Source organism: Emydura macquarii, unplaced genomic scaffold (genome assembly GCF_026122565.2).
Source record: "Emydura macquarii macquarii isolate MOO-44397 ecotype Brisbane River unplaced genomic scaffold, CSIRO-AGI_Emac_v2 contig_201, whole genome shotgun sequence".
Lineage (NCBI taxonomy): Eukaryota > Metazoa > Chordata > Testudines > Chelidae > Emydura > Emydura macquarii.
The window spans coordinates 1-104,429 of record NW_027130338.1 but is presented as its reverse complement, the minus strand read 5'-3'; the positions used below and the strand labels follow the sequence as shown (position 1 = coordinate 104,429).

Genomic DNA, 104,429 nt, shown 5'->3' with positions numbered 1-104,429 from the left:
ATGGTTAAACTGCTATGGCAGCACATAGCAGCAAAACACACTCTTACTAAATGCAAATTCTAAACTAATGGGCAAATATCACAGCGTTCAGATACTGTCATTTCTACATGAAATGTAATCTGTCCCTCTCTTCCACCATACACACCCACTTCGAGGGAGAGGGCCCGTCAGAGAATACAGAAACATTGCTTGCACATTGCCTGGCTGTAAGCACCCCCTAGTGATCATATACTCAAATCAAGACACTCAGGGCCCTGGATAATTGACCCCATTGGGACACAGTGGAAAGGAAAACAACGGTTTTGTCTTTGAGGCTGCCACGGTTTTATAATGTGAAGCGCTGGGCTGCTGCAGCTGAGCCAAAACAATTAATCCTTCCTTCCTGCATCCTACCTCCAGCTGCTGGTTATGCTGGTTTGCTCAGCTGATTGTATTTCTCATTCCACCAGGCCTATTTGTGGGGGGAGCACTCTGCTCTTTCTGGTGTGGTGCTAGGCCTCTGTCCCCAGCCCCTGCCTCTTTGTCTGTATTCACTTACTGTAACAACAGGAGAAAGAGAAGCCGTTCACTGCATACCAGCTGCTGTTGCAGAGTAGCATTTAGGCAGAGGGCCATACGTGAAAGGATTGTAGCCCTGTGTGCAATATAGACCAGTGGGATGTTTTAGGCAGGCACTCTGTATTTACGGAAACAAGGGACTGCAAATCCAAGAGACTTGTAAAATCTGTGTCTTCAGTCTCATCTTCTGTCACTCTGTACCCATGTCCCTGTGCTGCAAAAAAGCTCACTTTGTGAACAGTGGCTAGAGGAGGTGTGATACAGAATGGGTAGCCATATCAGGGGAGGAGAATACTTACCTGTTTTCAGAATTATGTGAACCATAGAGATGAGCGAACAAGAAATGGACAGAGGATTTCTTATGTGTTACGATAATTTTAAATGTAGTTAAGCTTAGTGATGGGAAAGGAAGCCTCACTTTCTCTTTAGCATCTGTTCCCTTTATTAAAAGCGTATTAAGAACAAATGTGCTGTGCCTCCTACAGTCCAATTTCTTTAATACACTAGTGATTTCCAGAACTCTCTCAATTGCAATGCAGTCTTTAGTCACCAATGGAAAGAGACCAGTCAGCTTTAACTAAAGATTTCTGATAACACAGAGAGGATCATAGAGCAATCCTGGACTACCTCACCCACTGATAAACAAAGCAATGCAGTGAGTCAGTGCACAGGGACATGCACCTTCAACTGCTGTGTAATCTGCTGTGCTCTATGGACTGCCACAAAGGTTTGCCACTGCTGACACAGGGCAAGAATGATGTCATCTCTACGTTCCTAGGGAAAGTCCAAGAATGTACCTGGTATTTTGGAGCCAGACAGAGTCAGTGTAGGAGATGTTCAGCTTTCTAATTAAAAAAAAAAAAAGCCCCCTCCAACATAAATTCTAAGTAATATGGCCTGCAAGCCTCTGTTGGTTGTAACTGCCTCTGTGAATGTAGCTGCATAGATATTTGCTAGCCTCTTATCAGATGATGCCCTCTTCTAGGGTTTGTAACCCCTGCATGTGAGTGTGAAAAATTCAGGGGGCAGGTTTGGAGGAGGAGGAGTGTAATACTCATATTGAAATACAGGTAAGGGGAATTCAAATGTCCAGTTTAAAAAGAGGGCTGAAGTGTTACTTTATCCTTTCAGCAAGCTTAATTACGAACAGCTCTGTGGAAAGGAATTAATGTTAGATTACACTCTTAGCAAAAGAGCAGCTTGCCTTTATCCATCAGACAGATGGCAGCTTTCATCTGTGATAGTGGAAGATGAATGGATAGTTCTGGGGTAGAATAAGGTGCGCCCTTCCATTTTATGGCCTGTAGAAAATTCCAGTTGATATGATGTTCTACCTTCCTAAATCTCTACTGCAGCTTCTATCCTCCATCAACTCCTCACAAACTAAGGATGGGGGGGGGGAGGGGGGAGAGGAGGAATATGTCGAACTGGGTCAGCATTTGGATAGGAGACAGCTAGGACTCAATAGCAATTGCAGTAAGGGTTTAACATTTCTAGTACCAGATTATTTAAACTGTGCACTAAATTAAAGGAGCACAAATGCCCAGAACAAGGAGGTGTTTCTCTCTATGCTCCTCCAGGGAAAATAACTGTGACAGCAATGGTAGTTACTTGGCAAACTCCTCACCCATATAAAGAAATATTCTGCCCTGAAGCATGCAGGCAAGAGGAAGTGCTAGGATAACTAATTCTCAGAAGTGCTGGTAGCATCAACCATTGTTTAAGCAGAGCTAAAGAAAGCCAGCATTCATTATTGTTGTACCATGACTTCCTGCAGACATTCACCCCTTAGAACCAGGTCTCTCCCCATACATTAGCATAGAACTTTAGGCTGTTTACAACAGAGTGGAGAGCTAGAGCACGGCTTCTGCTCTTTGGAGTCAGATTCAACTTTATCTCCCAAACAGCATTAGCTAGGCCTGGTTCTTCTCTGCCTGATTAATAGCAATCAATGGCTCCTAAGACCATCCTCCAATCCAAAACATTTATTGGCCCAGACAGATTACTCTGCTCTTCTGGATTAGCTCAGAGTAGAAAGCCATTTTCTAGACTGCCAACCACATGCATGATTATGAGGATGGATCTAAAAGGTTGAAGTCAATACTATCCAGCAGAATTCAAATGCGTTAAGGATGTAGAGTCTGCAGACATACATCTTCCGCTGCATTGACTAGCTGCATACAGCATGCCAGGCTGGAGGCTCCTGGAAAACATGGTCACTGTTCCAGGAGCACAAAACTCAAGGGGTCAGTGGGCTAGTCTGCTCCAAGCCATCTCAAAAGTAGAACCAGCCTCATTTCAACATTGAGAACGTAGCCATTTCTATGCCACTTGCTGCCTTTTCTTATGAGCATCTGCCGCAAGGACAGAATCTCAGGTCTGGATCTTTGGTTACAATAGGCTCCATTTATAGTTTCACATGAACTTGAAAGAGAGTCACTTCAAACATCTTATCCATACAAAATCATCTTTAAAACTTGCCGGAGTTTATTATCTCTTCTCATACACAGTAATGACTACTTAAGTTCAAATGTGGTAACCCCACAGTTAAGGGCAGATATTTTACTTCTCCCCTACACAGTGCATTATACAGAACCACCAGTTATGCAGATTACAGTGGAATAGAAAATTGCATTATGTGAAAGGACATTACAATTAAAAAGTGGATTTTTACTCAAAATTTGCCCTGAAAAATAATTTCCGAATTCTTCATTTCCTAGGACCATGCCACCAGAGCATTCAGATCTCTCATTTGCACCACTGCCTTTTCAGAGGCAGAATTCAAAAGCTCCTGATCGTTTTCCATATTACCTCTCCCCCACATAAAACATCACTGAATAGCTCTTCACTATATAGAAAAAAAAACAAAACAGTGTGAAGTTGCCATACTGACTGGTTGTCAATAAGGTCTCTTCCACGAGCACTTCAAGACAGTACTACAGAGTGCACCAAAAAGACACAGAACAATACAGATCAATCTCAATGACTAGAGTGATGAAGCTGTAAATAATACACAAGAATAGTGGTCCAAGAGCCTGAAGTCTGGTTTTACTTGCTGTGTGTTGCAATGTCTTTGCAACTTACAAAACTTGACTAGTATTCCAGCTGTTTCAGAAGCCATTGGGGCATCAGGTGATATCTACACAGACCCAGATTTGGCCTAGTATAGAAAAGTCTGTTCCATACAACCGTTTTCCCTACTGCTGATGAAAAGCATGTAGACACCTATAAAGGCAAAACTATTTTGTTGGGCAGTGCCAGAAATCCATAGTTGTCTGTACATTCGTTGGCCTGGAACAGCAAACTGAAAAGTCAGGACTGATGTTTCAATCCTCCCTTCATTCGGCCACAGTCAATCCATCATTTCTTGGGTTTTTTAAAAAAAAATTAAAGGATAGTCAGAATTTATTGCTTTTCGTGGTCAACAGTAGTTAGAAGAGGGCTGAAACCAGAGCTCTTTGGGATATCCATAACAGGCCTTGAGTCGTTCGTTACCATCATTGTTCAGAATCCCTTTCTTTCCAGTTTTTCCAGTATGGCCTGGATTCTGTGAACAGCCTCTTTCCTAGCTTGTCGAACATTGTCCTGGCCACGAGTCTCTATGGAATCCAGTTCCAGCAATTCCTTGGTCAGCATTTCCTCCAGGAGCCGGTATGCTTTATCCGTCTTTTTTCCTACAAATTCATCCACCTCTTGCTCCAACGGCTCAACCTCCTCCAAAACTTGCATAACTCTTTGAATCCCTGGCTGCATTCCCAGGGAATTTGATGAAGGCTGGTCACTGGGTTTAAAACCTGCATCTTGGTTCAAAGAAGGTTTCCTAGGTACATTATCATACATTTGGGGCTGTGCGCTATATTGCACTTTGGGATTGAAAGGGGATGGTTTGGTGTTGAATGGAGTTCGCTTATGATCATTCATAGTCCCACAGGGCTGGTGATTGACTTCTGGAAAGTAGTTGTGCTGGTTTGCTCCTTGGTCTGGTTTGTCATAAGCAGCATCCTAAATCAGAAACAAGGAGAGGTTTTGTAATTGGTTTCCTTCAACACCCGTTTTCTTATCCCACATCCTGCATTGGAGAACGTGCAAGCAGATCTGTGAGCAGCAGGTCCAATCTGCCTCCCTGCTCATTTGGAAGGTCTGCATGCCCAGGATGGCAATGCAAAAAAAGGATCAGGCCATGGAAGTTACTAAGGATGAGGCCTGCACTTTGATACAGTCATCCACCACGATGTCATAATATACCGTGACCTAGTAACTTGAAACGCATAACTTTCTTACATAAGCAAGCCCAAAAAGGAATGCTCAGAGAGAGCTGGTGCTCAAGCCTTTAACCTATTTAAGAAACAAAACTAGTCAGAGGAGCCACCTCTGGTTCACAAAGCTCCGTGTCTGCAGAATGAGTGTGACAGCTTTGAAGTAACCCATGGTGGGGTCAGGATTATGCTTGCGATAGCTACGTTTAACCATGATATTTGCTAGCAGGAGTCTAGCACAATTCCTCTGGCGTGGATGTATTCGAGGATCATGAGAGAGATTCCCAGGGAGTGTATTACACAATTTTATAACTGTTCCCAGATGACAAATTCCTGCCCATACTATTCAAAAAGTCCACACTAGAACCCTGCTAGCAAGTCATTTGTCAGCATGGGTGTAGCTCTCACAGATCTTATTGTGTTGCGGCCAGGGCCTCTAACTGAGGAGAATGGGGAGACTAGGAAGGAACAGAATTTGTTATTCGCGCATCACTAATTTCTGGCAAAGTCTCTAGTAAAGGATTCCTGTGCCCAGGAGTTCACTTGGGCAGGAACACAGCAACTGCCAGTGTGCATCAGGACAGGTCCTTCTAGCCCAGTCTCCTGGCTCCCAGTGAGCAGCACCAGATGCTTCAGAGAAAGAGGCAAGAAACCCTGCAGCAGACAGGAATGGGATAATCTGCCCCCACATCAAGGCCGCACCCTAATCCCCACTAATGAGACTGTTTTAAGACCTGGAGCAGGAGATTTGATATCCCCTCCAATTCCCCTCCCCCTTTTGTTTTTTGCATTAAGTCTAACTCCAGATATTCTTTATGGCTATCCAAGTTAATGGATCTAAAAGACAATGATGAAAATTCCTAGTTTTTATTAGTGTGTTTCTGTGTAGTCTGAGCCCCTTACTTTAAATAGGGGGAAAAGGTAGAAGCACTTCAAAGAGATGAAAAATACATGTGTTTGTCAGGGAAGCAGCGTAGTCTAGTGGTCTGATCACAGACTGGGAGTTAGAGTGCTTGTCCTGACTGACAGACTCACTCTGCAATTCGTTAGCATTTGTACTGTGTTCTGAAGTTGTACCTGCAGTACATAAACACCAAACAGTATTTGATTTCCAAGCTAGCTCTCTTCCTCCCTAGGCCAGCAGGAGCTGGAAGCGCTGTAAAAGCAGCACGCTTAGCCTGAGAGGAGGGAGCTCTTTGCACTGCTGTACTGTGACCCATAGGGCTGAGTTAGGATAGGCACCAAGTGGTGCCAAAGAATCTGGAGAGCATTACATCTTTACCTTTGTATCGTGAGCCGGAGGGTGAGGAGAAGGAGCTCCGTTGCCAGGCCAGACTGGAGATGATTCTGGAACAAAGGGACTTCCTTGTGGTGTTGAAGCAGCAGGCCACGCGTAACGTGGCTGCTTCGCATAGGTGCCAGAGGAAGCCCACGATTCATCCTGGGTTCTTGGCTGTGGTGGTGGCCCCTGCGGTGGAATGCCAGGATTGGTATCTCCTCCATAAGGATAGTGTGGGACAGGCATACCTAGCGTCTGCAGGAAGAAGGGAATGAAGGTCATATCTTCCAAGTCACGTTCACTCAGCCATTGGAAATATCTGTTGAAGTGCTTCTCCACTCCTAATAAATGCACCTGGTTAAGAGCCACAGAGTCCGAGGGGCTCCTTGGCTCTGGTGTAGCACCTGTTAACCCTGAGTCCTAAGATGAGGGAGTGGTTTTGTAAGCGTGGGCATGGCTGGCTCTTTTGGCCATTTATGTAGCGTAGCTGCAGTCTAAGTCAGCACAGTGTCAGCCAGCCAGAACACTGGGCTGTGTCCCAAGAGAGGAGAGCCCTGGGGCAGGAGATGGGCCTCCAAATAAACAGTTCCCGTGCTGGGGCCAGGAACAGTTGCTGAGCAGTGCACTGTGTGGCTCAGACCCGAATGGCTGGTAGCTAGAAGGGCAGGCTGCCCTTAGGCAAGCAGATGTCAACCTTCGCTTCAGAAGGGCTATATCCAGTCTGGGGCTGGACTGTACTCACACCAGCCCCAAGCACCTTCCCAAAGGAAGCCTCTATTCCTTTCTTCTACGAGCTTCCTTACCTGTGGCGGGGGGTATCCTGGGACCTGCCTCCTGAGAGAGGGGCCTTCTGGGGGGCAGTCTGGTGGGGGATAATTCCAATGTGAGGCTGGCGATGGGGACCGGTACATGCTTGGAGACTCTGAAGGGTAGGCGGCCTGGGCGTGCCCAGAAGAATAGTAAGTGTTGGATTGTGGCAGATTAGCATAGTGTGGAGCAGCCCCAGGGGCTGAGGGGTAAGGGGCACCATAGGCTCCATTTGTGTAGGGAGACTCCATTCCCTGAAAAACAAGCAGAGACCGTATTTAAGAGAGGGACCACAGACTGAATGTGGACGATACCAAGCTGGGCGGGGCTGCAAGTACCTGGAGGACAGGATTACAAAGCCCATTTATCAAGATCAGTTTGAAAACTGGTCTGAAATCAGTGAGATAAAATGCAGTATAGAGCAGTGCAAAGGACTACCCCTGGGAAGGAGAACATCAAATGCTGAAATACATACTGGGGAATAACGCAGTGGGCTGCACAGGATCCCAGAGTTATAGTGGGTCACAAATGGAATATGAGTCAGCAATGTGATGCTGTTGGGAACAAGGCAAATGTCATTTTGGGATGTATGAACAGGAATGTTGTCTGTGAGACACAGGAGGGAATTGTTCTGTGTTACTCAACCATGGTGAGACCTCAACCAGAAAACTGTGTCCAGTTTCGGACCCACATGTTAGGAACACTGAGAGCAAACTGGAGAGAGTGCTGGGGACTGCCACTGACTCCCTGCTTGACTTGGGGTGAGTCACATTGTGTGTCTTACTTTCACATCTGTAAACCCGGTAATGATACCTACTGTGCTGTACTATACTGTATAAATATTCTATCTCCCGAGCAGGCCGGACCATGGCTCTCTTTGTCCCATTAGATCATAACAAAAGACATTCCCTTCCCCAAAGGGTATGTTTATAAAGCGCCTTGCACAACGGGGCCCTGGTCTGTGACTCAGGCTTCCTGGCACTACTCCACCACCTGTAATAAATAACACTACGAGCCCAAGAAGAGTGAGTCATGGGAGCAGAGAGCAAGTCCTGCGCTGTCAGTTCCTTCTCTTCTGCAGGCAATGGTTAGTGCTTGCCCTCTACTGGGGATTAGGCCATTCTATTCTTTATTTCAAGTCTCAGCCATTCTTACAGAGTGCCAGTTTCTCTCTGCTGATAGATCTGCTGGGCAGGCGTTTCACTGTCTACACAGCTGAGGGCTTTTATTTTGTTGCATCTGCTTGGGTGGCAAGATAAGAGCTAATTTCTTCAGCTGGCAGGATAAAGAAACCAGAAGTATTTGCTCAATATCAGGGGCCAAGAATTCCAGACATGCATCAAGGATGAGCAGGAAGAGAAGGGCAGGGAAGCATCTACTCCGTCCACAACTTCCGGGGAGCTGGGGGAAAGGGTATGTCTCTCAGCATTTGTTTTGGTTGTAATGTTGAATTACAAAGGCATTTTCTTGCTTTACAGAGCTCTAGTCTCAGGTTGTAGTTTCTAGGGTGATCTAATGGTTAGAGCAGGGGAGTGGGAATTAGAATTCCTGGGTCCTATCCCCACTTCCATCACTGAGTGACTGCAGGCAAGTCTCTTCACTTCTGTTCCTCAGCTTCCCTAATTATAAAACAGGATGAAAACCTGCCTAGCACATGATTGATTGAATGTTTTAAGCATCTGAAAAGCATTCTGGGATCTTTGACTGAAAGGCACTAGAAGAGGCATTTGGGATTATTCATTTTAGTTGGACCATTGATGTAAAAAGAATTACCCCAATTACTGTCAGTTCATTGGCAAGAGGACACACTGCATTTCATATCAAGCAGCTGGAAGTCACCAGCTCTGACAGTGAAGGAGGTTAAACTACTTTAGCATCCATGCCTGAAACCCTTTAGCTAATTGCTGCTTAGTGCAAATGTATTCAAGTTTCAATTTCCAGTTTAAACCCAATTTAATACTTTGGCATCAGTGTGTGCAATTTCCTCAGGTTAATGCAGTCAGGAGCAAAGGAATCAAGTACTTGGGGAGATCTGCTATGGGGATTCTTTTCAAGGGAAACCAGCCCTTTGGTTCTGGGCTCTTGGCTTGAACCTCACCTCAGCAAGACAAACCTTTCAGTTTCAAAAGAAACAAGAGGAAAAACTCTGCTGGCTTCTACTATACCTGGCTTTGTAACTCAGGACCAGCAGGGTATGGACTTGGGTAGGGAGCTCTGGGCTGCACCGCAGAGTTCCAATAGTTAGAACCATATCCAGGATAAGAAGGCTGCTCCTAAGAAGGAAAATAAAACAACTCATTTTCTGCTAGTAATGGTCACAGTTCAAGGACAACTGCGCCTGTATTCCTCCTCTGTGCTCCTGCAAGGGCATCTACTCTCAGGCTTCTCGCTCCCTAGCCATCTTTTCTCTTGAGTGGAGACACACGTCTCTCTCCCTCCTGACAGGGGGTTCTTCCAGGCTGCAGAGATCCCTGCCCACAACTGTGAATTCCCCAGCAAAGTCAGGCTGCGTAAGCAGGCCTGCTTTACTTTTCTCCTCAGAGGCTATAAACAGTGTAATTGCCCCAGTGAACTTACCACTCAGCTCTACGCAAGCACAGGTAAAAGCATTACACAGAAAAGATATGCAAACAATAAAAGAACCTGCATGCATGCTAGTAAGTGTACCAGAGATGACCCCAACTCCAACAAGGCTTTGGGCAGGCAAACAGTCCTTCAGAACCCAACGCAGGAGCTTTTCTATGGTTACAAGTTCATAACAGCTTTTGCTCAGAACAAGCCACCGCCCCCCCCTCCCAAATCTGACAGTCACTTTTTTATCCAGTTTGGGCTTCCGAGTTTGTCCTCATGTAACAGGTGATCAGCAGACAATGCATTTCTCCTTAGGCGCAGCTTCAAAAGATTGGGTGAGAAGGTGCCTTCCTCTCCTCCCAAGTATTTCCTAGGACTCCCACTGAATTTGGTTGGTCTAGCACACTGTTGCAAAGAGTCCCTTGAAGGCTCGTAACAGTTCCCACGGTTTACGTTAATTCTGTCCTTCCCACCCATTAAAGAAGTTCTATACAATCCCCTAACAAGACACATCTGCATTTTTTATACAATGAACTCCTAAGATACCTAAACTTAATTCACTGAGGTGTGTCCAGAATGTTGCAATATCTATCACAGTGATGCCTAGAAGTCTGCCCTTTCGGGAAAGGAAGGTGAAAAGTTGATTCCTTTGTATAATAAGGAACCAGCAGCCCTAGCTCACTGAAGAGACAGCTGCCACAAGAACTGCTGCTGCTCATTTGCTATAAGCAGTACACAGTACGCAGTTAACTCTTCAGCATGGACAAGGCTGTTTGAATGTGCGCACTGACATTCATGCAAACACCACTTTTACCGACGTCCCTCTCCCCCTGCTGTCCTGGCCTATGCTATATTAAAGCTTACTGGATGTCTTTCATTGTGAGAGCTGGCTGCTGGGACCAGGATCAGCCCGCTCTCAGGAACTGATGTAGAATACTGGCAAGCCTTGCTCTGAGCTGCACACATAGCAACAGCAGCCACGGCTGCAATCCTCCTCTCCAGGAATCTGGCTGTGCTTAGGGTAAATCATACTGTTAACATCTTACTAGGACAATAGAGCTGTTCTGATCTGGCAATAACTGACACCCTTTTCAGCGCTGCATTGTAATCCCCAGTCCTCCTGTAGCACCTTCTATCAGGGGATCTTAAATTGCTTTACTAAACAAATCAGCCTCACGGTTCCCCTGGGAAGAAGGTATTAGCCCCATTCTACAGATGAAGAAATGGAGGCACAGGTAGAAGCGACTTACCCAAGGTCATCAGGTAAATCAAGTAGACTAAGATAAGAAACCAGATCTCCTGACACTCAGTCCTGTGCTTTAGCCATAAGATCCGACTAATTACATAACTTTTTGCAGCACTGGTTAATTTATCAGACTCATTTTGTAACCCTTTCAATCAGTTCCTCTTGTGAGAGGCACTGCTTTAAAATGGTTAAGCCTCAGATGTCTGGGGGAAAGGGAGACCCACAAATCTGTCCTTTGACGGTCAAGCCAGAATTTAAAAGGAGCCAGACTTCGTTTTTACAAACATTCTTCAAATGCAAAGGGGAGAGGGAATTTCAGCAGCAACCGCAGCACCTAGCAGTGGGGTTAGAGTTAAGGAGCCATCAGTACTTACCCTAAAGCCCCCCCATTTTCAGCATTGTACAGTGCAGCAGCAGACAGTCACAGATGGCACAGAACATCTCAGGAAACTAGCTCATTCTGCAGGTGGATGTCACCAGGACATTGCCTAATTTCCAGGGTTGGGGGAGTGCAGTGCTGGGCTGTGGCTTATGGGAGGCAATACCAGCAATCCTGCCTGCCTGAGCATGACTAGCCCCATCCTCCTATTGCCAGAAGTCACCCCACTCGCTACTCCCTCTCAGGCAGGAGAGCACCAGTGGCTGGGAAGTTTTTGGCATCAAACCCAGCTGCAAGAAGTAGCTACCACCCCTACACGCCAGTGCTCTTACACTCCCCCTCTCAGGATGCTGCATTCCCGCAGTGTTCACACTCCCACTGCTTTACACTATGCACCCTCAAACTCTCCAGTCAAAACAGACTTCCTCTTGCAGTCCATCAACCTGACGATGCTAAGAAATAGGGGAGGGCAGGGATGGGAACACGTAGCTGCCCCCGCTTTGCCAGTGCCTGCACGTCCAGGAATGAAGACTGCTAATGCAGAGCACTGTAGCCATGCTGGCCAGAGATCAACTGGTTTTCATCAGGATTTCCAGTATGAAAACATATTCTGCAAGTGGGATATAGCCCACTGTTTGTTCTGTTCAACACATGAGCTACCACTGACTGGAGGAAAAAACAGTTGCCATCTAGTGTCTTAATCCACAAAGCGTCTACACTGGGGCCTGGTCCACATCAGCACTTGGCTCAGAAGAATTGTGACTCAAACAGAGGCAAAGAGAATTCAGAGCGAGAGATGTGACAGCCTGTCTGAGCAGCCTGCTGCAGGTGAACGAAGCCCTGCTAGCGGGGCATCCCCCACTTTCAGATCTTCACCCCAGGGTAAGCACAAGCCCGCTCCAAGCCCGCTGCCGGGCTGTGCGGCGGCACCGCAGGAAGGACGCCTCGTTCAGCCCGTGCACCAGTGCGCGGCCGGCCGGCCTTGGGGGCGACCTGATGCGGAGTCGGAAACGGCGAGAGAAACGCGTCACCCAGTGAACACACACGGCAGCGGCTGAGCCGAACTGGGTCTGGGAGCAGACACCTAGCTCCTGCTCGCCAGGGCGGGGCAGGCCACAACCGGTGCGGCCCGTGCCCTGCCACCCCAGGACCCTACTCCCCCCCACCTCCCCAGCCACGCTCCGCTCCGCTCCCGCAGGGCCCGCCACCCGCTAGGCCAGGAGCATCCCCCACACATCCCAGCCCCGCCCCCACTTCCCTTCCCCCCCCGCCCCGCCCCGGGCCGGGCCGCCCCGCGGAGTCCCCGTTACCTGCGGGCCGCCGCCCCGGCCGGGCCTATCCCAGCCGCTCCCCCCCGCGGGGCAGTAGCTGCCGCCGGGCCAAGCCGGCCCCGGCCCGGCCCCGCGGTGCTGCGGGCACGCCCGATGCTCCATGCCCGAGGGGCCCGGCGGCGGCTCCGGCTCCGGCCGAGCCCGCTCCGCCTCCGGCCCGTACAGCCGCCGCCGCAGGGCGGACATGGCAGCTCCCAGCCGCTCCCGATGCCGAGCCCCGGGGCTGCCGAGCCACCGCGCCTGCGCGAGGCCCGCCCGCTGCAGCCAATCCCCACCCGCGGGCTACAACCTCTCCCCGCATCGTGACCAGCTCAGCCAATCGCCCTGAGGGTCCCATCCCAACCCCGCCCTGCAGAACCGGCAGCCTTAGCCAATCACTGGGACGGTACCGCCCATGCCGTGCATCTCAGCCAATCAGCCCTAGCGCTCCGCGTTCTGACGACGCAAACAAAAAGCGTAGCCAATCAGCGTCGACTGTCATTCCCTCACCACCAATCAGTGGAAGCGGCGCACAATGCAGCAGGCAGCGTTTCTTAAAGAGACAGGCACACACCCGCCATCATCACCTTGACTTGCGGCTGCCTCCCTCCCGTATTTAACCACGGTAAGCGCAGCCCCGCGCCCGCCAAGTGGCTGGGCTCGGCTAGACTCGCCATCCCCCACGCCCCCCTGCCGGGCCAGGGGTGGGCTCGAGCGCAGAGGGCGCTGAGCGACGGGAGCCCAAAGGGGTCAGCCCTGCCTCCGGCCCGGCCGCTGTTGCGTCACGTCACGTCACGTGCCGGCCTGGCACCGCGCCCGGAGCAGCTTCGGGAATGAGGAGGGGGCGGGGCGGGCTCTCGGACCACCCCTGAGGGGGCTGCGGCCCCGCCCCGGCGGCCGGCTCGTCGCCGCCTTACGTCACGTCACGTGCGGCGGGGCGGGGCGGGACCATCCGGGGGCAGATGGCTGCGCTTCCGTTGCGGGCGGGCGCGCGGCGGGGCGACGGGAGCGAGCGAGCGACCTGCCGAGCAGGGCCCGAGGCCGCAGGATGAACTACATGCCGGGCACCGCCAGCCTCATCCAGGACATCGACAGTGAGTGCCGCCCCGCCCCCCTTCCGCGTCTGGGCCTTGCCCCGGGCCCCTCCCCCGCGGCCCGGCCCGGCCCGGCCCGGCCCCCGCCGGTCCCCGTGTGCTGCGGTAGCGGCCGGGGGCGCGGGGGGCGATGTCGGGGGGGAGGCCCCGTGGCCGTTGGCGGTTGGCGGTCGGCCGTTGGCGGGCCGGGCCGGGCCTGGCCCCACCTGCCGTTCCGGGGCACGCGCGGCCCCCCAGCAAAGCTCTCCCGGCTCGTCTCACACCCCCCCGCTCTCCCCTCCAGCGGGACGGGCCCAGACGCTGCCGGGCGGCGCTCCCGCGGCTCTGCTTGAAGGCGAGGTGCGTGTCTGTTGGGGCGGCCGCTGGGCGCTGTCTGTCAGCGCTAATCCGGAGTCACATCTCTTCCAGAGAAGCACCTGGTCCTCCTGCGGGATGGCAGGACGCTGATCGGATACCTGCGCAGCATCGACCAGTTCGGTAGGTGTCCAAGCCCCTCTGCCTCCTGCGGCGGCTCTCCCTTCCCTTCCCTTCCCTTCCCGTTCGCTACCTCCTCGCCCGGGGCCTGCTCACACCATTCAGCTGTGTGTCTCCTCGCTCCGCTGCTCCGAGCGGGCCGGTGGACACAACGCTGGCCTTCCCTGGGCCGCACCTGCACCTGCACCTCGCGGGTCTGCGACCTGAGGCAAACAGAGCCCTTCACAAGTCACATGTGCCCAACCCGGCCCATGCGGTGTGGCGGGAGGCGAGAGGCGCTCACTGCTCCTAATCAGCACTGGGCCCATGGTGCTGCTCCGGGGAGAACTCGCTGACGGAGTGTAAAGCTGCCGTTATTCTAAGCGCTGTGAAGAGAAAAAGGGGGACGTCTTGTTAATTCTCCCTGTGTGCTCAGACACTTCCCAGCTTTCTTTTGGTATGGGGCCACCCCTTCTCCATTGCAAAGACAGGTATCTTGTGTCAGAACTCGATAGCAATGAAAATGAACTTCCTTTCAACTAAAATCTTTTATCGTTTGACGACTGTCTGTATTCACCACGAGAGGGAGCCGGACACCTCGCCAACAGTGCTCTGTAAGTGTGCAGAGGAGCCAAGTGGCACATACATATTTATTATGCTGGTGAAAACTGCCCACCAAATGACACCCTTGGCAGGGAGGAGAAAATGCCTTGGATGGGGCTTGTGGCACCCATTTTTGGGAAAGGGGGCTTATAGTAACTTGAGAAGTATCTGGTTGTGTAAACTTACAGAAGGTACAAAGGTTGTGAGTCTGGGCTCTATGTCCAGCTGATGTCAGACAGATAGCTGTGTTGTGGCCTCTTTGGATATGTTTACACTGCAATTTAAGGCCAGGGTTCCTGGGACTTGAGCCAGCTGACCTATGTTAAGTGTCTACACTGTATTTTAACCCCATGTTAAGACTTTTCTAACCTGTGCTCAAACCTAGGGCTCTGGTATGCACACTGCAGTGGGCAGACCTGAGTCAGAGGAACCATATCCCAGAGTCCCTAGCACGCCCCTCAAACCTGGCTGCTCTAACCCAGGACCATGGTGCACTGTGGGGAAGCTTTACTGCCCACCCTTCACAGTACTAAGAAGCAGCTTGTTACAAAAGTCTTGATGGGTTCACTCCCCATTGCAAACCCTAGAGGCTCTCTGACAACGCGCTTGCAGATCAGTGATCAGAAGAAGATAACTAAAGCTGACCTGAATTGTTGAGATAGAGAGGACGGACGAAGTTGGCCCATGAAATTGTGGAATAATTCCATCTGACTCCCAGGACCCCAGTCAAATGGGGCTGGATCTACGCTGCAGAGCAGTCGGACTCGGACCATGGGACCCAGCTTGACTCGAGCTTTGACCCTCCAGCCCTGCAGGAGCCTGAGAAGGTCTGAGTTCTGGTTAGCCCAAATGCAGTGTAGACACACAAGGGGTAGGCTCGAGCCCAGCTCAACAGTGGGCTTATGTTGCAGTGTAGACATACTCTCAGTCCCTGTTGTGGTGCGGATCATTCATAGAGTCAGCAGGGTCTCTGCTGAATACATCTCCCGCTCTTGGTTCTAGTGGATGCATGAGGCCTAATAACTTGGCCACCTGTTTAAAAATTAAACTAGATGACATGATATTTTATTGTGGAGCTGGATAAGCTCCTGCAAATGTCTCCTGTCTCCAGCCAGGTGGCTGTGCCCAGTTGGTTATAGCTATTGGAACACTTTTTCTACCTTCCCTGGTAGGCAGCATTTGGAACGTGCCCCATTCAGTTGAGGACCCTGTGCCATCAGCCTGTTTTTTCTTCCTCTTTTACAGAGTTGTAGATTTCCTTGTTCACGTTTCTCAGGCTGATTACATTTGACATCAGTCAGCCTTGGTGGGCTCTTTTCTGTCCCCCATGAAGGTGCTCTGTGCTGTGGTAAGAGAGGACTAATAGGGACCCTTGCCTCCTAAAATATAAACTCATGTGGACCACCCTGTTCACTGCCTCTGCAGTCCCAAAGCCTCCCGTGGGGTAGGAGGGTGGAAGGATACACAAAGTGTCTTTATCTCTATCAGATGGGGAAACTTCATTCTTGAAAGATCCTGATGCGCATCACAAACTCTCCAGGAATTGCTTCATCAGCATTCTGCTAAAAATAAAACCCACTGGCTGGTTGCAATGAAATGGATCAGACCTAGGAGAAGAGTAGCTTGGAGAGTCAATAAGAGCTCTCGAGTTAATGTTAACCAAAGGGCTTTGGCTGGGTGTAGAAGGAAGGAGGAAGAGAGATAAATGGAAAGACTTATATGACAGATGCTTGTGCCTTAAGCAAACTAACTACTGGAAAGCTCAAGTATCCTATTAATCAGAGCAGTATAACAGGATCTACACTACTGTGCCCATGTTTAGACAATGCTGTGTAACATGGTTGTCAGATTTTAATCCTCTACAGACTGGAAAATAGAGGTTGTAGTCCTCTCTTAACTTGGGTAGTTCCCTAGGCTAACATATAATTCTCTAGTACTATAACAGGCTCTTCTGTCACGCAGGCAAGGGAAAAAGTATAGTTTATAATGGCTATGCCCCAACCCCACACACACCTGGTTCTCTTTGCAGTGTGGAGCAGACATTGGGAAACTTTGGGTTAGAATGTGTCCAGAGCAGAGTGAGTGCTGTAGTGTGCGATATAGGGGGAACGGGTGACTCCGTTGGGGGTTTGCACACTGCAGAGATGACCTCTCACACTGTGCATGTTCCTGCTTTGCCAGGGTTATGAGTCAAGATCCCATCACCTTTTCCTGATCTTCAAAGCCCCGAATGAGCTAGGTCCATGCCGTCCCAGACGCTGTCCTTTCCTCTATGTCCTGCCCTGCCAGATATATAATTGAGAGGTATGCTGCAGCAGGGATGGCTCCCAGCATGAGACTCTTTGGGATAAGGGCAGGGCAGTCCTGTGTGGAAGGCTGCAGAGTTTCCTGCCAATGGAGATCAAGATGAGTCATTCTCACCACTTTGAGGGTGCAGTGAGTGACCCCCTCAGCAGCTCTTCCCAGCAGTGGCAGTACTTCACATGTGCAAAGCACTGTGAAGACACTACAGCGTTGTGCTGGGTCCACTGAAACACAACGGTGATGTGACTCACCCAAGGGCTGTTCCAGAGCCAGCACCTTTTGGCACCAACCCCAGGTTGCCCTCCCAGATGGGACCTAGAATGCAACCAGCCAAGCTGATCCTGCTTGTGTGTTTGGCTGAAATGAGGGAGTGGTGGAGAGGTTGGGTTAAATTTTGTACAGAATTCAGTGCCAATCTTGGTTGTGTGTGCAGGGCCTGATCCTCTTGTTGACTTAAATGGAACATGATGCCCCCTGTGGTGCCTGGATACAGTGATGGCTGTTAAGATTTATGGATTGCTAAGTATTAATGTTTTTCAAAGGACGGGCTGAGCTAGAGATTAGGGTCACATAGGCTGAGAGGGTGCTGAGACTACATTTTATCACAAAGAGCAACAGGGAGAATATTTTAATGCAAGATATCTGAGCAAAAGCAGCAGAACAGAAAATCGCCACTTCGGTGAAAGACACAGTGACTTAATTGTAAACAGCAAGTTTGGATTTGATGAGTTTCCTGTTTCATCTGTTTCCTGTGTGATCTTGTCGAGTGTAACAGATGCATAAGCTAGAATAATAGCGCTGACTTTTTGTCATGTGCCTCTCGTAAACAATTTTGCACATTTCCTCAACTCCAAACAATCAAGTCTTAAAAGCACTGACAGCATATAGAGTGGTGTGACTTGAAGTCTGAATTTAAACCTTGTTTGTGTTATATTTTTAAATAAGTATGTGTACTCCTTATGGTTGAGAGCTGGCATTATAAACATTCGTATCTGCATAATCTTTCCCCTTGAATTTATATGGATGGTGGTGTCTGGTTTTCTTCAAGATAAGCTACTTTAAGATGTAGCTGACTAGATAATGGGTTTTATATATACAGTACATTTAAATTTGGTAGGTAACTACAAAACAAACAAACCTTTAGTAAACTATGGTTACGTTAAAAGAACATGTCAAGCTGTTCTTACTTTCTATGGTTTGTTAAAGCCTCTTTTAATAGCTGGGTAATATTTCTTCCCTTATTTTTTTTTTGCCCACTTTTAATTGGCAAATGCTGACCTCTTTTCTCTTTCTGTGAATGCTGACTGAACAATTTTTTTTACCTTTAGGACAACTGCAATTTAAATAGCTGCTTAAGATGAAACATCTTGGTCTTTGCCCCAGAATCAACATTTGAGTCAGTACAGCTCCAGGAACTGTGTGACATTTAACTGCTGCTGCAGAGGGAGCACAGTGTTTGTTTTCCTACAGCTTATACAAACGCTGGTGTCTTAAACTTTACAGTGATCCATAGATCTAAAAATAGAAATATTTAGACTTTGCCACATTTTTCCCTTTCAGGTTCTGACTGACTTCAGTCACATTTGACCCTGAAAATGTGAACCATTAAGTTTGATATTGCAGGAAAAGTAGGCTAAGGATGGACCTGATGTCAGGTGACCTGCCATCTGTTCCTGATTCTGCCTCCAACACTTCCCCTCTCTGTTCCTGTTTCTCCTCCCAGCCCATGTCTTGTCTGTCAAGGTCTTGTGTACCCATGAAAGTTAGTTCCGATTAAGATAGGGTGTGAATTTAAAGCGGATTAACTCCGTGTGGACGCTGTTATCCTGGAGTAGAAGTGCCTGATTATGAATTAGCTTAGTCCGAAATGGAGTAAGCGATTTCTGAAAGTGTCTCCTTTTATGGAGTTAATCAAGAACTTGCCTTGTAGATAAGGCTCAGTCTGTAAGCTCTTCAGAGCAGGGACGGCCCCCCATTCTATCTGTACAGCACCTAGCACAATGGAGTGCCAGTCTCAGTTGGGACCTATAGGTGCTAAGCAATACTGCTACTAATAAATGGAAGCAGTGTTTGTGCTAACTGTTCCACCCCAGCAGTAACTGCATTGAAGTGGTGGGTGGAGCGCAGAGGTCCTGGGCGCTACCGAAGTATGAAGCGGTAGGGTGGCTTTGCGGTGCACATGCAGCTCCTACCTCAGGCTGGGACCATTGCGCTGTGGCCTCATTCAGACAGAGTCAAAAGGAGTTTCTTTTCTCCCTCCCTTGGCAACTGCAGCAAACTTGGTGTTACACCAGACTGTGGAGCGCATTCACGTGGGCAAAAAATATGGAGACATCCCGCGAGGCATCTTCGTAGTGAGAGGAGAGAACGTGGTCCTGCTGGGGGAAATAGTAAGTACGCGTCCTGCCTGCTGCTGTGTTGGAGCGCGGGCTCAGTGGCTGCCCGGGATTGTAATTTTAGGCTGTTCTCAGCCCTGTTGCCAACAAACTGGACGCTGGCGCCAGGTCTTGTCTGCAGTTGGCAGTATGTGGGTCCCTTGTCAGTGATGATAGGTGTCTGCTGTGGAATTGTCATGTAGTGCCAGAGAAGCAAGCACAGCAGGGATTATGTAACCCTTTACTCGGCCTCATGGAATGTGCCCTTACGTGGGCAAAAGGGCTGACCCTGTGACCGAGGGATCCTGAACCTTTATTGTCCCTTCGGAACTGCAAAGAGCAATGTGGGGCCTTGCTGTAGCCAAGCTCTTCATCCAGGCGGGGTGTAGTGTAAAGATTTTGGTGTGCTCCATTCTAAGGAGACATCATCAGTTGCAACATTTTCTTCTCATTGGGAAATGCATTCATCCCAGCACTAGGTTAGTTCACCAGACCATGTGGGAGAGTACGCACCAGGGCTACCTCGAAACCTGGAGACACTTCCCACCAAGAAAGATCTAGCAGGTTCTCGGGGTGTTGAGCACAAAGCCCTCTTCAGAGCTCATAGCTTATGCCCAGGCATCTCTAAAGTGCAGTGTGTGAGATCTCTGTCAGTATCCTCATGACTCTGATTGCAAACACGTCTTCCCTCAGAGCTCTCTGGGGTGGCTCTACCCTGACCATTCAGAGTCTGACAAATCCCACGCAGCCAGTGGCAGCTCTGAACAGTGTTGCTCCAAACGGTGGCCGTGTGTGAAGATGGAGCATGGACTGTTTTCCCCCTTTCCTGTGCTCCCTTCTAAGGAGATCTCATCAGTTGCAGCGTTTGCTCCTGACAGGGAAATGTATTCCTCCCAGCAGCACGCGGTGGGTCCTGCATCGAAAGGAGACGAGGAGAGGGTTAAGCACTTGAGACATCCAGCAAGTCCAGTGGGATTCTTGGCATGTGAGCAGATCCCGAGAGCTGTGACCTCATGACAGATTCATGGTTTGGTCATGAGAGCAGAATGCAATAGATGAATTGGGAAGCGGCTGAGGACCAGTTAAAAAGGAAACCTCAGTGGTGACACATGTGGAGCACGCTGGGTTCGTGATCTCCAGCAGCAGTGTTCAGACGGCGTGAATGTAGAGAGCTCTTGCACCTCAGAAGTTGTCCTTCCCTCCCCTTTTGTATCACTTCTCCTTTCTGAGCTGAGGTGATGGCATGAGCTGGAGCAGTGGGACCTTGGGGGTCTGTGAACCCTGCAGATCTGGTTTGGCTCTCACCCATGTTGCTTTTGGTCTCACAGAAAAGATGCAAGCACTGACACTGACCAGATTATGCCATAGGGTAAGGATGGGCTCTCCAGCGGATGGGGTATGGAGGGAACATGACTTGCTCGGGGCCAGTGAGAATTGAATGGCCTCTGGTGCTCAGGTGCATTACAACACATTGCCCCTTGGTAAGTGTTCACAGTGTGTATACTCTGAGATTCAGCCTGAGCACAGGACCGGGAGCTCTTTGTGGCCTTTGGAGTGTGACTTCCCTCTTTTTTTGTCAAACTTTCCTGGGGACCTTCTTCCTCTGATGCAGTGCTGGAAATCCTGGGACTCTTATCCTGTCCCATGATTCTGCATTGCAAAGCGCTGCTCAGCCCCGGGGCGCGTGGATTCTCGACCAGGGCTGTGAATGTGCTTGTTGTGGTCCAGGTAGTGCTCTGTTAAGTGCTTTCTGTCATGTCCCTTGCGATCAGAGCTAGCAGAGCCTCAGATCTCACTGCTAGCTCCCACCGGCAACGCTGAATGGTGCTTCTTTTGCAGGACCTGGAGAAGGAGAGCGACACTCCTTTGCAGCAGGTGTCGATCGAGGAGATCCTGGAGGAACAGCGAGTGGAACAGCAAGTCAAGCAGGAATCAGAGAAGCTGAAAGTGCAAGCACTAAAGGAGCGGGGCCTTTCAATCCCACGGGCAGATACTCTGGATGAGTATTAGGTGCTCTGACCATCGGACAATTCCCTCTGTCTCTCAGCAAGCAGAGCACCTTGCGTTAGACCACACTTGGCCAGAGGGTGTGTAGATCTGTTTGGAAAGGCTGTGGGTTTTTTATTTTGGGCTTATCTGTTTTCCCAGGCACAGATACGCTGTTAAAAATCATGTCATTGTTTTCTCTTCACAAAATCATTGTTTATGAAGAATCAAGGAGTCTGAACAGGCTTTATCATACCCACATGTGATGGAGTAGCTAAGAGCGCTTGTTCAGGGAGAGAAATCTCTCTAAGTTTTTGTTTGGCATTTTTGTTCTCATGTGACTTTGGGGGGAGACGGCTCCTCAACATGTAAATAAAACCTGGGTCCTGGAAACAACAGTCACCTGTACTGGAATCTGCTTTCTTTTTCTGGGCTCTATCTGCATGGAACAACCCGAATATGGTGCTGATCACAAATGGGCTCTTACTCCACTCCCCATCCCCCCCAGCTCCCCTCTTGACCTTGCGGGTTTCTTGTCACAAAGTACAGGGGAGGCTGAGGAACCAATATGAACTGGAGCACATTTCTTTCTGGCTCAGAGGAGGGGTAGTGTGCGGGGTCTTTCTGCTTATCCGCAGACAGCTAGTCTGTCACTGTTTCTAGAGAGATGAGCAGGAGTCTGCTTTCACAGCAGTGAGGCCGGTGGCTGGTGGCAGCGTAAATGTGTCCAATCCTACAGTACTAGTGCATGAGAGACTCCAGTGGGAGTGGCTGTCATGCTAATCTTCCTTGTCACCGACTGTCCTTGCAGGTATGAACCATCCCTTCTTCATTAAACTAGGCCCTGTAACAGATGAGTCAAGGAATCCATTAGCTCTCCATTAGCTTTATCTAACCTGAGCTCTGCAGGGCGTACCCTACTTCTTTCCTCTGAACAAGAAAGTGGAATAGGTTTTGCTCAGCATGATACACACATGCTGTTCCTTTGCTAAACTGCCCAGAGGTGCAAAGAGCAGATGCTAGAATTGGCTCGGACGGGCAGAAAGGACTCCTCTTTTGATGCTGAATTTGCCAGGATGCCTTCTAGAGATCTCAGGCTGGCACGTACAGCACTTCAGTGATGTTACAAGATTTCCTGCAGCGACTGGTACCTGACAGTAAGTGAGGTTTTTTTGTGGGCAGCTCATAAGGCTCTTCACCGTAAGCTCCACACAGGAAAACCAGCTTCTGTGTGAATAACGAGCAGCTTTTGACTCCCCATTGAGCTGCTCAGAGACTTGTGTGCCTTCCTCTGGAGGGGAGTTAGAACATCGTGCTCCATGCCCCTGGCAGGCAGGCTCCAGTGAAGAGGGAATTCCCAGGATAAGAAGTGGAAGGCGTATCTCCAAGAGCAGCCCAGGTGGATTTGGTAGGAAACTAGTGCCCTTGGTAGCCTGTTGTGCCTCTTTACCTGCCCGTTAGGGACTGGAAGACTTATTTTATTCATGGAGGGAAGCGTGGTGCAAACCGATTCTTATTATGTTCAATAGGAACTGTGCAGCTACTGTGCACGGAGACTCCGGTGAGAGGTCTTCATGATACCGTGCTAAAATCAGTGTCTGGCAATGAGAGTTACCATCATTGCCCCTCAGTGCCCTTCTCCCAGTGCTTGGAATAGAACAATCCAGCAGCATCAGGTGTTCAGCCAGGTGACCTTCTAAGCCTGTGTAGAGAACACCGGAACTACTCTTGCTGCTGTCTAACCTGTGGAAAGAAATGCTCTAGGAAAAATATTAGGTATCGAATTGGCAGGTCCCATTAAAGGTATAATTACTTAAGCATATGCAATTACTTTAAAAAAACAAAACAAAAACCATTTTTATCATCTACATCTGAGTGTGGTCCCCGCCCCTGAGCTCACCTGTGCCATATGCTGTGCACTCTATGCAAACTGAGCAGGGACTGCATTAATTATAAGCCAGGCTTCACTAATGGGGAAAGTTCTTCCAGCACTGGAGACTTTCAGTGAATTCTGCAGCCTAATCACTTGGCAGTCTGTGAAGTTCCTGTAACTGGAAACAATTCTACAAAGAGGAAGTGGCCTTTTTCCCCCAGTAGGGCCTAACCATTGCTTTCGGTGGGAATAACACAGTTCCTGCTTTGGAGAGAGCTAAGGATAGATTTTCCTACTGTTTTGTAGATCCTCAATTATTCTGTGGCACTGCAGCTCAGTGTGCACAGAGGAGGAAAAAAGTCTAAGGAAGGAAGAGGCAAATTATGGCATTAGATAAATTTCTTTACTTATGTCACTAATCACACCCAGATGGTGAACAGTGAGAATTCAGAAAATCACATGGTTGCCACACCTGGAGGTTATTTTATTTTATAGCAATTCTGTCATCTTGGTCAGTTTCGGCTATCATGCCTCCAGAGTTCAAGCACAGTCCCAGCACTGCCTGTGGAGGTGAACGGCGTGTCACTGATAGTGTAACACGCAGCCTTGCCCAGGACTTCTCAAAGCCGTGACTGAGGGGGAGCCGGGCTAGGGATACTAGGCAAACCCGGCTGTGTTAGGCTGAGAGTGAGGGAATGTGGAAAAGCCACTCGCTCTGTCTGTGTCACTGGCTGCCTTAATTAAAACAAATTGAAACTTCCCCTTAGGTTTTATTGCAGCCCAGTGCTGTCAGCTGTCTTCTGTGAGGGCAAGCCACACTCCGGCACTGTTGGCATAACAAGTTCTGTGCAAATGGGAGGCCCTGGCTCTGCACAGCACATAGTCCAAAGCACCCTTTCACAGTGTTCCTCCTTAGACGTGAGGAACTTACCTGGTTGGCAGGTATTTCTTTCCCTGCTGCCCTGGCAGTCTGGGCCTGCACAGGTATGTTGCCAGGGTGGTGTTGCAAGGCTGGTCTAAAGATATGACATGCACCGCCAGCCCCCACCCATGCTCTGGTCCAGTGTCACTGGGGCACCCAGTCCTGGCTGGAATGGGGTTATCCTTACTGCATAGTTTGCAAATGTTAATGCAAACCACAGAAAAACGTAGTGGGGTGGGGGAAGCCATTCCCAGTCTGGGGTTGTTCGATTGGTAAAGCCAGGGGACGGGAGGGCGGACAGTGCAGGGGGTGTGTGGGAGAGAGATTTCTGTCTTAGCCCCATCATAAATCACTGCACTGGGGATGCAATCGTGCAAATAAGGGGAGGCGGTGGTTTAACTACATTGCCCAGGGTGCATTGGGGATCCCAGGGTTTATTTTTCTAGGGGGAGGGGGGAGTTACATAAATCCTAGTGCGTTGGTCATCTGGCCCCGCCCAGTGGTACGTCAGCTGCCCTGAGTCCCGCCCCCATGGCACGTTTTGTAGCCAGCAGAGTCAGTTTCGGATTGCTGTAGTCAGTTCTAGTCCTTGCTATTTCCTGCTGCTCTGCTGCTGGGGGATAAAGGATACCAGTCTCCTCCTAGTCCTTCCCCCTCGTGGGGAGCTGGGTATTTACACGGGGGAGGGGTGGGGGTAATCTGGAGCCCCTAACTCGCCCTAGACTCAAGGGACTGAACCTCAGCATCCTCCCCTGGGCATGGTGTGTTGGGGAGGGGGGTGGGTTTTTTTTCCGCCGTTGATGACCCCCCATTCCCCTCCAAACTCAGTTCAGAGGAATATTCACCCGAGCCGGAGTCCAGCTCTTGGGGTGGTGGGGAAAGAGCAGTGGAGAGTCCTGTTTCCTGGATTGCAATCGTTCTAGGAAGGATCCTTTTCTCCTTTTGGGTTTGTGCTGCTGCCTCTTTACCACTGAAGGCTCTGGATCCTGGTCTCTGTGATTCTGACTCCTCTAGAAGAAGACAGGTTTTGTTTGTTTGTTTGTTTGTTTGGGGGCTACATTCAGTTTTTGGGCTTTTAGCCACCTCATAAACGTCTCCAGGACACAGCTGCTCCTTCCTTTTTCCATTTCTTTCCTCTTCCTCCTCCTGTAACATATCCAAATCTGGATCGTTATGGAGCTGGAGAATATTGTGGCCAATACAGTCCTGCTGAAAGCCAGAGAAGGTAAGAGAAGAACTTGGACTTCAGTCATTTTGTGTGTATGATTGGGTCTCTCTGGACATGGCTTAACACCATGACTAACAGAAGGAAATTGGGAACAGGGAGTGGAGCATCTGCTGCTGGCTTGATTTTACTGAGTGAAAGCAAACTGTCCTGGGGGTGGGGTGGGGGGTGACAACAGGATATTTGTAACCTGGAAAGTAGCTATAGGAAACAGACCTGGAAACTGGTAGGTGGGTTTACTACGCAGTAGTTCCACAAGATGCTTTATAATAACAATACTTTGCATTTATAGCTGTATTTACAAAACCACCTCGGGTATTTTCACCTATCATATACAAAGCAAGTATTTGCATACCAGCCTTTTGTGCTTTTTAAATAAAGTTTAATCTGTGATGACTATGGCTGTAGGGATGGAAATTTCACATACTCTCTGCATGTCAGAACTGCAATGTGATTTACATGTGTGGGCTAAGCATTGGACTCTGGCATTGGACAGGAAGCATGAAATGCATGTCTGCTGGTCTGTCTATATGCAAAACTCTGACACGCAGATTAGGAAAAAATATAGAAAGCATACTGTGACTTTTGATTACCACAGAAAGCTACATCTGTGTTGTAGGAGACCCCCAAGACTCTGTGTTATACCTGTCCCTTCATTGATCTTCTAAAGCTGGTTTGTTTCATGAGATTTTATCTAATTTATTATGCTAAGCTACTGACCTGGTGTAGTGTGGTATATGTGGTGTGATTGTGCTGTAGACATCACAACAGAAATTCTGGCCTTGGTATATTTGCATAACCAGACGTGGTGTAGTGGGAGATGGCATCTCTTTTCATTTTCACCCATTGTGCCACAAAGATGATTTTACGTTCCTTATCTTGAAACTCTTAACGTGAATTGGCTGCTGATTGTTTGAGTGTATAAGATCTGAGGGCAGTGCAGAGGGATGTGGGAACGCTAGCTGATCCTGCAAACTCTTTTAGGTTTTTAAGGTTGGAGATAAAATTTTCAAAGCCACCCAAAAGGGAAATAGGCATTCAGAGCCTAAGTCCTGTTGACTTTCACTGAGACTTCGTATCGACACTTGGAAGGCTTTGCTGGTGTATCTGTACCTATGCTATGCTGGCAACGTGCTGCTAGTGAGTTATGCCACTACACAGTTATACCAACAACATCATGCCTTTGCCAGCATAGCTTATTCCAGACCCCCTGAGTGAAATAAACTACACCAGCAAAAACACGGTTTTGCTGATAAAACTACATCTGCAGTAGGGGCATTTTCCAGCACAGGTATACCGGTCATAAATTGCATTCTCATCACGTCCCTGACCAGCATAGCTATGCCAGCAACGGTTTGTAGTGTAGACCTGGCCTCAGGCTACCAAGTGCCTAAACCACTTTTAAAAACGGGACTTAATTCCTAAATCACTTGAAAATGTTAACCCATGTTCCTACACTTTCATAACTGAAAAGCGAACAGCAGCTTAGAGTGACCGGGCATCATGAAAACCCTTCCGATTACGGTGGAGAAATGTGCTGCTTTAAAGATGATCACACTAGCAAACAGCTTTATTTATGGATTAGAAAGCGTTTTCTTCTTAAGGGCACCCTCTATTACGAGTGACTGTGGTGTGGGTAAACTGTGTCCGATGGACACTGCTTGCCACACAGTTCTGTGTGTGTACAAGCCAAGTGGCAGGAAAAGCTTTCTTGCTTCCTTGCTCACGTGCCTCAGCCTTTAGCTTGGGTGAACCATCTCCAGAGAAGAGAGTTCAGGCTCTCTGGCTCATTTAACTCTTTGCCTTCCAGCCAAGACCCACGTTCATAGTGGTGTATTCTCTGTGAGCTGCCTAGCTACTCGTAAAGTATATGGGCACCTATCTGCTTAACTCAACTCGCCAGCTCTCTTCAGTTAAGCCACCCATCTGATGTCAGATGAAAGCTCCTAACCCAAGCCAAAGTTGAGCTGGTGTCACCAGAGCCACCTCCACGCTGTAGAGCAGACCATCTGCTTATTTCTTTCCTCCAAGGAAGCTTATTGTTAGGCAGGTGAAACACCAGGCAGGAACGCATAGCTTGTAAATTACTAGTATCAGAAACAGGTACAGTTTTAATAGGAGGCAGAGCAACTGTAAAAGCTAAGACAGAAGTAGTGTGTTAATTTCAGTACAAAACAACCACAAGCTGTTCTCTGATGGATACAGGCAAGTAACTCAAGCGGTCCTGCTATTCCAGTACAATGAGGTGATTTCCTTTCAGGCTGGGTAAGGGTTACTTTCCCTGACTTGTCATGTTGGTTAGGAGCGGGTGGGGTGTGTGCGAGGTCCCCTCCTGCATTCTGACCTTGGACAGACCCAGGATCTACTTTTCCAATTCCCTGTCTTCCAAGGCTGGAAACCCGAGTTCCTGGAATCCTTCAGGAATGATTTGCATGAATGAGCTGCTGCTGCTGCTGCACTCAGAGCAGCAAACAGCTCATCCGCGGAGGAGCAGGACTAATGTACAGTAGCTAGCACATGGCAAAGGAGTGTCAAGTGCAAAGGAGATCAGTGGCATCATGCTGTTCAGATCCCAAGCACACCCTAGATCATGATCTATTCCAATGGACTTATTCTGGATAAAAGGGTGGGCCTTTCAAAGATGCCTGGGAGTTTGACATGCCGAGTCCCTGTTTAATTTCAATAGGCCTGGATGTCCAAATGCAGCTTTGAAAGTCTCCCGAGGTGGATCCGAGCTCAGGTCTAGCACCACTACAGTCAGAGGCATGAAAAGCCTCAGGGAGTGATTTATTTTTCTCAGACATTGTTCTACTGCTACCGTCAAACGAAGCGATGATTAAACCTTTTCCTGGGGCAGCCTGGATTGTCTCTTCTCTGGTCACTTGGATACGTCCTTTTCTGTGTTTGGCCATGAATCGGAGTGACTGACATGCTACTGGAGAGGGTGGGATGTCTCCACACAGAACCTAAGCCGAATACCTTCTTGTGACTCCTGTGCACATGAGATTGGAGTGAGCCTCGGTGGTGGGTGGTCATGTGGTCTGACAGCTCTGGCTAGTGTCAGCTTGGAAGAAATGGCTTAGGGCTATGACTTCGCCAATTAACCACAAGTCCTGTCCCTTCTGCAGGCTGGCCAGCATGACAGCGGGAAACACTTGGTCCAAATGTCATTGTAGAAATATCCCTCCCTCCATAAAATGCTCTGGAGTTTAACCCTAACATGCTAAAATGAGTGGACCTGTGTTTCCAGAATCCTGAGTCTCATGTAAATGCTGTGACTTGAGCACGGTCCCATTAAGGGCCCTTCTGAAAAGGCCTGGCAGCGTGTTTAGCAAGGTGTTGTGTACTCTCTTTGCAGGGTTCATTTCCCTTATACGTTAGCTACAGACTCAGATGGAATCCCAGCTCCAGGCTGAGTTGCTGGTTCCAGGACTATATAGCAGCAGCTGGTGTTTTCACAGCCAGCACTGCATGGCAACTGTGCAAGAAACCTCTCTGCCCCAAGGGGGGCATTGGGGGAGCCTTGTCTCAGGGCCAGAAAAAACACTTCTATGTGAGCTGAGCGGGGACTGACACCTAGGTGATTGGCAAAGTCCAGGTCCTGCCTGCGTGCAGACATTAGAGTTCATGTGGTGGTGTTACTCACAGGGCATTAACCATCCTGGCCAATCACTCAGACAGTGAAATTCTGCCTCCCTATACATCCCCACTCTTGCCGTTCCAGCTGGAGATAGGACTCTGGTTTGGAGCTGATGTGCAGGGCTCTAGGAGAGAAAGCAGCTGCTGCCTTCTGCCCCAGATGTGGATGTATTTCAGTGTTTGTCAAAGCGATTCCACTCGGTGGACATGGCAGTGCCTAGGGGTCCTGTTTCCGTTTGAGCTTCTTGCCGTGGTGGGACGACCAGGCCCATTGCCTGTAAAAGCCAGCTTAGTGCCTTGGGTGAGGGGCTGTGTGTGTTAATTGCTGTGAGCAGCCTGCCAGAGAAGGGCCTCGATGGGGGTGAATCCACAGTGACTGGCTGCCCCTGCCAGTTCTGGCATGCTGGGCCTCTGATCTAGCTCATGCACTCCTCCCCACAGGGACCATGGCACCTGAAGGTGTGTGGCCGGGTCAGCGTCCGTGGGCAAGGGCGAGGCCAGCCAGGACTGCGTGTGTTTCAAGGTTGCTAGAGAGCAACTGGGCTGGACGTCTCGGTCTGCCAAACAGTTACTGATCAACAGTGACCTGTGCTAAAGGACAGGTGGCAAACTCCCCAGGGTTCGGGACTTGGAACAGCTGTTCCATCTGACAGGCTGCTGGGATTTCGCTGCGCTTTGGGGGCCCTTTGTGCTGTCAGCAGTATTCCCAACCTCAAGCGTTCACAAACCATGAGCCTGGCCCCTCTTCAAATCCTGAGATTGCATTGGGCATTTGTCCATATTCCAACCACCGTCGTAGCTACCCTGGTGCGCACCCCTGCTGGGAGCTAGCAGAAGCGGTGCCAATAATTGCAGCATAGCAGCACTTTGCCTGTCGGCACTGGAGGCTGCGCTGGAGGCTGAAATCTGGGCGAATCCCAGCATGGGCAAGGTTTGTGTCAGAATATGGAGGGGACTGCCCCTGAATGAGGATGGCTTAGAAGATTGTGCCATGTGGAAATATAGGGCGTGATTGTCGTGATAGACTGTGGATCTGTGTACTTGCCATGAGCTTCTGCAAACAGATACTCGTAGGGGTGTGCCTACAGCATTTAGACAGTGGGAACATCTGACCCAGGGTTCTCCCCGGTAACTAGAGAGGCCAGTCCAGGTGTGAGCCAGTGCAGTGTGGGATAGCCGTGGGAGGGCTCACTGAAGCAGTGTAGTCAAATTGACATTAGGATGCAACCGCAGAACCCTCCCACCAATACAACAGCTACTGAAACAGTGACGTTAAAGCACTTTGGAAGTGGGGCACAAGGTAAACCAAAACCAAGACAATCTGTGGATGGGCTCAGGGCAGCTTCTGCTGGAAAAAGTTAAGTTGCACTGGTGTAGACGTGGCCTAAACTCTCCCCTTCCCCCAGGGTTAGTCACAACCAGGTTAGCGCATGCCAAAGTGCACTTGCTTTATCTTGACTAGAGTGTTAGAAGCTGTTAATTAGATGTGCTGCCCGGCTCCAATCGAACAGTACCTCTTTAAATCCTACTCTAGACTAAGCCATTGTTACCATCAACAAAATTCACATGTCATTTCTCTGGCCTAATTCAAAGTTTCTCATCTGGGGGAAAAGAACACTTTTGTCATCAGTTTGCTGCATCCACATGGGCAACCCCAGGGACCGATGGGCAGAGAGAACCTGTTGACTAAGCTCCCTTCTCCCAAATCTCGCTGCTTGACAGCTAGCTTCTCTCTTCCCTGCTGCCTGCAGCTTAAAGGTAGGTTGCTGCTGGGGGTGAACAGCTGAAGAGGCAGGTAGGTCAGGTGACAAGGAAGCTGCTAATTTTACACTTCGCAAAATGGTCAAAATAAACAAACATGGGAAGCGATACCTGAGTTCACAATTTCTCTCTGGCTGCATGGATGTGTGTGTTCTAAGCTGAAAGTGACGGATAATTCCCCTGGTGTGTGTGGTTTGTAAGGCGGGGAAATGAATTAAGGTACCACTGCCCCCAACAGATTGTGGTGCATAGTAGGAGGGTGAGAAATGTGTAGGGCGCTGGTGCTGAAAAGGAAATGTGATCATTTTAGGGTTCTTTTTACAAAATAGGGATTACAAATGGACTTTGTGTCCTTTTTAGCTGCTTTATGGTGGAGGAGGAAGGCTGGAAGATAGGTTTGTTTGTTCTCTTTGCATGTTTTCTTGCATGAGAAATTCAGGTCCCATCTAGATGGAAAGACCGTGGTTGGCCCTGCAAGAGCCAAGCATGGACATTGAACAATGAGGAGAGGAAAGGAAAGGATTCGTTGGTTTGCTTCAGACTTATTTTAGCACATATTTACCTTCAATGACTTATCAGCGTATTGGAGAAAGGAACTCTTTGCTAAGGATTTAACACGGCTCGCCTTAACAGTTAGTGTGAGAGCTCAGAACACGCATCCTCTGAAACGCCTCAACAAATCCCCCAGTGAAGCAAGGCAGTATGGCCTAGTAGATAGAGCCTGAACTGGGACTCAGGAAACTTGTGTGCCTCTACCACTGGCCTGCTGGGTCACCCTGGTCACTTCACCTTTCTGTTCCCCATCTGTAAAATGAGGGTGATGAAACTCATTTCCTTTTGTAAAGTGCTGGAGATCTACTGATTAAATGTGCTTTATAAAATAGGGTGGCATGATTTTATTTATCACTCCTGGTATTTCAAAGGTTAAAAACCAAACCGGAAAATATTATTTTAAAGCTAATCAATCTTTCAGGCTTCCTTCCTCTGCATAAAGAAGCAAAAAAGGTACAAGCCCAATTTAAAAGGAAAAAAAATCTTTGCCAGTCTCTTGTCAGAGTGGTATTACCTGGACTGAAAGGTGGCCAGGGAGTAACAGCCTGGTCTGCTGACAACCGGGGTGGGAAAGACAGTAATTGCTGCAGACAGCTTCTCAGTAGGGACCTGCACCCCATTTAAATGAGCAAAGAGCATTTCAAGGAACAGACGTATTTAATGCCGATGGTGTTACTGTCACTGATTCAAAGGGAGCTATTGTAACTAACCATGATGCTCTTTCTGGGTCTAAGAAAGTGTTTGAAGGAGCAACTAAAATCTTATATGAAGCCAAGAGACGCCAATATCTGTGTGAACGTTTTAGAATGTCTGGGGTGGTGTATTTTACCCAGATGGTCACTCAGTGTCACACTGGAATCAGGGCTGTCGCTTAGTTTTGGTAGCCCTGTGAATAACTTTTTTCTTCCTGTTCGACCTCTTGGAGATGAAGGGAATAACACCTGCTCACCAGAGGCAAACGTTACAAGGATAAAGGGCCAGGTTCTGATCATTGCTGCCTGGGCAGATGACGGAATAACTTCACTGACTTCCGTGATTTACAACAGTGGGATAGATCAGGATCTGCCTGGCTCCAGGCCTCTGCCCATCCTGTAATTATGTGGGATTGGAATTACCAGGAAAAGTTCACATGCAATCTCCATACAGCAGAACTCCTCTGCGGCTCTGTACTCGCTTAGAGCTGTTCGTTGGTGGAGGCTGCATGTAAAGCAGGAAAAAAGGGAGTCTGAGGTGGGGAGAGTACGAGAGGACCTTTGATTGGAGATCAGATACCAGGGTGATTTTTGGATCAATTACCAGCTCAGTCCCATACAATTTTGTGACATTCTCAGTCACCTCCAAATTACTGTTTTTCTTCTAACGCGTTGTGCTGTGGTAGTGCCAGGGGACTCCAGCTGAGAGCAGGGTCCCGTTGTGCCAGGCACTGATACAAACCCAGGGTAAGAGTTCCTGCCCCGAAGAGCTTAGAATCTAAACAGATGAAGGGTGGGAGAGAAGATAGAGGTCCAGAGAGGTAAAGTGTCTCACCCAAGGTCATCCATCAGCTCAGTGGCAGAGCTAGGGAGAGAAACCAGCTTCCCTGTGTTACAATCCAGTGGCCAGCCCACTGCACGAGAGCTGGGTTGTGTCAAAGGGCTGGTGGGTTTGTATGGTTCTAGTCTGGAGTCACGGCTGGCATCCAGGCAGCTAGAAGGGGCGAGGTTTCCAGGAGGTGTTAGCATAGCTTCAGGCGAGTAGCCCTTCTCAGCTGGAATCAGCTGCCATGCATCTGCGGTTGGACTGCATGTGGTATTCTTTGGTTGGATGTTTCTTCCAGCCGGCCATGTTCTCTAGAGAGCTTGGGGCCAGGAATCCTGGGTTCTCTTCCTGGCTCTGCTCCTGACTCCCTGTCTCAGTCACTTAACCTCCTAGTGCTTTTGTTGCCCCTCATTTGCACAGTGGGGATAAGGATCCTTCCTTACCCAGCTTTGCACATAGAGCCCCGTGTGGCAGGAGCACAAGGGGTTGTTACTGCTACCAAGCGATGGTATGCCGTGACTGCGTTTCACTCCGGAGTCGGCCCCGTTTCAGCAGTGGGTGGATGGTCCCTGTGTAGAGCGTCCTGTGAGATGAAAAGCACCATTTCAGTGCATGCACGACTATTGCCTGTTACTTTTATACTTCATTTGAAAATAAGGGATTTCCAGTGGCATTTGGTGCCTAGTTCCCTTGAGCTCCTGTTGGAAATCCCAGTCTAAAACCGCTGGTGTTAGTAGAGAGTGCAGGGGTGGGTGGATCTGTCTCTGAAAAGCTCAGTGGCTTGTGGCAGCGTGAAGTGCCTGTAGGGCAGACGTTGAAGTGGCAGCTCCCTGCCCACCGAGCTGTGACAGCGCAGCGTAGCACAGATGGGGATTTTTATCTCTGTACAGGTTTGTTGATGTAACAGATCCCTGAATGCTTATGTCTTGCCATTTGGTACGTGGGCTTCTTTCGTAGGATAACAGTTTTATTTTACAATCAACAGTTTTCCTGATTTCACAGGCCAGCTTGGCAGGGGATCCGATGAGGTTCTGGGTTTTTCTTAGGCCCTTTTAAATCAAGTCATTTCTTTTTAATAATTGAAATCTAGGGCCAGCTCCTGAGCTGATGTAAACTCGTGTAGCTGATGGAAACCAACATTGCTTCTCAGGTTTGTGCCCGCTGTGGCTCTGCCCCTGCTCCTTTGGGTCCTGTGGCTGACGGTTTTGGATGTGTCGGAGTAGGATGGCCTAGCAGCTGCCATTGAATAAGGGGTTATCAGATGTTCCTCGCTCAGTGAACACAGACTCCTAGTGCAACGTAGTCAGAAAGGTGCCACCTCTCTGCTCCCATCTGCTCTCTGCGTACACTCAGTCCTATCCGCGGCTGTATCCACACAAACCCTTCTTAGACCTGGAGAAGCCACTCCAGCTTCAGGAGGGGGAAGTGAATTGGATTCTCTTCTGTATCATGAATCACCAACTTGTCAGCTAATTTCCTATGACAGACGCTTGGTCCCTGGTTGACGTAAGAAGGAGAAGGAGCACTGCTTTAATATTCCCACCCTAGGTTGGACTTGCTGAAAGAGAGCCAATTGGGGATGCATAGCTTTGTTTTGGTTGGTTGGTTTAATTTTTACAGTCTGTTTTCAGCAAGTCACGCTCCTTTAAAACTGCGTGAGCGCTGTTGCAGTGGGGCCTGGCTCAGTGCTGTTTTCCGAAGAGGCCATTGCACTGGATTTACACTAAACGAAACACAGTCATTATGGAGCAGTGAATTTTCCGGCTGTTTTGCTGCAACAAACACCTGCCCCATTGCCTCCTGTTAACAGCCCTTCTCCCCTCAACCGGCTTTAGTGGAAGTACATCCATGAGACTTTTCCTTGTCGTTTTGTAGTGGGCCCTTGGCTTGTTCGTATTTGATCTGTTAAAAGAAAGGATCCCTTCTTCCCTTGGGGGACGAGCTGGTTTAAAGCTGCACCGTGGTCTGTGGCAGGTAGTGGATGTTTCTCGAATCACTCCTGGTTGGGATGCCCTAAGATGTCCCCTTTGCTAGGTGCCTGCCTTTCTCTTCTTCTATGGAATCGGAGTCCCGTGCTGCATGTCAGCTAGCCGGGGAGTTTACCGCCATGTTAATGGACTTCCCTTCTTTATGGTCCTTCCGGGTTCAGCTCGGTCTGCCAGCCCGGCCTGAGTGAGGCGGCCCCGAAAAGCAGAGCTGCCTTTTGGAGCCTTTGGGGTTTGGTTTGGTTATGGGCTTTTGTGAAACAGCTGTTGAGTGCAGAAAGCTGTCAGTCACCCACATCAGGATGCTGCAGAGAATGGGGGAGGCACGGCCACAAGATGGTCTGTTAGCACGTAGGCATGCTGCCGTGTGGGAAGGATTTATTTCTCCCTTTATGAGAAGGGGAGAGTCTTCCTGTGCTGGGCATTCTCGGGCCAGTCAGGTGTGCTGGCATGTCCCTCCACGTCGGAGTGACTGACTCAGTGGCTGTGGGGCTATTTGCATTGTGGTATGGCGTAGAAGCTCCATCCTGGACCGGTCCCCACTGTGCCAGGTGCTGTAGTCCCAGGCTTCCTGCTCCCGCTCGCTGTCTCTGCTGCAGACAAAACAGCGGGGCGAAATGAAATGCCTTGCTGTCGCCAAGCATAGCTTCTGCTCTGACGCAAGCTGCCAGCTGGCTCTGGGCTGGTGTCTCGAATGAGAATGACGGAGGAGCAGTTCTGAGCGCTAAGTGGCAGCTCCACTTCCATCTGACTTTGAGTCTCTCCTTCCGTAGCCAGCAGCCTGAGTGAGGGTACGCACCTTTCTGGAGGTGCCTGGTTAATGTGAGAAGGCATTTGCTGGGGACCTGCATTGCAGGAAATACTGCCACCCTGCCTAGAGCAGCCCGGCCTGGGTTCAGGTTTGAATTGGGTGCTGGCACCTGGTCTGAGATCTTTAAACAAACAACCTAGTTCAGAGGTCACTCGGTGCATGCTTCCTCTTTGTGCAGGTGTGGGAGACTGAATTCTGTGGGCTGCATGACACAGGTGGTGGGGGATTGCTTCTGTCTTCCATTGCACTTCACTGCTAGGCAGCTGGCTCAGGTCTGGGCCAGGTGGGCAGACGCTGAAAGCTGTTGGCATCGCTCTGCCGTGTGTCCTATGTGAAATGCGTGCCTGCTGCTCGGAGACAGTTACTCACGTTACCAAAAAATCCACAGCTGGCCTCTTGTTGGCCAACTCAGCAAAGAGGTCGGGGCTTGACTGAATGAAATGGTGAGGAGCCCTGAGGCAGGTGGAGGATGGCCATGGGGCAGGGTTGAGAGACAGTTCACCCAGCATGGGGAAAGCTCACAATGCCACTAACTGCTGTCTCTGCCCTGCAGATTCTAGTCTGTTGTAGGCAGGTTCCTCACTGTGATATCTGAGCACTCTCCGGTGGCCCCAAAGTCGCGTATTTCTCCTCTCCCCTGGGGGAGAAGTGTGTGCAGGAGAGCGTCTTGTTCTGGATTTTTGTACACTGCACACACACACGTAGGGAAGGCAGGTCGAAGGAATGGGCCTGGTGCGTGGAGCAGAAGGTGGGGAGGTCTGGGATAGTCCTTAGCTCTTGGGGGCACAGTCTCAGGCCAGCCCTGGAGCATGTGCTGTCTCCTGCACAGGCCAGCACTGCTGGGCGGAGTTGTCAACCACAGCTCACCCTGGAGCTTAGTGGAGGACTCGGCCCTCGGTGCTTTTTCTCCAGCCCTGAACTCGGACCAGCCCTGAGAGCCATTCAATGTGCACCCATCTCCCATTTATCCCAGCCCCGGCTTTCTCTCCAAGGCCAGGGTGTCCCCTGACAGCCTCTGAACAAACAGGGCGAGTTAGGGGAATGGGCACAGCTCTGGCCAGGCCTGCCTCCTCTCGTCGGCCTTTCAGAGGGCGTCAGGCCTGTGCTGTGTTTGAAGGGGAAGGGGGCGTTAAAGGCCAGTGAAAGGTAACTGCAATGCTGCTAGGGGCTGAGCTGGCCATCATGCTGCAGGCAAGGGCAGAGGAAGCCACAGGTGTACAGGAGTGAGACCAGGCTGCTCGTCTGAGCCTCTGGCTGAGGTTAACACAGCCTCAGGGGGCGGGGGGTGAATTTCAACAGGGGCTGGGGTTCCCCATCTGGAAACCTGCCCAATGGCTTAGGAGCCTCGATATGGGGTTAGGTGCCTAGCTTTGCCTACATCGGTCTGGAGGTCACCCAGCCAGTCAGGGCAGAGCCAGAATGGAATAGAGTTTAAGGCCGGAAGGGCCCCGAGTTCATCTACGCTGACCTCCTGGACATCGCAGGCCACCAGCACCCAGATGCTAAACCCGACACCCAGAATGACACTGAGTGTTGCAGCCCCAGGAGACGAGCTGAGCATGGAGGGGATACTAGTGACGAGGGAGATGCTCCCACTGCAAGGGGGAAGGAGAATACCTAGCAGTTCTGCGGCTGTAGCCCTACCGAGTGCAGGAGTTTATGCGCTGTCAAACCGCGGGGCTAAGGGTGGAAGGCGTAGTGGCTGCCAGCGCTGGGTTAGCCTGGATTAAAACCTGCTGCCTGCAACAAGAGGCGGCAAAAGCTTGAGTGAGTCTGGGCCCAGTGCAACTGGCAGCTTGCAATTTGGGTGGCACCAAGGGTCTGCTGGTGCTGTCTCGGAGCTAGAGATCTTGCCTGCGTCCCTGCTGCTCTCAGTCAGAGCAGTCTAGCTGCCTGGCATCAAGTGTGCTGTGTCCGAGAGCAGGCACGCGTGCCAGCTGGGGGAGCCTGGCTCCCAGCTGCAGGCCGCTCCACTTTCCAGCAATGCTCCGCACGTGCTCTGTGAGGATCTCGTTCCAAGGCGCTGTACTTCTCCCCTCCACCCCCAAATACCGGATGCAGCAGAGGTACCGGGTGGTACAGCAGCCCTGCAATTCCAATGGCTCTTGTTCCCCTCTCACTCCCCGGGGCGAGAGAGTGTGGAGAGAGTGAACAAGCTAAATGGAGGCCGAGGTGTTTTAGCTTAAGGTCTTTTTTTTTTTTTTTTTAAATCATGATACAAATCTCTCGTACAATATAGAAGGAGAAGAGCAGAGCCCGCTGCCCCGCTTTGCCCCTGCACTGTGGTTTCCGGCACACATTCAGCTTCCCGGTGCTGGATTTCATTAGAGCTGCAAGAAGGAAAAATAAAGAGAGCCAGCTGTCCCGCACTCCGCTTCGTGTCTGTGTGGTGGGATCACCGTGTGCTACATGCCAGGAACATTCTTATGGACGTCGCGGGACTGAATGGTTTTCCTGTTGGAGAATGTAGCCCGGGCAGGGAGGAGCTAAGAGCGAGTTGTGTTTGGTCCGGTTGTGTAGTGACCTCTGTGGCGAGAAGGGGCTGCTGGGGACAGAGGTGCATGCACCCTGGATTACCCCAGTGTGGCAGGGGGCAGGGAGCGATTGTGGGAATTCCCAGCAACATTAGTGGTTGTTGTGGGATGTGATCCTGTTTTGGGGGAGCAGGGAGTCCTATGTGACTGAGGGTTTGCATAAGCAAGCCTGAGCTGAGTGTGTTTGTGTCCAGATGCCACCAAGGCATTTAGCTGGGTCTTGTGCAGGGCTTCCCACCCCAGAGGGTTACAAAGGAGTGTTGGGGGAACACCCCGGCCGCCCCCCCCCACCCTTGCACAAGGCAAGGAACTCCTGGCCAGATGGCGGCAGCAGTGCCCGTTCCAAATGCTCAAGAGTCAGGCCCCCAAAATCATGAGATTTGAAATATGAATCAGTTTTCTGGTCCATTTTGGGGCCTTTCTTTGAACCTTTGGGTCATGGTTTTTACAGCTTCTCTAGCCAAAAACAAGGTCGAAAAATGTCCTTTTCTTTGTTTTAATGAAAGCTGAAATAGTCGCATAAGCCAGCATCAGAGAGTGCCCCGCTCCCGATTAGAACAGTGAGTAAGTTGGCAGTGCTGGGGGTGGGAACGGCTCAGTTTGGACAGGTGTGAGAACCAGGGTCCTGGTGGACTTGCAGTCACAGGAAGCTGAAAGCTGCACTGGCTCTGCAGGTTGCAGCAGCATCCAAACAGCTGGAGAGAGAGAATGCGTGGCAGGGGCTGGCTGTTGCTGCTGGTGCCTGCAGTGTGCTAGGTGCTGTACAGACCTAAGAGAAGACACCATCTATAGCAGACCAAGCAGGCAGGGAAAGGTGGTACAAGATGCCAGGGAAGCGGCCTCCTTTTGTTGATGCCATAAGATGTAGGCTGTCCCCAGCTTCCTCTCTGCCTCGCTGTTATGAGCTAGTTCCTTGCAGGTGTCTTGTCCCAAGTAGGTCTTGGGAGGGATTTCAGTGCCTCCTTGCCCAGCTGTTTCTGAGAGCCTGGCCGGTTCTCTGCCTATCCAGCTGGCTGTTATGCAAACACTGGCTGGCAGCGTCTGTTTAAAGAGGCACCCCGCCTTGCTTAGAGATGTCCTTTAAGCTTGTGGTGGCCATGTGAGAAGGTCCTTGAGGCACAGAAGCTGGGCCTGCGGTGTTACTCAGAAAGCAAGATGAGTCAGTCTGCCATGCAGCAAGGTCTGAACGGCCTCTACAGCCGCCCGGCACAGAGCGCCACCGCCATCCCCCAGTGACTCCCGCTCTTCTGGAGTAGGTGATTCTTACTGACGTCCTAAGGACGCAGCTTGGCCTCGTGGACTGGGCAGGGGGTGCCAAGAGGTCCAGAATTCATCCCAGTGCTGCCCCGGCAGGCCCTTGGCAGCTCATTTAAGCTCTGTGTAAACCCGGGAGGCTCGTGAGATCAGCCGGGCTCTGGAGGCGTCTGGAAGGGCTCAGTGACGCTCAGGAGGCACTTTCAATATGTAGCGCTCGAGCTAAGTTGTCATTATCACAGGAGAAGTGGAGAGTGAGGTTTTGTGGGACTGGAGATAAGAGACCAGAGCAAACCTTTGCGCCTGCCATTTGTTGCTGTCAATATCTAATCAGTTATATCGCAGCCCTTCTATAGCCCCTTTCCTGTCCCAAAGCATTTTACACGCAGCTTCACTGAAATGCAGCTATCTGGGTGTGGGTGTGGGTGTGTTTAGATATTACACCTACACACAGACTTTCTCTCTCCCCATCTTTCTTGTGTATTTGAATTGTGAGCTCTTTGAGGCAGGGACTCTCCCGTTTGTGTCTGTGCAGCACCTAGCGCAGTGGGGCCCTGATCCTGGCTGGGGCTGCTGATGCTACTGCAATAAAAACAGTATTGATTGCATCAATATCCATGCAGAGCAGGCGGGGCCTCTGCAGTTTTTGAACTAGCACAACAACGAACTGCTGCCCACCGCCAGTGCTCTTATCTTCCTCTGGAGACGTGCGGCTGGGCTAGTGCGCCAGGCGAGGGCATGAGCTGTGCCTCACGGACAGTCGTGGGTGGCCCTCCCCGTCTGTTTTACTCTGGTGGCTCTGAGGCTGGGCCCAGAGTGCTGAGCGGAGCCCCTTCTGAGAGTAACGCTGGGTAATGCTCTTCAGCCATCCAGGCCCTTGAAGGCTCCTGGTGAGTGGCTGGAAGCTCAGAATGGAGGAGAACGTCCTGAAGTCACCTCAGGGGGCCTGTTGTATGGCAGCGGCTGCCCCGGCCCCATGTGCAGGGAGTCACCGTGGTGGGTGTTCCCAGAGAGCCGGGCAGGCTGCGGCACAGACAGGCCAACGGGGGGAGCGAAGGATGCCCAGCTGAACTCACATCTGTTTCACCAGTGCCCGCCGTGAGCTCTGATGATGGTGGGGTGGCGGGACGCTGCGTGGCCAGCTGGCATTCTGCACGCACCCACAACCCCGCTCTGCAGGGGCCTAGGCAGCGTCCTGAGTCTGGGCTTGTGGCTAACGCAGGGCTTGGGGTGCGAGTAGGATGGTGTGGCAGAGCCGCGTGTTCCCTGCGCTGGGGCCAGCATGTTCTAAGTGGGCAAAGCAAGAGATGCCGGTCTCCCCCTCGCCCCTCTTCATCTGCCTTGTGTTGAGAGAGGAACGTTTCATCCGCGTGCTCCAGCAGCTCCCAAGGAAGGGGAGCCTTTGTTATCCGCTGCTTCAGGGGGTGGTGTGTCCGAGCGAGCAGCCGTTGTCAATGAGAGCAGCCCTCTGCCACTGGCATGGGGGCACCTGCACAGGTAAAGGTGCGCCTAGCCTAAGGGAAGGAAAATGCCAGGCGCTAAACGCTGTAGCGGAGCCTGCTGTGCGGTTGCTGCCGAGCACATCACGCCTGTTGGCGTCTGACGTCAAAGCAGCACAGTCACTGGGTTGCAGTGGCTGAAGGGAATGGGCGACCCAGCTCTCCCTAGACCGTGACTGACAGGCTTTCCCGGCCGGGGCTGAGAACAGGCCCTTCGCTAGGATCTGCAGGCCTGCGCTGGGAGGGCTCCGCTTATCTGCAGCCCTCTTGCACTGCTGACAGGACCTTTCTTTCCCGTTGCATCCTGGGCGCCAGGCTCCCTCTGGTGGGTCCCGAATGATCATCCCCCTGTTCTGGCGCACACAGTGCCGCTGGGATCGGGCTGCCACAGCTCCCGCCTCCTTGGCCCAGGGGTATTGCCTTGGCGCTGCCGGCCTCAGGCTTGGCTTGGAAAGCTAATTCCACGCACTGAATATGCATAATTTCCTTTGGCCGTTACTGTGCCTCCTCCTCCAAGATTCTGTCACGACCGCGTCCTTCCCCTAACAGGAAAGAAATCAAACTTCATGTAAGAAACACTTATTTATGTGTGGGGCTGCCCCCCCCCCCCCCCCATAGGTCCCATTGTTGCATTCAGGGCAGCGCTTTGTTTTGCGCCTGCGAGGCGTGCGCTAGCTAACAGGGCTTGCGTGCCTGGCAGTGTTTACGGAGCACAGAGGAGCTGGGCCAGCTGCTAGGGAAATGGGTCTCACTTCCATCCTAGCCTATATGTTTCCACCAAGATTTAAATCTCTTGGCTGCAGGGCTCCTTGGGACTTCATGGCTGATCCACACCCCCCTCCTCCAGTCTTGTGCTCCTCTGCCCTGCAGGAGTAGATCCTACCAGCAGAGGCAGAGCTGTCCTGGCCCTCGGTGGTTGTTTATAGGGGTCCAGTGGCTCTTGTTAGTCCAGACCCTCAGTGCATAACTGATGTTCGATGGGCCACCCGGCGGAGGTGGGGGTGAGTTTGCAAAGAGAAGAGACAGTGTGATACAGGACATAGAGATCTGGGTCAGGAGCCCTGGGTTCCACTCCCAGCCCTGCCACTGGCCTCTTGGGTGATCCTAGGCAAGTCTCTTTGCCTCAGTTTCCCCAGCTGTACTGCGGGGATAACAGCGCTGCTGTAACCCAAGGGGTTGTGAGGATAAATATATAAAGATTGTGGGGCACGCTGAGATCGACTGATGAAAACCGATATAAGAGCTTGGTATTATGATGATGCTAGAAAGGCTTTCTCAAAAGGAAGCTCTTGCAATATTTCCTAGAGACAGTCAGACTCTGGATTCATCTGATCTCCTCTCGAAGATGGTTTGATAGCGAGATCCCCTACGTCAATGTCCATCTCTCTCTAATCCTACTGACTCTTGACTTCAGTGTCTTGTGGCAATGAATTCCACAGGCTAACAGTGCAGTGCTTTGCTTTTTTTCACTCCTGAATGAATGTACTGCCTTTCATTGTCTAGATTACATGCCATTCGGTGCAGTCCTTTCCTCTGGGCGCTGGCCCTCCTCTGCCCTGGGACAGGAGATGGCAGATGCACAGTGTCATGTTGGCCAAGGGCTTGGTGTGCTGGTCATTGTGCACAGCAACTGTGCAAAGGAATCTGAGGACGAGCAGTTGATGTCCTGCCTGGGCCGTCTCCAGCCTGCTTTTCTGGGATTGGGACCAAGGGGCCTGGTGCATACCGGCTCCAGGTCCCTGCTTGGAGGGGAGATGTGGTGTCGAGGCATTCCCCAACGAACGGGGAAGAATCCGTCCCCTCCACTGCACTAGCAGTTGTCAGAAGCATGGTAGAGGGCAGGGCCGCACGTTGCCAAGCCTTGGTTCTGATTCTGAGGCTCAGTGTGTCTCTTGCTTTTTCTCAGCCTGCCTCAATTCTGTGGAGAGTCTCCCTGGGGACTGCCTTGTCCCGGAGCCTGGGTCTGCTTTCAGCCCAGATTGCGGCTCCGCCGCTCTGTCGTCAGAGCACCTGTGCTCATGGAAGGCCTGTGGAGGGAAAGCACACAATCCTGCTTCACCTCAGCTGGGCTCTGTTGAACTCTCTGCACTCGGAATGAACTCTGGGGACTGCTTCTGGCCCTCGCTGGCATTTCGAGCTGCCTCTCCGAACGGTGGAAGGAATTTGTGGAGCTGGGTTTTGAGCTATTTTCAGCTACAAACTAGTTCATGCTTTAGAAACTGGACAACAGCGTCACAAACGTGAATGGGTGGCCAGGTGAAAGCAGCTGCAAGGGAGCAGACAATCAAAGCAGCATGAAAAGCCCCAGCGTGTCTGGCTGTCTCTCTGCTCTTGTCTCCCTCTGCCTGCTCAAAGTCAAACCAAGCTGCAGCTTTGTTCCTTCTGTGTCTCCTGGCTACCTGTAGCTGGTGTGCGTGTGTCTAACGGGGAATGCAATTCCTTGGTAAGACGAGGAAAGCCAGGGCAGACCCTGAGACTGAGCCCTCTGTCTCCTGGCTTCTCTTTCCCCGTAGCCAAGAGACAGGAAGGGTGGGCTAGTGGTTAGGGCATTGGACTAAGAGCTGGGTTCCATTGATGTGCTGTGTGACCCTGGGCGAGTGACTTACCTGCTCTGTAAAATGGGGGTGAGAGCCCTTCCCTGCCTCACGGGCGCGGGGAGGCTCAACCCCACGAATGAGGGTGAGAGGCGCAGACACTACAGTGAAGAGGGCTCTAGGTAGATCCCAGGCTCGGGTGGGCAAGTGTCCCAGGGCTAATGGGCCACCTCTTGGGCTCATGTTATGGGGCTGAAAATAGCAGTGTAGATCTAACCCCTTCGGCTGAGCCCGGGCTTTGAGACCCGTTTAGTAGGCCTGGTTCAGGGCAAATAACTCGGCCTGGGGAGGTTCCGCTCACCACCTCCCGTGAGCCCTGAGCTCTCTCCGTTTGCATCCCTGAGCCTGCTGGGACCCGGGGCAGGGCTGCCCCGGTGTTTGTGCCCTGATTGAAAGCAGGCCGCGCTTGGGAATCTCTCCAGAGACCTTGCTCTCGTGCGGCGCCCAGAGCAATACACGGCTGGCCGGCTTCCAGGGGTCGAGGCCCCAGGCCTCTGTGCAGGGAGCGTGGTGCGAGCCCTGAACCTGGCCGCTGTCTGCTTGCTGGGTGCTGGCCAAGGAGAACGGAGATTCCGGCCGACGTGGGCTGCTTTGGGGATCTTGTTAGAAAGTGACTGGGCTTGTCCGCCTGTTCTGTGGCAAACAAATTAGTTTACGTGGACTCGCTAATGGGTTACAGACTCGGCCGGCTGGAGGGCTGACTCACTCGAGAGGCTTGTCAGCGCTGCTCCAGGCACAGGCTGTGGCTGGGGCACGGGTTGATTCATTGGAGCGCTATCCCGGAGTCCCCCTTCCAGCACAGGCCTTCTAAGGAGATGTTGGCTTCCCTGGGGCTAGCAGCGAGGGCCGGGTGGGAGAAGATGAGTAATGTGGCTTTGTGGCCTGCCCTCGCTAAACCGTTCTGCCTTCTCTCCTGCACACACGGGGGCTTCTCGCTCTACAGCGGGATGCAGGCCCAGTGGTGATGGGCCAGTCTGATGAGGCGGTGCCAGTTGAAAGAGCCAGTGAGTCTTCTTCCCCAGGGAGTGCTGAGTGGGCGAGAGAGACGTGAGGAGGGCAGGTGCGGCGCTCGGGGTGGAGAGATGGAGCTGCGATCTGGGAATGGAAAGCGTGAGCTCATTGCCTGACGGAGCTGTCCGGAACGCAATTAAACCCTGTCCCCAGACTCCCACCTTCTGGCCGTCTCCCACCTGGCCGTCCCGGTGTGTGGCCAGCGCCGTGTTCGGTAGGGGACAGTGCACTTCCCTTTGTGAACGCAACCCTGCCTGCAGGGGCCAAAAATAACACCAAGGAGCTCAGCAGCTCAGCCTGCACCGGAGCAAAGTGTCTGCCAGTGTCAGGGGCAGCCGTGGCGCGGGAAGGGGCAGGATCAGCTCTGTTTGGGGGGATGAGCCAGGGTGTAGGCTGGCGGGGGTCTGATGCCAAGGTGTTCGGTGAAGGCTGTCCCAGTGACCGGTGAGCGGGTGGGAGCTAGACCATGGCTGCCGGTTTGCGCAGGCTGTGATCGGGGCCAGCTGCCGCTCTGGGAGAGGCGCTCTATTTCCAGGAGGTGTGTGTTTGGCGCAGGCAGGGCCCTGGGACACTGCGTGAGCCCAGCAGGGCGTCCCTCTCCCTGCCCAGCGAGCGATGGGTTAACGGCCCTGTGTCAGTGGCATGCTGGCATGTCACGCTGACTTTACCGTGTCAGAACCCTGGCTGCCTTCCAGCTGATAGAGCGAGGCTGCAGACGGGCACTCTCCCAGCTAGCCCAGCCTGCCACGTACGTGGGGGCTGAGCTAGGAGAGCCCACAGGCTTCTGTTCTCCCTGCAGTGGAATAGGGGGAGCCCAGGTGGAGCCCCTGCAGGGTGGGGAAGACGAGGCTGTGGGAGAGAACCTACCCAGCAGGCAGGATGCTCTGAGACTTGTCTGGCTGTGGTTGGCTTGCCCTGCCCAGGTTGCCTGCGTCTGTAAGATGATGCAGGAGTTTGGGGTGTCAGACCTGGGGGGTTGAGGGGGCGCTGGCGTGAGATCCCCATCATTGCCGTGTGTTTATTTTATGTCCAGAGATCGGCTTCCAAACCTTGGCCTGAGTCTGCCCCCGTGTGTGGCTGGGCACGGGTTCTCCTGCAGAGGGGCTGGGCCGTGCGAAGGGCTCCCTGCAGGCTGTCAGTGGCAGAGAGCAGCTCTGTGCTTGTCTCACAGGTGCCAGGCACTGGTGTTTGAGCTGCACGCTTCGCAGGAGAGGGGGCTGGGAACAGGGCTGAGTGCATCACTGTGTTCACACTGCATAGGCGCTAAGGCCAGAAGGGAGCATTGCGATCAGTCCATCATCCGGTGGGTCTGCCCTCCTGCAGCACACGGCCGAGTTTCGCCTGGTGGTGGCGGCCCAGCAGCCGGCGCGTAGCTCTAGGAAAGGCGCCTCTGCTCGGTGGTACCCGGAAGGCGAGCAGGAGCAGAGTTCGGGGAGAAAGGCCAGGGTTAAAGCGAGAGGGGCTGGACTGGCTTACAACCGTGCCCTAATGCTTATGTAAATATTTTGAGGGAGCTGGAAGGAGTGCACAGGGGGATGGGGAGGCTGCGTTTTAACCTTCGATAACGCAGCAGCAAGCTCCCTTCTGCTTCATGTTGGTCCCCTGTAGCTCGTCCAAGCATTTCCTAGCACTTCGCAGGTGCAGCCGAGCCTCCTGACCGGGAGGGGAGGGACAGACATCATCGCTTCCCACCCCCCGGGGAAATGCAGCCTCCTAGCGTGTTGGACTGAAGCGGGGGATTCCAGCCAAGGGGCTCGCTAGCAGCTTTCCAGGAGCCACAGGGCTGCATGCAAGGGGTGGGCATGGTTCCAGCTCTCTCATGGGGCCGAGTGGGGTACTCACTCCCCTGCACAGCACCTCCTTCAGAGCTGGGCAGCGGGATGGTGTCTCGCTCCTACGCAAACCTTCCAGTCCCTTCCCAGCGGTTCACTTCTGTGCCTTTGTACTGCAATCAAGCAGAGGGACTGATCCTCCCTGCCCATCCCTTCCAAGGTGAGAGGACGGCCAGGTGGCAAAGGCACTGGATTGGGGCCAGGGAGAACTCAGCTCAATTGCTGGCTCTGCCACAGATTCCCTGTTTAACCTTGGGCAAGTCACTTCATCTCACTGTGCCTCAGGTCCCATCGGTAATATGGGGTAGTAATACCCCTCCTCCCAGCCTGCGTCTACCCTCTCGGTTCAGAGGGTGAGCTCTTTGGGCTAGGGACAGTCGCTCAACAGGGCTCTGATCCCTAGGGTGACTTCGATGTGAATGTTACTGGCCCTAATGATCAAATGCTCTTGCACTGAGCCTTGTTCCGGTCCAGTGTCGTAGTCCTGGCCCTAGCACCTGCAGCAGTTTCAACCAAGAGAGAGAATGTTAGAGCCTGCATCTGTGGGGCAGCCAGCCAGGGAGAGGGCAGCGTGAACTGGCCAGGGGGCTTGGGAGCTGCCTGACGGGAGCAGGTGGAAGGTGGCTGGAGAAGGAGGAGAAAAGAGTTGGCCATGCGGTATAAAGAGGATTTGGAGAGGAAGCTGGACCATGAAGGGCTGTTTGCAAGGAGCCTGGCCATGAGGGGCACAGAGCATATGACTGGTGAGGTTGGCCTTTGGGACGCTGCTGGAGGAAAGCTGTCCGGGCCCTTGGGGAACGGGGGTGGCCCCCTGGGTGAGGAGCTGTCCTTCACGGGCAGACCTGTTGAGAAGAGGGGTGGTCAATGTGCCCTCGAATGCAAGGAGCGTTGCTGCCGGGGAGAGGCGAAGGCAGGGCAGCAGGGTTGAAGCTAGACTTTGCAGCTGGGCAGAGGGGGAGTTAATGCCTCTTGGGCAGGACACAGTGTGTTGCTGACAAATTTCTCTTGCTGTGATGGTAATTTACAGTTTATTATTTTCCTAGCTGAGCCTTTGATGGTACTTCCTGTTGTGTTCTTCCCCAAGTTCTGGGGTTTCCTTTAGAAAGTTTAAAAAATGCAAGTTTCTCTTGGTCTCCTGCTGCGTGTCTTCACAGTGGGTATCGCCAGCCCAGGCCTGAGTCACTGCACCAGCTCTTTCAACTTCCTGTCGTCAGTAAGATGAGGGGATGAGACTGTCGCCTCTGGCTGGTGCTTTGTATCCAGCCGGGAGCCGCAGTGGCCTACATGTGGTATTTGGGGGGTGGGGGGTGTTTGTTTTCAGCTCTCTGAGGAGCTGCTCCGCGGACCCTGGGTGAAATGTGGTGGAGTGTCGATCCATTTGCTAGCAGCACCAAGTGGGGCCCTCAGTCTGAGGCCTTGTCTTCCCTGCGAAGAAAAGGAGCGCTGTGCTCGGGTAGCCGCTAGTGCGTGCTCTGCTAGCCCACCGTGCAAACCCAGGGAAGACCAGGCACTTGAGCTGTACTGAGGCAAACTAGGCGAGGCCAAGCCCGGCGAGGGGGGGACAGACAGATGGACGGACGGGACGACAGTGCTGATCTTGCCTGTTTTGCTGAGGTGCTGTCTCTCTCCAGATACCGCCTTGTTAGCAGGTGAGCTAACGCTCGTGTTTAGCAGTGAAGACAAGGTCTTGGAGGTGGCTGGGGGCTTAATGGGCCAGGGAGGAAGATCAGTCTGGCACCCGTCAACAGCCAGGCAAAATTCAAAACGAAACAGAAGTGAAGGAAAAGCGGAAGAACCGGTGACTGGTTGGCAAGGCCTGGCGCTCACCGCCCTTTCTATTGCAAATCAATTTAAAACACATGGAGGAAAATAATTTTATTGTAAGTCCAGACGGCTACATTCTTATCATGGTTTAGTGCTGACGACAGACATGAAGTATGGCTAGCACTTAATAAGATTGTTATTGAGCTTGATTAAAACACGGAGGAAGAACGGCCTGGAGGTTTCGATTCCTGTGCGGCGTGAAAGAGGGAGAAATCTGTCCAAGAACCCGCAAACGCAAAGCCCTTTGCGGTCTCGAATTAAAGGAGAGACACACACCCGCCCAGGTGGTGCATAACCAGAGCTGAAAGCCCCAGGCCAGAATTCACAGTTCATGTGCCCTGTGTGATCAGAACTAGAGTCCGGGAACCTCTCTGCTTCAGGCGAGCCCCACTCAGGTGCTGCCAAGGGGCCTAGAGTAAATCAAATGGTGACTTGCTCCAGAAAAGCTGCTTGGGGTTAAAGAGTCAGTCAGGTGACATTTGCCAGCAGCCTCCAGAAGTCCTCTGCCCTTGTCAGCGAGAGCGCTTCTCAGCCTCTCATTCCCTCCCGAGAGTGGCCACCGCCTCCTAGGTAAACAGTGGCCATGGAGCTATGCAGCCTGGCCTGCACCTGCCCTGCTCTGTAACGCAGCTGTGCAGCCTACAAGTCCCAGCTTGTCATGCCTCGGCTGGGAAGGGGCACTGAAGGCTGTGACTTTTGCCTTAGTCTCCTTGGTCCGTCCAAGGACCACCCTTAACTAGCGCAGTGAGACCTCTTGGTGGGAGCAAACAGCCAGTGCTTTGATTTATTGACCTGCGACTTCTTAACTCCTCCTCAGCGTGTGGTGGGGGGGAAACAGGGGGTTGCTGCCCTCTCCACCGTGGAGCTGAGAAGGGCACTGCTGGTTCTCGTCCCACGTTTGATCCCTGTAGTTCAGCACTAAGAGGGAGCCGAGTTCTTGTTTAGCTCTTAGTCTCTTTTGGGGAGCTGTGCCCGGCTTTCTCAGGGAGGTCATGCTCGGTTGTTGCGTAGTTGCTTCTCGTAAATCTTGTTGCTTCACCTGGCCTGGTCGTGGGAGTCGCTTCTTTGTTCTTTGGACACACGGCTGTATAGCAAACAGTGTGCTCTGTTTATGTGTTGTCTCGGCCACGTTTCCTCTTGCTGGTGATTCCTGTTCGCTTAAGCAGCAGCAGACATGGCACCAAAAAGCTGTCGGGGAGCAAAATTCTGCTTCTGTAACACATCTTCATGCGTGCACACAAACCTGCATTGCTTTTTTTCCAGTGAGGTACAATAACCTGAAACTCTCAGTTAATTTATTTGGCTTCTCTTACAATATGTGTGTACAGCACCTAGCACCGTGGGGCCCTGATCTCAGCTGGGGCCATAGGCTGCCACTGCAATACTAATGATGAGACAATTCCTTGTGGTGTTTGGCAAGGTTTTGAAGGGGAACTCCAGCTCTTTCCTGCTGAGTCTGAATACCAAATGTCTGCAGAATTTCTGACATGGGTTAATTTATTTTTCTGGAGCCACCATGCATGCTGCAATCCGGAAAACACCACAGTTAAACGTCAGTAACATCCAGGGTGCCTGAGGCTTCCTGGTTAGAGAATTATTAGCTCACAGAAGTCTATAAAAGAAGATAAAGAAATAAACCCACATGGGAAAGTGGGCAGTTAGCCAGATCATCCGAGGCCTTCTCACTTTAATAATCCATATTAAACAGCTTCTTCAGCAGCACAGTGCCAGGCAGGGAGGGGCTGGGCAGGCAAATTCCCCGTTGCGTTTTGGGCAGGTACGCTGCCGTCTCTCCCTCGTGTTTGCAGCGTTGTGGGGAAGCGTAGCCGTGCTGCTAGCAGAGGGCACTGGAGGAACAGCCTGGGCCCTGTCCTCCCAGATGAGGAGCAGGCATGGCTCCCGTCGGCTCCCGGGGGAGTGCCGGGTGCTTGGAAAACCCTGGCTGCTAAAGAGGGGCCTGGCACGTGTGGGATTCACCTGTGTGCTCCTTTTGGAGGCCTAGCGTCAGGGCAAGTTGTCTGCAGGGGAAAAGCTCGGAGCGGGGCGGCCGTGGGGTACGGAAGAGGCTCCTGCTCACAGTCTGGGTGGCAGGGCCTTGCAAAGACCCAAGAGGAGGCCTCGCAGAAGCACTGCATGCTGGGAGCGGCGGTCTGGGCTGCACCTCTGGTCTGTCCCCCACGTCATTATGCAAAGCTGGTGTGGCCCCCAGGCGCCCAGCCCTGGCTGAGCTGAGTTCAGCGGCCTAGGGTAAAAGAGAGGCTGCTGGGAGATCCGGCGTGGCCTCAGGCACTCCGGAGCGGGACGGGGAGCAGGAAGCCAGTTGCTGGGTCACATGGATCAGGGGATTCCACATTAAGGAGCACTAATTGCCATGCAACCGCTTGACAGCAAATCAGCTGCTCTTCGCCGTGGCAACCGTCATGTACACAGCAACACTGGAGCAGGGGCGTTTGCAGGCCCTTGGAATTCCACCGTTGGTCTGCTCGGCCCCAGAAGGCTCGTGGGGCCTGGGAGGGATCCATGGTGCCTCCAGTGTCTGTGACGGGCAGGGCTGGGGGCCCAGTGCTGGCCAGGGGCGTTCTGTGCCCCTGGGAAGCTCTCGGCAGCCGGCTGAGACATTGGCTCTTCGGGGTGGGCTGAAAGCCCCAGGCTAGCCTAGCACAGCATGGCCTTCTCCTTAGCCAGGAGTCCGAAGGCGCTGAAAGGCAGCAGAGGGGGAGAGAGACAGGAGCCCCTTGGCCCCAAGGGGTAAAGCAAACGGTGGCGTCTCTCTTCCTTGGGTCTCTGGCCTGGGCCAGCTGCATCCTTCTCTGTCTCCGTTTTAGGGGCAGCGTAGTAACTGGTGGGGCTGGCAAAGGCCAGAGCAGTGTCCTGTGCGCTTGCAGCACGTCTCCCCCAGGGCTTTGCACTGTGTGATTGCAATTCAAAGAGCCCAGGCTGGGTGTAGAATCCATATCCTTGGACCGCAGGGGGTGCCGCTGCCTGCACCAGCTCCTGCAGAGCCCCAGTCGCCTCCTTCCCACGTGCAGGACTTGCTAGGCCTTCCCCCCACGAGGCTGGTACAACAGCAAGTCCCAGCGGGAAGCTCCTCTTGACCGAGAGGGGGTCATGCTGGCACGGGTCATGGAGGCTGATCTGGATCTGCTCTGCTAGTGGCTACCTTGGGACCTCTGCTCTGTCTGGCTGCCACCAGAAGAGTGTGGGTGCCATTAGCACTGAATGATGCTGTCCTTCTAAGCAGGGCTGAGGGGAGATGCGGCCATCCCGCTGCTGTGAGATCTGTTCCCAGTGTGGCTGGCCCCGTCCAGCACGAATCGAGGTGTGACATCTCTGCCGTGGCACTGGGCTCCCAGCTGCATCTGCAGAGACAATCTCCCAGGGCCCGAAGGCTCTGCTTGGAACCTGGCCTGGCTGCGCGTCTGCTGTAGCAGGGAGGAGTCCGGCCACGCAGCTCACCGCTCCTTGCAGCGTGCCAAGTGGCCTCAATCAAGCCAGCAAGGACGTTACTGATACAAAAGCTGCTTCGCCTGCTCAGGGGAGAGTCTCGGCCAGGCTCTTCACAGTTGTACTTGAACACAGCTGCCTGGGAACGTGTCTCCAGCTGACCCCTCCGCCCCAGTGCTGAGCACTTCACAGAAGCCACCCGCAGGCTCCTTGCCCCTTCCAAAGTAGAAACTCTCCGGGTGCAGCCAGTGCCCGAGCTGCGATCCCAGAAGCTGAGTGTGAGCGGGCGTCCCCAGCCAGACAGCAAGCGGGGCCTTGTTCTCCTCCACCCTAATCGCCCTCCCCGAGCCTCTGTGCCCGGGATGAGACCAGGACTCCTGCAAACCCTCCATCTCCTGCATGCTGCTTGCCACCTGTTGCCGAACGTGATGCGCTGCCCTGGCGTGGGGTCAGCTCCGGGGGAGCAGCTGCGATGGTTTCCGGAGGCTGCAGAAATAAAGGGCCGGATGACTGCCCAGGAAAGACGGGGGGTGTTTATTGTTTGTTGGATTTGGTTGGTCGGTTTATTCCTGTCCCTACTTAGTTGCACACAAAGTCCTGCTCTAATGTCACCCTCCGGCACGCCAAGCTCGCCCCTGTGGCCCTGGTTTGCTGCCTGGCTGTCTCTTGGTTGATCTCCGCTGTGTGTATCCCCGATGGGCAGTGTCCCAGTGCGCAGCGTGAAACGCTGAGTGTGGTAACGAGACTGGGAAGGATAAAACTGCCCATAGCAGCCACCCTGCACGTCCCATCGCAGATTGCTCTGCTGCCACATCTTTCCCTCTGTGGTGGAAGCTAGATACATTTCCTAAATATCCCTCTTCAGCCCACCCCAAAGGTTAACTCGGAAGCTGTGGAGTGCTCGGTTTTCCCCAGGTCCCGGAGGTGCTATGAAAGCACACTGGACTGGAGCGATAGGGAACCTTCTTCCGGCCGGTGTGTCTGCCGCGCACAGCCCCGTTGGCTGGAAACGGAGGGAGGCAAATAAATACAGCAGCAGAAGCTGGTGTAACATTCCTGCCTGGTATTTACTGCCGGGACTGCCCTGCTGCCCGCTTCCAGCTCTCTGACGTTCACCCTATTCATGCGTGAGGAAGTGGATTGATTACAGCAGGAAGTTCTGTCTGACCAGCTCCCTAGAGGGCTTGGTGAAACATGGGCCCTCCGGGGCCTTTGGCCGGGACTCTGCAGACCAGGCCCCGGGACTCTGTCAAGCAGCATCGTGGCAAGGTCCTGGCTTCCTGTTGGCTCACCTTGACGTCACTGGACTTTTAGATGGCAGCTGGTCAACGTTCGAGATTGTTATTGGCTCACGACCAGTCCTGAGCAGCCGGAACGAATGCTGATGTCAGCGCTTCAGCAGTGAAGGGCATGTGTGCGCGCGGCCCACGGAGAGAGAGTCCGTAGAAACCGTTCCAGGATCCTGAAGGCTGCCCAAAGCTCATTCCCTTCACCTGCGTCCAGGGGTTTGCCGCCTTCTTTCCCTGTTTCTGTCGGTTGTAACCACAAACTGGCTAGTGAGCAGAGTTGGTGGGGAAAATCCTTTGCAGAATTTCTGGAAGACTTACGGGTTTTTGGTTGACAGTTTTCCATTTCCCCCGCCAGCTCTGTTCCTGGGGGATGGGCTGGGAGCTGTCATCGCCCAGTGTGACGTGCCCGTGAGGTTTACTCCTCCCTGCCGATGTCACCGTTGGCATTGAGCTGCTGCCGGTCTGCAGACTCAGTAGCAAGGCCAAGGACTGAATGTGCCATGGTGTGTGAGCCCCCTGGGGCTGTCTAGGGCAGGATGAGGTCTGCTGGCAGGGTGGGCCATGCTGTACCAGTACAAAAGCCAACCTGGGCTGCCCTCCAGCGCACCATTCACTTCTGCAAGGCTGCAGCCGCCGTGTCCTCCGAGAGCCAGCTGTGCAATGAGCACGGCACCCACGCTAGCTGGGAGCAATGCAGGGCAGGCCCTGGAGCTGCTGCTAAGATGCCTGGCTGGCTCAAGGGGCAGATGCCTGCCCCTGGCCAGCTGGTCTGTGCCGCTCTGCAGCCCTGGCCTCCCTTTCTCTTGGACCCAGCCGGGGTGGGGCAGGCTCGCGGTGGCATGCCTTCTTCAGGATGAAGCAGCGTGCTGTGTGCAGCCCCTGGCTCTGCTGCCATGCCAGCTGGGGGAACGGAGGGGCACGCCGTAACGAAGGAATCCAGAATGCTGCAGTTCTAAAGCTCAGGATGCGTGGGGGTGCTGCGTCAGCTGGGAACATCCCTTAGGGCTGTCTTCTGCCGCGTCCCCCCCCGGGACATTTCAGTTCGCAGAGGTGCGATCCAGCAGCGTTCCCTTTCCCTGTGGCCCATGCACATTCCACATCCCCCCTCCCTTTTGTTGCTGGAGATGGCTGGCATTTAAAATAACAAGCGAGATTGCGGCGCCACTGCAGGATGGGCTCGCGTGTGGCCCTCCCGTGGCAGGCTGAGAGCCCGGCTCTGGATCTTGGGGACTTACTATTTCTTTGCATTGCAGTGCTAGGCACTGTACGTTTGCAGAAGGGAACGACCACTGCTCCCCACTTCATCGACTCCCAGAGGGTGACTTGAGTCAGTCCCTCTAGCCCTCTCCAAAGCCCCTGCTAGCCTGGCAGAACTGGGACAGAAGGGGATGCCAGTGGGGCTAGGAAAACAGGGCTTGTGGCAGTGATGGGCGCAAGTGAGGCGGGGAGGGAAAACCGCAGAGCTAAGTGGGGGGAAGAGGGGTCATGTAAAAACTGCTGAGAACGGGCACCACCTGCTCTCGGTGTCTCAAACTGGGTTCTGGGCCCCGCATTGGCCAAGACCCTTCTCCTCTCTGCACGTCAGGTTCCCCCGGGGATGGTATTCTCCCCCACCTCTTCTGGGGGGCTGTGAGCACTGGTTTAACGATGCAGCGAGCCCTTGCTTGGAGGGTGAAGCGTTACTCTCCCAATGCCACGCATGCTGTTCCTCCTGCCTGAGTACTTGGGGCAGGTTCCTGCCTGTGCCTGTCCCTTCGGTGTCTAGCCTCTAATTACAACCGTCGGTGTCTCCGCATTAATTTCTCCTTCCCCTGCACCCTTCTCTGTCCCTTGCAGGAGGCGGAGGGAAGCGGAAAGGGAGGAGTAAGAAATGGAAATTGATCCTCAGATTCCCACACATCAGCCAGTGTGATGACCTCCGGAAAGGCCTGGGTAAGCGGCGAACCGCAGTCCGGCTGCTCCCCGGAGCAGGCCGGCGAGATGAGCCTTGTACAGAGATTGTGTTGCAAGAACTGGCAAAACCTGCTTGCGCTGTGAGCGAGCCGGTATAGGCCGGTGGGGAAGAAAGGGAGCGTGCAGGGACACCGAGCTGTGCTCTGCACCCCTGCTTCCCGTCTGGCTCAGCAGAGAGGCCGAGAGAGCCAGGGTGGCACTGTAGTAGGCCCACGGAGAGCCCCATGCTCTGGTTCTTAGGTTTGACAACAAAGGCTGTGATCATTTCCTGCCAGCGGGGAGGAGAGATGCTTATCTGGAGGCGGAGAAGGGTGGGGCAGGGAGGCAGGAAAAGGGTCAAGGCCCTTGCTACTAACTGCTGCTGGAGAGGCCGTGCGTTGGCTGCATGCAGCTAGGACACCTGCCCCGTCTGCAGACAGCTGGGCGCTACTCCCCAGGCGCGCGCCCTCACTGGGTGTGTATGGAGTGGGGGGCGGAAGCGTAGGCGGGGAGGAAAGAGGCACCTCGCTCAGGGCAGACACAGGGTGTTTGGTGTCGGGAGACAAAGCTGCAGCGTTCCCTGTGCGAGTCCCAGGCCCGGTGCTCTGCTCAGGCATCCTGACAAGTGGCACTGGCTAGCCTGGCCCTTCGTGGGCAGGGTTTGGGGTGCCCTTAGGGGGTTATAGGGAGCTGCACTTAGCACAGACAATCAACTGGCTGGGTGCAGCCAGCCTCCATGGGGTGCAGCCTCCCTGGAGCTTCCTTCCCGAGTCTGCAGTGGGGGTTCGGTCTTTCCCTTGCGCCTCCTGCTGGGTCAGGTCCCGTGTGACTCTCGGGAGGTCTTGGGGAGCTGGTAGTTGAACAGTATTTGCACAGCACAGTGCTCGTCCCCACAATGGCAGCAGGCGTGCGGCAGGGTCACTGCGTACGCTCCAGGGCACCGTGTACGCCCAGAGAGATGTGTCCCCTGACCAAAGGCTGGGCACTCCAGGAGCACCTGAGAAACACGAGCAGGGGGCTCCGAAGAGGCTGGGGAGGGACTGTTGCTGTATGCCGGGTGCCAGAGGGGGCTGTGCTCTAGGGGCAGGGTGACAGAAGACATGCAGCTGGCAGTGGGTAAGGAGGGGAGGCAGCAGCACCGCGAGGAGTAATGGGAGCTGGAGCCAGGGCGGGACAGCCTGGGCAGGGCCTCGTAAGTGAGAATGAGGATCGGGCGCCCACAGCCGGGCTTTCTTGGGAGAGTCGGCACCGCACGTGCTGAGCCCTCGATGCTCCACGGGGCGCTGTGGTGCTGAGAGCAGGAGGGGCCAGGAGAGGCTGTGCGGGTTGGAGCTGGCCGGCCCTGGGCAGCTGGGAGGCAGGAGCATGGCTGGGTTTGCTGTGGAATGACTCTTGCCCCTTGTGTCTCTTGCAAATATGTAATGGGCGGGTAATCCCGCTCCCTGCATCGGCTGCCCCGCCGCTGGAAGGTCCATCTCCCCGCAGGGGCCGCTGGCTCGACTCTGTCCTATGACAAAACTTGACCTGCTCCTGGCTGTGAATCCTGTGGACAGAGGGACCGGGGAGACTGATGTCCTTGCATGCTGGAGTAGAGCCGCTTGCCCTGCCTCTCGCAGCCATGGGGACAGAGCCGAGCTCCCCTCCTACGGTCACTCCCGATGACACGAGCATGGATCACCCCTCGCCCCCGCCATCTCTGCTAGTGACAGTGCAACAGCAGGGCAGCTCAGGCGGCAGCGCTGGCTAGCTGCACGAGAACCTGCCCAGGTCCCGGGCAGGGCCGTGCTGCCGCAGCTTTGCTGCCATTGTTGTTTGAGCAAAGCTAGCTCCAGCCCATCAGTGCCTGCTGCAGTTGTCTCTGCCTGCAGTGTAGACGTATCCTTCGACTGCAAGCTCTCTGGGGCAGGGACTGCGTCTCCTTGCTCATGTGGATGTGCCGAGCGTGTTACAGGAGGCACTGGGATGCAGACGGGCACAGGCCTGGGTGTCGGGAGACTTGGGTTCTAATTCTGGTGCTGAACTTCGGTGCCCAATTTCCCCTGCCAGTTCAGTGCGTTAGCTCTTCGGGCAGGGACTGTCTCGCTGTGTGTGTACAGCACCTAGCACAATAGGGCCCTGATCTCAGCTGGGGCATCTAGACTCTGCTGTAGCAGCTCATGTGTCGGGGATTAGCCACCCCAACTTACTCTGCTGCTCCCCATTCGCTGCCATCTAGGTTTGTGACCCACACTTGATTCCTGTCTGAGCTTAGACTGCCAGTGTCCGTGAGAATGCCTGTCTTGGTCCCTCTCTAGTAACTAGACTGCGTGAAAGGATAAGGGTCTACTACAGCTGCCAGTTACAGAAGTTACCCTGTAGCTCAAAGCAGGAGAGGCTCGTGGTTTTAACGCTGGGGTCAAACCTGCTGCTTGTCCCAGAGGGAAGCTGGGTGATGAGGGAAGGGGCTGTGTCTTTTTGTTGCTGGGAGCTGCCTGCCTGTCTGCTGGCTCTGAAAGTCAGCCCCTCACTCAAGCCTTCCTGGCCCCCAGCCAAGCATAGCCTCAGGGTTAGTGACCTGGGTGCTGGGACTCCGGGGTTCTGTCCCCAGCGCTGGAAGAGGAGTGGGGGCTAATGGTTAGAACAGGGGGTGGGCAGTTTCTCTTACTCCGTTAGTAACCTCTGGGTGGCCTGTGAAAGCTCCCGGTCAGCAGTATCAAAGGCAGCTGATCGATGTAATGCAATCAGGACAGACCTGCTCCTTACTCTGGCCGGGATCATCTGCCCATGGCCTCAGTGCAGTTTTTGCCCCAAGTCTGAATCGTTCAGGAAGCCTGCCCCTCGCTGCTCTGGGGCCTTCCCCCAGGGCGGCAATAGCGACACGAGGAGGTAGATGGGGAGCATCCACCTCGATCGATGAGGGTGGCGCACAATGGCTCCCTGGAGGGCAGCGGGCACTTTGCCATGCACGGGCCAGACCCTCTGCTAATGGGATTTATTGTGGGGTGACATCAACAGTCACCGTTAGGCGCAGACCTGGCACTTCTCCTGGCGAAGGAAGGACGAGCTTCCAGCTCACAGGCCAGGAGCTTCCCTAGCATCCCAGGCGCTCCTGGGCTGGACTCGAGGAGAAAACTAGCCCTGCTCAGTAGGGCACTTTCCCTCTCAGCTGCTGTCTCTGCACGGGTGGGGGTGGCGGCATTGTCCCCACGTTCTTGGGAAGCCGGAGCTGAGCAGAGGAAGTGGTGTCTGAGATAAGCCTGTCCTTCTCCCATGCTCCCTAGGAGACGTCAGTGACTCTTCTCCTAATGCACGCTCAGCCGCCGGTTCCACTGGGAGCCGGGACGCGATACCACTGGGCGGGTGTGTTTATACGGCCTGGGAATGTGGCTGGGCAGAGGCCAGGGGGGCTGTTTCCAGCTCCGTGAAAAGAGGCGCAGAGGGAAAGCAATGTTTTAGTCTCGCTAGAGCACACAACTTGCAGCTGCTGGGGGGGCTTTGGTCTGGAATTTGTTGTGTGCAGCTGGGCCCAGCCCGGAGCTGGGCCCCTTTCACCCTCCCCAGGAGAGACGCATGAGAACTCTCTGCCCTGTGAGCCCCGTGCGTGCTCTGGAGAGAGTTGCAGCAGGGCCTGCCCTAGCGTAGACACACCCAAGCGTCTGGGAGGCCAGAGGACCCGAGAAGAGGCCGCTGAGGTGGGAAAGGGAGCTGTAGGGGGCATACACTGCGTGGAGGAGCTGGGCCCCTAGAAATCCCAGCCATGCTGTGCAGTGTCGGGTCAGGCTCCAGTGACCGGTGCAGCTTGTGCAAGTCGGCGTTTAACCCTCGCCCGTCCGTTCCTCTAAGCCAGTGCAGTGACGTGCAGGTGCTCCACGCCCAGCCCGCTGGGGAACAATTCCTGCTTTGGGAGCCTTCTCACCGCGGGCTGCGCAGGGGCCAACAGTCAGCTGAGTCCGGAGACTCTGTGTGGGTGGGGCCCAGGCCTGGGAGGAGACCTGTGGACATCCCCATAGCTCTGCCTCAGCGCGGGGCTCACCCGCACAGTCACAGTGCTGCTCTGCATGACCCGCCAGCCAGCAGCCGCACTCCCGTCTCTCCCAGCTCGAAAGGCAATCCCGGCGGGCACAGGAGAGTGGCTAGGGGTGCTTTAGAAGCAGAAGGCGGTGGCTCTCCTCCCACTGCTTGGTTGCCCTGTCGCCTTACGCAGCGGTACTTGATTTGTGGAGCCTGCATCAGTGAGCTGCAGGATCCTGTGCGTTGGGAGCAGAGCTGTGCAGGGTTACGGGCTGGGAAGGCCCGTCGGCCCATGAGATGATTTCTGGCGTGTGGCACGGGGTTGTCTGCGGAACGGGCCGGTGCAGGTGCAGACGGTTGTAAGTGCAGAAGCCGTGCTTCTGTCTTATTTCCTCCTTTGCTCTCTTTTCCAGAAAGGGACTACAGCAGCCTGTGTGACAAGCAGCCCATCGGCCGGCTGCTCTTCCGCCAGTTCTGCGAGAGGCGGCCGGAGCTGCTGCGCTGCATCCGCTTCCTGGACGCTGTGGTAAGAACCCGCTCGTCTCCAGCCGGGGACTCTGGTTCTCTCGGGGCAGGTGAGGGTGCAGTTTGAACCCGGGGCAACCTGCCAGTGTTCATGGCCTACGTTAGGGTTTGGGAAGATAGCGGCCCGAGGGATGTCTCTCATGCATTGATTGCAAGTGGGATGACGCTTGCTGTATGGAGTGTTGGGAGCCCTGGGTTTGCTCCGTCGAGGGGATGAGGAGGGATCTAGCAAATGGAAAGCATTGGGGTGACACCAGGCTGATCTATGGTCTGGGAGCTGGAAGTCTGTTAGGTGGTCATGATGGACAAGTGGCTTCTTAGACATAGGAGAAAATGAAATTACTAAAGTGCGCCCTAAACAGCGGTGCAGTAGGGGGAGTGCATTTCACAGCACTTTCTAAGGCAACCATGCAAAGATTGCATCCAGATAACGTGTAACTGAAGTCAGCCCTTCTTGTGAAATACTAGTTTAGTGTTTCCAAGGGTTCTTTTTTCCCCCTTCAGACGTTTTCTGGTTCTGGAAGCATGGTCTGTCCTGCAGAGCCAGGTTTCACTCTGGGTCACGCCAGAAGGTTTGGGCTTTTTTGTTCGCTAACTCGAAGTTCTGATCTGAAATCCATGTGCATCTGCTGTTAGACTCTTCTGAGGCCAGGAGGCAATTTTAGATGCTGTTTAATAGAAAACGTAAGCCTCATAAAATGATCTGTGTTTCCCATTACCAAGTTGTTTATGTAACTGATGGAGCTTTTGCCCTTCAGACTAAGAGGAGTTTGCTGAGTCCCATTTGGTTCAGGTCAGGGGAAAATCTCGCTCTCTGTTGGAGGAAGCAGCCAGCTCTGCCAGCAATTCAAGCTGGTGTACAAAAAAATGAGGCATTTTCCCTTTTTTGCACAATCTTGATGCATCTGAGTGGCAGAAAAGCCGATTCAGTCGTACGGGTGTTTAATGGGAAACACGTGCCTGAAAAACAATCCTGGCCTTGTGCGAGGCTCTTTGAGCTTATGGAAGATTTAAAGAAAAAAATTTTTTCTTGCTCACCTAAGTAATTTATATAAAAACTCCTCAAACCGAAGTGGGTCTAGTGGTGGTTGGGTAGTGCAGGAATGTAACAAAGCCAAAGGCTGTCCGTACCTAGTAGGGCTCTTCCGTGTCTCCACCTACAAATCCGTTTGTCTCCAGCTAGTAAAATTCTGCAGGATATTCCAGCTCCCGCTTCCACCGCTGTCCTTCCCTTTAATGTCCTCCTCCTCTCCTGCCTCTCTTGTGAGCCGAAAGAGCAATAGGTTTCCTCCCAAGCCAGTCTCATTCGTATGTGCGTGCGCCTTCTACACCTCAAGTCTGCACGGGCTCCTCGTTCGTTGCGATTCAAGGTGGTGATTTAGATTTTGAAAACGAAGCATGTATATTTTGATGTGTCAGTGGAGTTTCTCATCCAAATTTTACCAGTTAAAATGGGGAGAAAATTTTCAGTTAAGTCTTGGTGAAATTTTCCCCTGTCCTTCACCCAGCTGTGATTTGTCTCTTCTCTTTCACACCACTGCAGCAGTGGAAATCAGGCGAGTGGCCCGCTCGCAGCCCCTGCACTGGAACGCCAGGGACCTGGCAGGTCAGGTTTAAGCATGGCTGTGTACCAGGGGGCGGTCAAGTTATCAGGCAGTTCTCTTGCATACCTGGAGAGGAGAAAGGTTACTGCACAGCCACGCTGGAGAATTGTGTTACACCCTGGTAGCTATCTTGGCTAAGACATGAGCCTCTGCTCTGGTTCTAAGGCCCCGGCAGGAAAACAACAAACCGTGTTTTGAACCTGCTCACGTGTGGTTTCCTCTTTGCTATAGACGGAGAAGGGCCCTCTGTTTGGGAAATCCTTCTCCCACACAGCTGATAGAACTGGTATTTGTTTGCCTTATAGGGCACTGTAGGAAACTGGTATTGTTTGATACTGTTGTCTGAGCTGGCAGAGCGGAGAACGCTTGGTTTGAGTGTAGGATCAATGGGCAGAGTCTCTTTGAAGCTGATCTGGAGTCAGTCTGGGTCACTCTGACTCTGGGCATGCTATCGGAACTGTGAACTAGAGAAGTTTCACAAACTATGGCCCGCCCCATCTTGCCCCATCCATTGGCTGTGGATTGAGAGACCATCCCTGGGAAAACTCCAGGCAGTCCAGACTGTGGAATCTCCTCCTGAACTTGGAAGAGCAGCATCCTGATTTCTCTGTCTCTGGCTCTCTGACCCCGGTGCGGTGGGCGTTGGTGAGTGGGCTGCAGTTCTCCGTCGTCGGATGGGCGTGGAGCGCTGCGTGCTCTCTCCCAGCTGCTCTGTTTTTACAATCACGAGGTCAGATTCTCTTTGGTGCAGCCGGGGGGGGGGTTGGGAGGGGTGGGCTTTGAGCACAGCACTACAGAGATGTCTCCTACACTTCTGCACTTGGGAAAATTCTCTTCTGGCCACTCTCTGGGCTGGGTGTGTTGCCAGAGCAGTGTCTAGCACCCAGGGGAGGACCAGACGCTCCTTAGTGTCAGGGCGTACGCTGCTCTGATTTCACTTGGACGTGTCCCTGGCTTGCCTGGCAGCTATATACAAAGGGCGTGTGAGCACTTCAGCCCTTTGCGACCTGCGTCTCTTTCTTCAGAGCGCGCTCAGTGCCCTCCAGGCTTGTTGGAAACGACAGAGAAGCTAACAACCGCTAAAGGTTCATCGCTAAAGGTGCTGGAAAGCCTCCCCCGTGCCCTGTTTGTCTGTAAGAAGCCTGCAAACCAGGGCTGATCCCTCCTCCTCTCCCCGCCACCCCACTGCAGTGGGGTTCTCTTCGTGGCTATGCTCCAGGTCTGCGCTGCTTTTGCATGCCTCCCATGCCACGCAGCCTGGCGTTACACAGGTGGGCTCTGGGCTCGTGCATGAGGCTGCGTGACTCTGAGGGCGTGGAGTTCTGTCGTGAGATCAGGGAGCGCTCTCAAAGCACCGTCTCCAGGAAGACGGTCCCGTTTTCACGCTGTTAGTATTTGTGATGGGGTGGGGCCCCATTGCCCTGGGGTCATACGCACGCAGCACATGCGCAGCCTCTGCCCCACAGCTTGTACCATCTAACCCAGGACAAGGGACAACAGGTGCCCAGAACAGCAGCTGGGGGAGCACAAGGGGACACGCAGGGAGTCACTGTCCATGGAAGGGCAGCAGTTCCCCTGAGCACTGTGGCAGAGGGGAGCTGGAAGGAGGGGTTGAGCTCTGAGAGGTTCCAGCGAAGGCCGGAAAGCAAGGCAGTGCATTACAGACACTGGCAAGCTGCGGAGGCTGTTTCCTATCTAGGGCCTCACTTACGCCTGCCTGCCTCTTGGTTTTTCTTTTCAGTGGTTGAAGAACCTTTTTTTTTTTTTTTGGACTCCTGGCTGTTGGGTTTCAAGTGACCCCCAGGGTGTCGGGGGTGGTGTGAAATCCTGCACGGGTTCCAAGGGCGCTGATGAGTTAGAAGAGAGTAACTCTGCCAATAGGTTGCGCCTAGTGGGTGGAGACGGGAGGGGGGAGCGGAAATATGGCAACCCAAAATCCAAACCCAGCGGGGGGGGGTGACGTGGAGCAGCTGTGAGAGGATTTTAATGCCCAGTGGGGGTCGTTTGCTTGCTCTGTGGGGGGGGGGGTCCACCGGTTTGGGAGCTGTGTCCAAACACACAGATTGAATTGGGGTAAACTCAAACCAGTTTAGTCAAACCTGGGTGAGCCCCAGTGTGGACACGCTGGTGTTTGTTTAAAACCAGCTAGTTCAGATTAGCTTATGCCTGGAAATTGACCACATCAGGCTAAATTGTTAGAAACAGGTTTAAATCGACGTCTGTGTCCCCACACAGGGTTTGGCACCGGTTTCTCTTGCTCAGCTTGAAATTGCTCCGTGAGGTAAACGGGGGCAGCTTTGTGTGCAGGCCAGGCCTGACCTGGACTTCTGAGCTCCTCCTCCTGGCCGCAGGGTAGAGGCCCTGTTCCTTGTTCCCCTAGCAGTGTTGGAGCTTTGCAGCTGGCCAGGTCACACAGCCATCACCGAGGTCCTGGCCCTGCAGAGCGGAGCGGGAGTCCAGCTGGCTGTCGGTCCCCGGGGGGGCTTTGTGGCCCAGCTCAGTGCATTGCCCAGGTGGCGGGGTGAGATTTCACCTGCTCTGGAAGGCATGAGGGATGGGGGGACACAAGATGCTCCACTGATCTAGTCTGGCATATAGCGAAGAGGAAACTGCGTGCAGCAGCTGCAGTGTGTACGAGGCTGTGTCCTATGGAACTGGTGCAGGACAGGGCAACTCCTGCATCAACTGGTACTGCGCGGGCTTGATCCCCCGGGCAGGCTTCTCTTTAGGCTGAATGAAAGAGAAACTGCAGGGCTTGGGTTTTCTCCGAACCCCCTGCAGTGCACGCTCATCCTGCCCCGGTTGTGAGCGATCTGCACGGCGGGCTGGTGGAGCTGGCTCTGCTGTGTGTCGTGTTGGGAAATCCAGTGTGGCATTACCGAGGGCCCGTGGGCTCCCACCTGCAGTGCTGGCCCCTGGGACTCACTCTTGGCAGGGGACGCCAGGAGCCAGTGGGCTGGTCTGTCTTCACTGGGCGTGTTTCTCTTGGCACGCTGGCTCTGAGGCTGCGTGCCCGGGTGCCCTTGCGGGCTGAGCTGACTTGCTGTTTGTTGTGGGCTGCTCCCTTTACGAGGCTGGCTGGTGGGAAACGTCGCATGTGGGGTGGGGAGGGAAATGGTGTGAGGGCCCGTGAGGCGTGCCGCCCCTGGGCTGTGCAGCTCAGCCGCGGCACTGCCGCCAGAGAGCTCCTGGACTCATCTTGTGTCCATGGCTGAACTGCCGGCTCCCCGGGGAAGGGGGGCTAGAGGATTTAAGCAGTGGGGACTGGGAGTTGCTCGCCCTGGGAGCAGACTTGCGATCTAGTGGGTTAAATCAGGGGACTGGGAGTCCGGACTCCTGGGTTCCAGTTCCTGCCCTGGGAGGAAATGTGGCTAGTGCTGGTGTGTGGCCCACTAGATTTTATTTCAGCCGCTGCCACTCACTCACTGTGTGATCTTGGTCCAGTCACTTAACCGATTGGTGCCTCAGTTCCCTATCTATAAAGTGGGGCTATGGACCACACCCTGCATCTTGGAGGGTCCGGGGGGGCTGTAACTGCCAACCGCTCTCACCGTAGCCTGTCTTGGCAAAGGGGAATTGGTCCCTGGTCGCTTTATGGCCCCTCCCATTCCTGAGCTTCTTGGGGCCTCATCCGTCTTGCCGGAGCTGCCCCAGCAGGCGAGCCCCCAGCCAGCGCGCCGGTTCAGGGCTGGCTCGGAGAGGCTTATGCGCCTCCTCGGGGGACATCGGACGTTCCAGCCGGTTTGTTTCTCATGGCCGTCATCCAGTGGGCTTTTTATTAAGGAAAACACAGATGTCACTTGAGCCTTGAGAATGAGGGCGACCCGTGAGCCATCCCCGCTATGCCGGCCTACAGAGCCTATTTCGGTCCTTCCTGCGTAAGGTGGTGAAGCCTGGGAAGGTCTTGGAGCACCTGCTCCATTTTGTTCCCCCATTGACTGCCTTCCCAGCCCCCCTTTCTTAGGGGACGGGTCACACCTGATCGCGCCGCGCTGCGGAAGAGGTGAATTCTGACCAGCACGTGCAAGTGAAGGAACTCTTCACCCGCTGCTGATCCCTGCTGCTGGGTCATTCGTGTTTCCTCCGTCTCCTAGCACCCAGCCGAGTTCCCAAAACACTGGCCGAGGGCGCGGCAGGTCAGATTTTTATAGCAGCAGAGCGTGGCTCTGGGAGGAAGGCAAACTGCCTACACCCAATGGGGAGGCGTGGGTGAGGAGGTGGAAATCGGGGAGGGATGCCGGGAGGGGCTCGCTGACCGGAGCAAAGCGGGAACAAGATGCCGGGGGGGGGCTGTCCAGGCACTTGCCCCGGGGCAGGGTTTCCTTGATGTGGATGGCTTTTTGTAATGGTTTGGCGGTCCCTGTGTCAAAACATTCATCCCATGCTCCTCCTGGGGTCCACTGTAGTTCAGGCACTGCAGGCCTGTCGGTGCCAGGAGGGGCCACTGAGCGGGCCACTGTGGAAACAGAGCCAGTCCCTGCCCCAGGAGCATACCATCCACGGGCACGAGGCTGTGTCTCCCCACGTTACAGGTGGGGACCTGCGCTGCAGAGATTGAAGGTGGGATCACCTCAGTGACTTAAATCACCCGTCACTGGCGCCTGGCCAAGGCGATCCGGGCAGGGGTGAACCCAGAGTTCCTGGGCCCCAGACCTGTCCTTCCTCCCACCGGAAGAAGGAGCGTCCCTTGGATGGCGCTGGCAGAGTCCGTCACTGCCTAACGAGCACTGTCATGTGGATAACCGTGGTCTGTGCCCGCCTGCTCACAGCCGCTGGCTCACAGGGGGAAGATGAGCAAAGCCAGCTCTCCTCTGTTCCCCCGCCCGGAGCTGTGTCCGGGAGGCCTCACAGCGAGTGATTAGCGGGGGCGAATCCCCCAGCAACAAAGGGACGTGTCCGTCCGCTCCCTCCAAGCCGGTGTGCGGATCCGAGCCATTCTAGCCAGCGGCTCCCCGGGGTGGAAGGCAGTTGCTCCTTGTTTGGTTATAAATGGCTCCCGCTCTCGGCACAGCTGTTCCTTTTGTTTCGCTGGTGAGGTGGGAACATTTGGTGGTGGAGATACATCCCCCGCCGGCTTCCTGGCTGTCCGGGGAGCTGGTCTGTAGGGGGAGGATGACTAGCCCGGTGCGGGGCAGAGTCCCAGGAGCGTTGACACTCGCTTACAATAACTTCACGCAGGTAAATGTAGTCAGGCCACATAGGGGTCCCCAGGTCACCCGCGGGCAGTCCGGGGTACCGGCCGGCAAGCAAATCCAACCAGCTATGGCCTCAGCAGGGCTGACGTGGAGACGGAGTTGCATGCCCCCCTAGTGCCCAGGAGAGGGCCTGTCCCTGGGGGACGGGAGCGTTGTGCAGAGCACACCCTGAGACAGCGGCAGGCAGGCCTGAGCTGGCAAGGGGTGTCTTGGCCAGCACAAAGGGTGAGAGAGGCCAGAGCGGCCTGCGGAGCCCCTAGGGTAGCTGGGACAGCCCTGTGCCTAGTGCTGAAATCCCTTTGCAGCCCGGGTTCTCTACCGCTGCCGGCCACTTCTGCCTGGGGAGCCTGCTCAGTGCCGGTTCCCCACGGGTCAAGGGCAGCATGTGGCCGGCAGGGTGGGGAGCGGTGAGGGCCGGCATGTCTGCTCTGGGTGGTAGCGCGGGGGGCCTGTGAGGAGTCCCAGGCCATCCAGTCTGGTCCTGGTCCTGATGTAGAGGATGGAGGGGGACCCGTGGCACCTCCGCGCACTTGGCAGCGTTTCCTGGGTCAGGATTCTCTCCAGCAGTGCGAGGGGGGGGGACCAACAGGTCATCAATCAATGGCTGCTTGGAGCTGGAGGCTGCCTTGGAGCACCCTCGCCCTTTGGGGCTGGTGCCGTGGTGCCATGGCAGAGCCCTGTTTTGCCCACGTCTGGGGGGTGGGTATGTGGGGAGCTCGGACTTGTGCCCGTCTGGGTCTGGGGCTTTGGTTGGAGCTGGGCGAGCCCTGCCTCCCTGGTGTGCAGAGACCACGCTGTGCTCCGCTCCTTGCCACGGCGGGCGTGGTGCTGAATTGCAAGCAAGGAGCAGTGCACCGTCCCACTTGGCTCCGTGTGACGCCCCTTTCTGCCCCCCCAGACCGAGTACGAGCTCTCCCCGGACGAGCGGCGCAAGGAGATGGGCGATGAGATCATCCGGAGGTTCTTTAAAAGCGAGGTGAGGCTGTGCCCAGTCCCCCGCCCCTTCCAGCCGGAGCAGAAGGGGAAGGAGAGAGGCTGAGGAAGCGTGTCTCTGCGTTGCCGGCCAGCGTGCTGGCTCTGTGAGGAGATGGTGCCCCTTGCTGGCAGCATGGGGAAGATGCAGGTCTGCGTCCCTGCTGGGGAGCCGGGCTGCAGGGCCCTGCGCTGCCGCGGGGCTGGGCAAGGTGGCTTACATGGGAATCTCCAGTGCTTCCTGTCCAAGAATCAGTCATGCAGGGGGAAAAGACCCGGGTGGGTTCGCCAAGGGGGAGATGGCTGGGCTTGGGGACAGTAGCCCGGGCTGAGACCTACCGTGCGCTCCTTTCTCCTCAGTCTTCAGACTACATGCCAGAGATCAGCCAGGCCCCCATGAACCAGTGCATGGAGAACCTGCAGAAAAGCGCCTGTAAAGACCTCTTCAGCAGCTGTCTGCAGTGAGTACTGGCTCTGCCGCCTCCCCCGGCCTCCAGCAATGCTATGCACAATACAGCCTGACCCGCAGGGCTGGAGAGGGGTCTTCCTCCCAGGAACTAACGTCCCCTTCTCTCCCCCCAGCCCTCTGCACGAGTACCTGAGCGGAGCGCCGTTCGCTGACTACCAGGACAGCATGTATTTTGACCGGTTCCTGCAGTGGAAGTACCTGGAGAGGTGAGTGAGGGCTGCCCGGCGGAGCCCGTCTCCCAGCTGCATTCCGCTGAGCTGAGCTGGGCTTTCCTGGGCCTTAAACGCCTCGTGGCTTTGTCGTTTCAGGCAGTCGGTCACCAAGGACACCTTCCGGCAGTACCGCATCCTGGGCAAGGGGGGCTTTGGAGAGGTAGGGCTGGTTTCCCTGATGCGTGACACAGGCTCGCTAGCCTCTGGGTAAAACAGTCCCCCTTGGTGGGAGATGCAGACCAAGGGCCTCACGGGCTGGGAGCCAGTGGTGTTGGAGGCGGGGGGAGGCGCCTAGCCCAGAAATGAGGCGATTCAGGCTCTGAGAGGCCTGCCATGCAGTATGTGGGCACAGCCCTGGGGCGAGGGGGATAGGCACAAGGGCACTGTCTGTCCCTCCCCCAACCATGGGGACCTACCCTCTTCCCCCACCCCGAGCAGCTGGTGGCCAGGATGGGTTCGTATGGCAGGGCAGCTGCTCGGGGCTGGGTGAGCTGAGCCGAATGCCAGCACTTAGCGCTTGGCCCTAGACACAGGAGCTTTGTAAAGACAAGCGGAGTCGTTAAGTCGTTTGCTGCCAGCCAGGAAACCCCACGGTCCCCTGGGAACGCCCCCGCCCACTGCCTCTCGCCCAGATGGGATCAGGAGGCTGGGTCGCTGCCCCGAGTCTCTTCTCCTGGCGGCTCTAGACAGAGAGGTGGCTTTGGTCGTGCCATTTGCATCCCCCTGTAGCGAGGGATTAGGCCAGGCCCTTGGCCCCCATCTCCCCAGCCCCAGGCACTGCCCCTCCTGGCATCCCCACTCTGCGCTGTGTCCGTGCCTCCAGGTCTGCGCCTGCCAGGTGCGAGCCACAGGCAAGATGTACGCCTGCAAGAAGCTGGAGAAGAAGCGGATCAAGAAGCGGAAAGGGGAGGCCATGGCGCTGAACGAGAAGCAGATCCTGGAGAAAGTCAACAGCAGATTTGTGGTGAGTGTCGCTCTCCAGGGCGCTGGGCTGCCAGCCGGGCCGGGCACCGCAGCCGGCTCCCTCCTCTGGCTCCGGGCTGAGGGAGCCGGGCCGGGAGCCCTTCTCCCTGCATCTGGCCACTGGGGGGACGTAAAGGCCGCGCCGTTCATCCCGTGGCTGGGGTGGCGGTGTGGGTAGAGGGGAGCTGGGTTTGGAGGGAAGCACACCCAAAGGGGTGCCATGCTGCCCCGTGCCCTGCTTCTGTGCACCCAGCAGCTGGCCTCACCCCCTGTGGTGACAGGCAGCCGGGCGAGGGCTCGCTGGGCCCAGGCTGCGGTATGCCAGGGCCTGCTCCGACCTTGCCTGGCGGGGGTGGGCTGTTCTTGCAGGTCAGCCTGGCCTACGCCTACGAGACGAAGGACGCTCTCTGCCTGGTGCTCACCATCATGAACGGGGGCGACCTCAAGTTCCACATCTACAACATGGGCAACCCCGGCTTCGACGACGAGCGCGTCACCTTCTACGCCGCCGAGATCTGCTGCGGGCTGCAGCACCTGCACCAGGAGGGCATTGTCTACAGGTGAGCGGGGCCGGCTTCCCAGACCCTGCGGAGGAGTGGCGGGAGACGGGATCGCATCCCGGGTAGGATCGGGACTGGGTGGCGGGAAGGGACTCGGGCCAGCAGTGCCTGGAAGTGGCTCCCTCTCTCCCCTTTGCAAGGGGCAGGGCAGGTTAATCAAGGGGTTCCCTGTGCTGCCTCCTGTGCCCCGGGCCCCCCCTTCCCTGCACTGCTGTGCGCCTGTCCTTCCAGGCTCTGCGCCCCACGGCTTTCTGCAGGCCTTGGCTCCGTGCTCCTGGCGTGATACGCTGGGCGGCGCCCTCCCGCTTCACAGACGAGGATCTAGCCCGTCCTCACAGTCCGGCCCGCCAGAGTTCTGCAGCCTGGCGGGAGTTAGTGGCGCCAAGCTGACCAGCCATGTCCGAGTGGCTCCCTGGATCCTCCAGCCCTGCTGCTCAGCCCAGCCCGTCCCCGCCCCGTCCCTCGTGCGCTCAGCTGAGCCAGCAGGCCCCGGCTGGCATGTGCCGCACGTTGGCAGCGGGGAGCACGTGCTGAGCTGGGCGCCTCTCTCCTCCACAGAGATCTGAAGCCGGAGAACATCCTGCTGGATGATGACGGTGAGTGGGGAACAGCGGGGAGAGCTGCCTGTGTCTGCATGGTCCCTTCCCGGGCCGGGGGCAGCCTGAGCCACGCTGGGCTCCTGAGCTCTGGCTTTCTTCGCTGAGTTGGCGTGCACTGCATCTTCCACCCGGGCAGGCCCCCAGCCTCCCCCCAGGGCCGGGCTCCCTCCTGCCCCGGCTGGTAGGGCTCATCCCATGGGCTGGGAGCGGCAGTGCTGGCGTGGGGCCAGCAGAGCAGCTGGAGGGGGCGCCTGGGAATCCTTCTCTGTGCTGCTGGGGAAGCTGTCGGGGGAGGGGGGCAGACTGGCCTGCCAGGGAGGGACGGCTTCAGGCTCTCTGCATCAGGCCTGTAACGCCTCCCTTGGAGCGGTGTCTGGGCCCATGTGGGTGGGGGATGCTAGCTCTGCTGTGCAGGCTGCTGCTATCCCACCCCAGAGGCAGCTGCACTTGGCGGTTGCTGGGGGTGGAGGTGATGCCGTGCTCCAGGAGGGCAGGGGATGATATCACTGTTGAATCGAGCTGGATTCAAGCGCTCTGCCCCCTTGGGGAGCCGTGTTGCAGGCATTGCCCTGCTCCTGGGGTCAGAGTCGCCCCTTGTTCCCCTCTGGGATGATTTTCCCTGAGCCCTTCTCCTTACAATAGCCCGAGCAGCTGATGCCTCAAACCCCACAGGGCTGCCTGCTGGAGGGAGGCACCGGGCATACGTAGCTGGGAACCCCAGATGGGTCGGGGGGGCAGTCCCCCCGCTGAGCCGTCTGATTTCCCACCCTCCTCCCACTGCAGGACACATCCGGATCTCGGATCTGGGGCTGGCCATTAAGATTCCGGAGGGCGAGATGATCCGGGGCCGAGTCGGCACTGTCGGCTACATGGGTAGGTGTCTGGGCTGCCATCGCAGGGGGGCGGCTGGAACCCGGGGCCGGGGGCTGGCGTCCGGGGGAAGCCGCGAGGCAGGGAGGCGGTGCTCTGCTGCCCTGTCTGTCACAGGGTTCTCCTCTCACCTGCGGGCAGGCTGGCTGGAGGCGCTGTGCGTGATTGTCTGAGAGCTGCCTCCTGCTCTTGTCCCCCCCAGCTCCGGAGGTGATTAACAACGAGCGCTACTCCTTCAGCCCCGACTGGTGGGGGCTGGGCTGCCTGATCTACGAGATGATCGAGGGGCAGTCGCCGTTCCGTGCCCGCAAGGAGAGGGTGAAGCGGGAGGAGGTGGAGAAGCGGGTGCAGGAGGAGCAGGAGCAGTATTCGGACAAGTTCAGCGAGGACGCCAAGGCCATCTGCAAGATGGTGAGTGGGCAGCCGGAGCCGCCATGCCCTGTCCCCATCCCTCAAGGTCCTTTACAGCCAGGGGCCCAGACCTGCCCCGCTGTGGGCCCTGCTGGAGCCCGAGGGCAGGGCCAGACTTGAGTCAGGTAAACTGGGGAGCAGCTGGCCAGATGTGCAGTGCAGGCGCGGCACGGGTAGAGCTGGGGGACAGGCTCCGCGGATTGAACCTCTGTGTGGGAGGGGAGAGCCACGGGGTGGACCAGCGCGTGCCGCCGAGCGCTGTGCGTTAGCTGTCAGCGTCGCTGCGTGCGCATGTCCCCGTGTAGGGGCTGTCCCAGCTCTGCGCAGGTAACCGAGACACTCCCGCTCAAGTGAATCGACACGGCCACGGATTAGCCGCACAGCGAAGGCCCCCGGGCCAGGTTTACTGCGGCTGATGCACAACGAGAAGCGACCTACTGAGTATCTACGGGTACACGTCAAATACGAGTGCTCCACTGCGATGGATTCGACACGACACAACAGCGGGACTTTCCGTTAGCTCCTAGGCCGGGCGACATTGGTCCCTCTGACACCCTCCTTTAAACACCGTTACGGACAGTTCCGCTCTGCCCCCTTCGACGCTGGGAGTTGCCACCCTCTTGACGTCGTCTAACACCACCCCTCACCGTAAAGTGGATGGTGCGCACAAAACAGCTCTATTGTCATTGTCTCAGACGTTTCTGTCCGTCAGAGTGTCCTTTCAGGGCTTGTTAGCTCTCTGGTGTGAGGCTGTCTCGGTACTTTCTATATATTTTTAGTGATGGTTTGGAAATCTGTGTTTGCAGTATCAGCTTTTTCTCCGTGCCAGTTTCAGTGGGGTCGTGAGTTTACAGCCTGTCTCCTGTTCCTGGCTTTTTCCACGTAGGCGTTGTGTCTCCGCCTGTTCTGCCAGGCTGCAGGCCTCAGGCTCTCACTTCTTACTACGTCTAGCACCGAGCGCTGTGGGGACCCAGCGCAGAGCCCCCGGGTGTGTGAGAGAGACTCCGCTCCTCCCTGACCCCACAGGCCAGCTATGGCTGCTGTCACCCCTCGGGCAGTGAGTTTGCCAGGCAGGGACTGTCTCACTCGGTGCAGGGCCTGGCACGCTGGGGCCCCGGGCTCACGGGGTCTGGAGGTGCTACCGTCCACAGGAGCACAGGTTCCTGCCAGGCCAGGTGCCGTCTCCAGCACTCCCCTGAGTGCGAGGCTGTGGAGGCAGTGCCTGCCTGCTCTGTCTAGCCCCGCGGCGCTGTTTTCAGCCAGCGTCACCCCCATGTGGCCTTGGTCCGTGTCTCCCCAGCTCCTGACCAAGGACCCGAAGCAGCGGCTGGGCTGCGGGGAGGATGGGGCCGCCGAGGTGAAGCAGCACCCCTTCTTCAGGACCATCAACTTCAAGCGCTTGGAGGCTGGGGTCATAAAGCCGTCATTTGTGCCAGATGTAAGAGCCCAGGTGGGGCAGATTGGGGGTGGAATGGGGGGGCAACAGGGCATAGGCCAAGCGCCAGGGGGAGGACCGTGGGTCTGTGCTGGGGGAGGGAAGATGGGCTGATCCTCCAGTGGGTGCAGGTTGAGTCTGAGGGGGTGGCCTCCCCAGCCAGGGCCCAGAGCGCTGGGGCATAGACTCCGTGGAGCCGGTCACGGGCAGCCAGCACCCTGCCCCACGCCAAGCACTCTCTCTGGGCCCTGCAGCCTCGGGCCGTGTACTGCAAGGATGTGCTGGACATCGAGCAGTTCTCCACCGTCAAGGGCGTCAACCTGGACCAAACGGACAATGACTTCTACGCCAAGTTCACCACTGGCAGCGTCTCCATCCCCTGGCAGAATGAGGTAAGGGTGGGGCAAGGGTGAGGGCTCTTCTGCCATAATGGACGAACGCTGCCCTCCTGTGTCCCCACAGACAGTGCCCCCCACCCCAGGCTGCCCCCTTCCCTCGCCCAGCAGCTGATGAGGAGGGGGTCTCTGTTCAGTGGGGCTGATTGGCTCGGTCCGGGCTCTGGCCCATCTGCTTTCCCCCGGGGGAGAATGGTGCCCCGATTCGCTGAGCCCTCGGCCTCCGTGCCAGGGTGTGCAAACTCCTCTCAGGCAGCATGGGCGGCAGGCTTCCCTCCTGGGCAGCTGGGCCCCACGGCTTGGACTGCGGAATACAAAGAGGGGCTCGATCCGGCCCTGGCCCAGCGGATAGGGCCATCCCTCTCCACTCTGGTTCCTGCGGCCCCGGGTGCCTCCAGCTGAGCTGTCCCCTGTGCGCCTCTCCCCAGATGATTGAGACCGAGTGCTTCAAGGACCTGAACGTGTTTGGACCAAACGGGACAAGATCCCCGGATCTGGACTGGAAGCAGCTGCCCGACCCCCCCAAGCGCAGCCTGCTGCAGCGGCTCTTCCGGCGGCACGTAAGGCCCATCAGGCGTCCTGCCCCCCGTCCCTGAGGCCTTTGGCCCGGAGCATGCCCAGTCCGTGAGTGCGCTCAGCCAGCACTTACAGCCCAGGCCCCTGCAGCTGGCATGTCCCGGCCCGGGGGAAGCCAGCGCCCCTCTCAGACCAGCCTGGAGTCAGCTGGCCGGGCTCCGGCAGAAGGCATCTCATGGCTGAGGGCTGGCCCGGTGCCACCCTGCGCCGGCCTTGGCTGCTTTGTGCCGTTGGTATGACTGGCTCGGGCGCGTGGCCAGCCCTGAGACCTTGTGCCCTGGTTGATTTGCCCTCTTCCCGGGAGGAGCCCCCTGCATGGCGGGTGCTCTGTGCCCAGCTGAGTGGCTGGCATTGCAGAGGGCCTGGCACTGAGGGAAGCAGCGGGGGCTGGCGACAAGGTTCCTGGGGTCTCCCTAGGTCCCCTCCCTCGCCCTGCCCTTGCCTTGCCTTCCTGGCCGGGCCTATCATGGGGCAGCCCGTGGCTCACAGGCGGGCGTGGCTGAGCCGCTGTCTGTGCCTCTGTCTCCCCTGCAGCCAGCTGACTACACCATCAGCACCAACACACACTCCAACCTCCCGGCGGGCGTGAACTCGCATCCCCCGACGGCCAACTCTGCCTGCCAAGGCCGGGCCATGGCACAGGCGCCTTCCTGACCCCCCCGCGACCGGGGAGACCCTGCTCCGTTAGAGCCACCACGGCCAGGCGTGGAGGCCCGGCCCAGAGTCCACCCATGGAGCTGCCATCCGTGCCTTCTCAGGGTTGTCGGGCGTGACGCTGAGGCTGTTGGATCCGGGGCTGGGGCGAGGGAGCTGTTTTGTTGCCCTGCCCTGCTGGGCTAAGGCGCTGATGGAGGCCAGGTGGGAAGATGCAGCCCCCAGGGTGTGACAGACAGACCGCGAGCCAGATGTTCCCATTGCACCTTACCCCGTCTACCGCGCCGAGCCGGCTCAGCCCTGCTCCCGGAGGCGCATCGCCTGTGGTGCTGGCAGGACCCCCGCACGGCCACACGCCAGACAGACTGCGGCAGGCAGCCCGGACGGCTCTGCTCTTGCCCCAGTCACTGGGGTGGCCTCTCCCGGCTGCTCCTGCCATTACCTCCCCCTCTCCCCACACCCCCACGCAGTCCCTGCTGCAAACCCGGCCCTGGGAGCAAGCGTCCATGTCGTGCCCACCCTGCGTCTGTCGGGGCCCCTGGAGTCGGCGTCGGGCTCTGCGGTTTGGATTCGGGCTGGCGCACGGGAGGCTGGAAGGTGCTGCTGGCTCCAGGGCGCACGGCCTCAGACGGGCCCTGAGCGCATTGCCGAGTGGGGCGGAGGAGGGCTGTGCGTAGCACCCAGGCTGTCTCGTGGCTGGCGTTGGTGTGATGTTAGCGGCGCAGCGCGGGCTGGGTTTTGTCTTTGGGTTCAGGGGCAGCAGGAGTCCCTTGCAGCCTGAGTCCACTGGTGGCTCAGAGCCGTCTTTGGGCTCCCCGGGACCGCGCTTGCAGGTGCCGGCCTCGTGCATCTGTCTCGGGAATCTGTCTGCTCTGACCCTGTTGGGTGCTAAGGCAAGAGTCGCTTCCCGGGGAGGAAGCCCAGGCTCTGAGCAGGGGAGCAAAGAGTTTTTCAAGAAAGCACCCCCCAGCGTGAGCTGCTGAATGCACAGAGCCTTCGCTCGGACTTCAGCGCAATGAAGCCCTGGGGGCCTCTTTGCTGCCCTGCTGAGGCAGAGCAGAGACTCTCCCTCTTGTCCCAGTGGCTGGTGTCCTGTCCCCAGTGGGCTGGGTAGGGGAGGGAGCCCCCAGCTCTGCCTGGTGCTAGCAGGGGAAACAGCTTTCATTCCCTTGGCTGTCGAGGGAGCCGAGCGGCGTTCTGTCCTGCTGCTCGGCTCATCGGATGCCAAGCAAGATGCTCCGTGGGGAAAATCCGCCCAGCGGGACCCGTGTCCCGAGGGAGGGGCTCTCTGCCCGGGGAGCCAAGGTAAAGGTGGGCTATGCCATGCAGTCATGCCTACGGCAGCAGGTAAAGCTGGCCTGCTAGGCCTGGCCAGGGAGGGCATTGTGAGCCGCGCCCCAAAGATTAGCCCTCTGGGTGTCGGACTGACACCTGCCGCCTGTGGGCAGCAAGGGTGTAGAGCCTTTATCCCCTCCCCTCTCTCGGCTGGCGAGTGAGCCAGGCCTTTGGTGACCTCAGCAGAGCCCACGTGTAAATTGCTTGTGGTGTGAAGCTGTCTCCTGTGGGGAGTGGGACGGCAGGAGTCCCTGGGAGTGCAGCAGGGCGAGGGGGTTCCAGGCCAGGCTGGACTCCTGGTTGCTTGGTGGCCTTGCGGGAGGCTCGTCCCATCCCAAGTGCAGTTCGCACTGGCGGAGGGGAGCTGAGCTCCTGCCGGTGGAAGCTGCCGTGCAGGCTGGGCTTGGGGCCCTCCTGTCACCTGCTTCGAGCTGGGTACAGCCAGCGGGGCTGCGGCGCTGGTAACCCGTGGGTCCCCTCGGTGCCAGGCAGGCAGGGCTGTCGATGCTCTGTGGGCCATGCGGGATTGTAAAGTAGGGAAAAGCTGGTGCCCGTGACATGCGGGAGCATTGCTGGAGCTGAGTGGTTCGGGGTCTCCGGACCCATCTGTGTCCCAGTGATGCGGGCCTCTCTTTGCCCTGGTCTGCGGCCGGTTGCTGAAACAGGTCAGGAGGAGCCTAGTGCAGTGTTGCTCTGGGGCTGCCCTGTGCGAAGCCCAGCCCTCCTCCATGGTCCGGTGTAAAGAGGTTGATCTAGTTCGGTTGGGTTCAGTAAGTGAGGCGAGCTGTGTCCCTGCCAGGCTGGGTGCTACTCGAAAAGGGGATTCCTTCATGCTGGCTATCAGCCGCGGGTCTCCAGCCATCCCCTGGCCACTGGTGGTTCCCCAGCTTTCCTAGCCACGTTTGCTGACTGCCAAAGACGCTTTAAACCACGATACCTCCCCAGCCCCTCTGCCTTAGAGCCCTGCCCTTCTGACGGCCACAGCAGATGATGAGACTTAGCGTTCCCCCAGCAGGACCCCATCCCGTGGTGAGCTGATCTGGGACAGAGGAGACAGCAAGGATAGGGTACTGGCCTCATACCAGTTTCTCCAGCGGGTGGCCCTGGGGACTCCAGACAAGACTGAATTTCCCCTTTGCAAAAGGACACCTGTATTTTTGTCTTTCCCTTTCTTTTAGCATCCCTGTGCTTTGGGTTGGTTGTTTTTACACTGTAAATTCCTGGTTCTGGCGTATTCGGTTTGGTTTTTGTACATTTGTAAACATGTGTAAATACGTATATGTTGAGTGCCTGGTGTACATTTTAAAGCTCGAAGCAGCAAACCAAGCCATGTGGTGACTTTTACACATCTCTATGTCAGGGATATTTTTATGGGAAATTTAAAATGAAACAAAACCCAATCTCTCAGAGGAAGAAGTGGATGTCCCTTTACCCCGGTCAACGAGAACCCCTCTTACTCTGCTGTATTTTTGTAGTAATCTTTGACAATTTGCTAATTTGTAATTTAATTACAGGACTATATTTGAGCTTGTTTTTCTTTTTTCCTCTTCCATTTTGTAAACCACTGAAATTACATGCATGGTCATTTTTATTTTTTGGATTGTGCCCTTCTTGTAACTTCAGGACATACAGGTATTTTGGGGTTTCCCATCCCAATCCAGTAACAATATATGCCTTCCCCTAGAAACATGAGCGCTCTGTGTGCATGTGAGACTTTGTGTTTCACTTCTCAGCCACACACAAAGCCAGGCAGTGCAAAGAAAGGGCCGGGTCTCCATGTGGGTCCTGGGGCCCACCCAGGCAGGTCCGATTGCAGGATTGAGGCCACATCCCGCAGCAGCTCTGTCTGTCTGTCTGTCCTGTTCTATGGAGTGGAGACTGCAGACGTCAAACCTAGCAGTGAGTGAACGTCAGCACACAAGGATCTTCTGAATAATGAGGGAAGAGAGCGAGCTCCCTTCTAGGAACGTCTTCCTGCAAATGATAACGAACCGGAGCTCCTCCGCCATGGCTCCCAAAGCACTTCAGAGAGGTAGGTGGTGGTGTCGCTGTCTCACGGGTATGGGTGAGGGGAAACTGAGGCATGGAGAGGGGGCGTTCCTTACTGAAGGTGTCCTGGGGATAAAGTGACTGAATCCGCTGTTGTGCTCCAAGCACTGGCCATGCTGTCACTCTGGAAGCAGAGGCTCTTGGTTCTCTGCCATTCCCCAATACGCCCTAGCAACCAGTCGTTGGTGCGAGGGGGATGGGGGGACTGTGTAGGTGGTACTTGTCTGGCCCCCCCTGGAAAACAAGATCGGTCCCATACGCCCTGGGCCCCTCTATCCTCTGCACAGTTCCTGAATGCATTCCCTGTCAGCCACTGGGAAGGTGAAGGTGAAACTGTTGAAAATAACCCACCCTGCTTTGTAGTGTGCTCTGTCGATGGACTGTCTGCAGGGGGCTCTCTTGGCCACGAGATGGCCCCGGGCCAGGGGTGAGCTGTGGAAAGCTGTGTGCAGGGTTCAGCTCCGCACCAGCCCCACCTGCACCCCATGCGCTGAGCTCTTCCAAGTCCGGCCCGTGGGCGCTGCAGCAGCGGCTCTGCACACGGCAAGGAGAGGCAGGCGTGGGGCTGGGGAGGAATGCGAGTGCAAGCGGGGACCCTGGCAGGGCCAGGGCACCCAGAGACGGGGCGTGGATTGTAGAGGGGACGTGCCCGTCTCCCGTGAGCACTAGGTGCATCTGCATCTGCAGCACGGCCTGGGTCTGCAGGAGACGCGGCCCCAGGCCAGGTCAGGCCCCAGGCCTCTGACCCTCTCGCTCTGTAGACGCCGTCTGCGCTGGCTGTGCTGCGGGCTGGCCCAACAGCCTGCTACCCTCTGCAGCCCTCCTTATCCACCCCTCTCCACCCAACATGGGCAGCGCAGGCAAAAGCAGGGCAAGCTCCCCCCGCCCCAGGTCAGGAGAGGGCAGCAGGCCCCACGGCCCATTGCAGCACACGGCAGGGCAGCTGGGTCCCTGCTGGAGTGCGGGGCCGTGTCCCCTGTGTCGGCTGGCTCTGGCCAGGCACTTCCCAGCCTGTACTCACTGCCTGACCTGCAACCCCCGGGCCAGTCCTGCTCCCTCGGGAGCCGAGGGCAGCGCCCCGATCCTAGGGAGTGTCGTCGTCTCTTCCCCCCCCCCCCCGCAGGAGGAGGGGGTCCATTTCTGCCCGGGGCAGGCTCTGCTGTGGGGAAGGGGAGCTGATGAAGGGGCCCTGCTGGCTTGCAAGGAGCTGAATTCTAGCATCTCCACCCTTGCCCGCTGGTTCCCGGCTGCCCTGCAGGGCCACTGGCGCTTTCCCCTGGTGCTGCGGCGCAGGCTGGTTCCCGGGGGGCCCGTGCTGTCTGCAAAGAGCGAGCCCCCAGTCTCCGTGGAGTGGAGCCGGGCAGGGCTTTCAGACAGAGCCCAGCCCCATGGCCTGCAGCCCCTTGCACACCTGCAAGCTGCTGCCTTCCCCCTAACTGTCAATTAGCCCCAGCCCCGCCTCGCCACGGGTGACACAAACAAGGCCCTGGTGCATTCTGAGGTGGCTCTGCTGCTGGGCCCTGTGGGGAGGGGATTTTTCCTGCAGGCTGCCTGCGCTTGCCCTTGTCCGGGCCCCAGGGGAAGACAGAGCTGCCAATCCCCAGCTCCTGGAGAGCGAGGTAAGGTAAGGTGGCCACCATGGACTCTTGGGTATCTTAAAAAGGGTCCTGGACCCAGCCCAGGGCCTGGGAGGAAGCGGGGGGAGGGGGATTGGCTGTGTTACTCATGTTTCGGTGGCACCTAAAGCAGAGCTCAGTCTCTGAAGAGACCAGACCGACCAGGCAAGGGTCCTGCTCCCTGTTCTGCTAGGCCTGGGGAAAGGAGCAGATTGCCCAGAGCGGCACAGGCAGCATGGGGCAGAGCTGGGACTTGGCCCTGTGTCTCCCGCGCCCCACACCCAGGCTCGTCCTGCGCTGCGTGGGGCTCTGCGGGGCAGGACCCTGCCCTGATGGGAAAAGGCCTGGGCCCTGCCCCATCCCCGTGGGCTGAGCAGCAATTGCTCTCCTGGCGTCTCAGGACGGGCTTTGCCTGGGCACTTTGCAAACTGCCCCACGTGGAGAGGGGCCCCCGGCAGCGCCAGGCGCGGGGTAGGCACAGGCGAGGGCGAATGGAACAGTCTCCCCCGCTGAGCTGGTGAACGAGCTCCCGGCTTTGTAGTGAGCTGAGACGCCTGGGCCTGGCGAGGGCTGCCCGGACTGCCAGCCAGCAGTGTGCGGGGCTGGTGGGGCCGCAGTCCCCTAACGGCCAGGGCAGGCTGCTATAAGCCACGCGTCTCACAGGTGCAGTGGCTGGGCCTGTCTGCATGGGGGGCTGCCCCGGCGGGTCCCCGATGGCCACAGCTCAAAGCCTTAACCACACCGTCTAGCTGGAGAGCTGCTTGGGCCAGACCGCCAGCGGGTGTCCAGAGGCGTTGCAGAGCTTTCCTGGCTCACGCCGGCCGCGAGGTGTCTTGGCTGGGCCCGCTCGCTGCTCAGGGCAGCGGGTAACAGTAGCACCCCCGCCTTTCCCTACGGTTCCCCCGACGCAGAGGACGCAGTCCGTGCTCCAAGCAGACCTGCAGTCTAGACCCTGTGACCCTCCGTCCTCCTCTGTACCGGGCGACAGGGCGGCATGTCTCCCAGCGCGCTGTCGCACTTACCCCGGCATATCCACTCAGTCTGCCTTTGGGTGGGTGTCTCGCACGGGATGGAGGAGCCAGCCCACTCTGTGTTTGTCATTTCACCCCTCGAGTTACAATTGCCCACGACCCCAGGAGAGACCTGGGTGAAACAAGGGACCATGCCGGGCAGATCACACTCCCAGCGCTGCAGCAAACGCCTGAAGGGCCTGGGGGGTTGTTTGCTTTTTGAGAAATGTCCCCTGTAAATAGGGTCCAGTCGCTGAATGGCCACTGCCAACTTCATGGGCCTCACAAGGCTGGGCTGGGAGCTCAGGCTCCCGGGATCTTACCGCTGCAGCCGCGGGCTCGCTCTGTTCTGTTCTGTTCTGGGAGGTGACACCGTGCGTTGGAAACGGGTTGCTGTCTCCATGTCCACATTCAAACAGCCCCTCTGCTTCACGACTCCCTGCCTGGCGGTCTCTGGCAGGTGTCGCTCCGGGGGGGAGGGCAGGCCACCTCGGAGTGGGCCCTTAATCCTGTCTGGTCTGGTCTGAGAGTAGGTGCAAACCAAGGGAAAGCGCCTGGGCCCAGGAACGGAAGGGGTGGCTCTGCCTGGACTCCTGGGGGTGGTTTTGTTGTTTGATACTTTTCAAAACAAAAGCACGTCCTTGGGCAGAGGCCTAGCCTTCGGGAGCGATTGCTTTGTGTTGGACCAGCGCAGCCTGCGCCACCACTCACAGCTACCCCGTCTCACCGGCCCCTCTGCAGAAGGTGACGCTTGTAGGGCCCAGGGTTCCCCTATTTAGGATGGTTTCCACATAGCCCATTGTCACCGGGGCCTGCATCCTGCGCCTCTCCACACGGAGACTCGCCTGCACACACGGCCGTTCCCTGGCTATGCCTGTACCATTGCTGCTGTTTATCTGCTTCTTGGTGCCCGGCTCTGGGGGTGCGGTTCCCGTGAAAGACGCTGCACAAACCATGGCATTTAGACTAGCGGGCGCCCACCTGGGTGCACAGCCTGGTCCCTGGGGTTTGCAGACAGAGCCGTCCGGGCGTACGATAGCAAGTGTCTCCAAGTCTGGGTGGCTGGGGTGGGGCGGGGCAGAGTGGGACGCTGGGACACGGGTGGCTGCACAACAACCCCTGTTACCAGCCACGTAAAGCACTGACCAAGTCCGTCTCTGGTGGAGCTGGGCACCTCATGGCCGTCGGGGCAGGGGTTGAAGTAACCCACTGCAGTCTGTCTGCTCTGGCAGGAGGTGGGCTGGGGTTAGCACCAGCACTGAGAGGGGGCTGCTAGCAGGGAGAGCTGCATTCACAGGTCTGGTTCAGCCTGTCTGTCAGGACAGACTGGTCTCCGCTGGGGCCGCCACCCGGGACAGGCCTTGAACTGGGATCCCCGGACCGGAACGCCCCGAGCTCTGCGGCTCCATAGGGGGAGGCGTTGAGAAAGCTGGACCAAGCTGAGTGCCCCTCTCGTCACACGGACTGTCCATGCTTCCATCCCTCCTTGGTACATTGGGGCCACGCTGCCCTGCCTTTCGGGGGTTCCCGGATGAACTGGCTGGTCGGGAGGTGTTTGGCCGATGGGAGCCGGGCAGTCACCCAAACAGACTCCTGGCACAGGCCTTGTCATTCTGTTTGTGTTGGAGAATCTTTCCAGCTCCTGGAGATGGCCAGGACGTAAGAACGGCCAGACTGGGTCAGACCAGTGGTCCATCTAACCCCGTGTCGTGCCTTCCCACAGTGGCTCACCGGTGTCAGGTGCTTCACAGGGACTGAACAGAACAGGGCAATTAGCATGTGATCCCCGCGTCCCAGCTTTTGCTCTGGTGCCCGTGTTGTCAGCTGAGCCATGAATCCCAGCCAGGAGCTGCAATTAAAAGAGCTGGCTGGACACGTCTTTAAAAAAATGTTTTTCATTTAAAAAAGTCTAAAGTTTCACACAGAATTGCAGTTTTGTCCCCCTGCATGTTTCTGAGAGTTCTACACAAAACAAACAACTAGCCCCGCAATGCATCTGAGGTGAGTCTTCGACATTTGGGATACAAGGAAAACGTCTTCCTGGCGAAATGCGACCTTCTGACAGACTGTTTTCTCCTTCTAGGGTCTGTGTGCTGCGTTTCCTTGGGCGCTGTACGTTCTAGATCTCCATCCCTCGCAGAAACCTCTGTCCAGACCTGGAATCCTTCAGCCCCGTGTCATGCATCCCAAAATGGTAAGGTGCTTTCTGTGCTAATGCTTGGACAGAGAAAAAGATCCTTTTATCTGGGGTGGGGAGAGTGGAAAACTACAGAAATATCCCTATTGTTTGAAAAGCCACTTTTCACCCCAAACCTTTTTGCTCAGAGACAGTTTGGTCAGAGCTGAGCGTGGCTGAGGGTTTGTGACTGACCAGTGTTGCGAGGAAAGCCAGCTCCTGGTGGTGCTTGTTGTGTAATTTGCAGCCAGGACTGATAGTTTATCTGTCTGTGTTAAAATACTTTATCCTAATCCTACCAGCAATTCGAGCTAATTGATTGTATTGCTCACTTAAAACGCTGGCTGTCTCTTATCTAGCCTGATAGAAAAGGCTGTTTGTTTCCATCCAGTGTCCTTCAGACACACAATCACAACATGATTTAGAGCCAGGGGAGCACATGCTCTACAGGATGAGGGAGAGGGGGAGGTAAGAGAGATTTACACATCCTGCTGGGAGGGGGCGGGTGCATTGTGATACCACAGCCCCAGTTTGTCCCGTGGCTGAATTGCAGAGCTTTTTGCAGAGTCAGAATTTCCCCTTGACGCGTTCACCGGCCCACGGGCTCGCCCCTCTCCGCAGAACTCCTTCCACCGCCCAGCAGCATTGCACCGCAGCTAGGGGCTGTGGTGTTTGTTTTTAAACTGATGAAATGTTTCCCTCGTGTGGAAGTGGCACCTGAATTTCCCCTTGCCCGAGGCCTACGCTCACACCGGGGCCAGCTGCAGGCTGCCATGCGTGGAGCCCTGGTAAAGCGCAGCCCGGCAGCTCTGCATGCTGGAGCCGGATCTTGCTGGGGAACCGGAGACTCCCAGCAGCACTTCCAGGCTGGGTGCTGCACAACTGGACACAGTCCCTGCCTCAAAGAGCTCGCGATCCAGACACACAAGGCAGAGGGGCGGAGGGAAAGACGGGGAAAGTGATTTGGCCGTGGTCTCCCGGCAGGTCAGTGGAACAGAGCCCCGGTCTCCTGAGCCCCAATCTGGCCCTGGGTCCCCTGCCTCTTTGTATACGCTGGCTTTGAGGCCAGAATATTGGGTTAATGGCGCAGAGGGGGCTGACTTCACGCCTCTCCGGCTCTTGCAACATCAAGTGGGAAGGTCAGGCTCCCCGCACAAGGGTACGAAAGCTGACGTCAAAGGAAGCAGCTGGTGATTCACTGGCTCTTCTGAGCCTTTGTCTCTTTGGCTATAACTCATCTGGGAAATGTCGTCCCATCCTTGAGTGTTATCATTTCTCTCTCCGTTTGCCCACCCCTCCCGGCCTGCTGGGAGAGAATCCAACCTCTAGAGAGGATATTGGCCCAGCTCATGCAGGCGGTTTGAAAACCTCCGTATCTGTGTAGGGGGACTTCTCCTTCCCTCGGCCGGGTGCCTGCACTTCAGAGCACTTCTGGGGGAGACCTGGGCTCTGTTCCCAGCCCTGCTAAGTAACCTGACACGTTCCGAGATTGCCAGGCCAGAAGGGACCGCTGTGATAGGCCACTGATCTCCAGTACAGCGCAGGCCAGAGAGCTCCCCTAAACCGTTCCTAGCGCAGAGCTTTTAGAAATTGTTCCAGCAGTAAATCACGCTCGCTGTTGATGTCTGGCTTCACCTCCCAGCTGTGGGATTGTTGGGCGTGTCCCCTGCTGTGTCTCAGTTTCCCCCTCTGTAAAATGGGGTGAGGATCCTCATCCCCACCTCCTGTGAAGTGCTTTGAGCTCTGTGGAGGAAGGGGTGATGAAGCAGTAAATGTCCTGTAGGATTCAACTCTCGCACTGCGCCCGGGGGGGTGGAGGAGCTGGATGAGTGCGGGAGAGGGGCTTTTGGGGGTGCAGGTAAGTAAATAACTGGGCAGCCCCGTGCTCAGAGATGCCTGCAGGGCCCCGCACCCGAACGCCATGTTTCCAACATACCCCACACCCGTCCCCTGACAGCACGCTGCGGATCCCCAGCTCACACAGGCTGGGACAGCTCCTTCGCTGCCCGCTCAGCCGTGGCTGCTCTGAGAGGCCCTGCTAACGCTGCCGGGGCTGGATCTGCTCACGTCCAGCGTGAATCGTAGGGGGCTGAGCTGACAGACTGGCCCCCTGCTCTGCCTGGAAGGCGGGCATGTGGCTGGCCTGAGCCGAGCCGAGTGCAGGCCCCTCTGTTCTGCTAATGCCGTGCCCAAGGCTGATCACTCCACTGGCTTCCTGTGGCTGGTTCCCCCTCTTTAAAGATCTCGGACACGTCCACCAGGCCCGCCTCTTACAGCTAGCTCTGTGTTTAAACCACGTAACCCGTTCCCTAGAGCACCACTGCCTCACAGTTCTGCTAGCCAGTGTGTGTGTGCAGCCCTACAACACCGTCCTGGCAGCCCAAATGGGGGGCCTGGATACACGGCCCTGGGTGAGGGCAGGCTGCTCACAGGTCGTCCCATTGCCAGCCCCCCGAGCCAGCCAGCCATCTCCCCCACTGACACAGGGCTGTGGACCAGCTCACCCCCGTGCAGCAGTCCCTGCAGCCTATAGGGAGTTGTCCCAATAAACTATCATGGGGAAGAGAAACAAAATCTGTCAAACCCCCGGGGGGCTCATTGCAGCCTCTAAGCCGTGCTGGCAACGGCAAACTCGCTGCAGTGCTCGGCTCCTTCGTGGAGGAGTGACGCGCTCCAGCGTGTGGTAAACGCTGAGCTGCTGCATTCGGGAACGATCTGCTCGCGGGATTCAGGTTGGCGAAGGGTGCTCAGAACAGCAGGCTGGGCTGCAGAGGGTTAATGTAGGCGAGGGAGGGTTTGCTTCTGCCCCTTGCAACCGCTGCCCACATGACAGATGCGTGAGGAGAAGGGTTCGGCCTTGGCCCCAGCAGGCCGGGTAAGTGATATCTTTCCTTATCTCCCTGCTGACAAACCAGCATCCTTCAGCCAGCGTATTTAAGGCTGCGAGGGCGGAGAGCTGCAGCAGAGCAACCAGCCCAGCGAAGGCAGCTGCAGAGAGACTGACACCGGAAGCCAGCGCTACGAGCAGACGAGAGACATGCTGCCAGCCACTTTCAAACTGTGCGCTGGGATCTCCTACAAGCACCTGCGCAACATGACCGGTGAGGGGGCCGTGCAGCTGCGCTGGCCTGGGGGTGGCTAGCTTGAAGGCCCCATTGCTGTCGACTTGTCAGATTCCTAATTCACTTCTGACTCCCTAGCTGAGGGGTTCACTTGTGTTACGGTTACTCTGTATGCGATCCCTGATCGCCCGAAGCTCTGTGCAGCTTACAGCCCAGCGAGGAGCAGGAATCGCTGGGGTTACAGGGCTCAGACCGCAGCTGGTACCCGTTGTCAGGGGCCTTGGAGCTAAAGGCCTGACCCCATGTCCTCAATGGTCTTGAAATCTATTAAACTCTCCTGTTTGCTGCCGGGAGACTCTGTCTAGACCTAGAGAGGGAAGGTTTTGCCTCCTTTATTTCCAGGGAGGTGGTTGTATTATTACATTGCTACAGTGCCTTACAAACAGCTAAACCACGCTCTCTGCCTTGGAGAGCTCACCTTGTCCTCTGCAATCGCTAGGATTCTGCTCTCGATCCCAAACGGCTGTAGAGGGGGAGTAACTTCCAAGGGACTCTGCCTGGCTTCTGGATTTCTCTGTGTCCGTGAGACTAGGGATCGACTTCCTCGTAGCACCATGTTGATATGACGCCAAAGACCATGTCTGTGGCAAAAGGCATTCTCCGGGCTTGGGGAAAGTCTTTCTCCCTGCTGTGTGAGTGCACATCGCTCGCACAGCTCTCCAGCCCTGGCTCGCTGTCTAATGTGAAAACAGCTGCTGGGCTCAGGGTAAGGGGAAGTTTCTGACGTTGTGAAATGCTGGGTTCTAGAATCCCTCCCTTGGATGGGGCTGGTCCCCGGTCCCTGAGGTGTTTTGCAAGTTCTGGTCTCCCTATAAAATGGTTAAACTCTGCTGGGAACCGTCCTACGTGGATTTATTTACTTTAAATCCACACCAAAGGTAGCTCTTGTACACATGCAGCTGCGTCAGCGCATGCGGATGATGCTAAACCCTCTTACTGTAGCTGTATTGACACGGCCAGTGATGGTGGAAGGTTAAAGTTAAAGGAAAATCAGCGTGTGCCTGATGGGAGATTTGTCAGGCCACAGCGTTATCTTCCCCTACGAGGGTTACAAAGGGGGAAGCATGAAAAATAAATCTATACAGTTCTGAGCTCTTCAGTGACATCTCACCCTCTTGTTTCAAGGCTTGCGACGACAGGCCGCTGTTGCCATCAGCCAGGAGCTGAACAAACTAGCCTTCGCTGGCCCTGGTCCCAGTAAATGGATCAACCAAGTCCGCAGGAGGAGCTCCTTACTTAGTAAGTACCATCGTCTGACACATTCCCCCTGACGAGCCAAGGGGATAATCTCTCCCATTCAAGCCTTTGATTCTCTTGGCCCAGGCTTCAGTGGGACAGGATTGGAGCCCCAAGTCCTGCAGGGGATTGCAGCAGTGATGTAGACTCAGCCCTGCTGATGCATATAGAAATGTACAGCCTAGTCTTCTGCCAAATAGAAATACAGCCAAGTAGCATCACCCTAAGCCCACCAGCACTGGCGCTGAACTGGAAAGTCTGCCTAGTTCAGCTGGGCCATGGTGTCGTGGGTGATGCGATGGTGATTTGTTATGAGAGGACAGCGCCGCAGGAACGCCCGAGTAAAACCCTCTACTCCTCCCCTTTCAGGCTCCAGACTGGAGGAGAAGCCCTTCAGTGAGGTGGAGATGTCTTACATTAAACAGGGAGAGGAAGCCCTTCAGAAATCGCTCTGCATCCTCAGGGACCAGGATGGCTGGAAAACGGAGACCGTAGCGGTAGGATTTCTCGCTAGGGGTGGTTTCTCACTGGGCCTTTCTGAACTGCCGTGTGCTGGGAGTATTAACTGGGGGTTTTCTGCCGCCCACTAGGGCAACGGGGACAAAGTGCTGAGCAAGGTGCTGCCGGACGTGGGCAAGGTATTCCGGCTCGAGGTGGTTGTGGACCAGCCCTTGAACTCGGTCTACGATGAGTTAGTGGAAAGAATGGAGCAGATGGGCGACTGGAATCCAAGCATCAAGGAAATCAAGGTGAGAGGCTCGGCTGCCTCGAGTCTCCCAAGAGGGAGGACTGCATGCTTGGGCCCTGGTTCGGCCAAGGACGTAAGCGTGTACTTGGCTGAAGGAGGGGGGGTTCTTTCTGATGAAGCAGTAGCTCTACTATATTTTTTTAAAGAGAGCGAGACGTGGGCAGGAGGGCATGCCTGCCTCTGAGCACCCTCTCCGGGCCTCGGGTAGAAGGGAGGCCGTTATCTGGGTGATCCCTTGCAGCAGATAGGGAGCTGCTTTGGCAAATGTCTTTATCTCAGCAGCCCGTCTCCAGGGGGAGGTTATGGAATTTTACTGCAAGCGGGTGTGTGTCGTTTAGACACTGAAACTGTACCTATGCTGGGCCCGCCTCTCACGCTAGGTTAAACCTGCTCCTGGAGCCCAGTATCGGCTCACAGCTGAAAAGCCTGCTCCGGGCCTATGGAGCCAGGGAGGTAGAGATAGCAGCCTGGGTCGGGGGAGGAAGACAGGGCACTTTATTAAACACAGTGCAACATTTCCTGACACGGAGCACCAGCTGAAAGTCTGAGACACACAACACAGCCCGCCAGGGATTACATGTGTTTAATGTTGTGTAATTGTCTCTGTCCAGATTCTTCAAAAGATTGGGAAAGATACCGTGATTACCCACGAGACCGCTGCGGCCACCCCTGGGAACGTGGTGGGGCCCCGGGACTTCGTCAGCGTCCGCTGCTCGAAAAGACGTGGCTCTACTTGTGTCCTGGCTGGGATGGCCACAAACTACGGAGCACTGCCAGAACAGAAGGGATTTATACGGTAGGGAGCCTCTCGCTGCTTCAGCCAGAGCAGTAGTTAGAGACCTGAAAGGGTGCGTCTCCATGGCGTCCAGCAGCTGCAGTGCCCATGGACATACACACACTCCCTAGCTCTGCGCCAAGGGGTCTTGGACTCCTGCCTATTTTATACATTTCAGTCTTGCTCTGCTAGTGTCTCCCATTAGCAATTCCCTGCCACGGCAGGGGCCTCGCCCCCACGGAGCATTTTCAAGCTCAATATACAGGAGAACGCCCTTTAGCCACCTCTCCCTTAACCGGCTCTTGGCATTGACCAGCCAACCAGGCCATGGCCAGAAGTGGGTGATCTGTCCTGTGGCTACTGGCACCGCCTGGCCTTAAGCTCTATGGAACAGGAGCCTTTTTACTTCACTTGAGTCTGATCTCCTGCAGAACACGAACCATTCCATTGCACCTCGCTCTCCCTGTTCTCAGCTCCAAGACTCTACAGCCCCCAGCGTCTGTCCTCAGGGCAGAGCGAGGTGTCACTTGAGGGGGACTTGATCTGCTATCATCTCATCCCAAGTAGGAAGAGAGAGTCAACTGTATAAAATAGGCAGGACTCCAAACTTCCCCCTCTGCCCTCCCCAGCCCAGCCGGCACCATGTGTCTGGTACATTGCACCTTTATCCCAGCCCCTGCAGAAGCTCAGACCTATTTCTCAACTCTCATTCTAGGAGGGGGTGACTTAACTCCAGCGAGGCATGTGGGCTGTACCATTCCCTCCCCCGGGAGCCCAGTGACAGCAACTCAAGCTCAGCAGCCAGATTTGGCACCAGTGTCATGATAGTATTTATTTTACACCTCCATTAAGCAGATCGAGTCTTCAAAGTCCTTTATGTAAGAGACTTACTTACATCAGCTGCCAGTCCTGCTGGAGCAGAGCCACTACCTCTATAGCAGTGCTGGTTCCCCTGGCAGCGGCTGGCTGGCTGGGCACACACTGAAGCCCCTCCTGGAAAACATCTTGGGTTGCTTTGCAGCAAAGTCCCTGTCTGGGGTTTCCTAATGCGATGTTTTCCTGCCCTTCTACAGAGCTGAGAACGGCCCCACATGTATGGTTCTCCGTCCACTGGTTGAAAACCCTTTGCAGACCAAGTTAACCTGGCTACTCAGCATTGACCTAAAGGTAAATGAAGAGCGGTGAACTGCATTACAACCCCCTCCTTTCAGGCCGACTCCCTGTGGGGAAGGTGGTGGTTGAACCCTGCCTCTGAACAAGCAGTTAAAGAGCTGCTCATAACTCCCAGTGTGGGCTAGGGGAAAACACCTCATGTTTTATCCACACCCATCTGCCAGTCTCATTTCCATCTTTGTCCTGTTCTTTTTCAGGGATGGCTACCGAAGACCATCATCAACCAAGTACTCTCCCAAACCCAGCTCGACTTTGCCAACCACCTACGCAAGCGCCTGGCCATGCCCCCAATTCCTGGCGGCTCCACCTTGGCCAAACCAGCGCTCAGCCTTGGCCTCAGGGGCAACTAGGGTGTTGTACAAGACATGCTGTCTGGCTGAGTGGGCACTTACTCCTGGGAGAAGGTAACCTTTCTGTAAGTGACTGACTCACTGACAAGGCTTCTGCCAATTTCACAGTGAATTTATGTTGGATCCAACAAGTGGGCCTGACTGCCTGGCATACAGTAGAACTGCCAGCTTAACCCTTAGCCTCAACTTGTCTGTGTCCTTGGTAGCTAAAGGAAATGGATATCTTTGTTTAATTCAAATATGCTATGTTTCAAACAGGTACTTTGCTGCTCTTTTCAGTCAGTGAAGGCTGGAACATCACATCTAGTGTAAGGAAGGCACTCACCGTAGCTGACTGGCTGTAGTTTAGGGTGTACTGAGAGGGAGCATTGCTTACCTTGTTTTCTAACAGGCTAGACGGCTGTCTTCTCAGAAGCCCATTTTATACACTTTGTAAGCTGGCAGTTGTAGCTAAGAACCACCAACTAGACCTTAGTTTTGCACTAAGTTAAAGTCAGGGTGCACGTATTTATTTTTCTTGTATAGACATGCATAATGGACTATTTAATATTTATTCATTAAGAATGAAACAGAAGCTGGTGTGCTGAGCAAGTCTATGGGGGAGTGGGGGGGAAAACCTTGTGTGTTAGTTGAGAAACACTAAACTATCTGCAATGTAACTCTGTTGTGCTGACCTTATAGCTGCTTTTAAAATAAATAAATATCTGAAAGGTCATGCCTGGCTTTATTTAGTCAGAGCCCAGGAAGCAAACAACTCCTTACTCCCAGGCACTACATAGCATGTGTGCAGCTGCTGGGCACGGTAAGTCAGTTAACCTTAACTTACTTACATGGGGGGGTGGTTCTAGTGAATAGCCCCTGCCCCCTGCATTTAGAAGTGGAAGTGCACTCTTGGAGGGGGCTAGGCCAAGCCCTTAGCACTAAAACAAACAAACAAAACCTTTCCCCACATGTTTGGCATGGCTTTTGCTTTTATTTTTATTTTCAATGGGTTTCTAGACAATATAAAAATTGCAATCACCCCTACCTTCAGTTTTTTACATGGGAATAAATAGAAGTCCTTTAACACCAATGCTTATACTGAAGTGGGTTAAGGTATTTGGCTACAACAGCAATGTGGCTAGATGAGAAGTTGTGATTGATCAAATATTCACATCAGTAACTTGTTAGCTGAAAGAAAGGGCGAAGTAGCACAATACACAGCCCAGCACATCTCTGTGATGATGGAGGTTGGGTTCTCAAATCTAGTACACCAGCGCCTTCCACCCTCTGTAAACACCTTCCAGTTAAGTAGCAGCTGAGCATGTTTGATCCAGTCACTCATCAGCAAGGAGTGACTCCTTCAAAACCATCCATTTGTCCAGTGTTTAAGAAAGCCGTACATACTGCATCTCCTCTAGGGCTCCCATGGTGGGCTTCGTCTGCCGTCAACTTCTGTCTCCACATGATACAGGACATCTGCTAACGTGTGCTCTACCACTGCACCCCACCCCATGTCGCTCATCTGTGGGTAGGGAAGATTTGATTTACAGCAGCACCCCTTTAGTGGTGCTCAACATAGCAATCATCATGGATACAGCCATGGGAACAGTTGCTCTGCTAGGTAGCATTATACCAAGCAAGACACACAGCCGCCCCCAAAATATCTACTCAAACAGTGAGTAATATAGTCTAAGGCAGCATATCTAGAGCGTGGCAGGATAGCTCAAGCTCCTATGCTTTTAAAACCCAGGGTGCTGGTGAAATATACACCAGTTACTGCTAACACCTCCTCATTAACAACATGGGAGATGGTGATGAATTTGAAGTAGTACTTACAGGGCAGTAAGTGATGTCTCTTGGTGGGTATTTGAAGTATGGTCCGAAGTTTACTGACACCTGTGAAAGGGAGGAGGTAAATATAGTATTTAGCAAGTGATTATCTTCAGTTCACAGCTTTTGTGTATCAAAGGCAGCTATGGGGCTGCCTCAGCATGTACCTACCGTGCAGCCTTTATACAAAGAAATGGCAGGGAAATAAACACCTTCAAAAATCTCTTTAAATGCAACTCCTTGGCTGAGACCATTTTTATAGAAGATAATCTGCAAAACAAAACAGTAACTGTGTGTTATATTTAGGTCCATCTAAGCCTACCAGCCACCCTCCAACTTGGCATCCTTGTACAGTGTGCGCTCCCACACTTTCCACTCCCCCGACATCCAACCAACTTACTTGGCTTCCAGGAGTGACTTTCAGGCTCTTCTCTGCTTTATCCACAAAGTCCTTCTCTTCAAAATATAAGTAACTTTTGAACTTGATCAAAGCCTAAAAGGTAAGCAAGAGAGCCATTCACCCCTTTCTTCGCCGTAACAGTAGTAAAGAGGTGACTGGTCTGCCTCTGCTGCAAGTCTCTGCCCTGTTTGGCTGAACGTACGCTTACCTTATCTTTATAGGTGTCAGGCAGTGAGTTAGCAGTCTCTGTCTCTTCAGGCAGACTGATGTAAAAACCCAATACATCTCCTTGCCCATAGCCAGCTGAGTAGTGTTTGCCTATGGACTGATGAAACTTTGTTCCCTTCTTGCTTCGCCAGGAGTAACTGAACTTGTCATAGCCCAGGGGTGCCTGGAGATTCCCTAGTGGAAACCAGAAGTTAGCTTAATTCCACTCAAGTGACATACCTGCTGTTTGAACGGGGCTAGGAAGAGTTCACCTCACTTAAAAGGTAGCCTGTTGTAAAACTAGGCAAGTACCACTGAGTTAACTATTTAAAAAAGGAGTGATTAAAAATTGCTTTACCTAGGGGCTGTGACCAGCCAAGTCTGGCTGCTGTGTCTGGAGGCATCTCATCCACAGATATCTCAAAGTACCAATCTCCCTTCCGCACTCCATGGGAGGCTCGCACCATGGAGTACCCTTTCTCACCTATAACAGTCAGTCTGTCATCCGAGATCTTTAACTGAGGCGCTAGAGGAGTAGAAAGACAGATAAATGGAGTGGTTAGTGAGGTTACAGAGAAGACCCTTCCTCCAGGGAGCTGACTAGTATGTGTTGTACCTACCTCGATCATGCAATGCTAGTAGGACTCTTTCATATAAGCATGCTCTGTAGAGGTCTCCAGGAATAGGTTTTCCTGCCCAGCAGTCTAGCTCCAGTTTCTCTGGGTCAGGTGCATGGGGATCAGGCTCAGCCAAAATGTAACGATAGCCATCTTTATTAAAGGGATGTTCCAGTGGGTAACCATGAGGGGGCAGGCGCTGAGCAGAAAACAAGGGGTCACTAGAAGAGACCCAGAGGAAAAAGGTTACTGTGGCACAATTGCTATGAACCACACCCCTATAAGCCACTAAGAAGACCAACAACCTTCTAACTAGTTCCTTGCACAAAACCATCCTTGTGGGGGTGAGGGAGATGTGGGTACTGAGTCAGAGATGCACAGCACTTAATGACAGAGTAAGACCAGCCCCTGGCAGCAACACTCTTCCTTTCTCTGTTACTTCATGTAGCCTGTATCTTTCTATTTACCTTCTGGTTTTCTTGGCTGTTCCCGTGGTCCCTCCATCTTGCTGTTTGCGTTTTGCTCCTCTTCCTTTCCCACTACCTCCTGCAGCAATACCTCCTTTGGAAAGAAATTACCACAAATCCATATCAGCTAGCGTTTTCTATGCAGCAGTGGGAATCAGAGTGCAGAAACTCCATGTGTGTCACATTATCAAATAGCTTCATTAAACAATCGGATTTTATATAGAAATTTGATACAGTTGCTAATCAGTTTTAAAAGAAATGTGTGGATTTAAATCAATTTAAAGTCAGTTAATAAAACTCAAGCTTTATTATGTGGGAAAGTAATTATTTGTAGTTTTCTTTTCAAATGCTATCATTAGTTGAGAGCAAATGTTGACACATTGTAATGGAAGTTCCAAACACACAAAGATAAAGCATTTAATGTGTTTGGGCAGAAGAGAGGATCGGGGGAGGGGGAACTAAACTGCTTGGATTTTCCCATTTTAAGCAGACTTTCAATTGCCTCAATGATTTTACAGTATGTTGAGATATCTTGTCAGTGTATCTACTTCAGCAGTAAGCACTTAATATACAAAACAAAATACAGAAAATAAAAAGCTATAAAAGGTGTTTCTCTCCAGTCTTGCTGAAATTGTTAGCAACATGAAGAGCAAAGCATTTCATGTTAATATCTTCAGCACTAGTTCATTATATAAATTCTTCAATATATTTGATTAACAGGTTCAAAATAACTTTAATATATTAGTATTGAAATGATAAAATACATCACATCCCTTTCAGGAAAAATAAAGCTGACTTTTCCTGACTTAAAAATAAAAGATTATACAATTTCACTGTGCTGGTGAAAAACACCTTTAACAACTGCAGAGTGTACTGTAACTAAAAAGGGTGCAAGCTTTTAAATTATCAGTATACCTGTTGCAGTGGAAGGGATTGAGACTGTTGGAGTATCATATTCTGCACAAACGTGAACAGAGCTAAACTGCACTTGCATGTACTGATGCTTTATAAATTGCAAAACTGAAGCTACTCCAGTATAGCTGAATTTTACCTGATTAATATGAGAACAGTGTATGCTTTGCACTTGTGTTTAGTACACCAATTCTTTAGCAGCCAGTTACTAAACTGATGTTGAGTGTAATATCAAATTGAAAATGAAGCCTATATAAAGAACAAATTAAAGTGAAAAGGACTTTAAACCAGCCACGTGAGGCAGAATATGATACCTTAAAAGCTTCTAACTGCTAAACATTAAAAACTGGAATTATTGCTTCATATTAAATATTACGGCAATATCATTTTTAGGACACACTTTAGCTTCTAAGACAACTGAGCAAAAAGCTTTTCCAAACCACAACAATACTTCAGTTTTGGAAGCTGAAAGGTAAATATTCACCTCCCAAAGAGGCTCCACCTGCAAGGACAGAAGTGGCACCATGTATTTGTCAACTTTTAATAACTGAAGAAAAACAGAACCAGCGCGTGAAATGGAGACAATATACACTTTAGGGCACTAGTTAAAGCATGTAGGTTTATAGAGAAATGGTTTAACATCATGCACATCTAGTAATCTTTCATACCTAGTTTAAAGTTTGCTGACACACCAAGACTACATCTACACTATGAACTTGGGGGGAGGCCTCCTACTGGCTTGACCAGGGGTGGTAGCCCACTCAGCTGTGCAGAATGCAAACCCACTGGCCAGGCAACCCGTGTTACCCTAAGAGATTATTCCTGCCACTATGCTCAGAATGAGGAAAACAGGAAGCTAGCAGGATAGTTCTCTGGCACAATTAATATCAACATTTTGGTGGAAGGCAAACTGTGTTTTCAGTGAAGATCTCAGTTTTAAGAACAGAAGAGTGATCTTCCACACCTGTTGTAGGGTAAAGACTAGTTTATATCACTAAAAAAGCCCAAGCCAGATTTACATGGGCTCAGTAAGTTAAAATTAATATAATAGGATGTGTTCAACTTTAGGACTTTGAGAATATTGCACATTTCTTTTTAGTAAAATTAAAGAACTTGCCATTTAAGCTTCCACTAGTTGATACAGCACTGCTCTGCTTCTGGTTATCATACGCTGGACCAATATTAGCCAGGTCCTGAAAAAGAAACACTCAATTTAACAACATACATCACAGAGGTTAGTACTTCCCATCTATTCTAAGAGTGTGTCTAGTTCAAAGTCTGAACCTTTTGCTCTTCTTGAGGGTTTCTAGAAACTAACTGAAGGGCTACTGAAACTTTAGGATGCTCTTTTTACTCCAACTCTATAAGGATCTTGCCATTTTTATTTGTGCTACATAAGTGTCCCATAGCACCAGGAAGTTACCAACTGCTGGGATGGCATGCCACCTGTGTCCTATAAACAGCTAGACATAATGCCCTGGACACCTCTTTTAAAAAAGGCCTCAATAGTCCTGCATGCAGTTTGAGTGAATTACAAGCAAAGGGATGAGGAAATCTGCTATATTTCTTCTCCCCACCTTTCCAAAAAGAACAGGTTAGTTGCCATTGCTAAAGGCAGAACTACCCCATTTTCAATTATATTGTTATGTTTCCAGAAGAGCATTAAGAAAGGGTATTCTTCATGCCAGCACAGAGTGCACTAACAAAGACATGCTAGAAAAGAAAAGGAAAGCATGAACACCCAACAACAGACCATCAGGCACCCTTTCTGGAGTTATTGCCGCATCATGCAACCAAGTCTAGCCAGGTAGGTGGAACTCCCACTAGTCATAGCACAGGCTACAAAAGACAACTGATTGGAATTTGCAGCAGGAAAGTTAACTAGGTATGTGGGTTTAAATTCCTGGTGGGAGTCCAGTTTGTTACAACTTTCACGTACTGCAATCTTTGGCAATGAAATGCTGGTAATGTTAGTTATAGCAAGTCATGGGAACTTCCACCCTAGCTCCATCACATACCTGATCTAAAAGCCCAAACTTTGGATAATCCTCCTCTGGATCTTTACTACCCGGGTCTGGATGCTCTTTCACCAAGAACACATCCCTTTCTTTACACTGAAAGAAGAGAGTTAGGAAACACCTTCAGAAAATTGAGTCAGACCCACAAATACTGTGTAAATTGTGCAATAGATACACACCACACAGTAAGAAGTCACAGGGACAGTGTTAATGTCTGAACTATTTTTCTAATTTAAGTCTAGTTATGAGCAAATAAGACTATTAACACAGCTCCTCTGCACATTTAAACTTTGAGTTACTCACCATTGTTTTCACAATGTTGTTTGGCCAAGTCATCTTGCCAGGTCTTTGTCTAGTTGTCATACACTCCCAGTACTTGTCAATAAATGGTATAATGTCCTAGTTTAAAACAGTTAAAAGTATTTTATGAAGCTAACCAATCTTTCAACTCCTGATCATTCACGTGGTCATTTACCTATCTGAGCTGGTGAGAGAGTCAACAGTCATCTAAGTGTGTGCATCTAGGCAAGTGCCTTCTTGTCAAGTCAGAACTCACATTCCAGTGCAACTGTTTAATTAGATCTGTACCTTGTCTTTGGAGAACATGGTTTTTGGGTGCTCATCTTGTGTCCTTGATTGCCATGTCAAGTTGGCCAGAGCACTAAGGCACATTTCCTTCAGATCTTAAAAACAAAACTAAAGTTACATCCTTGATGATGAAGGTCGAGTGTATTTCTATACAACAGTAAGGCTGGTAAATACTACCAACACAGCATATCTAAGCTTAGGCAAACCTCCATTAGTTGGCCTCACATCTGCAGTATACTGCATTTTGTAAATGGTGCACAAGAACATCCTTCATGTCCACAGAAGTCAGCTCTCTAGCATGTGTTTGATTGCATTGCAATCAGCAGTGCAAATCTTTACTACACCCACTCACGGACTGTAACCAGCCCCAGGACAGAGGTCACACAGGCCTATTCCATCCCCAACAAAGAACGTCCAACTTTTTCAGTAAGTGCTTGTTTTTACTTACTTGCTTGTTTTCTTAGGAAGTAGGTGTTCCCGCTGTGATGACAAACATTGCAATGGAAACTGTAGTTGGTCATGAAAGGCAGACATGATCTGTGAAACAGCAATATCATCTGACAAGCTATTCTACACAGCTCTTCAATTATTTCAGACAATGAAAATGCATACTCTTTCTTCATTAAAAAATTCCCCCATACACATGCACTAATGTTTTTATCACGTTTAGTTTTCTATATTGCTGATACTGAGTTACTATCAAAGTCTGGAAAATGTGAATGAGAGCTAAATGTCATCTTTCTGTTGTGGAACCAGTCCTGCAACGCAGGAGCCTTTAACAATGAACCATGCATTAGTCAATGTACTTCTAAAACCACTGCAAGCTGCCCCATAAAATACTACCCAACTCCATTTTAATACCAATTTGTATTTAACACAAATTAAAGTTAAGTTACCTTTAAAAAGAAGATTCCCTAGACACCTTAAATACCAAATTAAACTTACTTTCCATTTACAGTGTCTCTTCTGTTTTTGCTTTTCAGTCAGCATATATAAACTAGGCATCTCTCTCTCTCTTGCCCCCTCCCCTTAAACATCAGTTTCATATTTGTCTTATGCAGTAACCCAAGGCTGCAAATACCTCAGGAAAATGTCTAAATGCAAACAAAGATTTTTTTCATTGAAATGTAAGAAAAATATAAATGCTTCATGTTATGTAAAACTGTTTTATTATTGTTTACATAGCTCTCAGTGTGCTAGACTTGATACAAACAAAATAGAAACACAAGGTCTTTTCCCCTGGTGAATTTACATTCTAAATATTTCCATTTTTGTTTCTACAAAACAAAAGCACCTCTTCAAACTGTATTGATCTGACTGAGTTTAGGAACTGAATCTTTTCATAAAGGAAATGCTTCTCTCCACCATCTTTGTGATGTAAGAAAAATGTTCAGAGCCTCATGTAATAACACGTATTCTTTCCCAAAAGTTAAAAAGTTCAGTGAAGCAGAGCTAAGCAGCCTGCAAGGGCATATAGTTATGTTTGCTTTAATTTCCTTGCTGTTTAATTAGTGCACTGATACAAAAATCAGCCTTGAGCAACCTTAGCTCTAAATTAACTGGGCTTTCTGGAAGCCTCCCTCAGCAGGAATCAGAAGCATTTCACAAGCAAGTATACTGTTCCTGGGTTGGAGAGTTTTTTGATTTGGTTGTTTTTTAAAGAAAGCTAGTTTATAGAGAAGTTTAATTGAATTTACAGTAAATTCTGGGAGATACACAGTATGGTACTGGGGGATATGAAGAGCAGTACAGATTATATGCAGAGTACTAAATGGAGCTATTACATACGTAGTATCAAGGCCAAAGGTGTCCGCTGTGAACCACTTTGTACAAATCCCACACTGCAGCTCTATCTCACCAAGCTGTCGCCCATTCTCTTCATCCACTGAACCCGGCTGAGTGTCCAAGACTTCTGAACTGTCCCCAGCACCTTCCTGCAGTCATACCAGCATTAACAGGATTAGACTGTGCCAAGAACAATCCCATGTTAATCAAGAGTCACATTTTGTCCATTACAGCCCCCTATAGAGAGCCTCAAAATGCCAACAGTTGAGGTACAACTGCTGTGAATGAGTTTGAACTACTGGATGGCATCAGATACCAGAGAACAGCCCCACAAACTCCTCTATGGAAACAGGCGACAAATCGTTGTAATTGTTGAATCAAGAACAGGCTTTTTCATAAGTGAGGAAGACAGCAAAGCAGACTAAGGGACAGGAGATTGAGAGGTGAATAAAAACCAAAATGAGAAAACTCCCTCTCGCTGGACTCAAGGAATGTATGTTTAATCTCCCAACTATTGCAATGGCTTCTAAAAAGTAACATCCTGGAATTCAAGACTGAATTCCTCTCCCTTGCTCACATGTCCAGCCTTTTATTCCAGCACTCGCCTGAATCAGCAGCACCTGAGCCAACCCAGAACTTTACTCGCTCAAGGCTTCTGACGTTTCATGTGTCGCCAGGGCCCGGCTAGCTAACTGGTGACATTTTACTGAGGCCCAGCGAAAATGTTTTCTATGTGTAATTCTGTTTCCCCTTCTGCTCCGCTGATCAGCAGCGATAACAGGCCCCTTACACTAATAAAGTCAAAGAGGTTTACTGCAGGCATCTCTAGGGCAGAGGAAGTGAACCAGGCCCGGTGTCCTAGCTTCTGTTTCAAGTAACAAAACAACCTTTAAAAGATCAGCTCTAGGTCTGACCAGTGCAGACCGTACTGGGACGGGGCAGGATTCTCCAGCCCCGATGCACTCTGGGCATCCCCCTGCATGCAGGCGAAACCGCACCGAAGAAAAACGCCGCGTGGGCCGTGGGAAAGTGACACTGCGGGTGTTGGCGGGGGCGCTGCACCCCCGGGCTCCACGGACCAGGCCAGGCCAGGCGCCCGGGGGTGAACCGCCTTGCTCGGAGCCCCCCCGCAGCCCGACCCGTACCAGTGCTGCTCGGCCCCGCCCCCCGCTATCATTCCGCGCAGCTGCCCGCAGGCTTCGCACGGCGCGTGCCCCGGGGCAGGCCGGCCCCGCAGAGGCTGCCGGGAACCCAGGCGGCAAGCTGCCCCGCCCCCACCCCGCCCCGGCACGTACCGGCGGCTCCTTGCCGTTGCCGTTGGAGGACTCGCTCTCCAGGCCGGCGCTGACATCGCCCAGGCCGGCGTCCCCCCTGCGGGGCAGGACAGACAGAGAGAGGAAGGGAGGTGAGAAGCCAGCGCCGCCCCCGCGTCTCCGCCCCCCGCCCGTCCGCCCGCCGCCCCCCGGCCTCACCCGCTCTCGGAGCCGCCGGCGCCCTGCTCGGGCGGTCCCGGGGGGTCCCCAGCCGGGGCCTCGGGCGCCGCGTCCGCGTCCCCTTCCCCCTCCACTAACGCCGCTCCCGCCGCCGCCGCCGCCAGTTTGCTGCCTCGAGCGAGGCTCCGCCACGCCCCCACCCACGCGGAGCCCGCGCCGGCCAATGAGCGGCCGCGCCGGCTCCCACCGCCCCCCACCCCCGTCGCACTTTGCCCCCGGAAGTGAACCTCCGCCAGCGGTCCGAGCGGAAGCAGCGCCCCGGTACTTCTGTTCCGCCTCGGCCCGGGGTCCCTCCCGCCCCAGCCCCTACCACGGAGTGCAGCGACGCAGCAAACGCCCTCCGGCAGGGGACGGTGTCAGGACTTTGCAGGGGCGATGCCACAGGCTTAGTCCCGCAGCTGAGCCAGGGTCTGGCCGTGATTAAGCCGCCACTGATGTGTGCGGGCGGGGGTGCGATGCTTTGGAGAGGCTGCCAGCACGGGCAGGCTCCAGCAGTCAGGACTCTTGGGTTCCCTTGTGCCCCGCTGTGTAACTCTGGGCAAGTCCCGTCTCCTGCCAATGCCCCCCAGCGATGGGGCAGCCCCGAAGGCCAGTGCACAAGGTGCTTGGAGGAGGCAGGTGCTGTGACTGCTGCTGTTTTAAGTGTCAGTCTTTATGGCGCTGCGAAGCACAGACAAAAAACCAAGGCGAGTTCTGTAGCACTTCAGAGACTAACACGTTTAACTTCTGCAGGCCTAAGCTTTCCTGGGCTGCAGCCCACTTGGTCAGATGCAAGGAATAGAAATCAGACAGGGGGTGTGTAGATACATTTAAGGGTAAGAACAACAACGGGGAGGGTAGGTGTTAGCAAAGTCCATGCAGTTAGAGTAGCTGAGGCCTATTCACAACTGTGGATTAGGAGGTGAGAATGGGTGAACAGTGACAATTACTTCTTGTGATGACAGAACCATGCCAAGTCCCGAGTCAGACCCAGTCTGACTGTGTCACGTTTGCAGATCAGTTCCAGCTCTGCAGTTTCTCTTTAAAGTCTGTTTTTGAAGTTGTTTTGTAGAAGTAGGGCAGCTTTCAAATCAGCTACAGAGTGTCCTGGGCGGCTGAAGTGTTCTCTGACGGGTTTATGGAAGTTACCATTTTTTATGTCTGATTTGTGTCCATTTATTCTTTTACGTAGTGACAGTCCGGTTTGGCCAATGTATATGGCAGAGGGGCAGTGCTGGCATATGTAACATTAGTAGATGGGCAGGTGAATGAGCTCCTGGTGGTGTGATTGATGTGGTTAGGACCTGTGATGGTGTCACTAGAGTCCATGTGCGGGCAGAGCTGGCAACGGGGTTTGTTGCAGGGATAGGTTCTTGGGTTAGTGTTCTTGTTGTATGGGGGGGGCTGTCTGTAAGCAAGGATAGGTCTGCCTCCCACCGCTTGAGTGAGGGATCATCTGCAAGGATAGGTTGTAGATCCTTAATGATGTGTTGTAGTTATTCACAGCCGATCTCACTGGGATTTCCTCTCTCATTTCCACACTTCCCTTATACCTGCCCAAATCCTCCATCTAGCCACAGGAAGTCACCCTGTGAGCAGAGCAGAGCAGTGACATGGAGCTTGTGAAACCCTCCCCTGGCATGACAGAGCCTCTGATGGGAGAGCTGGGAACTTCATGCCCAGCATCCTTAAAGAGCAGGCCTTGTGCATGCACCAGAGGCAGGAAGTGCCCAGGCCTTTCGATTTGGATGGGCAAAAGCTCTGTAAGAGCTTCAACTGCACTGAAGGGAGAACAAATGCCCCATTGCAGCAGCAGCACACGCCACAATTCCCAGGCAATACAGCTCAAGCATGTGCAAGGAATGGTTCTGACAAGGACCAGCACCTCCACCTCTCCCTTTTGCTCTTTTCCCCCCCTTTATATTTTCTCCCACCCCCAATTTCCTTGTCCTCTGTCTCTTCACTAACAACTTTTCTCTTTTCCTGGGCAGCGAGCACCACCTGATTCATTCATTCATTCATTGCACCTGTACTGCTTATTGGTGAGGGGATCACTACACCTGCCCTCTGCTGGGCTGGGGCTGACTCACCAGGCTTGGCCTGGGGGAAGGATGTGGAGTTTGTTGGGAGCAGGGGAAGCAGACAGCAAAGCAGCAGTAGGGTCACTGCAGAGCCTGCACTGCACCCCAACGCTGCTTTAGTCACTGTTGCACCTCTCATTCTATGGGGCAGGGCAAGAGTTCGTAAGTCCACACAGTGGCAGGTCACAGAACTTTTATCACCCACTCCACTTCAAACCACAGGCCCTGCTAGCTGGGACATAGCAGGGCCCCCTACAGAGCTATTTATCCCTGGCAGAGGCTGGGGTGCATCCCTCAAATGGCTCCCCACACCCTGCTCAGTCAAGCTGCACCACTCCTGCTACAAACAGGGCCCTCAGCACCCACAATAGCAGCCTTTGCAGGAGCCTGGTAAATCCTACTCCCATCCAACCAACCAGACATGAGGGGCCCTGCTGGGAGCTGGATTGCTTGTTGAGAGTCTGCAGCTGCAGGGTTTAGCTCCAGCAGCACCTGAGATTAGAACTGATTGAAAGTTACTCACTAACAGCTGTGCCCCCCCACAGCACTTCAGATACAGGGACATCTTTCTCAAGAGGCCACTTCTGTTGACACTAGTGGGGTTCTCCTTCCCTCTCCTGACAAGCCCCCACACCTATTTCAAAGAATTTTTGACAGAGGGAGGAGGGGATTTTCCTGTTCATTGAAGTTTTTTACAGGGGGAAATCCCTTTAACAGTGGTTCTCAGCCCAGGGTACATGTGCATGTGGTGGTACACATGGTTCAGGGGGTACCTCCACTCATCTAGATAGCTACCTAGTTTTACAACAGGCTACATTAGAGCTCTATCAAAGTCACTACAAACTAAAATTTGTTTATACTGCTCTATATACACACAGATGCAACACACTGCAATGTAAGTACAATATTTATATTCAATTTATTTGTTTTATTATGGTAAAAATGAGAATGCAAACAATTTCAGTAATAGTGGGCTGTGACACTTGTCTGAGTTTGTAAGACAGTCATTTAAGTGAAGTGAAACTTGGGGTACACAAGACAAACTCTCGAAAGGGGTACAAAATTTAGAAAGGTTGAGAACCACTGCTTTAATGGATTCCCCCCCCCTCAATCACCTGTAATGTAACTGCAGAATTTATCCCTTCCTTTCCTGGTCTGCTAATCAGAATAATCTACCACTCATTGCTTTTCACCCATTGCCAAACACTGTTTTGCAGGAAGTTTCTCCTTAAGTGCCTCCCAGGCAGCTCATTTAATAGATTAATTAGAACTTCAATTAATTGAACTGTTTCTTTAATGCTGCACACAGGTGAAGGTCTGGCATAGTCAGTTTGACTTCACAGCTGAATGCTTCCCAGTCCAAGAGATCACACAAGGTTCACAAGAGGGTTCTGAAGACCTGTGCCATAGCTGCTCAACCTGCCAAAGAATGAAGAAGGTGTAAGACCAAAATAAGGTGAGGCACCCATCACAGACCCCCTGCTTGAAGACTGGGAGCAGAACTAAAATAGTAAGCATGCAGTAATATCCCTACAATACCACCACTAATCAAACTAGGGTGACTCACAGATGCTAATTGTAGGCAGCAATCAGCTGACACATAGTCAAATTGGATAGCTGTAATTTGCATGTATTAGTGATAAAGAGCTGGGGGGTGTTTGCACACAGGTGCAACACTGCCACCTATTGGCTAGAATTGGAACTGCTCAACTGTGTCATAAGCCCTATACTTGAAGCAGTTAATGGTGATTCTCCTTTAGCTCAAGTGCTTTTGAAGCAAGAGAATCTGAGTTGTATCCTCACTGTTGCTATGAAGTTCCTAGCAGTCATGGTGTAAAGCACAATGACACCTGACATCATCATCATCAACTTGTATTGCTGCCTTCTGTGCAGCACATTCTCTGGTCTAATCTACTTCACAGCATCCCTTTAAGAGGGGCTGTAAATACAGATTTACAAGCACTGAAAGTTACACTACATATTTCTAGTCAAATAAACACCACAATACAAATGAAATGTCAAAAAAAGACTTACCATTTTCTAAACCAGGTTCCAGGGCAATTACTTTCATCTCCTATACAAAACAAATAAGTATTCTGCTTGAACACTCAATATAATCTGGGTTTGCATAGCATCTTTAAGGCTAAAGAAGCACCAAATGCTTAACTAGTTTCCTACAGCTTCTCCTGTTAGTATAGTATGCAGAGGCTATTGCATATAGATAGCATAGCATTCACCAATATGGGCTGGGCACCTGCAGGAGAGAAAGTTGCAGCATATCACCAAGTCTCAGAAGCTGAAGGTAATCAGAGAATGAGGTTTGATTGCTT

The 104,429-nt window shown here is 53.7% G+C and overlaps 5 protein-coding genes and 1 long non-coding RNA gene across 10 annotated transcripts; 3 read left to right on the top strand and 3 right to left on the bottom strand.

Moving 5' to 3' along the window:
• Nucleotides 1-3,025: 3,025 nt before the first annotated feature.
• On the bottom strand, nt 3,026-13,111 carry BAG4 (BAG cochaperone 4). Of its 2 annotated transcripts, none has more exons than XM_067544860.1 (5): nt 12,994-13,111; nt 9,066-9,173; nt 6,897-7,154; nt 6,097-6,348; nt 3,026-4,560 (listed from the first exon to the last, which is right to left on the bottom strand). In XM_067544860.1, the coding sequence occupies exons 1-5, from the start codon at nt 13,081-13,083 to the stop codon at nt 4,063-4,065; spliced, it is 1,206 nt and encodes a 401-aa protein (XP_067400961.1). In that variant the 5' UTR covers nt 13,084-13,111; the 3' UTR covers nt 3,026-4,062. The 2 variants fall into 2 exon arrangements, with proteins under 2 accessions (XP_067400961.1, XP_067400954.1); XM_067544853.1 differs by lacking the exon at nt 12,994-13,111 and adding an exon at nt 12,407-12,889.
• A 233-nt stretch (nt 13,112-13,344) lies between these two features.
• On the top strand, nt 13,345-21,619 carry LSM1 (LSM1 homolog, mRNA degradation associated). The gene is made up of 4 exons (XM_067544867.1): nt 13,345-13,500; nt 13,909-13,977; nt 19,135-19,250; nt 21,075-21,619. Exons 1-4 carry the CDS (start codon nt 13,455-13,457, stop codon nt 21,243-21,245), a joined length of 402 nt encoding a protein of 133 aa, XP_067400968.1. The 5' UTR covers nt 13,345-13,454; the 3' UTR covers nt 21,246-21,619.
• A 3,262-nt stretch (nt 21,620-24,881) lies between these two features.
• On the top strand, nt 24,882-77,356 carry LOC137150787 (G protein-coupled receptor kinase 5-like). Its single transcript, XM_067544841.1, has 16 exons — nt 24,882-25,241; nt 54,625-54,720; nt 59,124-59,236; nt 66,933-67,010; nt 67,367-67,467; nt 67,589-67,681; nt 67,784-67,847; nt 68,511-68,651; nt 69,020-69,210; nt 69,769-69,806; nt 70,593-70,682; nt 70,882-71,090; nt 72,391-72,528; nt 72,780-72,917; nt 73,349-73,480; nt 74,031-77,356. The coding sequence occupies exons 1-16, from the start codon at nt 25,190-25,192 to the stop codon at nt 74,148-74,150; spliced, it is 1,794 nt and encodes a 597-aa protein (XP_067400942.1). The 5' UTR covers nt 24,882-25,189; the 3' UTR covers nt 74,151-77,356.
• A 4,878-nt stretch (nt 77,357-82,234) lies between these two features.
• STAR (steroidogenic acute regulatory protein) lies at nt 82,235-90,366 on the top strand. 2 transcript variants are annotated; one of them, XM_067544820.1, is made up of 8 exons: nt 82,235-82,354; nt 85,252-85,437; nt 86,584-86,697; nt 87,064-87,191; nt 87,285-87,443; nt 88,054-88,238; nt 89,291-89,384; nt 89,588-90,366. In XM_067544820.1, exons 2-8 carry the CDS (start codon nt 85,374-85,376, stop codon nt 89,738-89,740), a joined length of 897 nt encoding a protein of 298 aa, XP_067400921.1. In that variant the 5' UTR covers nt 82,235-82,354; nt 85,252-85,373; the 3' UTR covers nt 89,741-90,366. The 2 variants fall into 2 exon arrangements, with proteins under 2 accessions (XP_067400921.1, XP_067400929.1); XM_067544828.1 differs by lacking the exon at nt 82,235-82,354 and adding an exon at nt 83,265-83,320.
• Nucleotides 90,367-90,691: 325 nt separating this feature from the next.
• Nucleotides 90,692-100,140, bottom strand: ASH2L (ASH2 like, histone lysine methyltransferase complex subunit). 3 transcript variants are annotated; one of them, XM_067544787.1, is made up of 17 exons: nt 100,019-100,140; nt 99,842-99,917; nt 98,550-98,695; nt 97,210-97,298; nt 96,762-96,856; nt 96,477-96,572; nt 96,174-96,269; nt 95,273-95,348; nt 94,640-94,657; nt 93,244-93,337; nt 92,780-92,997; nt 92,518-92,685; nt 92,161-92,354; nt 91,953-92,045; nt 91,724-91,822; nt 91,559-91,618; nt 90,692-91,244 (listed from the first exon to the last, which is right to left on the bottom strand). In XM_067544787.1, the coding sequence occupies exons 4-17, from the start codon at nt 97,280-97,282 to the stop codon at nt 91,137-91,139; spliced, it is 1,488 nt and encodes a 495-aa protein (XP_067400888.1). In that variant the 5' UTR covers nt 97,283-97,298; nt 98,550-98,695; nt 99,842-99,917; nt 100,019-100,140; the 3' UTR covers nt 90,692-91,136. The 3 variants fall into 3 exon arrangements, with proteins under 3 accessions (XP_067400888.1, XP_067400897.1, XP_067400907.1); XM_067544796.1 differs by lacking the exon at nt 94,640-94,657; XM_067544806.1 differs by lacking the exons at nt 99,842-99,917; nt 100,019-100,140.
• A 2,999-nt stretch (nt 100,141-103,139) lies between these two features.
• On the bottom strand, nt 103,140-104,348 carry LOC137150740 (uncharacterized). Its single transcript, XR_010919054.1, has 2 exons — nt 104,134-104,348; nt 103,140-103,518 (listed from the first exon to the last, which is right to left on the bottom strand). It is a non-coding gene; the product is annotated as an uncharacterized lncRNA (long non-coding RNA).
• Between the last annotated feature and the right edge of the window lie 81 nt (nt 104,349-104,429).

Excerpts from the sequence above, each read along its gene's own strand:
- BAG4 (XM_067544853.1), bottom strand. The coding sequence starts at position 12,613 with ATGTCCGCCCTGCGGCGGCGGCTGTACGGGCCGGAGGCGGAGCGGGCT. Across the intron at positions 9,174-12,406 it reads GCCGGGGCGGCGGCCCGCAG|GAGCAGCCTTCTTATCCTGG; the intron begins GTAACGGGGACT and ends TTTCCTTCTTAG. Across the intron at positions 7,155-9,065 it reads GTCCTGAGTTACAAAGCCAG|GGAATGGAGTCTCCCTACAC; the intron begins GTATAGTAGAAG and ends CTTGTTTTTCAG.
- LSM1 (XM_067544867.1), top strand. The coding sequence starts at position 13,455 with ATGAACTACATGCCGGGCACCGCCAGCCTCATCCAGGACATCGACA. Across the intron at positions 13,501-13,908 it reads CCTCATCCAGGACATCGACA|AGAAGCACCTGGTCCTCCTG; the intron begins GTGAGTGCCGCC and ends CATCTCTTCCAG. Across the intron at positions 19,251-21,074 it reads TGGTCCTGCTGGGGGAAATA|GACCTGGAGAAGGAGAGCGA; the intron begins GTAAGTACGCGT and ends CTTCTTTTGCAG.
- LOC137150787 (XM_067544841.1), top strand. The coding sequence starts at position 25,190 with ATGGAGCTGGAGAATATTGTGGCCAATACAGTCCTGCTGAAAGCCAGA. Across the intron at positions 67,848-68,510 it reads GCAAGGGGGGCTTTGGAGAG|GTCTGCGCCTGCCAGGTGCG; the intron begins GTAGGGCTGGTT and ends CCGTGCCTCCAG. Across the intron at positions 69,211-69,768 it reads CAGGAGGGCATTGTCTACAG|AGATCTGAAGCCGGAGAACA; the intron begins GTGAGCGGGGCC and ends TCTCCTCCACAG.
- STAR (XM_067544820.1), top strand. The coding sequence starts at position 85,374 with ATGCTGCCAGCCACTTTCAAACTGTGCGCTGGGATCTCCTACAAGCAC. Across the intron at positions 85,438-86,583 it reads GCACCTGCGCAACATGACCG|GCTTGCGACGACAGGCCGCT; the intron begins GTGAGGGGGCCG and ends TCTTGTTTCAAG. Across the intron at positions 87,192-87,284 it reads GGAAAACGGAGACCGTAGCG|GGCAACGGGGACAAAGTGCT; the intron begins GTAGGATTTCTC and ends GCCGCCCACTAG.
- ASH2L (XM_067544787.1), bottom strand. The coding sequence starts at position 97,282 with ATGACCAACTACAGTTTCCATTGCAATGTTTGTCATCACAGCGGGAAC. Across the intron at positions 96,270-96,476 it reads ACAACATTGTGAAAACAATG|TGTAAAGAAAGGGATGTGTT; the intron begins GTGAGTAACTCA and ends CTCTTCTTTCAG. Across the intron at positions 92,998-93,243 it reads ACAGCCAAGAAAACCAGAAG|TGACCCCTTGTTTTCTGCTC; the intron begins GTAAATAGAAAG and ends GGTCTCTTCTAG.